Source organism: Papio anubis, chromosome 12, assembly GCF_008728515.1.
Source record: "Papio anubis isolate 15944 chromosome 12, Panubis1.0, whole genome shotgun sequence".
Classification (NCBI taxonomy): Eukaryota; Metazoa; Chordata; class Mammalia; order Primates; family Cercopithecidae; genus Papio; species Papio anubis.
In genome coordinates this window covers 60,534,192-60,678,370 of record NC_044987.1, presented here as the reverse complement: position 1 = coordinate 60,678,370, position 144,179 = coordinate 60,534,192, and the positions used below count along the sequence as shown (strand labels likewise).

The 144,179-nt window shown below is 44.1% G+C and overlaps 2 protein-coding genes and 2 pseudogenes across 5 annotated transcripts in view; 1 reads left to right on the top strand and 3 right to left on the bottom strand.

The window, feature by feature from the left end:
* The window catches only part of RAB6A (RAB6A, member RAS oncogene family), a 92,571-nt gene extending 68,739 nt beyond the window's left edge, over positions 1–23,832 (bottom strand). For all 3 annotated transcript variants that reach the window (XM_003910396.5, XM_009186913.4, XM_021926289.2), the window contains exon 1: positions 23,242–23,832. In XM_003910396.5, the coding sequence (XP_003910445.3) occupies positions 23,242–23,311 (70 nt within the window). In that variant the 5' untranslated portion in view covers positions 23,312–23,832. The remainder of the gene's footprint in view (positions 1–23,241) is intronic.
* Positions 23,833–55,989: 32,157 nt separating this feature from the next.
* Positions 55,990–138,034, top strand: LOC101014834 (39S ribosomal protein L48, mitochondrial). Of its 2 annotated transcripts, XM_003910397.4 has the most exons (8): positions 55,990–56,664; positions 73,662–73,714; positions 77,549–77,586; positions 96,902–96,990; positions 116,609–116,778; positions 132,250–132,352; positions 136,287–136,376; positions 137,723–138,034. In XM_003910397.4, the coding sequence occupies exons 1-8, from the start codon at positions 56,644–56,646 to the stop codon at positions 137,795–137,797; spliced, it is 639 nt and encodes a 212-aa protein (XP_003910446.1). In that variant the 5' UTR covers positions 55,990–56,643; the 3' UTR covers positions 137,798–138,034. The 2 variants fall into 2 exon arrangements, with proteins under 2 accessions (XP_003910446.1, XP_031509014.1); XM_031653154.1 differs by lacking the exons at positions 116,609–116,778; positions 132,250–132,352 and having other exon boundaries at positions 56,521–56,664.
* LOC101015200 lies at positions 118,464–123,306 on the bottom strand (annotated as a pseudogene).
* Positions 123,479–124,635, bottom strand: LOC103877732 (annotated as a pseudogene).
* Positions 138,035–144,179: the final 6,145 nt, after the last annotated feature.

Below are 144,179 nucleotides of genomic sequence, written 5' to 3'. Positions count from 1 at the left end.
CCTCAAAGAGCTGGGATTACAGGCTTGAGCCACCGCACCTGGTCAGTTTATCCAGTTTCATAGTGAGAAAAAAAACTGACAAACCCAAATTGGAGATAAATCTACAGCAGTAGTTACCAACCTTTTTGGCACCAGGCACCAGTTTCGTGGAAGACAATTTTTCTATGGGTGTGGGGGAGGAGGAACGGTGGATGGTTTCAGGATGAAACTGTTCTACCTCAGATCATCAGGCATTAGATTCTCATAAGGAATATGCAACCTAGATCCCTCACATGCACAGTTCAAGATAGGGTTCTCGCTCCTATGAGAATACCACACCAGCACTGATCTGACAGGAGGTGGAGCTCAGGCCCACTGCTCACCTTCTGCAGTGTGGCCTGGTTCCTAATAGGAGAAATCCAGAATCTAGGAGAAAAAAAACTAAAGGAGAATGTCTCTCAGTAAAAGTAGGTAGGAGCAAGACAACTATAAGTTGAGTATCTCTTATCCAAAATGCTCAGAACCATAAATATTTCAGATTTTGGAAAATGTGCATTACACTTGGGCATCCTTAATCCAAAATCCTGAAATAAGAAATGCTCCAAAGGGCATTTCCTTTGAAAGTCATGTCTAAATATAAAATTTTGATGCATGTATTTGTAAATCATCTCTTAAAAACTACATTTGCATTCACTATGCTGTCTCAATGCAATCTTCAGAAACAAAATAGAAATTCTAGCATAATTTCAACATTTATAATAACATTCCTGAAATCACACCATCTGCACCATGCTAATTACACACTCTTGTAATTCTGTGAAGGCCAGACATGACAATGATCTCAGTGGGATTCACATTCCATTTGACTGTATTAACCACCACCAGCAAACAACTTGGGTATAAATCCTGAATCAAATGATAGGGCTAAATCTTCGAAACGTCTGTAGCCCAGGGCAAATATAATAGAAAAATAATCCTACTCACTTATATTTCATTTTAATGAGAACATATTAAATGCCAGGGACTGAAAAATGGCTGGGGATATAAAAACAATCAGAACATAGTACTTGCTAAGGTTAAGTCAGAGAGACAAAAAATTACTGCAGTGTGATTAAAAAGTACAAGAGTATGTTGTGAACAGGGCAGTCTTCTGTTATGAGGTGAGAAGGTAAAGAAAAACTTTCCAGAGAAAAATGACTTTAAACCTGAGGTCTGAAGGAGAGACTTTAGCTAGAAGAAAAAGAATGTATCTCAGGCCTTTAACAAGTACTGTGAGTATTAGACAGTTAACTTAGGAAGCTTTATTTATTTTTCCAATCTTATTTGGAAAGAAATAAATTTAAATATGTAACTCTACGTATATGAGATTACCTAAATTCTTCAAGAATAAATCAGACAAGTAAATCTGTAATGAGCCGTATGCAGGACATAACCTTGAAGTTACAAGTCCTCTAACAGGATTTTGCTGCTAATATCAAACCTATCCCAACCTCAAACATCTACTTGAGAGAATAAGCAATATTTGAGGTGGCAGTTTCTGGAATCCCAACAATGCCTTAAAAAAAAAAAAAGAGAGAGAGAGATAAATCACATACCATACAATTCACTATATTTTTTTGAAACAGAGTGCAGTGGCATAATCATGGCTCACCATGGCCTCAACCACCTGGGTTGAAATAATCCTCTGACCTCAGCCTCCAGAGTAGCAGATGCTACAGGTAGAAAGTGCTGGGATTACAGATACGAGAAATTCACCCTTTTAAGACCAGGTGCGGTGGTTCACAGCTGTAATCTCAGCACTTTGGGAGGCCAAGGCGGGCAGATGACTTGAGGTCAGGAGTTTGAGATCAGCCTGGCCAACATGGTGAAACCCCATCTCTACTAAAAATACAAAACTTAGGCCAGGGGCGGTGGCTCAAGCCTGTAATCCCAGCACTTTGGGAGGCCGAGATGGGCGGATCACTAGGTCAGGAGATCGAGACCATCCTGGCTAACACGGTGAAACCCTGTCTCTACTAAAAAACGCAAAATAACTAGCCGGGCAAGGTGGTGGACGCCTGTAGTCCCAGCTACTCGGGAGGCTGAGGCAGGAGAATGGCATAAACCCAGGAGGCGGAGCTTGCAGTGAACTGAGATCCGGCCACTACGCTCCAGCCTGGGCGATAGAGTGAGACTCTGTCTCAAAAAAACAAACAAACAAACAAAAAACCAAAAACAAAACTTAGCCGGGCGTGGTGGCAGAGACCTGTAATCTCAGCTACTTGGGAGGCTGAGTCAGGTGAACTGCTTGAAGCTGGGAGGCGGAGGTTGTAGTGAGCCGAGATTGCACCACTGCACTCCAGCCTGGGCAATGAGCAAGACTCGCCCATAAAAAGGCCGGGCGCCGTGGCCTGCCTGTAATCCCAGCACTTCTTTGGGAGGCCAGGATGGGCGGATCACGCAGGTCAGGAGATCAGGACCTATCCTGGCTAACACAACCCGCCTCTACTAAAAAATACAAAACTAGCCGGGCGAGGTGGGCTCTTGCAGTCCCAGCCACTCGGGAGGCTGAGGCAGGAGAATGGGCGAAACCTGAAGGCGGAGCTTGCAGTGAGCTGAGATCCGCCACTGCACTCCAGCCTGGGCGATAGATGGTGACTCGCCCCAAAAAAAAAAAAAAAGAAAGAAATTCACGAGTGAAAGTAATTTTAGATGAAGGTGTTTCCTAATTGAAAACAAGGCAGTTGGCCAGGTACAGAGGCTCATGCCTGTAATCCCAGCACTTTGGGAGGCCAAGGTGGGTGGATCACCTGAGGTCAGAAGCTTGAGACCAGCCTGGCCAGCATGGTGAAATTCTGTCTGTACTAAAAATGCAAAAATTAGCCAGGCATTGTGGCTCATGCCTGTAAGCCCAGCTACTCGGGAGGCTGAGGCAGGAGAATCACTTGAGCCTGGGAAGCAAAGGTTGCAGTGAGCCAAGATTACGCCACTGCATTCCAGCCTGGCAACACAGTGAGACTTCGTCTCGAGAAAGAAAAAAAAAACAAAAACAAAACTAGCTGGGTGTGGTGGTACATGCCGTTGTCCCAGACACTTGAGAGGTTAAGGTGGGAGGACTGCTTGAGTCCAGGATGTCAAAGCTACAATGAACCATGATCATGCCACTGCAGTCCAGCCTGGGTGACACAGCGAGACACTGTCTCAAAAAAAAAAAGAAAGAAAGAAAACAAGTGCTGGGACACAAAGTAAGTCTCAACAATTTTCAAATGTTTGAAATCATACAGAACGTGTTCTCTGCCCTCAGCAAAACTGAACAAGAAATTTATAACTAAAAGATATCCAGAAAATGTTGAAATGTTTGAAAATAACGTAATGTACTTCTAACCCAGAGGTTCAAGAAGAACTCAAAATGGAAATTTAGGCTTGGTGTGTCGGCTCATGTATGTAATCCCACCACTTTGGGAGGCTGAGAAGGATCGAGTGAATACAGGAGTTCAAGATCAGCCAGGCAAATAAGCAAGACCCTATCTCTACAAAAAAACTTAAAAATTACTAGAATGTGGTGGCATGCACCTGTAGTCCCCTACCTGGCAGGCCGAAGCAGAAGGACTGCTTGAACCTAGGAGTTTGAGACTGCAGTAAGCTATGATCATGCCACCACACTCTAGCCCGGGTGACAGAGCAAGACGCTGTTTCTAAAAATCATCATCATCTGAGCTAAATGATAATGAAATCATTATAACATATGGCATGCACTACCCATAAGAACCAAAGTGCAGAAACAAGCCAAATGACCATCAACTAATAAACAAAATGTGGCATATAGATACAACGGGATGAAGTATTGATAATATGCTTCAAAATGAATGAATCTTGAAAACACTACACTAACTGAAAGAGGTCAGTCACTAAAAACCACATATTATTGCCAGGTGCAGTTGCTCACGCCTGTAATCCCAGCACTTGGGGAGGCCAAGGCAGGCGGATCATGAGGTCAGGAGTTCAAGACCAGCCTGGCCAACATGGTGAAACCCTGTCTCTACTAATAAAAAAATAGAAAAATTAGTTGGGCGTGGTGGCAGGCACCTGTAACCCCAGCTACTCTCTAACAAAAAATACAAAAATTAGCTGGGCGTGGTGGTGGGCACCTGTAATTCCAGCTACTCAGGAGGCTGAGGCAGAGAACAGCTTGAACCCGGGAGATGGAGGTTGCAGTGAGCTGAGATCACACCATGCACTCCAGCCTGGGCAGCAGAGGGAGACTCCATCTCAAAAAAAGATCACATATTATTAATATATACTAAAAGCCACTAAACTGTATACTTGATACAAGTAAATTGATATGTAAACTTTAGCTCAATAAAGTTGCTATAAAAATTTATGTGGGTGATGGTTGTACTAAATGTGAATGTTATTTTTTATTTATGTTTTACTTATTTATTTACTTTTAATAGAGACAAGGTCTCACTATGTTGCCCAGGCTGGTTTTGAACTCCTAAGCTCAAGCAATCCTCCCACCATGGCCTCCCAAAGTACTAAAATTACAGTCATGGGCCACCATGACTAGCCAGTACTACAGTGTGAATGTTCTTAATGCCACTGAACTACACACTTAAAAATGGCTAAAATAGCCAGAGACAGTGGCTCCTGCCTGCAAACCCAGATACTTGGGAAGCTGAAACTGTAGGACGCTTGAGGCAAGGAGTCCAAGGCTAGCCGGACAACACAGCAAAACTCCATCTGCAAAAACATTTAAAAAGAAATTTAGCCAAGCATGGTGGAGTAGACCTGTAGCCCCAGCTACTTGGGAGGGTGAGGCAGGAAGAGTCAAGCCCAAGAATTTGCAGCTACTGCAAATTACGATAGTGCCACTGCACTCCAGCCTAGGCAACAGGGTAAGATCCTGTCTCAAAGTAAAAAATAAAATAAATATCCAATATTGAGGCCAGGTGCGGTGGCACTTTGGTAAGCCGAGGCAGACAGATCACTTGAGCTCAGGAGTTTGAGGCCAGCCTGGGCAACATGGCAAAACCCCGTCTCTATTAAAAATACAAAAATTAGCTGGCGTAGTGGCACACACCTGTAGTCCCAGTTACTTGAGAGGCTAAGCTGGAGGATTGCTTGAGCCTGGGAGTCAGAGGCTGCAGTGAGCCAAGAATGAACCACTGCACTCCAGCTTGGGCAACAGAGTGAGACTCTTGTCTCAAAAAATATATATACACACACACACACACACACACACACACATATATATATATGTACGTGTATATACATCTATATATGTGTATATATATCTATATACATGTATATACATGTGTATATATATATATAATATTTGGGCTGGGTACAGTGGCTCATGTCTGTAATCCCAGCACTTTGGGGGGCCAAGGTGGGCAGATCACTTGAGGTCAGGAGTTCAAGATCAGCCTGGCCATCATGGTGAAATACTGTCTCTACTAAAAATACAAAAATTAGCCAGCTGTGGTGGTGCATGCCTGTAATTCTAGTACTCAGGAGGCTTAGGCATGAGAATCACTTGAACCTGGGAGGTGGAGGCTGCAGGGAGCCAAGATCACAGTACGGCACTCTGGCCTGGGAGACAGAGCGAGACTTCGCAAAAAAAAAAAAAAAAAAAATAAAAAAATATATATATATATATATATAAAATAAAATAATGGAACACCAAAGATAACTAAAAAGTAAACTAAAAAAAGGTTGATTAAAAAAATATTTTTTAAGAGATGGGGTCTCACTATATTTCCCAGGTTGGTCCCGAACTCCTAGGCTCAAGTGATCTTCCCACCTCAGCCTCCCAAATGCTGGGATGAGAGTCGTGAGCCACCAATGCACTCAGCCTGATTTTTTACTTTTATTTATTTTTTTGAATCAGGGTCTTGTTCTGTCTCTGGCTGGAGTGTAGTAACACCAATCATGTCTCACTGCAGCATCAAGTTCCTGGGCTCAAGAAATCCTGCCACCTCTAAGGTTGATTATTAAAAGTTATCTAATTATTGGGGCCTCAAGAAAACCGAGGTGTATTAATTTAGAAGATAATTTTTATAAGTGGTAAAGTAAGTCTTCACATAATATATTCTTGAAGGATACCTAGGATTCACAGAATCTAAGACTGGTATTTGCATAAAAAAGAGAAGTCTCAGGCTGGCGCGGTGGCTCATGCCTGTAATTCCAGCACTTTGGGAGGCCAAGGTGGGCGGATCACGAAGTCAGGAGATGGAGACCACCACCCTGGATAACATGGTGAAACCCTGTCTCTACTAAAAAGACAAAAAATTAGCCGGGCTTAGTGACATGCGCCTGTAGTCCCAGCTACTTGGGAGGCTGTGGTAGGAGAATCGCTTGAACCTGGGAGGCAGATTGTTGCAGTGAGCAGAGACCGTGCCACTGCAAACCAGCCTGGGCACCAGAGCAAGACTCTGTCTCAAAAAAAAAAAAAAGAGAAGCCTCAATTAGTCTACAATCTATAACCATGATCAATTCTGACCTGCTTCATAATTCTTGGTCAATAACATTGGCCAGATGGTATTGAACTAGACGAAGTAGATATTTATATTTTTGAATTTGTCCCACAAAAAAACTATAAAAAATTAGTCCGCTATGATAATGGTAGCTTAAATCATATGCTATGATTGTAGCAACAAAAGCCAAGCAAAAAACACTACCTGTAGTCATTGTTCCATCCTGGTAACAAAGACAGTTGAGAAAAGTACCTAGGGATCACAACAGAAAAGCTCAACGGCAAGCAAAACTCACTGCAATATCATATCCAAGGGCGTCTCACCTAGGTGATGCAATTCTAGAAGAAAACAGAATCAATTAAACCAAACTAATGCTACTTCAATGTTGCTTACCTAGTCAATAACACTAAAGTTTAAAAATCTAGTAGCTTTTCTCTAAGAGACCTAAAATGAATCAAGATTTTTTGTTTCTCCTGAATTAAAAAAAAAAAAAAACTAGCTGGCCAGGAGTGGCAGCTCACGCCTGTAATCCCAGTACTTTGGGAGGCCAAGGCAGAAGGATCACCTGAGGTCAGGAGTTTGAGACTAACCTGGCCAACATGGTGAAACCCCGTCTCTACTAAAAATACAAAATTGGCCAGGCATGATGGCACGCGCCTGTAATCCAGCTACTCGGGGGACTGAGGCAGGAGAATCGCTTGAACCTGGGAGGCGGAGGTTGCAGTGAGCCAAGATCGCGCCACTGCACTCCAGCCTGGGCGACAGAGTGAGACTGTCTTTAAAAAAAAAAAAAAAAAAAAAAACCCCTAAACTACACCTATACAATCATATTTAAAACTTCAGAGAATGAATTTGGTTGTATAGAAAATTTATTAAAACAAGTAATTTCAATTTCACATCTATAGCTCAAAAGTTGTTTTTAATAAAAGTGATTTCTCCACAATAATATTTATCAGATCTACAGTATAAATTTCCAGCATGATGAAATAGAGACATCCAAAGTAAAAACAAAAAATATTTACCTTACAAAACGAAATATACTTTTAAAAAATTTTTTTTGAGATGGAGTCTCGCTCTTGTTGCCCAAGCTGGAGTGCAATGACACGATCTTGGCTCACTGCAACCTTCGACTCCCGGGTTCAAGCAATTCTCCCGCCTCAGCCTCCTAAGTACCTGGGATTACAGATGCACACCACCACGCCTGGCTAATTTTTTCTATTTTTAGTAGAGACGGGGTTTCACCACGTTGGCAAGGCTGGTCTTGAACTCCTGACCTAAGGTGATCCACCTACCTCGGCCTCCCAAAGTGCTGGGATTACACGCATGAGCCACTGTTCCTGGCCCAAAATATACTATTACCATATGATCCAGTGACCATGCTCCTTGGTATGTACCCAAAAAAGCTGAAAACTTGTGTCCACACAAAAATCTGCACAAGAAAAAAAAAAAAGGATGCACATGGATGTTTACAGCTGCTTTTTATTTGTAACTGGCAAAACCTGAAAGCAATCAAAATGTCCTTCAGTAGGCGAATGGATAAACAAACTGTGGTATAGCCACACAATTGAATATGATTTAGCACAAAAAAGAAATACAGTATCAAATCATAAAAAGACATGCCAGAACCTAATGTGAACTATTAAATGAAAATATCCTATCTGAAAAGGAATGCATACATGATCCAGCTACATAATACTCTGGAAAAGACAAAACCGAGGAGACAGTAAAAGTAAAACATCAGGGGTTGCTAGAGGTTGGGAGTGGGGAGAAGTAGGCAGAGAACAGGATGTGTAGAGAGGTGAAAATAGTCCATATAATACTATAATGGTAGATACATGTCATTATTTGTCCAAACCCACAGAATACACAATACCAAGAATAAATTCTAATGCAAACAATGAATTTTGGGTGATTAATGATGTGTCAATGTCAGTTCATTAACTAATGTATCATTCTAGCAGGGGATGTTGATTACGGGGGAGATTAATGCATGTGTGGAAGCAGGAGATACACAGGAAATATCAGTAAGTTCCTCTCCATTTTGCTGTGAACCTAAAACTGATCTAGAAAATGAAATGTTAAAAATTTTCATTTTGTTTTTTTTATTTCTTTTAGACAAGAAGGGAATATGATTTAAAAAGAAAAACAAAATTAAAGCAGAAAAAAATAAAATAGGCTGGGCATGGTGGCTCACACCTGTAATTTCAGCACATTGGGAGGCCGAGGCAGGAGGATTACTTGAGGTCAGGGGTTCGAGACCAGCCTGGTCAATACAGTGGAACCCTGTCTCTACTAAAAATACAAAAATTAGCTGGGCATGGTGGCAGGTGCCTGTAATCCCAGCCACTTGGGAGGCTGAGGCAGGAGAACTGCTTGAACCCAGGAGGGAGAGGCTGCAGTAAGCCGAGATTGTGCCACTGCACTCTAGCCTTGGCAACCGAGTGAGACTCTGTCTCAAAAATAAATAAATAAATAATAACAAAACAAAACAGAAACAGGGTCTGGCTATGGCTGCCCAGCCTTGTCTCAAACTTCTGGATTCAAGTGATCATCTCACCTATGCTTCCCAAAGTGCTGGGATTACAGGCGTGAGCCACCACACCTAGACAAAAAAACCTGTTTACATAAAAGTTGCAGACAAGAAAGATACATAATGGTAAAGACAGACTACTGATTACTCTTATCAAAGAAAAACAGGCCGGGCGTGGTGGCTCATGCCTATAATCCCAGCACATTGGGAGGCCAAGGAAGGTGGATCACCTGAGGTCAGGAGTTCGAGACCAGCCTGACCAACATGAAGAAACCCTGTGTCTACTAAAAATACAAAATTAGCCGGACGTGGTAGCACATGCCTATAATTCCAGCTACTTGGGAGGCTGATGCAGAAGAATCACTTGAACCCGGGAGGTGGAGGTTGCAGTGAACTGAGATCGCCCCATTGACTCCAGCCTGGGCAACAGGAGTGAAAATCCGTTTCAAAAAAAAAAAGAAAGAAAGAAAAGAAAAAAAAAGTAAACAAATATATTAATGTTCGAACGGCTATTTCTCACTTCATTCCCAAACTATTAAATGCTAGGAAATAAGGAGGGTGGGGGATAAGTATGCAAAAACAAATACAAGTAAAGCCCTGACCTGAAAGGAGCTTACAATCCACCGAAGAAAACAAGCACGCACACATACAAGAGAGTGAACAAGATAAGAAAGCACTGTAAGGCAGTGACTCACGCCTGTAATTCCTTTGGGAGGCCAAGGCAGGCAGATCACTCAGGAGTTCGAGACCAGCCTGGGCAGCATGGTGAAATCCCGTCTCTACTAAAAATCCAAAAAAAAATTTAGTCCGGTGTGGTGGTGGGCACGTGTAATCCCAGCTACTTCAGAGGCTGAGGCAGGAGAACAGCTTGAATGCGAGAGGCAGAGGTTGCAATGAGCTAAGATCGCGCCACTGTACTCCAGACTGAGCGACAGAGCAAGACTCTGTCTTAAAAAAAAAAAAAAAAAAGGCCGGGCGCGGTGGCTCAGGTCTGTAATCCCAGCACTTTGGGAGGCCGAGGTGGGTGGATCACGAGATCAGGAGATCGGGACCATCTGGCTAACATGGTGAAACCCCGTCTCTGCTAAAAATACAAAAGAAAAATTAGTCGGGCGTGGTAGCGGGCGCCTGTAGTCCCAGCTACTCGAGAGGCTGAGGCAGGAGAATGGCGTGAAGCCGGGAGGCAAAGCTTGCAGTAAGCCGGTATCGCGCCACTGCACTCCAGCGGGGGGACAGAGTGAGACTCCGTTTCAAAAAAAAAAAAAAAAGAAATTTTTTTTTGTCTTATACAAAAGTTATAAAAATAGTACAGAGAATTTCAGTATACCTTTTACCTGGCTTCCTCTAAGATAAAATCTTTTTTTTTTTTTTTTTTCCGAGATGGAGTCTTGCTCTATTGCCCAGGCTGGAGTGCAGTGGTGTGATCTTGGCTCACTGCAATCTCCACCTCCTGGCTTCAAGCAATTCTCCTGCCTCGGCCTCCCAAATAGCTGGTACTCCAGGTGCCCAACCATGCTCGGTTAATTTTTGCATTTTTAGTAGAGACTGGGTTTCACCATGTTGGCCAGGCTGGTCTCAAACTCCGGACCTCGTGATTGGTCCACCTTGGCCTCCCTAAGTGCTGGGAATTACAGCTGTGAGACACCACGCCTGGCCAGCCTCTAAGATAAAATCTTACATAACCACGGCACAATTATCAAAACTAAGAAATTAACGGTAATATCATGTTATTAACTAAACTACATAACTGACTTAGAATTTCACCCATTTTTCTATTAATGCCCTTTTTCTGTTCCAAGATGTCATCCAGGATCCCACATTGCATTTAGTTGTCATGTCTCCTTGGTCTCCTCTGATTTGTGAGATTTTCACCATTTTCCCTTGTTTTTGTGACATGGACACTTTCGAATAACACTGGTCAGTTGTTTCACGTAATGTTCCTCAATTTGGATTTGTCTGATGTTTTCTCAAGATTAGACAGAGGTCATGCATTCTTGGCAAAACTACCACAGAATTAATGTGCCTTTCTCAGTGCATTATAACAGAGGATACATAATGGCTCATTATCTTATTCCTAAAGATGTCAACCTTAATCACGTGGTTACTGGTGGTGTCTACAGTGTTTCTTCACCCTAAAGTTAATGTTTTTCCCTTTGTAAATAACAACTACATTGGGGAAGACACTTTGAGACGATGCATTGTGTTCTCAAACTTTTGCCCACCAATTTTAAAATTCATCAAAGGGATCTTACCTGCAGCAATTACTAATGTGGTATTCTAATGGTGATTTTTAAATTTACCTCATTCTGTCTGTATTTGTTAACTGGAATTCTTTTAAAGGAAGAGCTGTCACTTCTTCATATTATTATGAACTCATGGATATTTTAATTCTCTAATAGAGAGATCCTGAAATATTAAGCTCAAAAATATGTAAAGGAACAAACAGTATCCCAAAAATAAAGGCCTCTATGAGCAATTATATACAAAAATGTCAAGAATATTTCACTAAGGAGGTCTTCCTCTTTGAGCAGCCATAGCAAAATAGTTACAATATGATGTGTGGAGTTTGCTTTAAAATAACCCACTTTTAGGCCGGGCGCGGTGGCTCAAGCCTGTAATCCCAGCACTTTGGGAGGCTGAGACGGGCGGATCATGAGGTCAGGAGATCAAGACCATCCTGGCTAACACGGTGAAACCCCATCTCTACTAAAAAATACCAAAAAATTAGCCGGGCGAGGTGGCGGGCGCCTGTAGTCCCAGCTACTCGGGAGGCTGAGGCAGGAGAATGGCGTGAACCCGGGAGGCAGAGCTTGCAGTGAGCTGAGATCGCGCCACTGCACTCCAGCGTGGGCGACAGAGCGAGACTCCATCTAAAAAACAAAAACAAAAAAAAACAAAAAAAAAAAACCCACTTTTCCCAAGAGTTCAAGGTTACAGCAAGCTATGACTGCACCACTGCAATCCAGCCTAGGTGACAGAGTGAGACCCTGTCTCTAAAAAATAAATAAATATATAAAATAACCCACTTTGATACAGAGGTTGGGAATGCTATATAGATGAAAAAAAAACTAAGATATGAGTTAATAATTATTAAAGCTGTGTAACAGCTAACAGGGGCTCCTGATGCGAGTCTCCGTTTTTTTTTTTTTGAGCCAGTCTGTCTATCGCGCCAAATGCAGTAACGCGATCAGCTCACTGCAAGCTCCGCCTCGTGTTCCGCCATTCTCCTGGCTCAGCCTCCCGAGTAGCTGGGACTACAGGCGCCCACAACCGCGCCCAGCTAATTTTTTGTATTTTTAGTAGAGACGGGGTTTCACCGTGGTCTCGATCTCCTGACCTTGTGATCCGCCCGCCTCGGCCTCCCAAAGTGCTGGGATTACAGGCGTGAGCCACCGCGCCCGGCTATATTTTTTTATACATTCAAATTTTTCTGTAATGAAGAGTCAAAAAATATTTTAAGGACCCCAAAACATAGTATTTAGTTAAATCACAAGTTCACTTTTCAAATATGCCATTTATAACTGTTGTCTATTTCTGAATCCTCCTTCTTCCCCCCAAAATTCTACCAAAACTAACTTTAAAAAATTATGGATTAGGTCGGGCACTGTGGCTCATGCCTGTAATTCCAGCACTTTGGAAGGCCAAGGTGGGCAGATCAGATTGAGGTGAGGAGTTCCAGACCAGCCTCGCCAATATGATGACACCCTATCTCTACTAAAAATAAAAAAATTAACCAGGCATGGTGGCACACGCCTGTAATCCCAGCTACTCGGGAGGCTGAGGCACGAGAAATCTCTTGAACCCAGGAGGCAGAGCTTGCAGTGAGCCGAAATCATGACACTGCACTCCAACCTGGACAACAGAACAAGACTCTATCTCAAAAAAAGAAAAAAAGAAATGTGGTATACATCTACCATGGAATACTACTCAGCCATAAAAAGGAACGAAGTAATGGCATTCACAGCAACCTGGATGGAGTTGGAGACCACTATTCTAAGTGAAGTAACTCAGGAATGGAAAACCAAACATCATATGTTCTCACTTATGTAAGAGGGAGCTAAGCTATGAGAACACAAAGGCAAAACAATGATATAATGGACTTTGGGGACTCAGGGGGAAGTGGGGGAGGGATAAAATACTATATACACACTGGGTACAGTGTACACTGCTCGGGTGATGGGTGCACAAAAATCTCATAAATCACTACTAAAGAACTCTTCCATGCAACCAAACACCTACCACCTGTTCCCCCGAAACTACTGAAAAATAAAAGGCAGAGACATGTTCTGTACAGTACACAACTTAATGACAATTTAAGAAACCAAACTAGGCTGGGCTCAGTGGCTCATGACTGTAATCTCAGCCTTTTGGGAGGCTGAGGCCAGAGGATCACTCGAGGCCAGGAGTTTGAGACCATCCTGGTCAACAAAGCAAGATCTGTCTCTATGAAAAAACTTAAAAATTAACCAAGTGTGGTGGTGTGTGCCTATAGTCCTAGCTACTCGGGAGGCTAAGCCAGGAAGACTGCTTAAGCCCAGGAGCTTGTGGATGCAGTGAGCTACGATCACACCACTACACTCCAGCCTGGGCAACAGAGCAAGACCCTGACTGTAAGGAAAAAACAAACTGGCAGGGTGTGGTGGCATATGCCTGTAGTCCCACCTACTCGGGAGGCTGAGGCAGGAGAATCACTTGAGCTCAGGAGTTAAAGGCCTTGAGGATGTTATGCTAAATGAAATAAGGCAGTCACAAAAGGACAAATATTTTATGATTTTTAAAATTAATAAGTACTAAATAAACCTCTTTGTTATCCTGTCCATTGTGAGATTGACTAAACCTTGCCAGAACATCCCAGCAGACTTCACTTTTGTGATGAAATCCAAACTCTCTTCTCTAAGTTAAAGGCTTTCATAGTCTGGCTTCTACCTTTGTATCACTTATTTCTAACACTCGTCTTTACCAGGCCAAGATTTCCTTCCTTTTTAAGGCTAATACTCCATTGTATGCATGTGTCACATTTTGTTTATTCATTCATCTGTGGATGGATACTTGTTTGCCTCTACCTTTTGGCTACTACGAATAATGCTACTATGAATATGGGGGTAAAATAAGTTGGTTTTAATTTTATAAAACGTACTTTTTTTTTTTTTTTTGAGACAGGGTCTTGCTCTGTCTCTCAGGCTAGAGTGAGGTGACACAATCAAGACTCACAGCAGCCTCAATCTTCCTATGCTCAAGCCAGCCTCCCAAGTAACTGGGACTATAGGTACCTCACCTGGCTAATTTTTAAAAAAATTTTGTAAAGATAGGGTCTCACTATGTTGCCCAGGCTGGTCTCGAACTTCTGGCCTCAAGCAATCCTCCCCCCTCAGTATCCCAAAGTGCTGGGATTACAGGTGTGAGTCCATGCCCCCCAGCCAAAATGTACTTTTGAAAAAGAAGAGAGCCAGGCTCAGTGGCCTGAGTCTATAGTTCCAGCTACTCAGGGGGCTGAGGCAGCAGGATCACTTGAGCCCAGGAGTTCCAGGCTGTAGTGTGCTATCATCATGCCTGTGAATGGACTGCACTCCAGCCTGGGCAACACGGAGAGACCCTGTCTCAAAAAACAAATAAACAAACCCTAAACAAGTATTAAGCAAGTATTAAGTGTTGGTTCTCAGAAAATCTAAATCATCCAAGTTAGAAGGTAGAAAGCAAATGGAAAAGTAGTAATTGACCTAACACACTCAATAATGATCAATTTTAAACCGACAATGGGGAAAGCTGAGAAAGCTGATTTGGACCACAGAACCCCCATTGATTTAGGAATTGTCTGGGCCAAGTACATCTATAAATAAAGGTGAAGATGGAACTAAAAACAGAAAGAAAGGATGAAAGTCTATTTAACAAGTAGATTAACACTCTCTTATATTCCCTCTTCAGTTCAACACAGCTGGGTCCCTCCTCCATTTCATCAGAAAATTAGAAGATAATGCTGCTGAGAAAGAAAAACAGGGTTTCTGTACTAGGGATTACAAGGTACAGCTGAAGGATAGAGTATAAACAATATTAAAAGCAAGGAAACTAAATGCATTTACTGTATGTTATGACTTCAAACCCTCTCTCCATTCACTTCCAAGAACACTGACAACCAAGTTTCTCTCCAGCAGTGCACTGAGTAATTCTTCTTCAGGGAATCTGACCAGCAAAAAGACTTAAAGACCCAACATTAGAGACTCCCAAAAAGGAACTCAGCAAGATCATTCTGCAGTAAAGGCCCACAAGAGCTTAAAAAAAAAAAAAAAATTACTGCTCAACTCTTAAATAAAAGCAAATAGCCAAGAAACACTAGTTTTTTGAGGACCACGTCAAACGGGAAATAGAGAAACTAAAACAAGCAGAGACGAAAAACAATTTACAAAAACTAAATATGCAGGAAGAAAAGTCATATAGCTTATTAATATCTTTAAAATGACAAGAAAAGGTAAAAATGGGGAATTAAAAAGATGTTACAGAAGGCTGGGTGTGGTGACTCCTATAATCCCAGCACTTTGGGAGGCCAAGGTGGGCAGATCACTGAAGGTCAGGAGTTCACAACCAGTCTGTCCAACAAAGTGAAATCACGTCTCTACTAAAAATACAAAAATTAGCCAGGCATGGTGGCGGACGACTGTAATCTCAGCTACTCAGGAGACCGAGGTATGAGAATCGTTTGAACCCGAGAGGTGGAGGTTGCAATAAGCCAAGATTGCGCCACAGCACTCCAGTCTGGGTGACAGGGCGAGATTCTGTCTCAAAAAAACAAAAAACAGATGCTACAGAAAAGGAACATTCAGAAAACGAACAAAAACGCTCTTTGAAATTAAAATGATAAGGGCTGGCACAGTGGCTCATGCCTGTAATCCTAGCACTCTGGGAGGCCAAGGCCAGGCAGATCATGTGAGCTCAGGAATTCAAGACAAGCCTGGGCAACATGGTGAAACACCATCTCTACCAAAAATACAAAAAACAGCCGGGCTTGGTGGCGCATGCTTGTGGTCCCAGCTACTCCGGAGGCTGACATGGGAGGGATCACTTGAGCCTGGAAGGCAGAGGTTGCAGTGTGCTGAGATTGCACCACTGCACTCAAGCCTGGGTGACAGAGTAAGACTCCACCTCAAAAAAAAAAAAAGAAATTAAAATGACAGCAGAAAAAAAAATAATAGAATGGAAGAAAGGTGAGAAAAATCTTATGAGAATTAAAACAGAAGCATAAGGAAATGGAGGAGACCAGATGAAATAAAATCAGGAAGTCTAATAAAAAGTCCAAACCAGGTGAGGTGGTGCAAGCCTGTAATTCCAGAGTCAGGAGCTTGAGGCAGGAGAATCACTTGAGCCCGGGAGTTGGAAAGCAGCCTGGCAACACAGCAAGACCTCGTTTGCTAAAAAAAAATTTTTAATCAGCTGAGCACAATGGCGCATGCCTCTAATACCAACAGCTCCAGAGGCTGAGGTGGGAGGATCACTTGAGCCCAGGAGCTCGTGGCTGCAGTGAGCTATAATGACACCCCTGTACTGCAGCCTGGGTGAGAGAGCAAGGAGTTCAAGACCAACCTGGCCAACATGGCCACTCACTGCAACCTCCGCTTCCTGGATTCAAGTGACTCTCCTGCCTCAGCCTCCTGAGTAGATGGGATTACAGACATCCACCATCATGCCCAGCTAATTTTTTGTATTTTAGTAGAGCCAGGGTTTCACCATGTTGGCCAGGCTAGTCTCCAACTCCAGACCTCAAGTGATCTGCCCACCTAGGCCTCCCAAAGTGCCGGCATTACAGGTGTGAGCCACCACACCCAGCCTTAGCTCTACTTTTAAAAGCAACTGCACTCATCATACTATATTGTATTAGGTATTGTATATTTCTTCCCTGATAAAATATAAATTCCTTAAAAGTAGGCACTACCAAACCACCTGACACTGTAGCAATTTTCAATAAACATTTGTTAAATTAAAACACTTTCTGAGCCCTTCTCATGTGGCCAGCACTCTTCTCAATGTTTTGCATTATTTGACTAATTTAAACGTCACAATAACTCTATGGTAGGTCTATTATCTTTATGTTATACATAAGGAAAAATGGAGCATAAAGAGATGTTGAGTAATCTGCCAAAAGTCAGTAGCCACTGCTGAAACATGCAATCTAGACTCTTACTCTCCATCTCTACCAGTCCTTTAATGTTCTAAATCATTAACTCTACCATTTAGTTTTAAGGCCTCAGAACAAGACATGAAAAACTGGCAACATTGTAACATGAAATACAATTGGCTTAGTATTACCTAACCCAGCAGTTTACAAAAAGTGGTCCACTGACCCCTTGGGATCTCCCAAGACCCTTGGGGAGGTCCACAAACTCCTGGATGTCAAAACCATTTTTATAATATTAAGATGTTATTTGAATTTTTCACTCTTACTCTCTTGAAATGTATTGTGGAGTTCCCCAGGGCCTATATGATGTGTAATATTACAGGATTGAATGCATAAGCAGCTATGCAAATCCAATTGTCCTCTATCAAGTCAGACATTAAAGAGATTTGCAAATATGTAAAACAATGTCATTCTCACTAAATCTCTGTTTGGAAAATAATTCTTTTTCATTTCAGAAATGATGTTAACATGAAGGCTAGGCATGGTGGCTCATGCCTGTAATCCCAGCACTTTGGGAAACCAAGGCAAGCAGGTCACTTGAGGCCAGGAGTTTGAGACCAGCCTGGCCAATATAGCAAAACCCTGTCTCTACTAAAAAGACGAAAAATTAGCCAGGCATGGTGGCGTGTGCCTGTGGTCCCAGCTACTCAGGAGGCTGAGGCATGAAAATCACTGGAACCCAGGAGGCACTCACTCCATCCTGGGCAACTGAAGGAGGCTGTCAAAAAAAAGGTGTTAACATGCAATGGGTTTATTATTATTATTATTATTTTTTGAGATGGAGTTTTGCTCTTGTTGCCCAGGCTGGAGTGCAATGGCGTGATCTTGGCTTACTGCAACCTCCGCCTCCCAGGTTCAAGCGATTCTCCTGCCTTAGCCTCCTGAGTAGCTTGGGACTACCACTGGGACCATCCGCCACCATGCCAGGCTAATTTCTTTGTATTTTTAGTAGAGACGGGGTTTCACCATGTTGGCCAGGCTGGTCTCAAACTTCTGGCCTCAAGTGATCTGCTTGCCTCGGCCTCCTAAAATGCTAGGATTACAAGCATGAGCCACCACGCTTGGCCCTATTATTTTTTAACATATTAAATATTTTTTAATTTTTTTTTCAGTACAGTAAATATTGATATAAAACACATAAACAAAAGTAAGGCACAGTGGCATGTGCCTATAGTCCCAGCTACTAGGGAGGCTGAGGCAGGAGAGCTTGAGACAAGGCTGCAGCTGGCCATGATAGCCCCTGTGAACAGTCACTGCATCCAAGGAGAAGGGGGAAGGGGGAAGGAAAGGGGAAGAAGAAAGGGGGAAGGAAGGGAGAAGGGGGAAGGAAGGGGAAGGTGGAAAGGAGGAAGGAAGGGAGAGGGGGGAAGGGGGAGGAAGGGGGAAGGAAGGTGGGAGGAAGAGGAAGAGGAGGAGGAAGAAGAAAAAGAACAAGAGGAGGAGAAGGACAAGGAGAAGAAGGACAAAGAGGAGAAAGAAGAAGAGGAGGAAGAGGAGGAAGAACAATAACAACCACATTAACAGAGCTCTTTAGGATCCTCAAAAATTTGTAAGAGCGGAAAGAGGTTTTGGGGAAAAAAAAGTTTAAAAACCACTGATCCAGCCAATATAAAATGTTCAATACTGGCCAGGCATGGTGGCTCACACCTGTAATCCCAGCACTTTGGGAGGCTGAGGCCAGACGATCAGCTCAAAAGTTTGAGACCAGCCTGGGCAACATGGTAAAATCCCATCTTTACAAAAAAATACAAAAATTAGCCAGGCGTGGTGGTGCATGCCTGCTGTCTCAGCTACTTGGGAGGCTGAGGTGGGAGGATCACTTGAGCCTGGGAGATAGAAAGTGCAGTGAGCTGAGATCGCACTACTGCACTCCAGTCTGAGTGACAGAGTTAGACCCTGTCTCAAAAGAAAAACAACAACAACCGGGTCAGTACTGCTAGTCTCTGACAGTAAGACATTTTTCCTTATCTAACATATTGCAATTGAATCAGCATTGATGTAAAAAAGAAAAGGCAATATAAAATGAAAAAAGCAGTAGTAGGCTGAGTGTGCGCTTCTCTCTGCCACTACTTCTCCTAATTTATAATTGGTAACATGTATACATAGTAAAATCTTCTACTGTAAACCACTCAGTGACATTACTAAAAGTGCCTCCGCATCTCAAGACAATAGCCAGAGGTAGTAACAAAACAGACTCCTCAAGGAAACTTCCAATTGGGTATTTCAACATTCATTCATTCATTCATTCATTCAGAGACAAAGTCTCACTCTGAGGCCCAGGGTGGAGTGCAGTGGGGCGATCTCAGTTCACTGCAACCTCCACCTCCTGGGTGTTCAAGTGATTCTTCTGCCTCAGCCTCCTGAGTAGCTGGGATTACAGGCACACGCCACCACACCCAGCTAATTTTTGTATTTTTAGTAGAGATGGGATTTTGCCATGTTCGTCAGGATCACCTGACCTCAGGTGATCCACGCATCTGGGCCTCCTAAAGTGCTGGGATTACAGGTGTGAGCCCCCACGCCCGGCCAAACATTCCCTTATTAAACCATAAGAATTTATCCAAGGTTAAGATTGATGTCATTAACTCAATCTGCTTCATGTACTGACGTAATTCATTTTCATCATAGAGCATAGTATCTTAAATATACACACATACATATATATATATATATCTTTTCCTTGAGGCAGAGTCTCACTCTGTCGCCCAGGCTGGAGTGCAATGGCATGATCTTGGCTCACTGCACCCTCCGCCTCCTGGGTTCAAGCGATTCTCCTGCCTCAGCCTCCTGAGTAGCTGGGATTACAGGCACCCACCATCATGCCTGGCTAATTTTTGTATTTTTGTAGAGACCAGGCCGGGGGGTAGGGGGGTGGGCCTCCACCATGTTGGCCAGGCTGGTCTTGAACAGCTGACCTCAGATGATTCACCCATCTCAGCCTCCTAAAGTGCTGGGATTACAGGCATGAACCACCGCACCCACCCTAGTATCTTAAATTTTTGACAAGCCAAATAAAACCTAATTTCAGATCAGTTCCATAAGCACATAAGCACATCATTAGTATAATTTGAATACTTTTCATGTGTTATATTAATAATTTAACAACAACTTTAACAAAGGAAGACTAATTCTGCTCAACTCAAAAACAAAAAAGTACAAAATTCAGGTCAGTCCTATTTTTTGAATGAAATGGTTGGGCCTTTAAATGATTGGTTTCTCTACCCACTTAAGTATCTGACAGATTCCTGTATACAATCAAATGATGTAAGTTTTAAGTGTTATTGTTAAACTATCAATTGCATACGGAAAAAATGTGAACTTCACCACGTCAAAGAGTGTAATATAGGCTACTAGCTTTCATTACTATTAGATTCAGCCACCATTCATTCACCCAACATGTCTAAGCAGCTACTATGAGCCTGGCTCTATGCTAGGCAATGGGGATACACTGAACAAAAAAGGTAACAGTTTTTATCTTCATGGGAGTTGCATTCTTCTGTGGGAAATAAAAACAAACACACAAAAAATAAGATAATTATAAAGGTGGTAAATGTTATTAAGGAAAAAACAAGACTTGCCACAGATTATAGTCTTTGAAAGCTGAATTGCGGAATTCTAACAGACCTAAAAATAAATAATTCATAAAGAGTTACATCCAAACGACATGGAGTCTACAGACCTCTACTAATGCATAAGAAAACTACAGACACTGACCATGAAAACAGAGATCAATCTTTCATTGTCAAAGCTACTGAATGGCATTACTTGGCAATATAGTAACTTCAAAAGATAATTAACTTGACATCCTGAATTGAATGCTGAAACAGCAAAAGGACATTAGGTTAAAACTAAAAATCTAAATAAACTATGGACTTGAGTTAATAATAACATATCAATATTAGTTCATTAATTGTAACAAATGTGCCACACTAATACAAGATGTTAATAACAGGGGAAACTAGATGTGTGGATATATGGGAACTCTGCACTATCTTTTCGATTTTTCTGTAAGTCTAAAACTGTTCTAAAAAATGAAGTCTATTAAAAAAAAAAAAATCTAACCAGGCTTCAGTAATGGAGGGAGGAGGGTAGTAGAGGCTTAAACAAGGTACGAAATTAGAAGCCATAAAACTCTCCATTATGAATTAGAACATATACAAATACTCAAGAAATTCAAAGGAAACCTGAAGATACTTAGGAAGTTAAGCACTCCATTCATGCTAAAATATTTTTAGACAGGGAGATGAATGAGTTTTTTCATGCAAACTAAATAGCTGTGCATCACAACGTAAGAAAGGCAATAATATCCTTAGAATGCACAATAAGCACTTTGGATCCTTTTTACCAATAATGATCAATAAGCTTTATTTTATGTTTGGGAACTATCCTGAAATTGACATATAAAAGTTGGACCAGGATCAACTCCATAGGTTCTACCAAGTTACTAACCTAAAGACACAAGTTTATACTTACCTCAGGAAAATATGTAAGCGAAAAGCAAGGAGGTCGTATTTTTACCCCCAAAAGGGAGGAGGGGAAAATAATCTACATATGAAAGGAGAAAAATGATTTCCCAGTTCTAACGGGAGGCAATTTTGCAAGGGTATTAACCTCTGTAATGGCATACAAATCAGTATAAATAGTTCAAAGTAGTAATAAAAGCTATGAGTTTATATCACTTATAAGCCTTCTAGTCAAAACAAATAATGTTTTCTATAACCTCACCTAAAACACCTAGTAGGTACTCAGTGTTTGATGACTCAGAACTAGTCTCTCAATGTCTGAATTTTAAAGACGGTCATGCAAAGTGTGAGAAAAACAAAGGAGGGTAATCGTTCCTGAATTGTCGAGTGTCAAGTTTGTATAATACAGCATAAAACTGAAATTACTACAAGAAGTAATCGTAGAAACGACCATCACAAAATTAGTATCTTGTATCTAATACGGAAGTACAGTGACAGCAGAACCTGACCAGGTAAATGACATAACAATTTCACTCATCAGATAGTAAGGAATATGAAGCATAAAAGAATTATTTAGCCCAAATGGTATTTAAATCTAATTTAGATAACTAGATGAGTTTATTCCTACTCTACTCCATTTTCCAAAGGAAATTCGACAAAACAAAGATGTTTGTTATTCCAAGCCTTCTCTCACATGAATCCTCAATATATCATTGGAAAATACTCAAGAAATGAATAATTAACATTTCCCCAGTAATTCCCGTTTGTACCACCATGAGACTCAAACGCTGCTTCATGTTGAAAAGAGAAAAAGGGTAGGTGAGATGAGAAATATTCCAAGTAAAATGATCATGACATAGCATCTGGCAGAGATTGAAAAATCATCAACACTGCCAAAAGAATTGTCAGTGATGGAAGTCAACAGAACAAAATGAGGTTTTCCGACAAGCCACAGCCCCATCTAACCTAACGGGCAAAAATCTCCACTGCCGACGCTACCCCTTTCACCCCCAACCACCCCATGCTCAAGTCGTCTCCAATTCAGATGTTTCCTCTATGGCCCGACTAATTTCCCACCCAGGTGAAAACCATTTAATAATTTTTTCTACGACCACCCCTTCCCACCTTCGACGACATCAGCACTTCTCAGGGCCAAGCCTCTGGGGAAAACAACGCCCAGATCCCACCCTCCTTGGCCAAGGTTGAAGAGGGCCCGTTCTCAGGAGTAGGGCTTCCCTGAGTGGGCCTCACAGAGCTGAGGAACTGGGAAAAGAGCAAGGAATAAGGGTGGGGCTCAAGAAAGGGTACTGGGGTAGGGGAAACGACGGAGACCGGAGGAAGAAAGGGACGGACAAGAGGCTGGGCGGGGTGAGGGCTGAGGAGGGGGGGCAGATCGACCGGAGACGGCCGGACTGCGGGGAACGGAGACGGCGAGTCAAGGATTGAAGAACCCGGGGAACAGGGTAAAATCTCGGCCGACAGATCCAGGCGGAGAGCCAGTGGCACCGGGGGGCACATCGGGAAGGGCTGCGGTGGCAACGAGCGCGGACGCTAGGCGGGCTGGGAGCCTCCGCGGACGGAAGGGCCGCACCGGGGGCGGTGCGGGGACGCTGCGGCCAGCTGCCAGGAGTGGGGGAGCCACGCACTCACCGCTTTGCTCCCCCAGGAACACCAGCTTGAATTTCCTCAGCGGATTCCCGAAGTCTCCGCCCGCGGACATGGTGGAACTAGAGGAGCTGCCGCCGCCTCAGCCCAGAGACCTCCCGGACCGATGCTGCTCCAGACGGCTGACGAAAAAGGCGAGCGGAAGGGCGGGCGCCGAGCTCTCTCGGCCCCTGCAAGGCCCGGTGGAGGAGCCCGGCTGGAGGGCAGCAGGACTCTCCACAGACTGGCAGCCGCCGCCGCCTCCCGGCAGAGTAGCCTAGCACCGAGCGAGGCCCGCGGCTGGGAAGGAGAGGGCGGTGTCGGCAGGAGCCAGGGGTGTGCTCTGGTTTCCCTAGGCTAGGGCAGTTCCCTCCTTCCGCACTCAACTCCGACACCTGGGGGAGAGAGGCAGAGGGTGGCGGAGCCGGAACCGCAGACGTATCTGGGACCTCTCACGCGCAGCGCCTCAGCTTCCACAGCTGCCGCCGCCGCCGCAGCCCAACCTGCTGAGTGCGCGAGCCTCTGGCGCGGCGCGGGGCGAGCCCGGGCGCGAGCCTGCGGCCCCGCCGGCCGCTGGCGTGCGTGCGTGCGTGCGTGCGTGCGCGCCACCGCCATAGCCATCGCCTTCCTGGTTTGGACAGCTCTACTGGCTCCTCCCGCACGGCGGCGACGGGGCAGGTTAGGTTTCCACTCGCGCCAGAAGAAGCCAGGAGGAGGCGGGGCAAGCCAGGGATAAGTTAGGGGGAGGCTGGAGCCCTTACGTCACTTACGTAATGAGCCAATCGGAAGGGGCCGAGGGCGAGCAGACACGCGAGTGAGGTGGCAGCGTGAGAGCGCGCGCAACCCTAGAGCAGTGGAAAGCGGACCACTGTGGCGGCCATACGAAGTGTGGCGCTTCTCAGTCTTATGGGACAGGAGGGGAAGGAAGGGGAGGGGAGAAGGGTGGGGCGGAGGCGGGGCCGGGACAAAGGTGGAATATGATCCCCCAAAAAGTGTGGGTGGTCCTATAGCCTTAAAATTTGTAAGAGGAACCTCTTTCCTGAGCCCTCAGCCGTGCCTCACAGTCCTCAGATCCGTTCTTCACCCGTGCACCCACCCCACCTTCTTCACCCTCTCATCATAATTCCTCTCACAGCATCTTACTAAATAACATTATCTTCCATTGCTCCCAGGAATTTTATAACTGTCAGAATCAGAGCCTCCCAATTTTGCAGATGAGGAAACTGAAGCCTAGAGAGAGAAAATGACTTGCAAAATCCGTAAAGTAGGCCGGGCGCGGTGGCCCACGTCTGTAATCCCAGCACTTTGGGAGGCGGAGGCGAGTGGATCACGAGGTCAAGAGATCAAGAACATCCTGGCCAACATGGTGAAACCCTGTCTCTACCAAAAATAGAAAAATTAGCTGGGCGTGGTGGCACGCACCTGTAGCCCCAGCTACTCGGGAGGCTGAAGCAGGAGAATACCTTGAACCCGGGAGGCAGAGGTTGCAGTGAGTCGAGATCGCACCATGGCACTCCAGCCTGGCGACAGAGCGAGAATCCATCTCAAAAAAAAAAAAGCCGGGCATGATGGCTCATGCCTGTAATCCCAGCACTTTGAAGGCTGAGTTGGGTGGATCACCTGACGTCAAGAGTTCCAGACCAGCCTTGGCCAACATGATGAAACCCCATCTCTACTAAAAATACAAAAAATTAACGTGGTGTGATGGTGGGTGCCTGTAATCCCAGCTACTCAGAAGGCTCAGGCAGGAGAATCCTTGAACCTGGGAGGCGGAGGTTGCAGTGAGCCAAGGTCACACCGCTGCACTCCAGCCTGGGCAACAAGAGCAAGACTCTGTCTCAAAAAAAAAAAAAATTCCATAAAGTGGCTGGGCGCGGTGGCTCACACCTGTAATCCCAGCACTTTGGGAGGCCGAGGCGGTAGAATCGCTTGAGCCCAGGCATTCGAGACCAGGCTGGGCAACAAAGCCTGGTCTACAAAAAATAAAATAATTAGCCGAATGTCGTGGTGTGCCCCTGTAGTTCCAGCTACTCAGGAGCCTGAGGCAGAAGGATTGCTTGAGTCCAGGAGTTGGAGGCTGAAGTATGGCACTACTGCACTGAAATCTGGGTGATAGAACAAGTCCCTGTCTTTAAAAAAAAAAAAAAAAAAAAAAAGTTCTAAGTGAATAATAAAAAAAGTCCTTACATTTGTGTATAGTATCTTATGTCATTCACAAAAACATTTATGTACATTTTCTCATTATTGGGGAGTTATTTGCTTAGCTGTAGAAACGACAGGATCGAAAAAGTGCCTTCTCAGGCCCAGGGATGAATTGGTGACCTAGAATAAATTACAGGGAGTTCTTAAAATATCATCTAGTCTGGCTTATCAAGACAACAGCTATATCCTCAAACCATCTCTATCAAAATTTACTCCCTTCTGGTTCCTCTCCCAGCCACGTGCATCTAAAATAAAATGCATTTAGAACATGCATCTAAAATAAAATGGTAAAAACCTGGCTTGTGGCATGGACGTTTGATTTTACAAGTAGTTTGTCAGGTCTAATAGGGTCCTCTCCACCATTAACCCAGAACCCTGGCACATACAAAGAGCAGCTTAAACCAAGAAACTTTTTAAAAAGATTATGCAAACAGAAGTGAGTAGCTATTTTCTTTCTGATGGGTACCAAGTTTTCATTATGCTTCCTGAAATAGACTTTAAAGTAACATCTGAGGACTGGAACTATAATTATTTTGTACTTCCTACAGAACTTTATGAATCAGTCCTCCCTGCTGCTTTGGTCTCTGTAGTCACCTAGACAGGTGGTACTATTCCCTGTCATTTTGAAGGGCCTCATGGTATAGTCCACCTCTTACCTAAAATGTTTTAATGTTTTTTTTTTTGTTTTTTTGTTTTTTTGTTTTTTTTGAGACAGAGTCTCGCTCTGTTGCCCGGGCTGGAGTACAGTGGCCGGATCTCAGCTCACTGCAAGCTCCGCCTCCCGGGTTCACGCCATTCTCCTGCCTCAGCCTCCCGAGTAGCTGGGACTACAGGCGCCTGCCACCTCGCCCGGCTAGTTTTTTGTATTTTTTAGTAGAGACGGGGTTTCACCATGTTAGCCAGGATGGTCTCCATCTCCTGACCTCGTGATCCGCCCGTCTCAGCCTCCCAAAGTGCTGGGATTACAGGCTTGAGCCACCGCGCCCGGCAATGTTTTAATGTTTTAAGCTTTCATTTTGCATTGACACATATAGAGCCTCATTATCCTCTGAAGCTGCCTTCGTATTTACCAAGTACTCTGCGTAAGTTTTGTCTTCAGAGACTTTATGGCCTAAACATTGCATATTAAGTGCTATAGTGTATAGCAAATGGAAAAATTACTCAGGAGAAAGAGGAATTAGGCCCTTTTCAAGAGTATTTTCACCGACATTTTCACCTTCATAATTTCCTACACTCACTTCTCTTTACCGCAAATACTCTTCCCCTCCCTTCCCCACTCTTCCCCAATTCCTACTCATCCTTCATTTAAAGAAAGTGTCTTTTTTTTTTAATTTTAAATTGCTTACCACTTAAAGAAGTTATCTTTGTCCATTCAGGCTGCTGTAACAGAATACCATGACTGCGTGGCTTAAACAACAAACATTTATTTCTTACAGCTGGAGACTGGAAAGTCCAAGAGCAAGGTACCAGAAGATACGGCATCTAGTGAAGGCCCACTTCCTGGTTCATAGACAACCATCTTCTCACTGCACCCTCACATGGCAAAAAGAGAGCAAGAAAGTTCTCTGGGGTCCCTCTTACGAGGGGACTAATCCCATTTATGAGTATTCCACCCTCATGACCTAATCACCTCCCTGAGGTCCCACCTACTAATACCATCACACTGGGGACTATGGTTTCAACATATGAATTTTGGGGAGACACAAACATTCAGTCTATTGCACAAGTCTTACTCCCATCTGCTCCCATCCCCACCAACAGTATAAGTACCTTTGCCTGTCCTATTGTACCCTATTCTTAATTGTTGTTCATTGTCAGTGTTCCCTACTTGACTATAACCTCCATGAGGTCAGATCTCATCTTGTATCCCCAGTGCTTGAAGAGTGCTTAATACATAGTAAGCATGCAGCAGATGTTTGCTGACAAAATGAAATAAAAGAGGAATTATTTTTCACTATCTTCAAAGGATGAATGGGATTTGGGCATGCAGAGAAGGAAGGTTAAGAGCATTTTGGAGAAAGAGAACATTACCAAAAATATGTCATGTAATTTGATACTTCTTTCCTAAACCATTACTTATGAAAAAGATGCTGAGAACAGATCTTGTAACTAAAAATTAGGAACAATGGGAGAGGACAGGCTTCACAGCTCCAAATTCACAGTACCTAAAGCAGCTTTCATTATCAATTTAAAGGTGATATCTAAATTGAAGCCCAGGAATATGTAGGGAATCTATCACACAGAAATTGTAATAAAATTATAGCTTATCTTCTGCCCTGAGAGACACAAAGCTGCTTGCAGGGGGACTGATTTTTTTTTTTTTTTTTTTTGAGACGGAGTTTTGCTCTTGTTGCCCGGGCTGGAATGCAATGGCACGATCTCGGCTCACAGCAACCTCCGCCTTTCGGGTTCAAGCAATTCTCCTACCTCAGCCTCTTGAGTAGCTGGGATTACAGGCATGTGCCATCACACCCGGCTTATTTTGTATTTTTACTAGAGATGGGATTTCTCCATGTTGGTCAGGTTAGTCTCGAACTCCCAACCTCAGATGATCTGCCCGCCTTGTTCTCCCAAAGTGCTGGGACTACAGGCGCGAGCCACTGCGCTCGGCTGAAATTTCTTTTTTTTCTTTTTTTGGAGACAGAGTCTTACTCTCTCCAGGCTGGAGTGCAGTGGCACGATCTCGGCTCACTGCAACCTCCACTTCCTGGGTTCAAGCGATTCTCCTGCCTCAGCCTCCTGAGTAGCTGAGATTACAGAAGGGTGCCACCATGTCCAGCTAATTTTTGTATTTTTAGTAGAGACGGGGTTTCACCATGGTGGCCAGGCTGGTCTCACGCTCCTGACCTCAAGTGATTCGCCTGCCTTGGCCTCCCAAAGTGCTGAGATTACAGGTGTGAGCCACTGCGCCCGGTCAATTTCATCTTATTCTTAGTGACAGGCACTATTGCATATCCAGCAATGCACACATAACACACACACATCCACCATATATACTAGAGATGACAGATGTGTTTCCAGCCTCCTTTCAGCTAAAGTATAGGCACATGAGTCCATCTGAGCCAGTGGGAGATGAAGGAAATGTGCTAGAGGCTTTTTTATTCTAAGAGAAGAAGAGATATAGAGAGATATATTTTCTTCCTTGATGAAAAGGAATAAATAAGAAAAAACTGCCTTTTTCCTGCCATTGATGTGGCTGTGTAAGGACATGATATTTAGAGCTAAGATAGCTCTTCTGAACATTAATATATAATTCTAATGAAAAAAGCCAATCACTGATGATGGCTAAGCGGAAAGCCACTGTACCAACCCTGGAACTGGCCTTCCTCTGGATTTCTTTTTAGTAACATAATAAATGTCTTTATATTTAATAATACCTTTATGTGTCTTTGTATTTCTTTGTTATTGTTACTTCGAGCTGACATTCTCATCTTTAGATCCCTTAAAACACCTTGCATAGTTGCTTGACTATTAGGCACTCAATATTGTACGTATATATATAAAGTAGTAGTTATCAAACAGGAACTGCCTTTTTCTGTTTAGTACTCCCTAAAAAGGGATTTACTACTGTTGGAGAGGCAGGAAATCAATAGAAGGAGAAAAACTGTCCAGCTAAAAGGACTGAAATCATATTGCTCACATTTGAAACAAATAATAGCTCTGGCAGGAATTCAAATTCGATCAAATGCAAAGACCTTCTAACCCACACTGCAGGGTATTATAATCATTGCTACTAAAAATAATAGTGGGTCAATATACAAAGCATGAAAATGACAAATGCTCAGTAATTCAAGGTGACCAATTAAATGAGTACAATTAACACAAGATATGTTGAAGTAAGTCTCATTTTTAAAAGACCACAAAAAATAAAGGTGGAGAGGAGTCATGTTAAAACCTGTTTTCCAAATACTTTGTCCTATAAGGACTATGCCATTGGAGAATAAAGATTATTCAGTCAAAGTGGAGAAGGTGGTAGAACTTAAATGGAATGGTCCTTTCTGTAATTATAGCCAATGAATAGCTAAGTCAGAAGATATTTTTGCTACAGATTGATCTACAGAATCTATTTTTAATAATTCCATTTTGTTCTGTTCATGTGAATCATGGTCCCCGTTATGAATAATGTGATTTCTCAGAGCCTTGTAAGTGAGGTGTTACTTCCAGGCTTTGAAATTGCAGTGGGGGAAGAACTTGCTTCTTTTTATGCTAGTCCAGAATATATAAAATCTGACACATTGCTGGAGCTCTCCTCTCCCCACACTCTATCCCCCACAAATAATAAAGTCTCCTCTAAGATGTACAAGCGAATGAATCACTCCACCTGCTACTAAGTGATAATCACTCTCAGAGTAGAAGAGAACAACTGCCTCTACTGCTGTTTATATAAAGAACAGAGCATCTTAGGACAGAAAAGTGAGACCAACACTGTTTGCACTGAAATACCAACAGACTGCACAGCCAAATTGTAACTTGCCAAAGAAGCCAAGAGAAACTATCTTTCTGTGAACATTTCTTCGGCTTTTCAATTAACACAAAGTAATTAGGACTTTATTTTACATAAAATCAAAAGATATCAAAATAATTACAGAAATTGTAGCTCAAACTATCGAGTGAGATTATAAGCCACAACATCACAGGGAAAACAAACAAACTTCCAGTTTTAGGAAGATAAAGATGTTCTGTCTTCTTCTCTTTCTGAAACCATTCCAAAACCAGAAAAAAGAAATTAAAATGCAAACTCTGGGTTTGACATCTCTAACCCAGAGCCATAATATTTTAAGATGGGAGACAAAGATAGAGCAATGGTAACTGACTAAGCAGAACATATAAAGTGCTTACTGAAAGATGAAGTAACAAGAAGCAAGTCAATCAACTAAGCAGAACTGCAGAAATTCTGCTCAGGAATGTGAAATACCAGGTACCACATAAGGTAGGGGTAAAACAAGGACAAAAACAAGAGAATTGTATCAACGACTGTATGAATAGCATTTTAAACCCATCCCTTTCTATGGTGAAACTGAATACAAGAAGCTCTCGGCGGCAGAGCGCGGTGGCTTACGACTATAATCCCAGCACTTTGTGAGGCCGAGGGTGGCGGATCGCCTGAGGTCGGGAGTTTGAGACCAGCCTGGCCGGCATGGTGAAACCCTTACTAAAAATACAAAAATTAGTCGGGCGTGGTGGCAGGCACCTGTAATCCCAGCTACTTGGGAAACTGAGGCAGGAGAATCGCTTGAACTCGGAAAGTGGAGGTTGCAGTCAGCTGAGATCGCGCCATTGCACTCTAGCCTGGGCAACAGAGCAAGAATCCGTCTCAAAAAAAAAAAAAAAAAAAGAAGAAGAAGCTCTAGGCTCAGTTAACCAGGCATAGTAAAGTACCAGGGTGAGGTACTGCCAAAAGACAGGGGAATTCATAAGCAATTATCTCTTTCCAAGCACCTTCCATAAAAATGGCAGGCAGTCTCATATGCCCAAAAAAAAGACTAAGAGTTTCGCTCTTGTTGCTCAGGCTGGAGTGTGGAGTACAATGGCGCAATCTCGGCTCACTGCAACCACCACCTCCTGGGTTCAAGCAATTCTCCTGCCTCACCCTTCTGAGTAGCTGGGACAGGCACATGGCACCATGCCCGGCTAAGTTTTTTGTATTTTTAGTAGACACGGGGTTTCACTGGGTTAGCCAGGATGGTCTCGATCTCCTGACCTCATGATCTGCCCGCCTCGGCCTCCCAAAGTGCTGGGATCACAGGCTTGAGCCACAGGGCCTGGCCCACATTAATTTCTAGACCAGCGTGGGCAACATGATGAAACCCCACCTCTACCAAAAATACAAAAAATTAGCCAGGTATGGTGGTGCGCTTCTGTGATCCCAGCTACTCGGGAGGCTGAGATGGGAGGATTCCTTCAGCCTGGGAAGTGGAGATTTCAGTGAGCCGAGATCATGCCACCGCACTCCAGCCTGGGTGACAGAGCGAGACTCCATCTCAAAAAAAAAAAAAAAAAAAAAAAACACCAATTCGCATTATTTTCATCAATAAAGACAAAAAAATTCCAAATCACTTTTCATACCAACTGTCTTCCTGGTTTTACCTGACAGGCTGTTGTTTCTGTTGTCCAGATCGAAGATTATCAGGGACAGTGTGCAGTCTTTCCAGAGGAGGCTTGCAAGAACACCTACATTGTAGCTGTACTCCAATACAGACAACAAAGATTACAACAGGGTTGACATGTGCCCTTTATATATATACTCCACTATCTTTTGATGAGGAAAAAAAAAAAAAAACCCAGTTTATTTGCTATGTGATCCATTTACTAACATTATCATTTCAGAACCTTTCACCTGGAAGAAACAGAAAACCCAACACCAAATAGTTTAAATGGCCGGGCTCTGTAGCTCACATCTGTAATTCCAGCACTTTGCAGTGGCCGAGGCAGGAGGATCACTTGACGTCAGGAGTTGGAGACCAGTCTGGCCAACATGGTGAAACCTCATTTCTACTAAAAATACAAAAATTATTCGGGTGTAGTGGCGGGCGCCTATAATCCTAGCTACCAGGGAGGCTAAAACAGGAGAGTTGCTCGAACCCGGGAGGCGGAGGTTGCAGTGAGCCAAGATTGTGCCACTGCACTGCACTCCAGCCTGGGCAACAGAGGGAGACTCCGTCTCAAAAAAAAAAAAAAAGAAAAAAAAAGTTTAAACAATAGGGCAAACCACAAAAACAAGCCCTGGCCGGTGCAGTGGCTCACACCTGTAATCCCAGCACTTTGGGAGGCCAAGGCGGGCGGATCACGAGGTCAGGAGATCGAGACCATCCTGGCTAACATGGTGAAACCCTGTCTCTACTAAAAATACAAAAAAAAAAAAAAAATTACCCAGGCCTGGTGGCACGCACCTGTAGTCCCATCTACTTGGGAGGCTGAGACAGGAGAATGGCATGAACCCGGGAGGCAGAGCTGGCAGTGAGCAGAGATCATGCCACTGCACTCTAGCCTGGGCACCAAAGCAAGACTCTGCCTCTAAATAAATAAATAAATAAATAAATAATAAAATAAAATTAGCCGGGCATGGCGGCAGGCGCCTGTAATCCCAGGTACTCAGGAGGCTGAGGCGAAAGAATCGCTTGAACCAGGGAGGCGAATGTTGCAATGAGCCGAGATCATGCCATTGCACTCCAGCCTGGGCGACAGGGCAAGACTCCGTCTCAGAAAAAAAAAGGAAGTCCGAAGCTTCCAGGAAGCTTCCAGGACTAGTTAATTCCCTCCCACCCAGCAATGTCTACAAGAACCAGGTTCTTCTGTCTTTCTGCTCTGCCTTTCTCAGTGTATTGACTTTACTCTTAGATACTAGCTTCCCCAATAATCACAAGATTGCTGCTACAGTTCAAGCTGACACATCTATATCCTATAAAGTCCAGGGAAAGGAGCTGCCATCTATGTATCTCTGTAAGTAAAAAAAAACATTTCCCAGAATCCCCCATTAAACTCCCCATTACATCTCACTGGCCAGAATTGCTTCATATCCCCATCCTAAATCTGTCACTACAAGAGAAATGGGATTACTAAGACTAGGATAGAGAGATCTATGGCTGTGTGAAGAAAGATAGATTTTTACATTAAAACTGTAATTTTGTTATGAGGAAAAGATGAAATATAATATTTGGAGCCGAAAGCCAATGTTCATTACAATAAACACACAAATTCAGTTTGGAGTATGCTTTGTCCTGAAATATTCATTTGTTCATTTATTCATTCTACAAACACTTTTAACTAGTGTGTACCAGGCACTCTGCTTTACTACTGGAAATACAAAGCAGAAAAATATTTGGTCCTTACTTTTTTTTTATTTTTTGAGACAGAGTTTCGCTCTGTCGCCCAGGCTGGAGTGCAGTGGTGGGATCTGGGCTCACAGCAACCTCCGCCTCCTAGGTTCAAGCAATTCTCCTGCCTCAGCCTCTCAAGTAGATGGGATTACAGGTACCACCACCACACCCTGCTAATTTTTTTGTAGTTTTAATAGAGACCGGGTTTCACCATGTTGGTTAGGCTGGTTTTGAACTCCTGACTTCAAGTGATGCACCTGCCTTGGCCTCCCAAAGTGCTAAGATTACAGGCATGAGCCACTGTGCCCAGCCTGGTCCTTACTTTTGAGGTTTTGAGGTTATATTATTCTACTGGTGAGGCAAGCATGTTAATATATATATTTTTGAGATGGAGTCTTGTTCTGTCAACCAGGCTAGAGTGCAGTGGCACGATCTCAGCTCACTATAACCTCTGGCTCCCAGGTTCAAGCGATTCTCCTGCCTCAGCTTCCCCAGTAGCTAGGATTACAGGTGCCTGCCACTGCGCCTGGCTAATTTTTGTATTTTTAATAGAGGTAGGGCTGGTCTCGAACTCCTGACCTCATGATTCACCTGCCTCGGCCTTCCAAAGTGTTGGGATTAGAGGTGTGAGCCACCACGCCTGGTATATTTTTTCTTTTAGAGATGGGATCTTGCTATGTTACCCTGGCTGTTGTTGAACTCCTGGCCTCAAGTGATTCTCCTACCTTAACCTCTCTAAGTGCTGGGATTTTAGGTGTGAGCCATCATGCTCAGCCTTAAAAAACTAAATGTAAGTAAGAATAAAGTAAGTAACGGGGGTACAGGTACTTTATTTATTTATTTATAATTTTTTTGAGACAAGGTCTCACTCTGTCACCCAGGGTGGAGTGCAGTGGCATGATCTCGGCTTATTGCAACCTCTGCCTCCTGGGCTCAAGCAATCCTCTCACCTCAGCCTCCTGAGTAGCTGGGACTCCAGGCTGCGCCACTATGCCCGGCTCATTTTTTTGTATTTTTGGTAGAGATGGGGTTTCACTATTTTACTCAGGCTGGCCTTGAACTTCTGAGCTCAAGCAATCCTCCAGCTTTGGCCTCCCACAGTGCTGGGATTACAGGCATGAACCACTGATCCAGGCCCAGGTACTTTATAATTCTATTTAACTTACTAGATCTGATAAGAAGCATATATTATGGTCTATAGACCACAGAGATCATGCATATATTTCATATATCATCCACCACTTTGAAAACTAAGATATGGGTAAATTGTTTTTTCTTTTTTTGTTTCTTGTTGAAACGGAGTTTCACTCTTGTTGCCCAGGCTGGAGTACAACGGCGCGATCTTGGCTCACCACAACCTCTGCCTCCCAGGTTCAAGTGATTCTCCTGTCTCAGTCTCGCAAGTAGCTGGGATTACAGGCATGCGCCACCACACCCAGTTAATCTTGTATTTTTAGTAGAGACAAGGTTTCACCATGTTGGTCAGGGTGGTCTCGAACTCAGGACCTCAGGTGATCTGGCCATCTCAGCCTCCCAAAGTGCTGGGATTACAGGGATGAGCCATCATGCCCGGCCAGATGTGGGTAAATCTTAATTATCTCCTCCAGAAGAATATGAATTTGATGAATTTATTCTATTTGTATTTTATTATAGTCAAAGCCCAAGAAATGAACAATTGTTGATAAGTATTTTCACTACTGTATCATATAAATCTGGAGCTCAGGGGATATGTCTGAGCTGTAGATAGAGATTTTGGAGTCATCAGCTTATATGTGACAGCTGTAGTAATGAGAATGGATGTATCACCTAAGTAGAGTGTGTAGCCTGAGAAGGCCAGGATAGAATCCTATGGAACAGCAATATTTAAAGTCAGACAGAAAAAGTATGGCAGAGTGTAGTGGTTCCCACCTGTAATCCCAGCATTTTGGGAGGCTGAAGCGGGTGGGTAATCTGAGGTCAGGAACTCGAGACCAGCCTGGGCAACATGGTGAAACCCTGTCTCTACTGAAAATGCAAAAATTAGCTGGGCATAATTGGTGCACCCTGTAATCCCAGCTACCCAGGAGGCTCAGGTGGGAGAATCGCTTGAACCTGGGAGGCGGAGGCTGCAGTGAGCCAACATTGCGCCACTGTACTCCATCCCGGGTGACAGAGCAAGACTCAATCTCAAAAAAAATAAAAAAATAAAAAAATAAATAAAAATAAAGAAAGTAATCTGTGAAGAAAAGAATGTCAGAAAGTCAGGTGGAAAACCAGGAGAGAAAGTGGTGACAAGAAAGCCAAGGGAAGAGAACGTGTCAAAAGGAAAGGCTCAGTCAGCAACTGAAATACATCGGAGCAGTTAAATAAGTCAAAGACAAAAAGCATCCTACTATCACAGGTGAGTGACTGCAAATGGGGCAAATGGGGACAAGGAATCTTGTTTTTTTGAGACAGAGTTTTGCTCTTGTTGCCCAGGCTGGAGTGCAATGGTGTGATCTTGGCTCGCTGCGACCTCTGCCTCCCAGGTTCAAGTGATTCTCCTGTCTCAGCCTCCCAAGTAGCTGGGATTACAGTCGCATGCCACCATACCCAGCTAATTTTTGTATTTTTAGTAGAGATGGGGCTTCATCATATTGGTAAGGCTGCTCTCAAACACCTGACCTCAGGTGATCCACCCGACTCAGCCTCCCAAAGTGCTGGGATTACAGGCGTGAGCCACCGTGCCCGGCAAGGAATCTTTTTAGGGTGATAGAAATGTTCTAAAAATTATACTGTGTTGATGATCACACAACTCTGTACATTAACTAAAAATCACTGAATTGTATGCTGAAAATGAGTGACTTTTGTGGATTATAAATTATACCTCAAAAGAATACCTCAAAAGAATGTTATTCCTTTTTTTTTGGAAACGGAGTTTTTCGCTCTTGTTACCCAGGGTGGAGTGCAGTGGCATGGTCTTGGCTCACTGCAACCTCTGCCTCCTGGGTTCAAGCAATTCCCCTGCCTCAGCATCTCAAGTAGCTGGGATTACAGGCACCCGCCACCATGCCCAGCTAATTTTGTATTTTTAGTAGAGACGAGGTTTCACTATGTTGGCCAGGCTGGTCTCGAACTCCTGATATCAGGTGATCTGCCTGCCTCAGCCTCCCAAAGTGCTGGGATTACATGCGTCAGCCACCGAGCCCGGCTCTTTTTTTTTTTTTCAGACAGGGTCTCACTCTGGTTGCCCAGGCTGGAGTGCAGTGGCATGATCTTGGCTCACTGCAGCCTCGACCTCCCAGGCTCAGGTGATTCTCCCACCTCAGCCTCCTGAGTAGCTGGGACTACAGGTACAAGCCACCACACCTGGCTAATTTTGTGTATTTTAGTAGAGACTCAGGGTTTCTTTTTGAGATGGAGTCTGGCTCATGCGCCCAGGCTGGGAGATGCAGTGGCGGGATCTCAGCTCACTGCAAAGCTCCGCCTCGGGTTTACTTGTCCTCACCACTCCCAGCCTCGAGTAGCTGGGACACAGGCATCCCGCCAACTCCCACCAGTAGTTTTGTGACCCTTTAGTAGAGGCGAGGGCTTCCACCCGTGTTAGCCAGGATGGTCTCGATCTCCGGACCTCGTGATCCACCTGTCTCGGCCTCCCAAAGTGCTGGGATTACAGGCTTGAGCCACCGCGCCCGGCTGAGACAGGGTTTTCTACATTGCCCAGCCTGCTCTTGAACTCCTGTACTCAAGCAATCCTCCTGCCTCAGCCTCCCAGAGTGCTAGGATTACAGGAGTAAGCCACTGCACCTGGCCAAAACAGTGTTTTCAAGAGGGTTACTGGTGGCCTGGGTCTGAGAAGTTTCAATGAAGTAATAAGAATAAAAACCAGATTTGGATTTAGGAGTAAATTCAAAATGAAGAAATGGAGGCAAGAAGTGAGACTCTTTCATTTAAGAAATTCGGTTCTGGCTGGGTGCGGTGACTCTTGCCTGTAATCCCAGCACTTCGGGAGGCCAAGGCAGGTGGATCACGAGGTGAAGAGATCGAGACCATCCTGGCTAACACAGTGAAACCCCGTCTCTACTAAAAATACAAAAAATTAGATGGGCATGGTGGCAGGCGCCTGTAGTCCCAGCTACTCGGGAGGCTGAGGCAGGAGAATGGCGTGAACCTGGGAGGCGGAGCTTGCTGTGAGCTGAGATGGCGCCACTGCACTCCAGCCTGGGTGACAGAGAGAGACTCCGTCTCAGCAAAAAAAAAAAAAAAAAAAGAAAGAAAGAAAGAAAAGAAAAAAGAAATTTGGTTCTAAGGGCAGGAAATAAAAAAAGTAGTACCTAAAGAGACCCACAAGGTCAAGAAGGGGAGGAAGGTGGTAAGTTTAGTTTTAGATGTATTCTGTTTGAGGTAAGACTCCATATAGCTACTAGACAATTATTCCCTTTTGTTTTAGAAGTAGGAATTGTGGCAGATTGCTTAGTACAAAAGTTCCACAACAGGTGGGCATTGGAGTGAAGCTGGAAAGAGAGCAGCACAGCAGATAAAGGGCCCCAGTTGTTCTCTAGGCAAATTCCATTTCCAGAATTACTGAGCTCAGAGAATACCCATAGGACTTCATCTGTCAGCTTCTAGGTATATCAACATCAACTTATTCCTCAGTACATATAGTGAAGAATCTCTGTCTACTCTCCCACTCTCCCCTGTTCCAGTTCTTGATTATCTGGAAGATTTTCCTGGTGTTTAACACAAATCTCTCTTTAAAATTGTAATCCCAGCACTTTGGGAGGCCGAGGTGGGTGGATCACGAGGTCAGGAGATGGAGACCATCCTGGCTAACAAGGTGAAACCCCGTCTCTACTGAAAATACAAAAAATTAGCCGGGCGTGGTGGCGGGTGCCTGTAGTCCCAACTGCTCTGGAGGCTGAGGTAGGAGAATGGTGTGAACCCAGGAGGCGGAGCTTGCAGTGAGCCGAGAGTGCACCACTGCGCTCCAGCCTGGGTGACAGAGCGAGACTCCGTTTCAAAAAAAAAAAAAAAAAAATTGAATCCTTTAAAACTTCTCATTTAAGAAAAGATGCTGTGGCCGGGTGTGGTGGTTCATGCTTGTAATCTTAGCACTTTGGAGGGCTGAGGTGAGAGGATCTCTTGAGCCTAGGAGTTTAAGACCAACCTCTGTTGCACGGCAAGACCTCATCTCTATTTTAAAATAATAACAATAGAATGTATTTTAAAAAAAGAAAAAAAGTTGTGTGCTGTCGTGCTTTCTATTTCTAGTATTTACAAGATTGCCAGACATCCTCTTTTTTTTTTTTTTTTTTTAACGACATGGAGTCTTGCTTTGTTGTCCAGGCTGGAGTGCAGTGGCTCAATCTCACCTCACTGCAACCTCTGCCTCCACGGTTCAAGCGATTTTCCTGCCTCAGCCTCCAGAGTAGCTGGAATTATAGGCGTGCACCACCATGCCCAGCTAATTTTTGTACTTTTGGTAGAGATGGGGTTTCACTATGTTAGACAGGCTGGTCTCAAACTCCTGACCTAAGGTGATCTTCCTGCCTCAGCCTCCCAAAATGCTGGGATTACAGCTGTGATCCACTGCGCCCAGCCGCAAACTACTATTGATTAATATCAATCATAAAATAAAGCAAACTCGAAATAATGGAAAAAAAAGTATTTAAAGCTGAGCACAGTGGCTCATGCTTGTAATCCCAGCACTTTGGGAGGCCCAGGGAAAAGGACTGCTTGAGCCCAGGAGTTTGAGACCAGCCTGGGCAACATAGTGAGATTCCCTTCTCAACAAAAAATATAAAAAACAACAAAAAATTGGGGCCAGGCGCTGTGGCTCATGCCTGTAATCCCAGCACTCTGGGAGGTCAAGGAGGGTGTATCACGAGGTCAGGAGTTCGAGACCAGCCTGACCAACATGGTGCAACCCCGTCTCTTCTAAAAACACAAAAATTATCTGGGCATGGTGGCACACGGCTGTAATCCCAGCTACTCAGGAGGCTGAGGCAAGAGAATCACTTGAACCCAAGAGGCAGAGGTTGCAGTAAGCCGAGATCATGCCACTGCACTCTAGCCTGGACACAGCAAGACTCTGTCTCAATAAATAAATAAATAAGATGCTCAACATCTTTTTTTTTTTTTTTTTTTGAGACAGAGTCTCACTCTGTCACCAAGCTAGAGTGTAGTGGCGTGATCTTGGCTCACTGCAACTTGTGCCTCTCCGGTTCAAGCAATTCTACTGCCTCAGCCTCCCAAGTTGCTGGGACTACAGGCTTGCGCGGCCACACCTGGCTAATTTTGTCATTTTTTTTTTAGTAGAGACGGGGTTTCACCATGTTGGCCATTATGGTCTTGATCTCCTGACCTTGTGATTCACTGCCTCGGCCTCCCAAACTGCTGGGATTACAGGCGTGAGCCACTGCGCCAGGTGTTTTTGTATTTTTAGTACAGACGGGGTTTCACCATGTTGGCCAGGATAGTTTTGATCTCTTGACCTTGTGATCCACCTGCCTCGGCCTCCAAAGTGCTGGAATTACAGGCGTGAGCCACCGTGCCCGGCCACAACAACTTTAATGATCAAGGAAATGCAAACCAAAACCACAAATACACCATTTCAAACTACTAAGATGGCTTAAAAAAATGTTTTGGAACCTTCAAATACTTGTACAAAATGTTTGTAGCAGCTTTGTTCACAATAGCCAACAAGTAGAAACAACCCAAGTGTTTGTAGACAGATGAACGGATAAACAAATTGTGTTATATCCATACAAGGGAATACTATTTAACCATAAAACAAAATAAAGTGTTAATACATAGTACAACATAGATGAAACTTTTTTTTAATGCTGAGTGAAACTAGGCAGACAGAAAACCTCAACTATTGTATGATTCCACTTATATGAAATATAGCAAATTCATAGAGACAGAAAGCGCACTGGAGATTAACAGGGGCTAGTAGGAGAGGTTAATGGGGAGTTATTGCTTACTGGGCATGGATTCTGCTTGGGGTAATGAAAATTTTTGGAAATAGATAATGGTGATGATTGCACGACACTGTGAATGTAATTAATGCCACTGAATTATACACATAAAGATTGTTAAAATGGAATTTTTTCTCATATATATTTGACCACAATTTTTTTTTTTTTTTGGTGGAAACGGAGTTTCGCCCTGTTGCTCAGGCTACAGTGCAGTGGCGCGATCTCGGCTCACTGCAGCTTCCGCTTCCTGGGTTCAAGCAATTCTGGACTACAGGCGCGCGCCGCCACGCCCGGCTAATTTTTGTATTTTTAGTAGAGACAGGGTTTCACCAAGTTGACCTGGATGGTCTGGATCTCCTGACCTCGTGATCCGCCTGCCTCGGCCTCCCAAAGTGGTGGGATTACAGGTGTGAGCCACGGCGCCCGGCCCCATATTTGACCACAATAAAAAAAAAAAAAAAACCGAGCTGACTATAAATAGGGTGACTTTAAGTAGAGTGACTATAAACTCCAGAACAGTCCACATTTACGACTGTTGTGTGGATTGTAATTATTGATAGCATACCACTAGACTCTCAAAGCTATACAAGTTTGAACAAAAAATTATATAGTCACCGAATCTCTAAGATCTCATTTTGAATGGTTCTGCAATCCTAACATCGGGCATTAGGACCTTAGAAAGGTTTTGCGATGACATCACCTCTGGAAAACTGGAACCCACCGGCCTCCAGGGAACTGGAGGCGGGGCAGAAGATATGTGCATTTCACACAAACGCCCAGCTCCCAAGTGAGAATCTTTTCAGTGATAAATCATCTCTTTACTTCGGGTCCTGAGAGCCTACAACTAAAGGGAAACACTTAAACAGAGTGGGTGGGATGGAGTCAGCGGCGGCAGAAACAGAGAATACCCCACCCTCCCCTGTCAAGCCACACTCAGCATGGCCGCCAACGTCCATGTGGAGGAGGGAGCGCGCATCCTCTCGCAGCCCCAGAGGGGCGTGCCCTGGGAACCGAACGAGCTTCAGCGGACCAATGGGGAGAGGCAAGGGGCGAGGTTGGCCTGGGTCGTCGGCCCGAGGGCGGTGAGGTTGACTTGGACTGGCGGGTCTTGTGGTGCCGCGGCTGCCACGTTATTTCCAGCTTTTGAGGTGGATTTTGCCCGGTGGTGTGCCACCGTCAGCGCTTCCGGGTTGAACTCCAGCTGAGCTGATCAGATCCCACCCTACCCAGTGCTTGTCCCTCCCCTTCCAAGACAGCCCTAGTCAAAGCCCTGTTGGCCCCTCCCTCTCCTTTGAGATGACTCATCTCTGTATCCCAAGGACGGCGGCACCAGGTGTGGCCTGACACGTTTGAGCTTAAAACCTTTTTTTCTGATTATAAAAATATATGCATATTTTAGGAAATTAAGAAAAGCGTAATGGAAATAAAAGTGATTTACTGTCCCATCAGCCAGAAACAATCATAATTAACCTTTGTCATTCTTTTTTTCCCTCTGTATATCAATATTAACACAATTGGGACAATGCTGTATAACTTACGTATTGCTGTTTGCATATTAAATGTTTTTCTTTGTGATTTTATTTAGTTATTATTATTTTTTGAGACGGAGTCTCGCTCTGTTGCCCAGGCTGGAGTGCAGTGACGGTCTTGGCTCACTGCAAGCTCTGCCTCCCGGGTTCACGCCATTTTCCTGCCTCAGCCTCCCAAGTTGTTGGGACTACAGGCGACCGCCACCACGCCCGGCTAATTTTTGCGTGTGTGTTTTTAGTAGAGACGGGGTTTTACTGTGTTAGACAGGATGGTCTTGATCTCCTGAACTCGTGATCCGCCCGCCCGCCTTGGCCTCCCAAAGTGCTGCGATTACAGGTATGAGCCACCACATCCGGCCTTCTTTGTGATTTTAAATGAATGGCTAGGATAAGGTATTCCATGGATGAATGACTATCATTTTTATATTTTCCTGTTGAGCATTTAAACTAAACTTTGAGCCTGGGCACAGTGGCTCACACCTGTAATCCCAGCACTTTGGGAGGTCAAGGCGGGCAGATCACCTGAGGTCAGGAGTTCGAGACCAGCCTGACCAACATGGTGAAACCCCATCTCTACTAAAAATACAACATTAGCCGGGTGTGGTGGCACACACCTGTAATCCTAGCTACTTGGGAGACTGAGGCAGGAGAATTGCTTGAACCTGGGAGGCAGAGGTTGCAGTGAACCAAGATCATGCCACTGCACTCCAGCCCGGGCAACAAGAGTGAAACTCCATTTCAAAAATAAATAAATAAATACATAAAATTTAAAAAATAAAATAAACTTTGAGTGGATAGCCTCTTGGAGATGGGGCAGGTCGGGAAAGAGAGATAGCTAAGAACTGGCTATTCCACAGCTTCACCTTCTCTTTGCAAAGTTGTTCCACAAGAATTACAAGATTGTAGAGTCTTTAAACATTTTAGGATCTTAGGGTTATAAAGTAGTACAATCGAGAAACTTAAAATCATAACATCTTGGGTGGGTAAGGACCCTGAAAAAACAAGTCCAAGCCTCTACCAAATAGTTTCACTCCATCTCAAAAAATAAACAAACAAAAACTGTTCTCTATGGAAAAAAAAAAAAAAAAAAAAATTAGGCAGGTGTGGTGGTGGGTGCCTGTAGTCCCAGCTACTTGGGAGACTGAGGCAGGAGAATCACTTGAACCAGGGAGGCAGAGGCTGCAGTAAGCTGAGATCACACCACGGCACTCCAGCCTGGGAAACAGAGTAAGTCTCTGTCAGAGAAAAGAGAGAGAGGAGAGAGGGGAGGGAGGGAGGAAGGGAGGGAGAGAGAGAGAGAGGAGAGAGAAGAGAGAGAGAGAGAGGAGAGAGAAAATTGTAGGAAGAGGTGTGGCAAAAGTCAAATGGTATATTAATTTCCATAGGCCTATATGACAGAGCATATAGAATAGTCCTTCTTAAGGCCAGAAGAGTTTTTATCCCAAAACAGCATTATCAACTCAGAGTGACTTGTTTTAAATGAAGAATTTAGTTATTTTGGTGGTAAAGAGCAGGTTACCTCAAGTAGTTTAGGGTAAAAGTTTGTTGTGCATTTCTTTTTTTCTTTTTTTCTTTTTTTCTTTTTTTTGAGACGGAGTCTCGCTCTGTTGCCCAGGCTGGAGTTCAGTGGCCGGACCTCAGCTCACTGCAAGCTCCACCTCCGGTCTACACCATTCTCCTGCCTCAGCTCTTTCCCGAAAGAAGCTGGCCTGCCACCAGCCACCTCGCCCAGCTAGGCTTTTGTATTTTGGTAGAGACGGAGTTTCACCTGTTAGCCAGGCTGTGGTCCTCGACTCCTGACCTCGTGATCCGCCTGTCTCAGCCTCCCAAAGTGCTGGGATTACAGGCTTGAGCCACCGCGCCCAGCCTGTTGCGCATTTCATTATAAAAATAGTCATGTTGGAGGGCCCTGAGATGCTAAGCGGGCCAGTTTCAGAAAGAGATGGGATTCAAAAAGAGGGTGGTTTCGTATTCAAGAAAAGGGTAGGGACCACAACAAAGTTGGAAGGTCTGGTTTTCTTGCAGCCAGACTTAATGGATAATTTATTTATTATCTCAGTTTCATCATCTGTAAAATGGAAATAACCATGCAATTGTTCTCTAATTGGACCATTAACAATGTATGGCAGAACAATAAAATCTAAGACCATTATAGGACTAGGTGCATGGCCATGCCTGTAATCGCGCTCAGGAGGCAGAAGAGGGAGGATCACTTGAGCCTAGGAGTTCAAGACCAGCCTGGGTAACATAGCCAGACCCCATCTCTATTAAATAAATAAAATAAAATAAATAAGGCTGGGCGTGGTGGCTCATGCCTGTAATCTCAGCACTTTGGGAGGCTGAGGCGGGCAGATCAATAGGTCAGGAGATTCAGACCATCCTGGCTAACACGGTGAAACCCTGTCTCCACTAAAAATGCAAAAAATTAGCTGGGCATGGTGGCAGGCACCTGTAGTCCCAGCTATTCAGGAGGCTGAGGCAGGAGAATGGCGTGAACCTGGGAGGCGGAGCTTGCAGTGAGCTGAGATCACGCCACTGCACTCCAGCCTGGGCGACAGAGCGAGACTCTGTGTCAAAAAATAAATAAATAAATACATACATACATAAATACATACATATCTAGATAAAAACACTAAAGATAAAAGGGTTCAGGCACAGTGGCTCAAGTCTGTAATCCCAGGACTTTGGGGGGCCAAGGCAGAAGGGTCACTTGAACCCAAGAGTTTGAGACCAGCCTGGGCAACATAGTGAGACCCTATCTCTACAAAAAATTTAAAAATTAGCTGGGTGTAGTATCATGCACCTGTATTCCCTGCTACTTAAGAGGCTGAGGCTGAGGCAGGAGGAACGCCTAAGCCCAGGAGGTTAAAGCTGCAGTGAGCTACGATCGTGCCACTGCATTTCAGCCTGGTGACAGAGTGAGACTTTGTCTCAAAAAATAATAATGATAAATAAATAAAAAAAGACATAGGCTGGGCGTGGTGGCTCACGTCTGTAATCCCAGCACATTGGGAGACCGAGGCGGGCGGATCACCTGAGGTCAGGAGTTCGAGACCAGCCTGGCCAACATGGCAAACCTCCATCTCTACTAAAAATACAAAAATTAGCCAGGCACGGTGGCTGGCACCTGTAATCCCAGCTACTCGGTAGGCTGAGGCAGGATAATTGCTTGAACCTGGGAGGCAGAGGGTTCGGTGAGCCAAGATTGCGCCACTGCACTCCAGCCTGGGGGACAGAGCAAGACTCCATCTCAAAAAAATAAATAAATAAATTTTTAAAAATGAAAGACATGAAGAAAGAGAAACATAATGAAATGTTAACATCCTGGCTGTCTTTGGGTGGTGCTGATTTTTTTTTATTTTTTATTTTTTTTGAGATGGCGTCTCGCTCTGTCCCCCAGGCTAGAGTGCAGTGGTGCTATCTCAGCTCACTGCAAGCTCCGCCTCCCGGGTTCACGCCATTCTCCTGCCTTAGCCTCCCGAGTAGCTGGGACTACAGGCGCCCGCCACCACGCCCAGCTAGTTTTTGTATTTTTAGTAGAGACGGGGTTTCACCATGTTGGCCAGGATGGTCTCAATCTCCTGACCTTGTGATCCACCCGCCTCCCAAAGTGCTGGGATTACAGGCCTGAGCCACCGCACCCAGCTGGATGGTGTTGATTTTTGCTGTTGTTGTTTTTACTTTTCTGTATTTTCCAAATGTTTCAGTTAATTATGCCTCCCCACTTTTTTTTGAAGAAAAGGCGCTCAGGGGCTAAAACAGGAGTTGCTAATCATGACAATCATCTCTATTTTGATCAAAAACTTCGAGCCAAAGTTCTTAGTATTCTTCAGCAAGCCCAATCTTCATCCACAAATTATTTCTGGTACCTACAATGTGTAGATGCTAAAAAGATGTTGAGAAAAACAGAGTGGGATCAGACAAGGATCCGAAAATCAAGGAGCGTTTTCTGGTGGTTTGAAAAAACGCATCTTCAAACAACTATAAAACAAATTGTAAGGTCTATAAAGGAGGTATAGGAAAATGTGTTGAACAATTATCAGTGTCGTATGTGCAATGCGCATGTGAATAGGAACGGCTGAATGGTAAATTGGAGACAGATCGTGAAAGCTGTAAGTGCCGGCCAGGCGCGGTGGCTCACGCCTGTAATCCTAGCACTTTGGGAGCCCAAGGCAGGCGGATCACGAGGCCAGGAGATTGAGACCATCCTGGGTAACACGGTGAAACCCCGTCTCTACTAAAAATACAAAAAATTAGCCAGGCGTGGTGGCGGGTGCCTGTAGTCCCAGCTACTCCAGAGGCTGAGGCAGGAGAATGACGTGAACCCAGGAGGCGGCACTTGCAGTGAGCCGAGATAGCACCACTGCACTCCAGCCTGGGTGAGGAGGAGGTTCAAGCGATTCACCTGCCTCAGCCTCCTGAGTAGCTGGGAATACAGGCACATGCCACAATGCCCAGCTAATTTTTTTGTATTTTTAGTAGAGATGGCGTTTCACCATGTTGACCAGGTTGGTCTTGAACTCCTGACCTCAAGTGATCCACCCACCTCAGCCTCCCAAAGTGCTGGGATTACAGGCATGAGCCATTGTGCCTGGCATATTATTATTATTTTGAGATAAAGTCTCCCCCTGTCACCAAGGTTGGAGTGCAGTGGCACAATCACCGCTCACTGCCACCTCAACCTCCCAGACTCAAGTGATCCTCTCACCCTCAGTCTCCCAAATAGCTGGGAAAATACGTATGCACCACCACATACAGCTAATTTTTATTTTTATATTTTGGTAGAGGCAGGATTTTGCCATGTTGCTTTGGGTGGTCTCAAACTCCTGGGCTCAAGCAATCCTTCTGCCTTGGTCTCCCAAAGTGCTGGGATTATAGGCATGAGTCATTGTGTCTGGCCTACATTTATTATTTCTTAATTTTTTTGAAGACAAAGTCTCTCTCTGTCACCAGGCTAGAGCACAGTGGTGTGATCATAACTCACTGTAACCACAAAACCCTGGGCCCAAGGGATCCTCCCACCTTGGCCTCCCAAAGTGTTGGGAGTACAGACGTAAGTCTGTGCACCCGGCTGTATTGAAGGTTTTTTGTTTGTTTTGCTTTTTAAATCATGATCTCCATGAAATATGCTTCAAGAAAGCTGTTTTTGGAAATAAACTGGAATAGGAATGAGACTAAAGACTGGCACACCAATTAGTTATGCCAGCACAATAGTTCAGATGGGAGATAATGAAAATGGACCTTGGCTAGTACATGTGGAGGTAAAGAGGAGGGGCATTCAAATGAAGAGATAGAGCAGATAGTTGGAGATAAAGGTCAGAAGCACCTATCTCATTAGGTCAAGGAGTTATTACTATCCTCCAAATAATGTATTTCAAAAACTACCTCCACATTTTGATTTTGTAAAATTTGCACCCATGTCTCCTAATCCCAGGCTGCCAGGCAGGATAATTACACTAGAGGCTATGAGTGGTTTGCTAGAGTGGAATTAGGGTTTTTCTGTTTCTATTTTCCATTACATGTGTGATATTTAGGCCATGGACAGCAGCAACACACAGAACTTTTCCATAAGAAAACAGTTTTGTTTTGTAGAGGTGTGGGTCTCACTATAGCCCAGGCTGGTCTCAAACTTCTGGGCTCAAGCAATCCTCCTGTCTCAGCCTCCCCAAGTGCTGGGATTATAGGTGTGAGCCACCGCACTTGGCCGAAAAGTTTTCTTACATTGAGTAAAACGTTTGCGATAACAAGTGGTTCAGTGCAGACCAACCTGAAAGGGTTGGGAAGAGGTGGATAAGGATAGCCTCTCGGGTGTCACAGTATCCCTCTGCTGGAGGAGCTCTGTGCAGGAGGTACTCTCCCAGGGCTGGACCAACCAGAACACGGGTTTTGGGCTTCTGGAAAGATTATTGTTTAAGTTGCACACCTAACTACCTGGTGAGTGGTTCTCTGTACCCTCTCCGTCGTTTTTTGTTTTCTTAAGAGTCAGAGTCTGGACCAGGCAAGGTGGCTCATGCCTGCGCCTGTAATCCCAGCATTTTGGGAGGCCAAGGCGGATGGATCACCAAAGGTCAGGAATTCGAGACTAGCCTGGCCAACATGGTGAAACCCTGTCTCTATTAAAAATACAAAAATTAGCCAGGTGTGGTGGCGGGCACCCGTAATCCTAGCTACTCGGGAAGCTGAGGCAGGAGAACCGCTTGAAACTGGGAGGTGGAGGTTGCAGCGAGCCGAGATTGCACCACACCACTCCAGCCTGGGTGACAGGGTGAGACTCTGTCTGAAAAAAAAAAAAGGCCGGGCGCGGTGGCTCAAGCCTGTAATCCCAGCACTTTGGGAGGCCGAGACAGGTGGATCACAAGGTCAGGAGATCGAGACCATCCTGGCTAACACGGTGAAACCCCGTCTCTACTAAAAAATACAAAAAACTAGCCGGGCGCGGTGGCGGGTGCCTGTAGTCCCAACTACTGGGGAGGCTGAGGCAGGAGAATGGCGTGAACCCGGGAGGCGGAGCTTGCAGTGAGCTGAGATCCGGCCACTGCACTCCAGCCTGGGCGGCAGAGCGAGACTCCGTCTCAAAAAAAAAAAAAAAAAAAAAAAAAAAGGGTCAGAATCTGCCTCTGTCCCTCAGCTGGAGCACAGTGATGCCATCCTAGTTCACTGTAGCCTTGAACTCCTAAGCTAAAGCAGTGCTCTCACCTCAGCCTCCTAAGTAGCTAGGACTACAGGCTGGCACCACCATGCCCAGCTAATTTTTAAATTTTTCTGCTACCTTGGCCTCCCAAAGTGCTGAGATTACAGGTGTCAGCCACAGCGCCCTGCCCCTTCCTATGGGCTTCTATGATCTTACTAAACAGTTGAGCTTCCCTCTTGCAGCCTCTTTCATCATCTTTTCACCCTCTCTCTAGGGTTAGGTAATTCCCACTCACTCAGCCCAGCCCTGCACAAGGAGAAAATTCCTGGTAAAGTTCAGGCTAGGGTGTCAGCCCATCTCTTTCTGGCTTTTCCTAGGTAGCCAGTCCTCTTCCACCTCTGGAGTTTTATATTTTTTTTTTTCTTTTAAGTATGATTTTCTTTGTATCAAAACCATACCAAAAAATAGAAGCGGAAAACTTCCACTGAAGCTAAAATAGTTTTCAGTTTGAGGTAGCTTAAGGTATATATTTTCACTTAAGTCATAGATTAGAACTTTTTGGCACTATGGGAAACTTTTTATAATAGGTGACCATGAAATTATTACTTGAAAGGAAGTTTAACTAGAGATCAAACATAGTCTTTCTAAAGGGCGTCCCTTTATTTTCTTGCTCCCTAAGGCATTCTCTGATGTGGTTGTGCTGAGAACCAGGACAGTTTTTTTTTTTAAGCTTTAAAGGAAGGCTAGCTTGTAAAAATAAAACCAGAAAGGCAAAGTACTCAATGCTTTTTTTGTGATGCAAGATATTATAAAGATCTAAAATCCATATTTACTTCCAGGAACTTTAAAAATATTCACATATTCATTATTTCATTCAACATTTGTTGGCGCTTCATTATGTTCTATGACCTGTGCCAAATGCTGAGGATAGAAAGAAACATGAACAATATTCCTCTAAAAGTGCTCTAATGAATCCGGTAGAGATCTAGTGGAGAAGATACATAAGTGAACAAATAGTGACAATACATTGTGTTGACAGCATGAGAAATGAGCTGTGGAAGTGCAGAGAAGGGACCACATTATTCCTGCAGAGTCATTGGAAATGGCTATACAGGAAAGATAACATTTGACTTGTGTCTGGAAAGAAGAGTAAGAATTTTCCAGGTGAATGAGTAAACAAAGGTCATTTCAACACAAATATTGCAGGAGCAAAGGCAGGGAGGTGTGATAGACAGTATCATGAATGGAGAATTACAGGATTTAATATTGGCTATGGAGTAATATTTGTGTTGAAAAGGGTGGAAAGGGCCGGGTGTGGTGGAAAGGGCTGGGCATGGTGGCTCATGCCTGTAATCCCAGCACTTTGGGAGGCTGAGGCAGGTGCATCAAGTAGGGAGATCGAGACGATCCTGGCTAATATGGTGAAACCCCAAATCTACAAAAAATACAAACAAATTAGCCAGGCGTGGTGGCAGGTGCCTGTAGTCCCAGACACTCGGGAGGCTGAGGCAGGAGAACGGCGTGAACCCGGGAAGCAGAGCTTGCAGTGGGCCGAGATCATGCCATTGCACTCCAGCTTGAGGGACAGAGCGAGACTCTGTCTAAAAAAAAAAAAAAAAGAGAGAGAAGAAAAGGGTGGAAAGGCCAGCCAGGCTCAGTGGCTCACATCTGTAATCCCAGCACTTTGGGAGGCTGAGATGGGAGGATGTTTGAGGCCAGGAGTTCGAGACCAGCCTGAGTAACAAAGTGAGACCTCATCTCTACAAAAATAAAAATAAAAATAAAAATAAATTAGCTGGGCACAATGCTATGTGCCTATAGTCCCAGCTACTTGGGAAGCTGAGGTGAGAGAATTGCTTGAGCCCAGGAGTTTGAGGTTGCAGTGAGCAAGATCGCATCACTGCACTTCAGCTTTGGTGACAGAGCAAGACTCTGTCTCAAAAAAAAAAAAAAAAAAAAAAAGTGGGGGTGGAAATAAGGCTAGATAGGTAGACGGGAAATAGAGAGCAAAGGACTTGGTTTTTAGGAGTCTGGACCTGATCCCATAGCCACTATAAGGAGCCACTAGCCACATGTGATTATTTACATTAGAATTAAATTAAAATCCAGTTTCTTTTCTTTTTTATTCTTGAGACGGAGTCTCTCTCTGTCACCCAGGCTGGAGTGCAGTGGCACGATCTCCGCTCACTGCAAGCTCCGCCTCTCAGGTTCACACCATTCTCCTGCCTCAGCCTCCCGAGTAGCTGGGACTACAGGCGCCCACCACCACGCCCAGCTAATTTTTTTTTTTTGTATTTTTAGTAGAGATGGGATTTCACCGTGGTAGCCAGGATGGTCCCGATCTCCTGTGATCCGCCTGCCTTGGCCTCCCAAAGTGCTATTACAGGCGTCAGCCACTGTGCCCCACCCTAAAATCCAGTTTCTAAGTCACACTAGTCGCACTTCAAGTGCTCAATAGCCACATATGGTTGGTAGCTATCTATTAGAGCAGATATAGAACATTCACATATTTGCAGACAGTTCTGTTGGACAGCACTGCTATAGGCAGTGTGTGAAGGGCATTAAACAACCTTGGGCAAAAAAGTGACATGGTCATATTTATGTTTAGAAATAGCACTCTGATAGCAGCATAAGAAATGGCATAGAGGTGGGGTATGGTGGGGTGCACCTGGGGTCTCAGCTACTAGGGAGGCTGAGGTGGAAGGATCATTTAAACCCAGGAGTTCGAGTCCAGCCTGGGCAACACAGTAAGACCCTATCTATTTTTTTTTTTTTTTTTTGAGACGGAGTCTTGCTCTGTCGCCCGGGCTGGAGTGCAGTGGCCGAATCTCAGCTCACTGCAAGCTCCGCCTCCCGGGTTTACACCATTCTCCTGCCTCAGCCTCCTGAGTAGCTGGGACTACAGGCGCCTGCCACCTCGCCCGGCTAGTTTTTTGTATTTTTTAGTAGAGACGGGGTTTCACCGTGTTAGCCAGGATGGTCTCGATCTCCTGACCTCGTGATCCGCCCGTCTCGGCCTCCCAAAGTGCTGGGATTACAGGCTTGAGCCACCGCGCCCGGCCAACCCTATCTATTTTTTAAAAACCCTTTTCTTATGGACTAGGAAGAATCTTTTGTGTTGCTGCTCTCCAAGGTCCAGATATCATAAGTGGCTCATGACTGTAATTCTAGCATTTTCCAAGGCCGAGGTGGGAAGATTGCTCGAGCCTGGGAGGTCATGGCTGCATTAAACCATGATTGTGTCACTGTACTCCAGTGTGGGTGACAGAGTGAGACCTTGTCTTAAAAAAAAAAAAGGCCAGGTGTGGTGGCTCACACCAGTAATCCCAACACTTTGGGAGGCCAAGGCAGGTGGCGTATGAGGTCAGGAGTTTGAGACCAGCCTGGCCAACATGGTGAAACCCTGTCTCTATTAAAAATACAAAAATTAGCCAGGTGTGGTGGCAGGTGCCTGTGATCTCAGCTACTCGGGAGGCTGAGGCAGGAGAAGTGCTTGAAACAGGAAGGCGGGGGTTGCAATGAGCTGAGATTGCACCACTGGACTCCAGCCTGGGCAACAAGAGTGAAACTCCATCTCAAAAAAAAAAGAAAAAAAAAAAATGGCCTGAAGGAGGGAGAGAAAGGGATTTGTCAAAATCATTTGAAGTGATCCGGCCGGGCGCGGTGGCTCAAGCCTGTAATCCCAGCACTTTGGGAGGCCAAGATGGGCGGATCACGAGGTCAGGAGATCGAGACCATCCTGGCTAACACGGTGAAACCCCATCTCTACTAAAAAATACAAAAAATTAGCTGGGCGAGATGGCGGGCGCCTATAGTCCCAGCTACTCAGGAGGCTGAGGCAGGAGAATGGCGTAAACCCGGGAGGCGGAGCTTGCAGCGAGCTGAGATCCGGCCACTGCACTCCAGCCTGGGTGACAGAGCGAGACTCCGTCTCAAAAAAATAAAATAAAGTAAAATAAAGTGAAGTGATCACGGCCAGGCACAGTGGCCCACTCCTGTAATCCCAGCACTTTGGGAGGCCAACGTGGGCAGATCACAAGGGCAGGAGTTTGAGACCAGCCTGGACAATATGGGGAAACCCCGTTACTACTAAAAATACAAAAATTAGCTGGGCATGGTGGTGGGTGCCTGTAGTCCCAGCTACTCAGGTGGCTGAGGCAGGAGAACCGCTTGAACCAGAAGGTGGAGGTTGCGGTGAGCCAAGATCATGCCACTGCACTCTAGCCTGGGCAATAGAGCGAGACTCTGTCTCAAAAAAATAAAAATAAAAATAAAATAAATAAGTAGAATGAAGCGATCACAAATTAGTATTTGGTTCTCTCTTTCTGAACCCTACAGTCATTCTTCTGATATCCACTCATCATGAAGGACAAAACTATCCAGAATTTAGGCCCAAAGCATTGACTTCAGGAAGCCTTTTTCTGGTGGCATTCACATGCTCCAGCCCTTTCCTTCTCTATCTCCCACTAGAGAGGTCAGGAGGCATTTGGTGAGCCTCTAGGCTGATAGCCAAAGGGTCTTCTGGGCAATAAAGAGAGGGACAGGAGCAGTCACATGCCTGGGAGAATGGGAAATTGGCTTATCTGGTACCTAGTTGTAGACTGATGCTCCATATTCATCTCAGATTATAACTTAGAATGTCCTTTACTGCTCACATCTAATCAGTCACCAAAGTCTGCCCATTCTATCGCCTTAATATCTCTCGTATTGATTCCTCTCCATCTCTATCAGTGCCTTAACTTAGACACTCCTCCTTGTCACTTACATTGCCACTTTAGTCTTCCGGCTGGACTCCCTGGCTCTGTTGTCTTCTCTACTTTTCCACTCTTAACTGGCTCCTGATTGGTCAAAGCCTCTCCAATTCTTTGGTCTGACATTTAACAATTTGACTCTATCCTGCCTCTCTAATCTCTTTTCTCAATAGTTTTCTCTCTAAATCTACATCTCAGCCAAACTTGAAGTCCCTTAAACATTCACCACTCTCTTTTTCAAAACCACACAGTGAGTAAATGGCAGGGGCAGGAATGAATTTGAGCCCATATTCTATGCACATTCTCCCATCTCTGTGTGTCTACTATGCTGTTTGTGAAGAAGCAGACAAGAAATATCATTGTAGAAATGGGTTATAGGTAGGAGAAAAGAGAAAGAAGAGGGAGTTTTCAATTCAGTTCACCAGATGCATATTCCATTGGCTGGGCCCTGGACTAGATGCTGGAGATACAAAGATAAATAAGGTATTGGCCAGGTGCGGTGGCACATGCCTATAATCCCAGTGCTTTGAGAGGCTGAGATGGGAGGATCACTTCAGGTTAAGAGTTCGAGACCAGCCTGGGCAACATAGCAAAACACCCTGTCTGCAAAATAAATACATACATAAGCTGAGCTTGATTGTATACCTTTGTAGTCCCAGATACTCAGGAGGCTGAGGCAGAAGAATCACTTGAGCCCACAAGTTTGAGGTTACAGTGAGCTATGATCACGCCACTACACTCCAGCCTGGGCAGCAGAGCAAGACCCTGTCTCAAAACAACAACGAAAAAACAATCAAATATGAATAAGGTATAAATATCCTTGACCTTGGGAAGTTCATGGTTTATAGAAGGATGAAGTAAAAAGAAGAACTTGGTACTTGGAAAGCGGCCTGTGTTGAGCTGTCTTGGTTTCCCCAAATGGGTGGGAGGCTTTGTTTTTAGAGGCTGAAGACAAAATAAGCCAGAGAAGCTACTGAATGTTAGATATGGAGGGATTTCTGCTTACATCTATATGAAAGTGTCCCTCTGGGAAGCTCAGTAAATGCACTCCTTTATAACATATAACATCAGCCACAGAGCTTCGCAACAATAATATCCATTCCAGTACGTTCATGGATATTGCTGAGGTGCGTTTATATTTATATATGCTAATTTCAGCTTCCTTTTGGGTTCTAGATTCTTGACCTTTGAAAATATTCTAATTGTTGGCTGGGCGCGGTGGCTCACGCCTATAATCCCAGCACTTTGGGAGGCCAAGGCAGGCTGACAACCAGGTCAGGAGATTGAGACCATCCTGGCTAACGCGGTGAAAACCCATCTTCACTAAAAATACAAAAAATTAGCCAGGCGTGGTGACAGGCGCCTGTAGTCCCAGCTGCTTGGGAGGCTGAGGTAGGAGAATGGCATGAACCCAGGAGGCAGAGGCTGCAGTGATCGGGCCACTGCGCTCCAGCCTGGGCGACACAGCGAGACTCTGTCTCGAAAAAAAAAAAATTCTAGTTGTTTTGGGAATCCTTGTATCTTCATACAAAGGACTAACCGTCTCCTTCTTCCTTCTTTTTCCTTTTTCCTTACTTACCCCAGAGAGTGTATTAACATGAAGATGGATTTGTATCTTTTTTTTTTTTTTTTTCCCAGACGGAGTCTTGTTCTGTGGCCCAAGCTGGAGTGCAATGGCACCATCTCAGCACACTGCAGGCTCTGCCTCCCGGGTTTAAGCGATTCTCCTTCCTCAGGCTCCTGAGTAGCTGGGATTACAGGCATGCACCACTACGCCCGGCTAATTTTTGTATTTTTAGTAGAGATGGAGTTTCACCATTTTGCCCAGGCTGGTCTCAAACTTGTGATCCGCCTGCCTCGGCCTCCCAAAGTGCTCGGATTATAGGCATGAGCCACCACACCCGGCCATGTATCTTATTAGATTGTATTTACCTGGACTAGACAAGGAAAGAAACTCTGGCTGCCAACCTGCCCTTTTGCAAACCTATAGTCACAATCCCATAACACAGATGAAGCACAGGCACTGAAATGAAACAGCTCACCACTTATATAACATTATGTTAACTAGGTACCTTCTTCCTGTCTCCGTTCCTCATCTGTGAGATGGGTATAATGATCCTCAGCCTCATAGGGTTATTGGAAAGACTGAATGAACCCATAAAGAACCGACCTGGCACATACTAGCATTTTATTGATTTTTTTTTTTTCTTATTTAAAATTTCACTTCTAGGCCGGGCGCGGTGGCTCAAGCCTGTAATCCCAGCACTTTGGGAGGCCGAGATGGGCGGATCACGAGGTCAGGAGATCGAGACCATCCTGGCGAACACGGTGAAACCCCGTCTCTACTAAAAAAAAATACAAAAAACTAGCCGGGCGAGGTGGCGGGCGCCTGTGGTCCCAGCTACTCGGGAGGCTGAGGCAGGAGAATGGCGTAAACCCGGGAGGCGGAGCTTGCAGTGAGCCGAGATTGCGCCACTGCACTCCAGCCTGGGCGACAGAGTGAGACTCCGTCTCAAAAAAAAAAAAAAATTTCACTTCTAAAACCCCAGTAGCATTTATTAGGCAACAATGAATCACTGTACTGGAGGAGGTATGGCTGGTCCATTATATTTCCAAGCATAATTAATTGTCATATCTGTGTTACCTCAGTACTTTGCACACAATTCTGGTATTTCACTTACCATACTAGATACTAATTATTTGTTACTAGATACTAATTATTTTTTACTATTATTTTGATTGAGTTTCTCAAGGACTGAGATCCTGATTGATTAATTTATTACAGCATCTAGCACGGACGTGGAAATCTGACTTCTAACCTCAATTTAAGAGATGATTGGTCCGGCCCGGTGGCTCAGGCTTGTAATCCTAGCACTTTGCGAGGCCGAGACGGGCGGATGACCTGAGGTCGGGAGTTCAAGACCACCCCGACAAACATGTAGAAACCCCATCTCTACTAAAAATACAAAAATTAGGCGGGTGTGGGGGCGCGCGCCTGTAATCCCAGCTACTTGGAGACAAGAGAATTGCTTGAACCAGAGAGGCGGAGGTTGCAGTGAGCTGAGATCATGCCACTACACTCCAGCCTGCGAAACAGAGCGAGACTCCGTTTCAAAAAACAAAAAAAGTCAGATCTGTGCTAGACGCTGAAAGGAATTAATCAGACAGGATCTCAGTCTTTTAAGAACTTTCAAATACAGAGAAGAGGTGGTAACAAATCATTAGTGTATAATATTGTAAGTGAAAAATCAGAAATGTGTGCTAAGTACTGGGGTAACACAGAGATGGTAATTAATTCTGCCTGGAGAAACAGCAGTGAATGTGACAACCTGAGTGAGGGCGGAAAGCAGGAGAATTTCTAGACGCTGAATTTCAGAAGCTTCCGGAACTAAAATGATGCGGAAGTTGAGTGAGTCTCGGTGGGATATTGTTGCTGCACCTGGTCAAGGCCGTTCCGTCAGTGTTTTCAGACGCCCTGGGAACGCGGCTGCAGGGGCGGGTCTTCGGTTTGCATAGCTAGAGGCCGCGCAGTAGCAAAGGATGAGCGGAACCTTGGAAAAGGTAACGTAGATTCCACGCACGCGGGGCTTGGTGAGATGGTGGAGAGTGGATAGCGGGGAGGTGGCGGCGGGGGGATATCCGGGGATAAGACACTGGGGTGCCCAAGGTCCTTCCCAGCAGCACATGCGGCTGCCTGGCGGTGAAGGGACTGAGCAGTTTCTTTTCCACCCGGGGCGAACTCTGCGGAGCCGAGCCGTGCCACGCCCACACCACACACCACTCTCTCCACCCAGTGCCTGGAAAAGGGAGAGCTGTGCGATGGGAATCACACCAGGATACGGTCCCGATTAACTGTGTGACCTTGGGCAGGTCATTTTATATTTGCATTTAGTTATCAACTTCCATAATTTTTTCTAAGAATGCAGTTTTGACTTGCTGAACTGATGAGGATGTGAAGCTACCTGGTAATAAGGAAAGGGTAGTAATAAACTACGCTTTTCGGGTTCACTCCCTTCCCCTGCCTCAGCCTCCCGAGTAGCTGGGACTACAGGCGCGCAAGACACTATGCCTGGCTAATTTTTGTATTTTTAGTAGAAACGGGGTTTCACTGTGTTGGCCAGGCTGGTCTCGAACTCCTGACCACGTGATATGCCCGCCTCGGCCTCCCAAAGTGCTGGGATTACAGGCGAGAGCTACCGCACCCCGCAAATTAACTACATTTTCATTTCCAAAACCTTATTTAAGTGACTGTCATACAACCGTATGAACCACTATAAATGTGTTCCTTGGCTTTCTCCTAGTCCCTTAAGAGATTTAACAGATTTCATTTGTGCTCTTTCAGTTGTATCATGCTGCTTAGATTAATGGCTCATTTTAGCAATTTATATTAAAATTTTGTTTTAGGCATTAGTTGTGGAGACTATTATTTCCATGATTCATAGGTCAGCATGGTCGTTGCAGCTCATGGATCTACCTATGGTTACCTTGGGGCTGCCCTTGAATGTGTAAGGGCCCACGCCTCACTTCATCCTTTATGAAACAATTCAGTTGTTCACCTGAGCCAGTTTGTAAGAATTTGGCCAAATATTGTGCCAAGATAATAGAAAAAAATTCAGAAAGTTTCAAAATTCCATTGTTAAAGATGGTCACACTGGTGACTACACTCCTTGATTTGCCTTGGTTGCAAGAAATGCTAAAAGGGAGGGAATAAAATAGTATCAAGGAATACTATTTGCAACCATTTGGTTCTCCATGTGTCACCATGTTGCTCAGACTGATCTGGAACTCCTGGAAAAGAGCCCATGGAAATCTGTCATTAAGGCCAGCATCTGACATGGGTATATAGAGCCTCTGGACGTCTGATGCCACTGTTCTCTTCCCGACTCCTTAGTTACTCCTTAGTTGCTTTAGTCAGCTAACCTTGTCATTATTTGCCAAATGTAAGTCTGTCTCAAAGTGTTAGTTAATACTTTACATTTATAAGGAAGGTCATAGGATTTGTGTCAGACAGTTCTATCTCTTGTTATGACCTTGGGCAAGTTATTTCACTTCACTGCTTGTGTTTCCTATCTGTAAAAGCAGATGATGCCCACCACATGGAATTGTAGAGATTATAGAGAATAATGTAGATAGGAGGATTTTGTAAGGTCTGAAGGATGATGCAGATAAGAATATTGATATTATTCTAGGCCGGGCGCGGTGGCTCAAGCCTGTAATCCCAGCACTTTGGGAGGCCGAGGCGGGTGGATCACCAGGTCAGGAGATCAAGACCATCCTGGCTAACATGGTGAAACCCCGTCTCTACTAAAAATACAAAAAACTAGCCAGGCGTGGTGGCGGGCGCCTGTAGTCCCAGCTACTTGGAAGCTGAGGCGGGAGAATGGCGTGAACCCGGGAGGCGGAGCTTGCAGTGAGCCAAGATCATGCCACTGCACTCCAGCCTGGGCGACACAGCGAGACTCCGTCTAAAAAAAAAAAAAAAAAGAATATTGATATTATTCTATAGTTAATAAATTTTCATTTACATAATTTCATTTGATCTTCACAATAGCACGAGATAATCCTGGCAGATGAGGAAATGGAAGCCTCATGTCTGGTATATAATAGAGACTTCAATGTCATACTGATGCCTTGAATGAATGACTGGAACCTAGGGTTTGTTTTTGTTTAGAGACAGGGTCTCACTTTGTTACCCAGGCTAGAGTGCAATGGTACAATCATAGTTTACTAAATTCTTGAACTCCTGGGCTCAAGTGATTCTCTTCACTCAGCCTCATGAGTAGCGGGGATTACAGGTACACACCACCATGCTCAGCTAATTTTTTTTTTTTTTTTTTTTTTGAGACAAGAGTCTCGCTCTGTCACCCAGGCTGGAGTGCAGTGGCATGATCTCGGCTCACTGCAAGCTCCCCCTCCCGGGTTCACGCCATTCTTCTGCCTCAGTCGCCTGAGTAGCTGGGGCTACAGGCGCCCGCCACCACACCCGGCTAATTTTTTGTATTTTTAGTAGAGACGGGGTTTCACTGTGTTAGCCAGGATGGTCTCGATGTCCTGACCTTGTGATCCGCCCGCCTTGGCCTCCTAAAGTGCTGGGATTACAGGCGTGAGCCACTGTGCCCGGCTGCTCAGCTAATTTTTTTATTTTTAGTAAAGATGGGGTCTTGCCTTGTAGTCCAGGCTAGTCTTGAACTCCTGGTTTCAAGCAATCCTTCCACCTTGGCCTCCCAAAGTTCTGGGATTACAGATATGAACCACAACTCCCAGACGAAACCTAGATTAGTTGTACCCCTCCTAAGACCCAACCACCTTTTCTTTTCTTGAGACAGGGTCTCACTTTATTGCCCAGGCTGTAGTGCAGTAGCACAATCTTGGTTCACTGCAGCGCCGATCTCCTGGGCTCAGGTGATTCTCCCACCTCAGCCTCCTGAGTTGCTGGGTCTGCAGGCACCTGCCACCAAGCCTGGCTAATTTTTGTACTTTTTGTAGAGACAGGGTTTCGCTATTTTGCCCAGGCTGGTCTGGAACTCCTGGGATCAAGCAATCTGCCCATCTCGGCCTCCCAAAGTGCTGGGATTACAGGCGTGAGCCACCATGCCTGGCCCACTGCTTTTTCTTTTCTGAGTATTTTACATCTCCCTAATATGACAGTATTCTTGGTTTTCCTCATCTGTGAAATGCAGGATGAAAACCTTTCCTGGCTTTCCTATGTGTCAGACCTTTCTTTCTTTGTAACCCGTATAGCTCGTTATACTGATCTAACATAGGATAATAAATAATTTGTGCATCTGCTTTCCTCATTAGAAAGTTTTGTGGGTATGCAACTATATTTTCTTTTATTTTTCTTTATTTTGTTTTGAGATAGGGTCTCGCTCTGTCACCCAGGCTGGAGTGCAGTGGAGTGATCTCAGTTCACTGCAACCTCTGCCTCCTGGGCTCAAGTGATCCTCTCGCCTGAGCCTCCTGAGTAGCTGGGATTACAGGCACGTGCCACCATGCCTGGCTAATTTTTTGTATTTTTTTGTAGAGATGGGGTTTTGCCATGTTGCCCAAGCTGGTCTCAAACTCCTGGGCTCAAGTGATCCGCCCGCCTCAGCCTGCCAGAGTGCTAGGATAACAGGCGTGAGCCACTGTGCCAGGTTGCAACTGTATTCTTGTCTATATGCACCCACCCTATGGTGTATTTGGCCTAAAGTAGGTAGCTGGTAAATGTCGAATGAATAAGTGGACGAACAAATGTTGATATTACGTGGTAAGTACATGGTAGAGCTGGGACTAGAACTTCTAACTCGTAATTCAGTGCTTTTTCCTTGGGACCCTAAGAAATTTCTGGCTGCAGATAATCTCAAATTTTATTTTATTTTTGAGACAGGGTCTCACTATGTTGCCCAGGGTGGTCTTGAACCTCTGAGCTCAAGTGATCCTCCCACTTCAGCCTCCTGGGTTGCTGGGATAAAGACATGCCCTTCTGTGCCTAACTTCATCTCAAATTTTAGATGAGTGAGAAGCCCAGCTTTGCTAGAATAAAACTGGATAGAGCCAATACCTCTTTGGGTCAACAGAAGGAGTTCAGCAGGATGGAACCAGATAAGGCACTCAGGCTGATACTTATCAGATCAGTGTATTGATGATCATGATAGCAGGATGGTATCTGGGGAAGTTAGAATGCACCAAGGAAATGAGTATTGAATCACTTGCACAGAAAATGAATGGCTCACGGGTGTCAAGCTCAGGTCTAGATGCCACTCACTCTGAGATCACCACTATTTTCTCAGGGATTACCTTACTCCTGAACTGCAAGGGTACGGTTAGGGGAGACGCTGTGATCACTAATGGTGTGCCAAGTTATGTCTAATGTGTCAGCCCAGAAGTAACATCCTCGGGAATTGATCTCAGAGATAAGATGTTTTCACATTTCAGCATTTGAAGGCTAAAGAACAGAGTTCATATGAACAAAATATCCTCCTAATACATTCAATAGACAAGAATTAGAGGACATTAAAAGACATGAACTAGTAGTACACACATTTTAGAGTACCTAGAAGGGCAGGAAGTGCAAAAGCACAGAATAATCAAGAAGTTGGCTATTTCCTGGTCACCACTAGACCACAGGCCCTGGAGGAGCTTTTCTATTTTGTTAATGGTTTTATCATTAGCACCTGTCATACCCTAAGGTACATATTGTTTCACAAATGAGGAACCAAACAATTACCACCACCATTATCATTGTTACCAATTTGACCATTAATAATGCAGCTTCTACTTGTTAGCCCTTTTCATGTGTTATCTAATTTAATCATGTCAACAAGTCTATGAGGTAAATTTTTTTTTTTTTTTTTTTGAGATGGAGTCTCGCTCTGTCGCCCAGGCTGGAGTGCAGTGGCCGGATCTCAGCTCGCTGCAAGCTCCACCTCCTGGGTTTACGCCATTCTCCTGCCTCAGCCTCCCGAGTAGCTGGGACTACAGGCGCCCGCCACCTCGCCCGGCTAGATTTTTGTATTTTTTAGTAGAGATGGGGTTTCACCGGGTTAGCCAGGATGGTCTCGATCTCCTGACCTCGTGATCCGCCCGCCTCGGCCTCCCAAAGTGCTGGGATTACAGGCTTGAGCCACCGCGCCCGGCCGAGGTAAATATTTTTATAAACTCTTCAGAGATAAGGAAATGAGGTTTAGAGAGATTTACTAATTTGATTAGCAGATATTTATTGGGCACTTGCTCTGTGCCAGAGTGTATGCTAGATGCTGGGATGTAGCAGGTTCCTGTCTTCATGGTGCTTATGTATTTATTTATTTATTTGGAGACGGAGTTTTGCTCTTGTTGCCCAGGCTTGAGTGTAATGGTGTGATCTCAGCTCACTACAACCCCTGCCTTCCGGATTCTCCTGCCTCAGCCTCCTAAGTAGCTGGGATAACAGGCATGCGCTACCACGCCCGTCTAATTTTGTATTTTTAGTAGAGATGGAGTTTCTCCATGTTGGTCAGGCTGGGCTTGAACTCCCGACCTCAGGTGATCTGCCCGCCTCGGTCTCCCAAAGTGCTGGGATTACAGGCGTGAGCCACTGTGCCCGGCCATGGTGCTTATTAAGAGATGGACTAATTAAACTTATAACTGCTTAACTGACTATGATAAATGCTGCAAATGGAAGATTCAGGATACTATATGACTATAGCAGCAGAATCCAAGCAAGTCTGAGCAGTCACGAAAGTTTTCTTGAGGACACTGCATGACTACTAAGATTTAAAGAGTAAGTGGGATTTAGAGAGAGAAAATGTATTCCAGATAAGAAGAACATGTGTAAAGGCCCTGAAATGAGAACACACTTGGAGTTCCAGAGGAATTCCTAGAGGAAGTTGGGAGGGAGAGAAGCACTGGGGTGTAGATTAAGGGAGAGTATGCAGATAAGTAGTATGGGAGTGAGAACTGAGGTAAGGGATTGGATTTATATTTAGGCCAGGCATGGTGGCTGGTAATCCCAGCACTTTGGAAAGCTGAGGTGGGTGGATTGCTTGAGCTCAGGAGTTTGAGACCAGCCTGGGCAACGTGGCAAAACTTTGTTTCGACAAAAAATACAATAATTAGCCAGATGTGGTGGCATGCTCCTGTAGTCCCAGCTACAGGAGCCTGAGGTAGGAGGATCAGTTGAGCCTGGGAGACCAAGGCTGCAGCGAGCTCTGTGATTGCCCCACAGCACTCCAGGCTGAGTAACAGAGCGAGACCCTGTATCTATCTATCTATCTATCTATCTATCTATCTATCTATCTATCTATCTATCTAAACTATCTATCTGTCTCTAAATAAATAAAATTAAATAAATCAAGGCCGGGTGCGGTGGCTCATGCCTGTACTCCCAGCATTTTGGGAGGCTGAGGCAGGGGGATCTCCTGAGGTTGGGAGTTTGAGACCAGCCTGACCAACATGGAGAAACCCCATGTCTACTAAAAATACAAAATTAGCCGGGCATGGTGGCGCATGCCTGTCATCCCAGCTACTCAGGAGGCTGAGGCAGGAGAATGACTTGAATGCGGGAGGTGGAGGTTGCTGTGAGCTGAGATTGCACCATTGCACTCCAGCCTGGGCAACAAGAGTGAAACTCCTTCTCAGGAAAAAAAAAAAAAAAATCCAATCAGGTCAGACAAACAAACAAACATTTTAGATGGTGACCACAGGATTGTAAAATTGGATTAAGTTCTAGAGAATGTTAGGGAATTGAGTGTAATGGAGCTCAGCTCTAGCTTAGAAGTATCATCCAGCACTTGTGTTATGAGGGCAAATATTTACTTCTCTTCTTTCTTTTTTTTGAGATGGAGTCTCACTCTGTTGCCCAGGCTGGAGTGCAGTGGCGTGATCTCGGCTCACTGCAACCTCCATCTCCCGGGTTCAAGTGATTCTCCTGCCTCAGCCTCCTGAGTAACTGGGATTACAGGCATGCGCCACAACGCCCAGCTAATTTTTTTTCTTTTTCCCTGGGGGATGGAGTCTTGCTCTGTTGCCCAGGCTGGAGTGCAATAGTGTGATCTCGGCTCACTGCAACCTCCACTTCTGGGTTCAAGCAATTCTCCTGCCTCAGCCTACCGAGTAGCTGGGACTACAGGCACCCGCCACCACACCCGGCTATTTTTTTTTGTATTTTTTTTAGTAGAGATGGGGCTTCACTGTGTTGCCCAGGCTGGTTTTGAACTCCTGAGCTCAGCCAGTCCGCCCGCCTCGGCCTCCCAAAGTGCTAGGATTACAGGCATGAGTCACTGCACCTGGCTCATGCCCAGCTAATTTTTGTATTTTTAGGAGAGACAGGGTTTCACCATGTTGGCTAGGCTGGTCTTGACCACCTGGTCTTAGGTAATCCACCCCCCTCCGCCTCCCAAAGTGTTGGGATTGCAGGCGTGAGCCACCGTGCCTGGAATTCATTTCTGAATTTATTTTTTTTTAAAGTATAACAGCAGGATCCAAGCAAGTCTGAGCAGTCATAAAAGTTTTCTTGTGACCTTTTTAATAATTAAGAAATATAATTTATGTATTATAATATTCACTCTTTTTTTTTTTGAGACGGGGTCTCGCTTTGTCGCCCAGGATGGAGTGCAGTAGTGCCATCTCGGCTCACTGCAAGCTCCGCCTCCCGGGTTCACACCATTCTCCTCCCTCAGCCTTCCGAGTAGCTGGGACTACAGGCACCCGCAACCACACCTGGCTATTTTTTTTGTGTGTGTATATATATATATATTTTTAGTAGAGACGAGGTTTCACCGTGTTAGCCAGGATGGTCTTGATCTCCTGACCTCGTGATCCGCCTGCCTCGGCCTCCCAAAGTGCTGGGATTACAAGCTTGCGCCACCGCGCCCGGCCTATTCACTCTTTTAAAGTAGATAATTTAATGGTTTTTAGTATATTCACAAACTTGTACAACTGTTACCACTATTTAATTCCAAAACATTTTTACCATCCTAAAAGGAAACTCCTTATCCGTAAATAGTCACTCTCCATACTGCCATCTCCCAGCCCTTAGCACCCACTAATCATCTTTACATCTTACGATTTGTCTAATCTAGTCATTTCATATAAATGAAATCGTTTAATATTGATGGCAGCAGTGGGCCATCTGCAGTGGCCGCTGCCACCACTCTGGCTGCAGCAGGGAGGTGTGGCCAGGGCTGTATGTTTCATGGAGGCAGCCGGAGCCAGGGACAAGTGGGAGCCCTGCCCCTTCCGAGTTGGGGTGGTGCCCAAGTCATGGCTGTGGATCTGGGCCTCCTGCTCCCTGCTCTTCCGAGTGCACGTATGGCTGCCCAAACTGACTATGAACCCAGTCATCTGTGCACTCTTGTGGGGCCCAGGAAGGCTGCCCCAGCCATCGCAGGCCATCAGAGGGGTCTGTTTCTGCTGCCTGGCTTCTCCCTGCTGTCGGCACCAGCTCTGATCTTGGAGTCAAACTGGGGCCAAGCCCAGGCCTGTCGCAGCCTGGCCAGGTGTACACACATTCAGGGCAGTGCTGATACGCCAGCTTCTTGCCTCTGTGACCCCCTCTGGACTTTGGGCACCAACAAGCATAGGAGGGAAGCCAAAGTGGAGGCTGAAGGGAGCTCAGCACTGGCCTGCATGTGCCCCTTGGCACCTACAGGGCACCATGATTGACAGTAGGAGGCAGACAGGTTCTTGGGCAGAAGGGTGCAGGTTCCTGGTAAGGCGCCACCTTCAGGCCAGGGAGTGCCTGAAGTCTGGGCCTGGGCTGCCAGTCCGGTGGACAGGAGTGGGAACTTACGGTGCCTTTTCCAGGCCTGCCCATGGCCACCCATGGACAAATCAACATGTACTTCCTCCCCTCTGAGGCTCATAAAAACTTTGAGGCTGGGTGTGTTGGCTCATGCCTGTAATCCCAGCACTTTGGTAGGCTAAGGCAGGCAGATCACCTGAGGTCAGGAGTTTGAGACCTACCTGGACAACATGGTGAGACCCCATCTCTACTAAAAATACAAAAAAGTTAGCCGAGCGTGGTGGTGGGCGCCTGTAATCCCAGTTACTTAGGAGGTAGCTGGAGAATCCCTTGAACTAAGGAGACAGAGGTTGCAGTGAGATCATGCCATTGCACTTCAGCCTGGGTGAAAAGAGTGAGACTCTGTCAAAAAAACAAACCAACCAACCTTGGGCTCAGCCAGAGCTGAGCAGACATTGGGACAAGAGCTGAGCAGACATTGGGACAACTGGCTGCAGAGAGGAGCTACCCACTCTAGAGCTTTCTCTGCTGAGAACTGGGAAGACATTCAGACGACCTGCCTGCAGAGGGGAGCTGCCCACTCCAAGGGCCTCCTCTGAGCTATTTTGTCACTCAATAAAGCTCTTCTTTGTCTTGCTCACCCTCTGCTTGTCTGCATACCCCATTTATTCTGGTTGCAGGACAAGAAATTGGGACCCGTTTAATGGCAGGGCTGAAAGAGCTGCAACAGAAACAGGGCTGAGATGTGCCCCTTTTTCACCATGTTTTGGGTGAAGAGAAGGAAAGAAGAGCTGCCGCCCTTCAGGGAGCCCAGACCTGGGAGTTCCCTGAGCCAGGGCTGTGACTCTCTCCTTGGAGCCCTGTAGTTGCTGGCATCTCCAAGCTTCTGAGCACCACGTGTTCCCCAGTGCCAGCTGTGAAAGCTGCTTGCGGTGCACCTGGTCCAGCCTCACAGAGAGCCGACACCTGTGCCAGCACCTGGAGTTGCCCGCCCTGCTGCAGCAGCCAGCATGTCTGACTGTGCACATTGGCCAGACCCCATGCTCACTCACACACCCCTCACCAGCCAATGCCTGACTTGCCCTTGGCAGGAGTGGGACCCAGGCTGGTAGCGTGAGCTGAGCACAGCCTGCCAAGACAAGTGGGTGAAACAAGCCCTGTTGACCAGAGCAAAACTTGGGCAAAGATGCCACCGGCCACAGACTTTTCCGGCCAGAAAAATGACATTCCAAAAATCCTGTAACAATATGTGAGGTCAGCTGACTTTCCAAGGATTGTACAGCTAGTAAAATGGAAGTGCTGATATTCAAACACAAATTCGTGTTTGGGTTTGTATATAAAATTTGTGCTCCTAACAGCCATAAGGACCCAATCCAAAGGCAGACTTTGATAGCAAACATAATGTGTTTGGAAGGTTATGGCTAAAGGAAAGACTGGAACCAAAAACATTTTTTTTTTTGTTTTGTTTTTTGAGACAGAGTCTCGCTCTGTCGCCCAGGCTGGAGTGCAGTGACATAATCTTGGCTCACTGCAACCTCCACCTCCTGGGTTTAAGCAATTCTCTTGCCTCAGCCTCCCGAGTAGCTGGGATTACAGGCGCCCACCACTGCGCCTGGCTAATTTTTGTATTTTTAGTAGAGACAGGGTTTCACCATGCTGGCCAGACTGGTTTCGAACTCCTGACCTCAGGTGATCTGCCTGCCTCAGCCTCCCAAAGTGCTGGGATTACATGCGTGAGCCACCTCGCCCGGCCAACAAAAACAATTTTTTTTTTTTTTTTGAGGCGAGGAGTCTTGCTCTATGGCCCAGGCATGGAGTACAGTGAAGTACGGGATCTCGGCTCATTGCAAGCTCCGCCTCGGGTTCACGCCATTCTCCTGCCTCAGCCTCGAGTAAGCTGAGACTACAGGCCGCCTGCCACCGCCCGGCTAGTTTTTTTGTATTTTTTTTTAGTAGAGCTGAGTTTCACCGTGTGTTAGCCAGGATGGTCTCGATTTCCTGACCTGCGTGATCCGCCCGTCTTGGCCTCCCAAAGTGCTGGAATTACAGGCTTGAACCCACTCGCCAGGCCAGCAAAACAGTTTTAAAGAACTTGAAACCTGGAGGCACTGATTGTGCCTTCAAATAGGGGATTTGACTTCTTTTTTTTGAGGCGGAGTCTCGCTGTATGCGCCCAGGGTGGAGTGCAGTGGCGGATCTCAGCTCACTGCAAGCTCCTCGGGTTTTTACGCCATTCTCCTGCCTCAACTCAGTAGCGGGACTACAGAAGCCCACCACCTCGCCCGGCTAGTTTTTTGTATTTTTAGTAGAGCGGGGTTTCACCGTGTTAGCCAGGATGGTCGCCGAACTCTGACCTCGTGATCCGCTTCCCGTCGGCCTCCCAAAGTGCTGGGATTACGAAGTGAGCCGCAGCCCGGCGGTTTGACTTCTTGTATGAAAAACAAGAACGGCGGTAGCGTTATCAGCTCAACGCGGAAGACGGCAGCGGATCACTGGCGTCGAAGATGAACCATCCTGCTTAACTGAAACCGTCTCTAAAAACTCTAAAAAATTAGCGAGGCGTGGTGCTGGCCTCCGGAAGCTGAGCAGGCGATAGCGTAAACTCAAAGGTGGGCTGCAGTGAGCAGACGCCACACTCCAGCCTGGCGAACAAATGGCCCGCCTCAAAAAGAAAAAACAAGAACCGAGTGGCGGTGGCGGTGGCTCAGCCTATAATCCAGCACTTTGGGAGGCCGAGGCAGGCCCAGGATCCCACAAGGTCAGGAGATGAGACCACGGTGAAACCCGTCTCAACTAAAATACAAAAAGTGCTTGGTGATGGCCAGGCATCCTGTAGTCCCAGCTACTCAGGAGGCTGAGGCAGGAGAATGGCATGAACCCGGGGCCCGAGGAGCTTGCAGTGAGCGAGATGGCGCGCTCACTGCACTCCAGCCTGGGGCGACAGAAGCGGGCCTCAGATCTCAAAAAAAAAAAAAAAAAAGAAAAACAAGAGCAGACTTAGTTTATATGATCTCAGAATGGGGAACTAGGTACAAACCATAGAATTTACAGGGAGGGCCGGGGAAGAAAATAAGAGCTGTCATGTAATAGCTGACTTGCTTTGCAACAGGAGTATAGGATATAGTATATAGTGGTGGAGAGAGCACTGATTGTGGGGTCAGCTAGAACATGACTTATTAGTTGTATGCATTAGGTGTGTTAATTCACTTTTCTGAGCTTTGATTTCCTCACTATAAAATGCGGTAGAAATGTCTACTTCACAGGAGTGGAATCATAGACATTGGAGACTTGGAAGGGTGGGAAGGTAAGAAGGAGATTAGAGATGAGAAATTACTTAATGGTTACAGTGTTCATCATTTGAGTGATGGTTACAATAAAAACACAGATTTCACCAATATGCAATGTATCCATTTAACAAAATGGCGCTTGTACTCCCTAAATCTATATAAAAGAAAATACAAAGAACTATGCCTCGCAGAATGGTTGTGAGGATTAAAGGAGATGGTGTTTGTCATATAGCAGGTGCATAGTAAATGGTCGGATTATTGAATGGCTATTATCATTAGCTATGAACTTCATGGCTATTATCATTAGCTATGAAGTTCACTAGTATAAATTGGTATCAGTTTTTTGAGAGGTAGCGTGGAAGAATAGAAAGGATGGACTTTGGATTCAGGCAGACCTGGGTTTGAATTTCTCTTACCAAACCTCTAACTTTGGGCAATTTACATAAACTTCTTTTTTTTTTTTTTTTTCATATGTAAAATAGAGCCAGTTATCTCAATAATGCCCCTGTCAGAGAGGGTGGTTGTAACGATTAATTGAAATAATATAGACCAGGCCTGGTGGCTCACTCCTGTCTGTAATCCCAGCACTTTGGGAGGCCAAGGCAGAAAGATTGCCTGAGGCCAGGAGTTCGAGACAGCATGGGCAATACGGTGAGATCTGGTCTCTTAAAAAAAAAAATTAAAAAAACAAGTAGTATGCGTAAAGTGCCTAGCAAATAGGATGTACTCAATAAATTGTAGTAACAATGCTATTTTAAATAATGTTTATTAATACATAAATATATTGTTACTTTCGTGAAACAGCTCTCAGTTGCTTACATCAGAGACCCCGACCCACTGCTCTCACCATCCACCCCAGGCTCTGATATCTTAAGCTACTCACATGCTATAGATTTTGCCCTGTGACTTCAGTTTTTTGGCAGTTATGCAGTCCTTGCTTGGTTCCTGGCTCATGGGAGTATTTTTGTTACCCACTGCAGCGTCTGTGCCCTCATTCATTCATTAGCTGGCGTCACCACCCTCCTCTTTCACTTGCAGGGCCAGAGTTGCTCTTCATTTGCTGATGGGGGGGAGAGGGTAATTGTAGATACAGTCCCAAAATAGATTACTATTGTCCTGATAAATAATGCCAAGCATTGCAGGGGAGAGGAAGCACATTTCCCAGAGCTGACAGGGAGAGTTCATACCACAATTTGAATGTCTTCCAGAAATTTGTCAACTCTTAAGTCTGGCTTTTAGATAATTAAATGCATAGTTATTGTAGAGACTCAGAAATCTGAACAACTCAAATGAGAAAGCAGTCTCAATTTGATCTTTTTTCCCATCCAGTACCTCTTCTATATGAAGTAACCCATTTAAAAATACATTCTGTTCATTCTCATTTCTATTCTGTTTGTTGTGGTTAATAGATCCCAGCCCTGGAGGGACTTTAGAGTCATCTGATCTAACTTCAAGGTACATGGCCAGTAGTTGGGGGAGCTGGCCTGACCTCTCCTGGGACCCCAGTTTCCTACTCTGTCTTTTATGCTGAGTATTAGGTTAAGTATATTGTACACATACTTTACAAAGTCTTTTAGTACCTGATTCAGTTGTGCTTTTGGAATCATCTGCACATTTTGCCCTTCTGTCTATTCACATCCTTCCCAATCTTCATGGTCTTACATCCTCTGCAAGACTTTTCCTAAGTTTTATCTTTCCTGCTTCTAATTTCCTAAGCATTAACACCTTCATTTATGTGAGAAAAGGTGTAGAATAGTGGGGAAATTATGGATTTTGGTGTCAGAGAAACCCAAGACCCTATGCTAGCTTCAATAGTAGTTGTGTGACTTTGGGTAGGTTACTTAATCTGTTTCCTCAACTGTAAAGTGGGGATAATAATGCTTATCTTGTAAAGGTATTATGATTTAGACACATGATAGGTGCTCAGCAAAGTAGATGTGGGTGCTTAATATACGGTAGCAATGATTATCATTTATTCATCAAAACAAACCTTGATTGTCTACAATGTGCCTGAGAGGAAAATGACATGACCCTTGCTCTGAGGATCTCTTGGTCTAGCATAGGGGTTCTTGGGTGATGATAAGAGTTTTGGTGAATCTCCTGAAGTAGTGGGCAAACTCTTTGTATATCCATGCCTATATGCATTTGTCTAGGAAGAGGGCTCATGAATGAGCAGATCCGCAGCAACATCTATAACTGCAAAAGCTAAGGATTTCTCCTAGCCATTTCCCCCTGGATTTCCTGCCAGGTATGCTTGTTGTTCACACCACCTATTTTGACTTCCTCATACAATGCCTGCAGTATTGCTTAGCTGTTTAATACAAATGTATGTCTGTGTCTCCAGCCATCCAAATGCCTGAAGGACAGAGATTATGCATATGTTTTTTGATAGCTTTATTGAAATATAGTTCACATAACCTACAATTCACCTATTTAAAGTGTGCAATTCTGTAGCTTTTATTATATTCACAGAGTTGTACAACCATTACTACAATCAGTTTGAGAACATCATCCCAAAAAAGAAACTCCATACTCCTTGGCTGTCATCCCCAGCTCCCCAGACCTTCCAGCCCCAGACAGCCACTAATCGACTTCCTTTCTCCATAGATTTGGCTATTCTGGATATTTTACAGAAATGGAATCATATAATATTTGATCCTCTCTGACTGGTTTATTTTATTTAGTATGATGTTTTCAAGATTCATCCCTGTAGTTACATTTTGTTTTTATATACTCTTCAGCATAGCAGTTGGCATATAAGCCTTTTTTTTTTTTTTTTAACTTGAGACAGGGTCTCATTCTGTCACCCCAGGCTGGAGTGCAGTGGCACGGTCACGGCTCATTGCAGCCTCAGCCCCATGGGTCCAAGTGATCCTCCTACCTCAGACTCCTGAGTAGCTGGGGTCACAGGCGTGCACCACCACGCCTGGTTAATTTTCTAATTTTTGTAGAGAAAGGGTCTCCCTATGTTGGCCAGACTGGTCTCAAAATCCTAGGCTCAAGTGATCTTCCCACTTTGGCCTCCGAAAATGCTTGGATTGTAGGCATTACCCACTATACCTGGCTTATAACAGACTTTTTAAAAATAAGCTTTATTTTAGAATAGTTTTAGATTTACAGAAAACTTGCAATGACAGTACACAGAGTTCTCGTATATCCCAATTTCCCCTGTTACTATTATCTTTACATTAGTGTGGTTTATTTATTTATTTTTTGAGACAGAGTCTTGCTCTGTTGCCCAGACTGGAGTGCAGTGGTGTGATCTCTGCTCACTGCAACCTCTGTCCCCTGAGTTCAAGCGATTCTGCTACCTCAGCCTCCCAAGTAGCTGAGATTACAGGCACGCACCACCACCCCTGGCTAATTATTGTATTTTTAGTAGAGATGGGGTTTCACCATGTTGGCCAGGCTGGTCTTGAACTTCTGGCCTCAAGTGATCCACTTGCCTTGGCCTCCCAAAGTATTGGGATTACAGGCTTGAGCCCCTGCACCCAGCCTAGCATGATTATTTTATTTATAATTAATGAGCTAGTGTTGGTATATTATATTAACTAATGTCCATACTTTATTCAAATTTCCTTAATTTTTCTCTGGTGTCCTTTTTCTGTTCCAGATCCCATTCAGGATATTATATTTTATTTAGTCGTCATCTTTTCCATAGGCTCCTCTTGACTGATAGTTTCTCAGATTTTCCTTGTTTTTGCATACTAGACTTTTCATACATCTATGTTGAAAGAATTAAAATTGTTATCCATAGTTGGGCATGATTTTCTCTTGATGTTATGGGACCTTAAGAACAGACATTTTTTGTTTCTTTCCCGTAAAACAAACAAACAAAAGAACAGACGTTTGCTTGGGAGGCTGAGGCAAGGGAATTGCTTGAGTCCGGGAGATCGAGGCTGCAATTGCTATCATTATATTTGTTTTTTTGTTCTTTCCTGCATTGTGAAGGATCATTATCACTGTTTTTTTTATTTTATTTTTGTTTTTTGAGACGGAGTCTTGCTCTGTTGCCCAGCCTAGAGTGCAGTGGCAAGATCTCGGCTAACTGCAACCTCCTCCTCCTGGATTCAAGCGATTCTCCTGCCTGAGCCTCCTGAATAGCTGGGATTACAGATGCCCACCACCACGCCTGGTTGATTTTTGTATTTTTAGTAGAGACGGGGTTTCACAATCTCGGCCAGGCTGGTCTTGAACTCCTCACCTCGTGATCCACCCACCTTGGCCTCCTAAAGTGCTGGGATTATAGGCGTGAGCCACCTATCACTGTTATTGAGAGAGACAGTGTGCTGTAATAGAGGCATAGCTTTTGTAGTAAGTCAGTCCTCTTTTTTTTTGAGACAGCGTCTCATTCTGTGGCCCAGGCTGGAGTAGAATGGCGCAGTATCGGCTCACTACAACCTCCGCCTCCTGGGTTCAAGCAATTCTTCTGCCTGAGGCTCCTGAGTAGCTGGGATTATAGGCACGCGCCACCACACCTGGCTAATTTTTGTATTTTTAGTACAGACAACACCATGTTCGTCAGGCTGGTCTTGAACTCCTGACCTGGTGATCTGCCCGCCTCTACCTCCCAAAGTGCTGGGATTACAGGCTTGAGCCACCACGCCTGGCCATTAAGTCAGTCCTCTTAGCAGCTTATTAGGTATAAGTTTTTGGAATATAACCTCTCTGGGTCTCAGTTGCTTTACTTGTAAAATTGTCTTGCAGTGTTTTGAGAATTAAAGAAGACTTAATAAAGCCCCTCTCATGATGCTGTGCATGGCAGATGCATAGTAATTATTGACTGATATTAGAAAAAAATGGGTTAAGTTGGAAATGGTAAACAGTGAAAAAGCAGTGTGGAAGGGGGACTTCTGTTTCTTGAGCATTTACTGTAGTGGGTGGAATGAGAACGATGACCTTGGTTTGTTTGCATGCTTGGTGTTAATTGTAGGATAGCTTCTTTGCTAGATAAAAACATTTTTGTCCTCTTTTGGTTTGTGTACTGTGCTTTTCTTGCCTCTCTGAGAAGACATACTTGGAGGTCTATAAATGCTTAAGATTTTCCTAACGTGGCTGTTTTGCTGTAGGTGCTGTGCCTGAGGAACAATACCATTTTTAAGCAAGCCTTTTCTCTCTTAAGGTAAGGATATTCATAACAATAATTAAAGATAGGTAACATTTGCCTTTGGCTTCATAGTTCACACAGCATTTTTTCATCATATTTACTTGCATGTCTATAAGCACATCAAGCATCTCCCCTGCTACCTTGCTCCTTCTCAATTCTCAGTTAATAGCATCTCCATTCATCTAGTTGCTGAGGCCAGAATACTTGCAGTTAATCCTTGATGCTGTTAATTCTTTTTTTTTTTTTTTCCTTTTTGAGATAGAGTTTCACTCTGTCACCCAGGCTGGAGTGTAGTGGTGTGATCTTGGCTCATTGCAACCTCTGCTTCCCAGGTTCAAATGATTCTCCTGCCTCAACCTCCCAAGTAGCTGGGATTACAGGCACCTGCCATCATGCCCGGCTAAATTTTGTATTTTTGTAGGGATGGAGTTTCACCACGTTGGCCAGGCTGGTCTTGAACTCCTGATTGCAAGTGATCTGCCCACCTCAGCCTCCCAAATTGCTGGGATTACAGGTGTGGGCCCCTGCGTCTGACCAGATGCTGTTATTTCTTCAGCAAAACTTGTTGGCTTTACTTTTGAAATATATACAGAACCTTTTTTTTTTTTAATTGAGACTGAGTTTCCCTCTGTTGCCCAGGCTGGAGTGCAGCGGCATGATCACAGCTCACTGCAGGCTTGATATCCCAGGTCAAGTGATTATTCCACCTCAGCCTCCCAAGTAGCTGGGTCTATAGGCGTGTACTAGCATGCCCCATTAGTTTTCATACTTTTTGTAGAGACAGTGTTTCGTCCTGTTGCCCAGGCTGGTCTTGAACTCCTGAGCTCAAGTGATCCGCCCAAAGTGCTGGGGTTACAGGCATGAGCCACTGTGCCAGACCTAGAACCATTTCTTTCTCCAGTTTTTGCCTCATGCTTTCTGTTTTGCTAAACCACTACGGATCAGCTCCTTGTCTTCTCATTGCCTTTACTGCTATCACTTTGCCTCCCAACTGGTCTCCCTATATTTACCTTTGTCTTCAATTCTTCACAGTAAAGCAGAGTGATTTTTTTTTTAAAAGATACCTAACATTATGAACATAAGAATGATTCTTTTATTTATTTATTTATTTATTTATTTATTTTTGAGACAGAGTCTCGCTCTGTCGCCCAGGCTGGAGTGCAGTGGCGCGATCTCAGCTCACTGCAAGCTCCGCCTCCTGGGTTCACACCATTCTCCCGCCTCAGCCTCCCGAGCAGCTGAGATTACAGGCGCCCACCACACGCCCGGCTGGTTTTTGTATTTTTAGTAGAGACGGGATTTCACCATGTTAGCCAGGATGATCTCGATCTCCTGACCCCATGATCCACCCGTCTCGGCCTCCCAAAGTGCTGGGATTACAGGCGTGAGCCACCGCGCCCGGCCAAGAATGATTCTTTTAAAGCCAAGTTAGCTCACATCACTCCTTTGCTCCAAATTCTCCAGTGGTATCCCATCTTACTCAAAATAAAACCTGCAATCTTTACCATGGCCTATAGGACTTTCCATAATCTGTATCCTCATTTTATACTACTTACTCAGCATTAGCTACACTGTGGTTTCCTATTCCTTGATAATCTAAGCACCTTCCCACCGTAGGATCTTTGCACATTCTTTCCTCAGATATCCATATGGCTTGCCCTGTATTTTATTCAGGTTTCTGCCCAAATGTCATCCCAGCCAAGAGGCCTTCCCTGACTACTCTATGTAAAATATACACCCATCCATCAATCTCTGTTCCCTTGCTTTGCTTTATTTTTCTTTATAGCAGATGTCACCATCTGACACATTTTGTATATATAAAAATGTTTAACTGTCTTGCCCCCTAAAAATAAGCATCATGGGGATACGGACTTTTAGTTTTGTGGACTGCCCTATTCCTAGGCCTAGAATGGTATCTGACACATAGTAGGTATTTAATAAATATGTGTTAAATGTATGAATTGACCCTTATAGTGACCTGGTAAAACAGATGATATTATCTCCATTTTATATAAATAACTGGGGTCTGTTGTTTTAACATGATGGAGCTAATTTGGGTTGGAATTAGGATTCAAATCCAAGTTGTCTTTTTTTTCCCCAACTGTTCTGTATATAAAGTTTTATTTTTTTGAGACAGAATCTCTTTAGCCTAGGCTGGAGTGTAATGGCACTGTCTCAGTTCACTGCAACCTCTACCTCCCAGGTTCAAGCAATCCTCCTGCCTCAGCCTCCTGAGTAGCTGGGATTACAGGCACCCACCACCATGTCTGGCTAATTTTTCTATTTTCAGTAGAGATGGGGTTTCACCATGTTGACCTGGCTGGTTTCAAACTCCTGACCTCAAGTGATCCATGCTCCTCAGCCTCCCAAACTGCTGGTATTACAGGCATGAGCCACTGTGCCTGGGCTCCCCATTGTTTTTCTCTAGGTGCTGATGAAATACATTTGGTGGTTTATTTCCCTGTTCAGCAGCAAATATGCACCAAGTGTCTTTTGTGTGTGGCAGCCACAGGATATAAAATAATGTATCGTATATCTTCCTAAACTACTTGGCACTCATGATCCTGGATGATTTCTTGATTCCTTAACATTTATTGAGGGCTTTCTCCCTTTATTTCCCTTCTAACTTTTAATTTTTTTTTTCTTAATCCCAAATGTGATAGTATCCCCTTCCATCTTAATCTATTATCCCATCTTAATGAGTCAACTGCTATTTAATAAGCACCTCCTATGGCACCGTGCTATTTTTTGTTATCTTTAATCTTCACAAAAAACACTACAAGACAAATATAAATATCATTTTACAAAAGAGGAAACTGACTCAGAGTTTAAGATACATTTTCAGTCCCATGAGATTGTAGTATTATTGTCTGTATTTTTTTTTTTTTTTGAGACAGAGTTTCACTCTTGTTGCCCAGGCTGGAGTAGAGCGGCACAATCTTGGCTTACTGCAACCTCCGCCTCCCGAGTTCAGGCAATTCTCCTGCCTCAGCCTCCCGATTAGCTGGGATTACAGGTGCCCACCAACAAACCCGGGTAATTTTTTGTATTTTTAGTAGAGACGGGGTTTTGCCATGTTGGGCAGGCTGGTCTTGAACTCCTGACCTCAGGTCATCTGCCTGCTTCAGCCTCCCAAAATGCTGGGATTACAGGCATGAGCCGCTGTGCCCGGCCACTTTTTTGTTTTTTAAAACTCACCTCAAAATAGTTTCACCTCCCTAGTAGAAATGACAATACTTTCCTTTGTGTCCTATTTAATTTTGAACGTTTCTGTTCCGAATCAATACCATATTGTGGCTCACATTTGTTTACCAGCATCTTTCCCAACTAGACCATGGATAGAGACATCTTACTTATGTTTGCATTCTCAGGATGTGCACTTTGGCACACAGTAGGTGCTTATTAAAGTTTGTGGGGGCCGGGCGCGGTGGCTCACGCCTGTAATCCCAGCACTTTGGGAGGCGAGGCGGGCGGATCACAAGGTCAGGAGATCGAGACCACGGTGAAACCTCGTCTCTACTAAAAATACAAAAAATTAGCCGGGCGCGGTTGTGGGCGCCTGTAGTCCCAGCTACTCGGGAGGCTGAGGCAGGAGAATGGCGGGAACCCGGGAGGCGGAGCTTGCAGTGAGCTGAGATCCGGCCACTGCACTCCAGCCTGGGCGACAGAGCGAGACTCCGTCTCAAAAAAAAAAAATAAATAAAATAAAGTTTGTGGAAGGAAGAAGGGAAGGAAGGAGTAAGGAAACAGCATTGATGCATCTTTAGTGACAGAATATAAATTTTGAAAACTATGCAAATAAAATACGGGTTTCTAATTGTATTCAACATACTTTCTCCCTCCTTTTAGGTTTAGAACTTCAAGAGAGAAGCCCATCTATTCTGTAGGTAAGCAGTTTTTACCTGATGTAGTTGGCCTACTTTAAGTGACCCTTTAGCACTCTATAATAATTTTGCATTCTATAATAATTTTGCCTAGAAGGAAGCCTACCATATCTTTGAGAACAGTGGCCTGAACCAAACCCCACCCCTCCATGCGTGCATGGAATAGAACCATGGGTGAGAACATAAAGTAGTGGTTAAGAGCAAGAGCTCTACAGTAAGTTTGGATTCCAACTGTACTACATATTTATTCGGTGATCTTTGGCTATTTCTCTGTAGCTTGGTTTCCTCACTTTAAAAAATGAGCAGGCTGTGAGGCCAGGCATGGTGGCTCACGCCTGTTATCCCAGCACTTTGGGAGGCTGAGGCGGGCGGATCACCTGAGGTCAGTAGTTTGAGACCAGCCTGACCAACATGGTGAAACCTCGTCTCTACTAAAAATACAAAAAATTAGCTGGTCGTGGTGGCAGGCACCTGTAATCCCAGCTACTCAGGAGGCTGAGGCAGGAGAATCGCTTGAACCCAGGAGGCAGAGGTTGTAGCGAGCGTGGTGAGAGACTGTCTTTACAAATTTTTTTTAAAAAAGTAACCAGGCATGGTGGCACAGGCTTGTGATCCTACCTACTCTGGAGGCTAAGGCAGGAGGATCACTTGAGCCCAGATTACAGTGAGCTATGAACGTGCCACTGCGCTGCAGCCTGGGTGATAGAGCAAGACCCTGTCTCCTAAATAAAAAAAATTTTTAAAAATTAAGAAAAGAGGATAATTATAATACAAACTGCAGTGTACCATTTGAAGATTCAGTGAGATAAAAGATATAAAGTGCTTGGCTGGGTACAGTGGCTCATGCCTGTAATGCCAGCACTTTGGGAGGCCGAGGCAGGCGGATCATGAGGTCAGGAGATCAAGACCATCCTGGCTAACACGGTGAAACCCTGTCTCTACTAAAAATACAAAAAATTAGCCGGGTGTGGTGGCGGGCACCTGTAGTCCCAGCTACTTGGGAGGCTGAGGCAGGAGAATTGTTTGAATCCCAGAAGTGGAGGTTGCAGTGAGCCGAGGTCACACCACTGCACTCTAGCCTGGGCGACAGAGCGAGACTCCGTCTCAAAAAAAAAAAAAATATATAAAATGCTCAAAAAGTAGCAGCTGTAATTGTTATTATTAATACTGCTACTATTCTAGACCTGTCTTGCATGTCCATCATCAGGCTAGGACTTTTCTCACACTGTTTAATCCAAAATGAATGTCCATTCAGTCTGATTAACTCAATGGATTTCCATCTCTGTTTCAACCCAATTACTTGCCATTTTTCCTTTGTCTATTATGTGAGAAATTTCAGTGGAGTTGTTGGATTTTAGTGATGTTTGTCATGTGTCTAACAAGTATCAGAGATAAAGGAATGGAAGTAAGGAAGGGAACTAACATTTTTTACTTGATGCCTACTGTGTGCAAGGAAGTGTGGAAGAGGCTTTACATACGTTAATTATTTTAGAAGGTGGCGGCAATGTGTAGGGAATCACCATTTCTACTGGACCCGAAGCCCAGCATCTCAAAATAATGGACTTTTTATTTGTACATTCTCATGACAGGCATGTATCTTATTAGACTGTGTGTTAGATGCTGGGGATACAAAATTAAGAGGATATAATCCTTGCTGTTTAGTAGTTTTAGAAGCTTATTTTTTCCCCAGGAATAACCCAATGAACATTTCTTTACCCACCATTTAGATTCAACTTTTGTTAACATTTTGTCATGTTAGCTTTTTAAAAATCAGACATCATGATACTTTACCCTTGAATACTTTAGCTTGGGTTTTTAGAAATGAGGATATTTTCTTTCTTTCTTTTTTTTTAAATTATAATTTAAGTTCTGGGTTACATGTGCAGAACGTGCAGTTTTGTTACCTAGGCATACACATGCCCTGGTGGTTTACTGCACCCATCAACCCGTCACCTACATTAGGTATTTCTCCTAATGTTATCCCTCCCCTAGCCCCCCACCCCTCGATGGGCCCTGGTATGTGATGTTCCCCTCCCTGTGTCCATGTGTTTTCATTGTTCACCTCCCACTTATGAGTGAGAACATGTGTTTGGTTTTCTGTGGTTTTTGTGATAGTGGAGTGCCTGCAAAGAATATATTAAGCACCCCATTGGATACACTGATCTTGAGCTAAAAATATAGGTGTGAGTTGAAACTATAAATATGAAAGTTATTATTTTGTCAATTTTAATTGAAGCCATGGGAATGAATGTGATCACTTAAGGAGAAAAGGTGGAGAAGAGACCCAGGGATCATATACTGAGGAATTTCAACCTTAAAAATCTGGGTAGAGGGAGAAAGGCTAATGAAGCTGAGAAAGAGAGACCAAGGTAGAGAAAACCTGGATAGTATAGTATCATGGCAGGCAAGAGGAGAGCGTTTCAAGAAGGAAAGAGTGGCCAACCATGTTACGGTTTCAACTGTGCTACTGAGAGATCAGGAAAACATGAACATGATAGTATCCTTGGATTTTAGCAATCTAGAGGTCATTGGTGACCTTGGAGCATAGTCTAGGTAGGTGGGGTGGATAGGTTGTAGAAATTAACCATGAGGTGACAAGTGAATGAAAGTCCAAGAGTTAGGAAAAAATGACTGTAGACAATGCTTTAATAAAGTTTGAGACTGAATGGGTCAAGAAAATATTGGCAGGAACTGACGAGGGATGTAGGGTGAAGGAAAGGTTTTTAAAAAAATTGTTTATCTCTTAATTATACTTTTTATTTTGAGAGATATAAAAATATAGAAAAGTAAAAGAGTAATATGTCAAATAAACCCAGAATTGGCAACTATTAACATTTTGTCAGACTTTCATTGTCTTTTTGGTATTCAAACAAAAAGGTCTATGTTCAAGTCCTCATTATTGTCTAGCCTTGGTCTTATCCCTTACCCTCCTCAACCATAGGCAAAGTTTATTTTGAATTGGTATATATTCTGAGGAAAGTCTTTTAAAAAAATTATTAGGTTGGTGCAAAAGTAAAAATAATGGCAAAAACTGCACTTTTGCACCAACCTAATACCATTAAAATAATCAACTGTTAAAAATTTGAAATGGATGCATATGGTAAGAATAAACTTAAACTGTACAGAAGGGTATATGATGAAAAGTTAAATTTTATTCCCCTTTCTCAGTCTTTTTTTTTTTTTTGAGACGGAGTCTCGCTCTGTTGGCCAGACTGGAGTGCGGTGGCCTGATCTCGGCTCACTGCAAGGTCCGCCTCCTGGGTTGATGCCGTTCTCCTGCCTCAGCCTCCTAAGTAGCTGGGACTACAGGTGCCTACCACCATGGCCCGCTAATTTTTTATATTTTTTAGTAGAGACGGAGTTTCACTGTGTTAGCCAGAATGGTCTCGATCTCCTGACCTCGTGATCCACCCTCCTCGGCCTCTCAAAGTGCTGGGATTACAGGCGTGAGCCACCTCTCCCCGCCCTCTTTCCCAATCTTAACTCCCTCATGATATCCACTGATAGCAATTTCTTGTGTATCTTTCAGGAAGATTTTATATATATATGAAGATTTATATTACATGTGTGTATGACTATATCTTAATGCTGGACATTTAAGTTGTTTTAGTTTTTTGCTGTTTCAAAAAATGGTACACCAGCCATTTTCATATGTCTTTGTAAACTTGTTCCTGTACATTTGTAAGATAAATTCCTGGAATTGAAATTGCTGAGTCAATGCATTATGAATTGGAGATTTTGATAAGTATTGCCAGACTATCCACCAGAGAAGTTGTATTAATTTACATTTCTATTTTCCAGCCCAAACTGAGTTTTATAAAACATTTATTGTTAGCTGGAAGCACTGGCATGGACTTGTAGTTCCAGCTACACGGAAAGCTGAAGTCCCAGAACGGTCCTTTGAGCCCAGGAGTTTAAGACTGTACTGCACTTTCATTTTGTCTGTGAATAGATGCCACACTCTAGCCTGGGCGATACAGCAGGATCCCATGTCTAAATAAATAAATAAATAAATATATATATATATATATTTTTTAGATGGAATCTGGCTCTGTCGCCCAGGCTAGTGTGCAGTGGGGCGATCTCGGCTCACTGCAAGCTCCGCCTCCTGGGTTCATGCCATTCTCCTGCCTCAGCCTCCCGAGTAGCTGGGACTACATGTGCCCACCACCATGCCCAGCTAATTTTTTGTATTTTTAGTAGAGACAGAGTTTCACCATGTTAGCCAGGATGGTCTCGATCTCCTGACCTTGTGATCCGCCTGCCTCGGCCTCCCAAAGTGCTGGGGTTACAGGCGTGAGCCACTGCGCCCGGCCTTTTTTTTTTTTCTGAGACTGAGACACGTTCTGTCACCCAGACTGGACTACAGTGGCACGATCTTGGCTCACTGCAACTTCTACCTCCTGGGTTCAAGAGATTCCCCTGCCTCAGCCTCCCAAGTAGATGGGACTACAGGCATGCGCCACCATGCGTGCCTTTTTGTATTTATTAGTAGAGACAAGAGTTTCACCATGTTGGCCAGGCTGGTCTCTAACTCCTGACCTCAGATGATTCACCCACCTCGGCCTCCCATTGTGCTAAGATTACAGGTGTGAGCCATTGCACCTGGCCTAAAAAAAAAATTTTTTTTTGTTAGTGAAAATTATGTCTCATTTTAATTTGCGTGTCTTGAGTTTGTCATCTTTTCATATGGTTATTTGCCATTTGTATTTCTTTCCTAATGAATTGCCTATTTATTGATTTATTTATTTTTGAGAGTCTCACTCTGTCAACCAGGCTAGAGTGCAGTGGCATGATCTCGGCTCACTGCAACCTCTGCCTCTTGGGTTCAAGTGGTTCTCCTGCCTCAGCCTCCTGAGTAGTTGGGACTACAGGAATGTGCCACCATGCCTGGCTAATTTTTTTTGTATTTTTAGTAGAGACAGGGTTTCGCCATGTTGGCCAGGTTTGGTCTCTAACTCCTGACCTCAGATGATTCACCCACTTTGGCCTCCCAAAGTGCTGGGATTATAGGCGTGAGCCACCATGCTTGGCCCATTTATGTTTTTTGTCAGTTTTTCTATTGGATTGTTTACTTTTCCATTTTTGATTTGTAAGAACTTTTAATATAGTTCTTCCTTTTTTTTTTTTTTTTTTTTTTTTTTTTTGAGACGGAGTCTTGCTCTGTCGCCCAGGCTGGAGTGCAGTGGCCGGATCTCAGCTCACTGCAAGCTCCGCCTCCCGGGTTTACGCCATTCTCCTGCCTCAGCCTCCCGAGTAGCCGGGACTACAGGCGCCCGCCACCTCGCCCGGCTAATTTTTTGTATTTTTTAGTAGAGACGGGGTTTCACCGTGTTAGCCAGGATGGTCTTGATCTCCTGACCTCATGATCCGCCCGTCTCGGCCTCCCAAAGTGCTGGGATTACAGGCTTGAGCCACCGCGCCCGGCCAATATAGTTCTTATATATTAAGGAAATTAGCATTACATATGCTTGTACTTTTTCTAGTCATTTATCTGTTGACTTTATGTTTGTGTTTTTTTCATTAAACAGAAGCTTTAGATTTTTATATAGTTATATTTATTAATCTTTGATTTCTAGATTTTGTTTCATGCTTAAAAAGATATTTTCTACTCTAAGATTATTTTGAAAAGTCCTTCATGTTACCTTCTGATGTATATTTTTTCTTTTAAATATGTGGTCCAGACCAGGTGTAGTGGCTTACGCCTATAACCTCAGCACTTTGGGAGGTTGAAGGGAAGATCACTTGAACCCAGGAGTTCAAGGCCAGCCTGGACAAAATAGGGAGACCCCATCTCTACAAAAAATAAAATAATTAGCCTGGTGGGATAACCAGTGCCTGTGGTCCCAGCTGCTCAGAAGACGAAGACTGAGGTAGGAGGATTGCATGAGTCAGATTGAAGTTGCAGTGAGCTATGATTGTGCCACTGTACTCTAGCCTGGGTGACAGCACAAGATCATGTCTCAAAAAGAAAAAAAAGAGTGAGGCTAGGCGCGGTGGCTCACGCCTGTAATCCCAGCACTTTGGGAGGCTGAGGCAGGTGGATCACCTGAGGTCAGGAGTTCGAGACCAGCCTGGCCAATACGGTGAAACCCCATCTCTACTAAAAATACAAAAATTAGCCAGGCGTGGTGATGCATGCCTGTAATCCCAACTACTTGGGAGGCTGAGGCAGGAGAATTGCTTGAACCCGGGAGGCGGAGGTTGCAGTGAGACAAGATGGCGCCATTGCACTCAAGCCTAGGTGACAGGAGCGAGTCTCTGTCTCAAGTAAAAAAAAAAAGTGAGCCTGGGCGTGGTGGCTCATGCCTGTAATCCTGGCACTTTGGGAGGCTGAGACGGATGGATCACTTGCGGTCAGGAGTTCCAGACCAGCCTGGTCAACATGGCGAAACTCTGTCTCTACTAAAAATACAAAAATTAGCCAGGTGTGGTTGCCACACGCCTGTAATCCCAGCTACTCAGGCAGCTGAAGGAGAATCCCTTGAACCTGGGAGGTGGAGGTTGCAGTGAGTCGAGATGTCTTGCCACTGCACGTCAGCCTGGATGACAGAGCAAGACTTGGTCTAATAAAGAAAGAAATAAATAAATAAGTGTTTCATCTGAAATTATAAGTGGGGCATGGATACAGTTTCTCCCCCTTAATGAATGAATGAAGTCAGTTGTTTCAACATTTATTAAAATATCCACGTTTTTGTCTGGGCACTGTGGCTCATGCTTGTAATCCCAGCACTTTGGGAGTTCGAGGTGGGTGGATCACCTGAGGTCAGGAGTTTACAACCAGCCTGACCAACATGGTGAAACCCTATCTCTACTAAAAATAGAAAAATTAGCCGGGCGTGGTGGCGCTCCTGTAATCTCAGCTACTCAGGAGGCTGAGGCAGGAGAATCGCTTGAACCTGAGAGGCAGAGGTTGCAGTGAGCCGAGACTGCGCCGTTGTACTCCAACCTGGGCAACAAGAGTGAAACTCCATCTCAAAAAAAAAAAAAAAAAAAAAAAAAAATCCATGTTTTTCCAGGAGGTTTGAGAATGTAACCTTTATCATATTCTAAGTTCCTGTATAGATCTGGGATTTTAAAATTTTTTATTTAGAGTCAGGATCTCTCTTTGCTGTCCAGACTTTGATGCCATCACAGTCTTGAGTTCCTAGGTTCTAGGGATCCTTCCACCTTGGCCTCCCAAAGTGCTGAGATTACATGTGTGAGCCACAACACCCAGCCTAAGTCTAGGGATATTTTTTTGTTTGTTTGTTTTTACTTAAAAATTTTTAAACATAGAGACTAGGTCTCACTATGTAATCCTCCTGCCTCCGCCTCCCAAAGTGCTGGGACTGCTCAGTCTGTCACCCGGGCTGGAGTAGTGGCAGCATCACAGCTTACTGCAGCTTCAACCTCCCATGCTCGAGCCATCCTCCCACATGCCTCCTCAGTAGCTGGGACTACAGGCCTGTGCTACCATGCCTGACTTTTAGTTTTTATTGTTTTTATAAAGACAGGGTCTCCCTATGTTGCCCAGGCTGGTCTTGAGGTCCTGAGCTTAAACAGTCCTCCTGCCTTTGCTTCTCATACCTCTAGGTTCACAGGCAAGAGCCACTGGGCCTGGCTCGGAACTACTTTTTAAACTTCATTTTGTTTTATTCACCTGTATATATATTTGATGCCAGTATGAAATTGTTTTAAAGCTTTTTGGTTACTATAGTTTTATAGTATATTTTAGTTTTTTATTTTTGAGATGGAGTTTTGCTCTTGTTGCCCAGGCTGGAGTGCAATGGCATGATCTTGACCAGCCTCAACCTCTGCCTCCCGGTTCAAGCGGTTCTCCTGCCTCAGCCTCTTGAGTAGCTAGGATTACAGGCATGCGCCACTATGCCTGGATAATTTTGTATTTTTAGTAAAGGGTTTCTCCATGTTGGCCAGGCTAGTCTCAAACTCCCCACCTTAGGTGATCCGCCCGCCTTGCCTCCCAGATTGCTGGGATTACAGGTGTGAGCCACCGCACCCAACCTGTAGTATATTTTAATATCTGGTAGCTACCTAATTCGGAGGTCATTTTTTATTTATTTTATTTATTATTATTTTTAGATGGAGTCTCACTCTGTCACCCATGCTGGAGTGCACTGGTGCCATCTTGGCTCACTGCAACCTCCAGCTCCCAGGTTCAAGTGATTCTCCTGCCTCAGCCTCCTGAGCAGCCGGGATTACAGGTGTGTGCTACCATGCCTGGCTACTTGTTTTTGCATTTTTTTTTTAATAGAGACGGGGTTTCACCATGTTGGCTAGGCTGGTCTGTAACTCCTGACCTCAGGTGATCCACCTGCTTGGGCCTCCCAAAGTGCTGGGATTATAGGCGTGAGCCACCAGGCCTAGCCTGTTTATTTTGTTTTTGAAGTTGGCATCAAATAGGGCATGTTAAATTGCTATTGTAAAAGATGCAATAGGAATCCTTTTTTGAAAAGATATGTGGGGATAGGAGCATAATTTGTTCAACATTTTTCTATTTGGAGAAATTTAAGTTGTTACCAAGATTTTGCAATGGAAACAACACTGTGATGAACATTCTTGTGCAATAATGTTTGTGCCATTGTCTGATTACTTAGGGTACATTTCTGAAAGTAGAACTGTTGGGTCAAAGGAAACACACACTTTTAAAGCTATTGATTGATGTGTGTTACTAAATTGCTCTCCAGAAAGATGGCACCATTTTTTACTTCTCTATTTGAGAATCCTTTTTTATATACTCATCAACATCGAGTATTATTTTTAATATTTGCTAATATTGTAGGTTAAAATATACTTTCCCTTGTGTTTGGAATTTTCATGTCTTTGATTACTAGTTGGTTGAACATATTTTTGTACATTTGCTTGCTATTTATTTATTCTTTCCTTTGCCCATGTTTCAACTGTGGTTGGAGAATACTAGTCCGTAGAAGGTTCCAGGGCCCAGAATAACTCACTAATGTTGGCTCAGAAAGATAATTTCCACTTGAAAGCACACAGCTTTGTTGGCATTTTTTATAGGTTCTTTCAGATATATATTTTTGTTGTTGTTTTTGTGAGAGAGAGGGTCTTGCTTGTGGTCCAGGCTTGAGTACAGTGGCATGATCATAGCTACCTGCAGCCTCGAACTCCTGGGTTCAAGCAGTCCTCCTGCCTCAGCCTCTTGAGTAGCTGGGATTACAGGTATGCGCTACCATGCCCAGCTAATTTTTTATTTTTTCAATTTTTTGTGGAGACAGGGTCTTGCTGTGTTGCCTAGGCTGGTCTTGATTTCCTGGCCTCAAGTAATCCTCCCATCTCAGCCATCCAAAGTGTTGGGATTACAGGTGTCAGCCACCGCACCCAGCCTGAGATAACTTTTTTTTTTTTTTTGAGACTGAGTGTTGCTCTGTCACCCAGGCTGGAGTGCAGTGGCGCCATCTCGGCTCACTGCAAGCTCCGCCTCCCGGGTTCACACCATTCTCCTGCCTCAGCCTCTGGAGTAGCTGGGACTACAGGCGCCCGCCACCTCGCCCGGCTAATTTTTTGTATTTTTAGTAGAGACGGGGTTTCACCGTGTTAGCCAGGATGGTCTCGATCTCCTGACCTCGTGATCTGCCCGCCTCGGCCTCCCAAAGTGCTGGGATTACAGGCTTGAGCCACCGCGCCCGGCCGAGATAACTTTAAAGTCAGAAATTTCAAAATGGAATTACAATGATACTCAGAAAGCAAGAGTAGGGAAAGTGCCCCATTCCTGCCTTCACCCATCCACTCCGTGTGTGGGCTCTGGGGACCATTCCAGCTGCTCTATCCAAGGAGGGGCTTAATTGTGGTGACCACCTTTTTCTTATTGATTTAAATATAAATAGACAGAAGTAAATATATAAAACTAGATCTAAAGAGACTAGATGAAGGGAACTTAGAGTGCTCTCATTACAGCATGAATAAAAAGGTAGAAGCAGAGAAGCATGGTATATTCAGATCCAAGTAGTTCAGTATAATTAGAACAGCTGAAAGAAATTTGAAAAGAAATTTTGAAAAATGTGGGCAACTGCCAGGGACAAATCATTGCAGATTGTTTTGGTAAAATATCTTAACCATTTTTGTTTTGTTTTGTTTTGTTTATAAATATACACTTACCGAGCACATACTGTTTGCCAGGTGATGGCATTTTTTCTGCCCTGGAGGGCCTTACAGTCTGTTGAGTGGAGAGAATAACCTGTAATTAGCTTCTTGGCTGGGGGTACCCCAATTTTTTTCTTTCCCTACCTGCATAGTCCTGCTAAAAATGCTTATCCCAATTCCGAATGAGAAATAATTAAAACAAAGTTGTTTATCCCCATCCTGGATTGATGGGTTTAGTTTTCAGTTTAATAAACAAGAACATTGAAGGACAGTTGTCTCTGGCATATGTAAAGGAAAGGGGAATGCTGTGCGAAACGTCAGTGCGTGATTATGTCTTATAATTGTGGTAACTGAAAGATTTTCAAAGCCTCCATTTGAAACCCTGGAGTTTTGTGTCTTTCGTTAGTGAAGAGTTGCGTTTTCTCTCAGGAGGCTGCAATGTTAATGTGATAGCAGGAAACCTACTTATTGACATGACACAGGGGAAAAGAATTCAGTTGAACTTACTGGAAATCAGAGGCTTTCAAACTTGTAAATTTTATAATTAAAACAACTGGCTAATTAAGCAGTTTAACCACTGGTAATTTGACCAAAACCTTTCATTTAAGGGGAGAATGGTTCATTTAACAGTGGTTTGAACCAGCTTCTTAATTAAGCAGCTGCTCTAATTATAGGAATTGCTCCAAACCGAATTTTAAAATGCCTCCTTGCCAAGGAATTCCAGTAGATAAGAGGCTGAGGCAAACATTTGCAGTACTTTCACCTACGATGTGTCATTATCTCAAATATCCTTTTTGGTTCTGCTTTTTGAAATTACAGATAGATGATTGAGTTTCTATGTAATACTTAAAGATAGTGATTGACATATAAGTTTTCTTTTTTATTTACACAAAATGTTTTATTATATAATGGAGGCATGGTAGAGCTATTACTATGAATTAAACTCTTGATCTTTGTATATTTAGGGCAGCAGAAGAGTTTCACAGAGATGGTAACATTTGAGCTGGCTCTGGAGGCTGTGTAGAATTTCACTGTCCAAGAGGTGTAGTCCCAGCAGGGTAAACACCCGAGGAAGGCACAGAGGCGTGAGAACTGTGGCAAGAATGGCAAGTGTAGCTCTGTGGCTGGGGAGCAGGGTTTAAAAAATCTAGAGGAGTGGGAGAATGAGATGAAATAGTTAGATCTAGATTATAAAATCAAGATCCTTAAGTGCTTACCTAAGAATTTCAAACTTTGGGCAGCAGAAAACCATCAAAATTTTACCTTCTGTCTCGTTCATTGTTGTCTTTAGAGTGCCTGGCATAGTGCCTGACAAATAGTAAATACCTATATTTTAAAACAGTTGTCCAGCCTGGGCAACATGGCAAAACCACGTATCTACAAGAAATCCAAAAATTAACCTGGTGTGGTGGCACGCACCTGTAGTACCAGCTACTCAGGAGGTTGAGATGGGAGGATCACCTGAGCCCAGGGAGGTCAAGGTTGCAGTAACCGAGATCGTGCCATTGCCTCCCAGCCTGGGCAACAGAGCAAGATCCTGTCTCAAAACAAGCAAACAAACAATTGTGTGTGTGTAATAAATAAAGGGTTAATTAATGAGAGTAACATGATTAGATTTTTTTTTTTTGAGACGGAGTCTCGCTCTGTCGCCCAGGCTGGAGTGCAGTGGCCGGATCTCAGCTCACTGCAAGCTCCGCCTCCCGGGTTTACGCCATTCTCCTGCCTCAGCCTCCGGAGTAGCTGGGACTACAGGCGCCCGCCACCTCGCCCGGCTAATTTTTTGTATTTTTTAGTAGAGACGGGGTTTCACCGTGTTAGCCAGGATGGTCTCGATCTCCTGACCTCGTGATCCGCCCGTCTCGGCCTCCCAAAGTGTTGGGATTACAGGCTTGAGCCACCGCGCCCGGCCACATGATTAGATTTTTATTTTAAAAGGATTAATCTGTCAGTTCTCAAGGCAGGAATAGAAGAGAGGGATGTTGGAGGGTGTAGGTGCAGATCAACAACTTAGCAGGGGCTACCAATCTAATCTCCCCACTCACTTCACATAACAACCAAAATGATCTTTTAAAAACATATATCAGACGTGCTTCCCTGCTTATGACTGTTCGGGATGAAATCCACACCTTTAACAAGGCCCAGCATGGTTGATTCCTACCACTACTCACTCTGGTTCTTTCTTTTTTGAGACAGTGTTTCACTCTGTCACCCAGGCTGGAGTACAGTGGCTCAGTCTCTGCTCACTGCAAACTCCACCTCTCAGGTTCAAGTGATTCTCCTGCCTCAGCTTCCTGAGTAGTAGGGGCTACAGGCATGTACCATCACACCCGGCTAACTTTTGTGTTTTTAGTAGAGACAGGGATTCACCATGTTGGCTAGGCTGGTCTCAAACTCATGACCTCAAGTGATCACCCGCCCCAGCCTCCCAAAATGCTGCGATTACAGGTGTCAGCCACTTTGCCCAGCCCACTCTCATATCTTATGTGCATTCTGTCCCTGTCACTTTGCTTCAGTCACACTGACAGCTTTTCTGTTCCTTGAACGTCCCAAGCTGTGTGTTACATTAGGGCCTTTACACATGCTGTTTCCTCTACCTGGAACACCCCATCCTCCATTTTTTTCATCCAGTACACTTCTATTTCCAATATCTTATTTTATTTATTTATTTTTGAGTGGATAATACATGTATACAAGGAACAGATTTTAAAAGGTGCAAAGGAATATAAGTAACTCTCTTGCCTTTCTAGCCACTTCCCCCGCCCCACTATCCCCCCTGGGGATAACCACTATTATAATTTTCTTCTGAATTCTGGTTTCAGTTAAAATCTCATTTTTTCACAGAGGCCTTCCTTGATATTCTGTTCTAAAAATAGGTCTACCTGTTGTATCACCATAGCCATCCCTGTGCTTTTTGTTTTTATCACTTATCAGAATTTGTAATTACTTTTTATAGGAGAGAGGGTCTTGCTCTGTTGCCCACACTGGAGTGTAGCAGCATGATAATAGTTCACTGCAGCCTTGAACTGGGCTCAAGCAATCCTCCCATCACAGCCTCCTGAGTAGCTAGGGCTATAGGCACATGCCACCATGTGCAGCTAATTTTTTTTTTTTCCTTTTTGTAGAGACAGGGTCTCTTCTATATTGCCCAGCTGGTCTTAAACTCCTGGCCTCAAGCGATCCTCCTGCCTCAGCCTCCCAAAGTGTTGAGATTACAGGCATGAGCTACCACACCTGGCCACAATTTGTAATCTTATATTTACTTTGTGACTATAAGTCTAATGATTCTCTCCTCCCACTAGACTATAATCTCCATAAGCAGAGTTTTATTGGCCTTGTCCCCAACCCTTTGCACAGTGCCTGGGATATCATTAGTACTCAATAATTAAGCCCTTCCTAAGCTTTGCCTTCTCTAAGTTCATCTCTTGCCACCCTGATCCTCATGCTCTACTTTAAAATTCTCTCTGGCTCTTTCTCTGCCTATACCATGTTTTCTCCTAACTTCTACTTATCCTTGAAGTTTTACTTAAAAGCCACCCACTCTAAGAATCCTTTCCTGACACTCAAGTTCTTCGTGTGCCCCTCCCTGGAACAGTGCTTATAGACAGCCCTTATCACCTTGCATTGATATTATTGTCTGTCTCCCTAGGTGGCAGGTTCTTTGTTTTTTGTTTTTTGTTTTTGTTTTTTTGAGACGGAGTCTTGCTCTGTTGCCCAGGCTGGAGTGCAGTTCAGCTCACTGCAAGCTCCGCCTCCCAGGTTTACGCCATTCTCCTGCCTCAGCCTCCCGAGTAGCTGGGACTAGAGGCGCCCGCCACCACGCCCGGCTAGTTTTTTGTATTTTTTTTTAGTAGAGACGGGGTTTCACCATGTTAGCCAGGATGGTCTCGATCTCCTGACCTCGTGATTCGCCTGTCTCGGCCTCCCAAAGTGCTGGGATTACAGGCTTGAGCCACCGCACCCGGCAGGTGGCAGGTTCTGTATTGCAGGGACTTAGCCTTTGTTCATTGTTATAGCCCCAGCTTCTAGGGCAATGCATGGTACCTGTCGAGCCTGCCATGGATATTAGGTTGGTTGTACACTGCACAACTCTAGTGTGTGCCATTCATATGGTTGTGCAGTATAATTGTTGCTGCCTACCCTGATAGGTAATAATAAATATTTGTTGAATGGATGATTACACTTTGGAGAGTTCAGTGCTTTTTAGGAGCTCTTATTTTGAGTCGTAATAAAATCTTCTTCAATGAGATTCATTTGCAAGGCCCTGACCTGAGGATCACTGTATACCCATCAAAGAGATTTGGATATCAGCTCCATGGGTGGGTCCTCAGGTTGGAGAGTCTAGAGCCCAAAGTTGCAAAAGGTCAGATTCAGAGAGATGAAACTGGGGCAGCAGTCAGGAAGATACCTTGGTTATATTCTGTGCTCTTTGGGAACCTCTAGCCAAAAATACCACCCTATTCCTTAACATGGTAAACTCTTACTCTGCTTTCAAGAATGCAGCTATTGCCTCTTCTGAACCTATTTCCCTGCACCCTGCAGCCCCACCCCAAAGGCAGAGTTACTTTTTTCTTCCTCTGAGCACCTATGACATTGCTCACATGTCCATTAAAGTACTTAATACACCGTAAGGTGATTATCTGCTTTCCCATCTTCCTTTCATAGTATGCCTCGAGTATCTCAAGGGAAAAGTAGCATATTTTATTTGTAACTGTCTCAGTGTCTATACAGTTATTGGCATGAAATTGTAAATGTGGACTAATACATATTGTGGAAGGGATCCATGATATTTCTGGGTTGTCTTGATGAAATAGTGTGGATTGTAAATGTAGGGAAGTTCTCTGAAGCCAGGACTGTCTCTGATAGGCCTCACACAGAGCAAACCTGCTTGGAAGCCCATTTCTGAAAAGAGAGGCCTAAGAAAACTTTTACTTGATGTCACTTAGATCAGGAATCCCCAAACCCCAGGCCGTGGACCAGTAAGTGGTCTGTGACCTGTTAGGAACCAGGCCACACAGCAGGAAATGAGGGGCAGGTGAGCCAGGGAAGCTTCATCTGTATTTACAGCCACTCCCAGCCTCTCCCCATCACTCAGATTATCACCTGAGCTCTGTCTCATCTCAGATCAGCTGTGGCATTAGGTTCTCATAGGAGCATGAACTCTATTGTGAACTGCACATATGAGGGATCCAGGTTGAGCACTACTCCTTATGAGAATCTAATGCCTGATGTTCTATCACTGTCTCCCATCATCCCCATATGGGACCGTCTAGTTGCAGGAAAACAAGCTCAGGGCTCTCACTGATTTCTACATTATGGTGAGTTGTATAATTATTTCATTATATATTACAATGTAATAATATAAATAACGTACACAATAAATGTAACACACTTGAATCATCCCAAAACCATTTCCCCACTCCTCACATCTGTGGAAAAATTGTCTTCCGTGAAATTGGTCCCTAGTGCCAAAAAGGTTGGGGACCACTGACTTAGAGTTCTTCACACCATCTTGTGTTTAGTCCCCCACAGAGTGGTGACCCTGAAGAAATAAGGGCAGGACCACAGCAGCTTGAAGATCCCTCTTCAAGGAAGGACTTGCTGCCCATATCTTGATGCCACATACACATACATATAGATAGACACACATACACATGTTATCCTTTAACCTCTTTGTTATCCTCATTTATAAATAAAGAAGAAATAATAGCTCAAAAAGCTTTGCTGAAAGTAACCAGAAAGTAACAGGTGGGGAGTCTATTTAAACTCAGGTCTATCTGACTGAACAGCCTGTGTCCATAACCACTAGGTTATAACACTTGAACTTCTAGAATACAAAAATATAGCGAGATGTGATCTGATTTCAGTTTCTTATCTCTACCCATCTTTTCTTTTCCTTTTTTTTTTTTTTTTTTTTTAATTTAGAGACAGGATCTCCTTATGTTGCCTAGGCTGAAGTGCAGCAGCTATTTGCACTGCAGCGTCAAACTCCTGATCTCAAGCAATCCTCCTGCCTCAGCCTCCTGAGTAGCTGGTGAAGGGCTGGCCTGCCCCTCCACATCTGTAGGCGTTTCTGAGACCTGAGAAAAGAAAGAGACACAGAGACAAAGTATAGAGAAAGGAAAGTGGGCCCAGGGGAGGCAAGGCACCGGTCTCTGAGTTCCCTTAGTATTTATTGATCATTATCTTTACCATCTTGAAAAAGAGGAAGTGGCGGGACAATAGGGTCATAGTAGGGAGAAGGTCAGCAGAAAGATATATGAATAAAGATCTCTGTGACATGAATAAGTTTAAGGAAAAGTGCTGTGCCTTGATGTGCATACGCAAACATCTCCATAAACATTTTCAGTTCATAAAGAGCAGCATTGCCACTAGCATGTCCCACCTCCAGACCTAAGGCGGTTTTCTCCTATCTCAGTAAATAGAACATACAATCGGGTTTTACACCCAGACGTTCCAGTTCCATTGCCCAGGAATGAGCAGGAGACAGATGCCTTTCTCTATCTCAACTGCCAAGAGGCCTTCTTTCCTCTTATACTAATTCTCCTCAGCGCAGACCCTTCACCGGTATCTGGCTGGGGGACAATCAGGTCTTTCCCTTCCCACGAGGCCATATTTCAGACTATCACATGGGGAGAAACCTTGGACAATACCTAGCTTTCCTAGGCAGAGGTCCCTGCAACCTTCCCTTCAGCAGTGTATGTGTCCCTGGGTACTTGAGATTAAGAGAATGGTGATGACTTTTCACAAGCATACTTGCCTTCAGGCACTTGTTTAACAAAGCACGTCCTGCACAGCCCCAAATCCATTAACCCTTGAGTCACCACAGCACATGTCTCTTGCAAGGACAGGGCTGTGGGTAGGGTCACAGATTAATAGCATCTCAAATACAGAACAAAATGGAGTCTCTTATGTCTACTTCTTTCTATATAGACACAGTAACAGTCTGATCTCTCTTTCTTTTCCCCACAGCTGGGACTACGGACACATGCTACCACTCTAGCTATCTGGGTCTACCTCTCTGGGTCTACCACAATGTATGTGTATGTAAAGACCCCTCCCCTTTTTTTTTTTTTTTTTGAGACGAAGCCTCGGTCTGACACCCAGGCTGGAGTGCAGTGGCATGATCTCAGCTCACCGCAACCTCCGCCTCCTGGGTTCAAGCAATTCTCCTGCCTCAGCCTCCTGAGTAGCTGTGTGCCACCATGCCCAACTAATTTTTATATTTTTAGTAGAGATGGGGTTTCACCATGTTGGTGAGGTCGTGAACTCCTGACTTCGTGATCCTCCCGCCTCGGCCTCCCAAAGTGCTGAGATTACAGGCGTGAGCCATCGCACCTGGCCAAGACCCAATTTTTTTAATCCATTAGTAGCATACCTATATACTGTTCTACACTTTCGGTTTGTTTTTTTTGTTGTTCACTTAACGATATTTGTTGGAGGCTGTTTTCAGATCAGCACAAATAAATCAAGTTAGATGTTTTGTAAAACTTTATGGCCGGGCGCGGTGGTTCACGCCTGCAGTGCCAGCACTTTGGGAGGCCGAGGCGGGTGGATCACGAGGTCAGTTCGAGACCAGCATGACCAACATGGTGAAACCCCGACTCTACTGAAAATAGAAAAATTAGCCGGGTGTGGTGGCACGTGCCTGTAATCCCAGCTACTCAGGAGGCTGAGGCAGGAGAATCACTTGAACCTGGGAGGCGGAAGTTGCAGTGAGCTGAGATCGTGCCATTGCACTCCAGCCTGGGTTATGGAACGAGACTCCAGCTCAAAAAAAAAAAAAGACTTTATGGAGCTCTATGATCTTCCTCTTTGTTGGCTATCTTTGCTGCCTGTCTCTTTCTCTATACAGTCACAGTTAGAAAACTTCAAAAGGGCAGGGGAAAGGATTTTTTTTCGAAAGAAAAAAAGAAAACCTCAAAAGGATTATTGCCTGTTGAGGAACAAGAAGAGATGAGAACCCTCTGAGAATGTATTTTATCTCCTTACTGCCAGTGGCTTTATCAGGAGAGAATTTCTCAAAGAAAGATTAGTGGGGATCGGGCATATTCTAGGAGCCAAAAGGAGTGAATAAGGGGATAAACTGAGAATCAGCCCAGGATCAATAAATATCTATGGCCCTTTAAACCAACAAGAGGTCAGCTACCACCAAATCTTCCCAGTATTGCAGTGGAGAATTTGTCCCCTCAAATCATCTGTGTGTCCCTAGAGGAGCTTAGAAAGAGGTTTTAATATAGTTATTGTATGTTAAGGAAATTAGCATTTCTCTGTTACATGTGCTTTGTACTTTTTCTAGTCATCTATTCTTTAACTTTATTTTTTTGTTGTTGTTGAACAGAAGTTTTAACTTTTTATATAGCTAAGTTTATTTTATTATATTATTATTATTATTATTATTATTTTTGAGACGGAGTCTCGCTCTGTCGCCCAGGCTGCAGTGCAGTGGCGCGATCTCGGCTCACTGCAAGCTCCGCCTCCCAGGCTTATGCCATTCTCCTGCCTCAGCCTCCTGAGTAGCTGGGACCACAGGCGCCTGCCATCTCGCCTGGCTAGTTTTTTGTATTTTTTAGTAGAGACAGGGTTTCACCGTGTTCGCCAGGATGGTCTCGATCTCCTGACCTCGTGATCCGCCCATCTCGGCCTCCCAAAGTGCTGGGATTACAGGCTTGAGCCACCGCGCCCAGCCTATATAGCTAAGTTTATTAATATTTGATTTCTAGATTTTGTTTCATGCTTAGAAAGATTTCTACTCCGAGATTATTTTTAAAAATCCTTACGGTTACCTTGTTTTATATATATATATATGTGTGTGTGTGTGTGTGTGTGTGTGTGTGTGTGTGTGTATATATATATATTTTTAATTTGTAGTCCAGGCTAGGCGTGGTAGCTCACACCTGTAATCCTGGCACCCCGGGAGGCTGAGGTGGAAGGAGTTCCAGACCAGCTTGGGCAACATAGCAAGACTCCAGCTCTACAAAAAATAAAAAATACTAACTGGGCATGGTAGCACATGCCTGTAGTCCCAGCTACTTGGGGTCAGGGGGTGGGGGGTGGGCCAAGGCAGGAGACTATCTTGTACTTAGGAGTTTGAGGCTGCAATGAGCTATGAGATGGCATTACACCCCAGCTTGGGTGACAGAGCAAGACCCTGTCTCTTAAAAAACAACAATAATAGCAACAACAAAAAAACAGGTTTGTCTTATTTTCTCTCTTTTAGGTGGAATTCTACTAAGTGCCAGTCGGCCCTACAAGACAAAGCCCACCCATGGCATTGGAAAATACAAGCACTTAATTAAAGCAGAAGAGGTAAGGGGCAGGGGAAGTCTTTTGGAAAAGGGTAACGTGCAACTTTTGCAAAAACCTGAAGATCAGATATGTATAGTTTGGATAATATTGGAGCTAGAAATGATAGAGTTGCCTCCTTAATCCTTGCCAGTTATTAGTTTGGAATTCCAGACTGGAGATATTTCTACCAACTTCCAGTCTTATCCCTAGGCCAGGTTATCATAGTAAAAAGCAAATGGTTTGAAATTTTTTTTTGAGGGTCTTGCTTTGTCACCTAGGCTGGAGTGCAGTGGCATGATCATGGCTCACTGCGGTCTTGATCTCCTAGGTGCAAGGAATCCTCCCACCTCAGCCTCCCAAGTAGCTGGTTCTATAGGCTTTCGCCACCATGCCCATCTAATAAAATTTTTTTAATAGAGACAGGGTCTTGCTGTATTGCCCAGGCTGGTCTCAAGCTCCTGGCCTCAAGTGATCCTCCTGCTTCAGTCTCTGGAAGCATTGGGATTATAGGCATGAGCCACCGTGCCTGGCCTGATTTTATTATTTGTAATACTTTAAAAAAATCTTCCTACTAGTGTACTTAGTTCATTATGGACTTCATAATGGAAATGATAATTCAGTTTAGTTGAGTGAATGAGTTGTGGCAAGTAGAGGTAGATTGATATTTTCAGCCAAATAACTGGTTCTTTTTTGTTTGTTAGGTTTTTTTGAGATGGAGTCTCACTCTGTTGCCCAGGCTGGAGTGCAGTGGCATGATCTCAGCTCACTGCAACCTTTGCCTCCCTGGTTCAAGCTATTCTCGTGCTTCAGCCTCCCAAGTGGCAGGAATTATAGGCGTGTGCCGCCACGCCTGGCTAATTTTTGTATTTTTAGTAGAGGTGGGGTTTTACCATGTTGACCAGGCCAGGTCTTGAACTCCTGACCTCAAGTGATCTCCCTGCCTTGACCTCCCAAAGTGCTGGGATAACTGATTCTTATTGTATTTTCAAATCTAAAATAGGCTGGGTGTGGTGGCTCACACCTGTAATCCCAGGACTTTGGGAAGCTGAGGCAGGCAGATCTCTTGAGGTCAAGAGTTGCAAGACCAGCCTGACCAACATGGCAGAAACCCCGTCTCTACTAGAAATACAAAAATTAGCCGAGCGTGGTGGCACGTGCTGGTAATCCTAACTACTCGGAAGGCTGGGGCACGAGAATCCCTTGATCCCAGGAGGCGGAGATTGCAGTGAGCCCAGATCACACCACTGTACTTCAGCCTGGGCAACAGAGCGAGGCTCTGTCTCAAAAATAAATAAATAAATTATGTGCTTCTTGAATCCTTTATCACAGATAAGTGGGTATTAGTTCTAAGCATTATGAAATTATTTAGTCCATTTCTTTGGCTCCAATTAGATTTCTATGTGTGTGCAGAGGATTTTCTTATGGGGTGGAAACAGCATGCAAGGTAGAAGATCTGGCTTTCAATCTGCCTGTCACTTCGTGCAAACAGTACAGTGGGGGAGATTTTGGGGAGACTTCAACAGCTCTTGGTTCTTTAGCTGATTTTAATGCTTCCACGCAACCACACATATTTCCTATTTACCTCTCTCTTCTTGGCAAGGTCCAATTCCACTGTATTTGGGCCTTAGAAGCCACTAACCTTGCCATGTTCTTCTGAGCTTGTCCTTAGAGTAAGGAATTTCAGGAGAAGAACACTACTACCTATCAGACCTGTATTAGGCAGGCTCCCCAACAGGAAACAAATGCCCTACTAAAATTGTTCCTTTGTAGTGGGAAGTCTGCTGAATTAGGAACAAGGAAAGTTGTATTCTAGGTTTTGTTCTGCCACTTTTCTGCCTTGTGACTTTGGGTAAGTCAGCCTTCTCCGTCTAGGCATGGCGGGTCCTGAAATTATATGTAAAATATTTGCTGTAGGTGAATTTTTCTGGGAAGAGAGTCCATAGATTTTATCAGACTTTTCACAAAGGTTGAGAAATCTGGATTAGAATATCTCCAAGACTAGAATTTCAACTTGTATGTCATGTAACTTCATGATGTTGTGCAGTATTTATTGAATATCTATTATGTGCTAGGAACTCTTTTTTTTTTTTGAGACGGAGTCTTGTTTCACGCCTAGGCTGGTGCAAGGTGGGCCGGATCTCAGCTCACTGCAAGCTCCGCCTCCCGGGTTCCCGCCATTCTCCTGCCTCAGCCTCCCGAGTAGCTGGGACTACAGGCGCCCGCCACCTCGCCCGGCTAGTTTTTTGTATTTTTTAGTAGAGACGGGGTTTCACCGTGTTAGCCAGGATGGTCTCGATCTCCTGACCTCGTGATCCGCCCGTCTCGGCCTCCCAAAGTGCTGGGATTACAGGCTTGAGCCACCGCGCCCGGCAGAGGAACTCTTGATGCCTTGCCTATTCAAGAGTGAGTTGCAAAATAATTCTTTTTTTTTTTTTTTTTAAATTTTTTTTTAAGTAGAATCTGCTGTACAGGCTGGAGTGCAGTGGTGCCATCTCGGCTCACTACAACCTCTGCCTCCTGCACGCAAGAGATCCTCCCATCTCAGCCCCCTGAGCAGCTGGGACTACAGGCACACATCACCACACCCAGCTAAGTTTTGTGTTTTTTTGTAGAGGCAATATTTTGCCATGTTGCCCAGGCTGGTCTCGAACTCCTGAGCTGAAGCGATACACCTGTGTCAGCCTCCCAAAGTACTAGGATTACAGACATGAGCCATCACGCCTGGCAAAATAGTTTTACAAAATAGATGAACAAGACATGGTTCATTCTCAGAGGGAGCTGGTAAACCAACAGAGGTAACACACAGACGTTGTACTTCCAGGCAGAAAGTGACAAGTGCTAAAAGAAAGATACAAAGTGCTATAAAAATTCAGAAGGAACGATTTGCACCCTTTTGAAGTTGTGACACCTTAGAGTAAATTACTGAAGTTGTTTTATTTTGAGACATCCCTTTTTTTTTTTTTTTTTTTTAATAATAAGCATCCTTTTATTTGCTGGCACCATTACAAAAAGTGATTACATTTGCAACAAAAAAGTGTTTTCTTGAGTTGAAGTCAGAGGCAGTTACTTCCCAAAATGTTAAGTAAAACAGTATACACATCAATGAGCCCACATAACATAGTGGGAAATAAAATTAGTTTTGTTTGAGGGGGGACTTTTTTGGCTGTTGTAAAAAAATTTCTTAGAACCTTCTCTCTCAGATAATTTTCTGCATATGTCATGCTCTGACCCACTCCATTAACGTGGTATAAAAGGAAGCTTAATGCCATCTGTCCCGCCATTCCTCTCCAGCCTCTTCTCCACTCTCCTGGATACCATGTTTTAATGGTATTGGGCCTCTTGTTTTTCCTCCAAGTCATTATACTTTTTCAAGGCTCACAAGCTGTTCTGTCTACTTGGAAGACCTCCCCTTCTTCACCTGGCTAATTCCTCTTCAACCTTTAAATCTCAGTGAGAAAGCAGGGTGTGGAGGGACACAAACAAATTTCTCCTTCGAAGAAACTTTCCTGGATTCCCTGCACTGAGTTACTTTTCTTTCTTTCTTTCTTTCTTTTTTTTTCTCTTTTAAATTTGAGACATGGTCTCACTCTGCTGCCCAGGCTGGAATGCAGTGGTGTGATCATGGCCCACTGCCCCTTGAACTCTTAGGTTCAAGCGTTCTTTTTGCCTCAGCTTCTCAGTAGCTGGGACTACTTGGTGGCACATGCCAGCAAACCTGGCTAATTTTTAGAAATTTTTGTAGAGACGGGGTCTCACTATGGTGCCCATGCTAGTCTTCTAGTCCTGGGCTCAAGTGATCCTCCCACCTTGGCCTCCCAAGTGCTGGAATTACTGGTGGAAACCACCATGCCCAGCCCTGAGTTGCTTTTCTTACCGTGAGCTGCCAGAGTTCCTTGTGCTTCCTCTGTTCCAGGAAAACTGCTCTATGTTTTAATCATCTGGGTGTTTTTGTTGTTTTCGTTTTTTTTTTTTTTGAGACAGGTTCTTGCTCTGTCACCCAGGCTGGAATGCAGTGGTGCAATGGCTCACTGCAATCTCTGCCTCCCAGGCTCAAATGATTCTCCCTCCTCAGCCTCCTGAGTAGCTTGCACTACAGGAATATACCACTACACCCGGCTCATTATATTTTTGTAGAGATGGTGGTCTCACCATGTTGCCCAGGCTGGTCTCGAACTCCAGGACTTAAGTGATCCGCCTGCCTCAGCCTGCCAAAGTACTAGGATTATAGGAGTGAGCCACCGCACCTGGCCTTAACCGTCTATTTTGATGACTATGTTCCCTTTTAGATTATGAGGTCCATAAGGGTAGAAGTCTCATTTTTCCTTATATCCTCAGTGTCCAGCACAGGGCCTGGCATCAAGAAGAGGACAGTAAATATTGATTGAGCTAAACTGAAATGTGGTTATTGGAGCTGCCCTGTGGTTTTATAAATCAGATTTCTCAAATACAACCCACTATCTGCAAACACCTGGCTCCAGATGACCCTGGTTGTTTGAATGGATTGGATGCTCCCTTTGTTTAGGACTGTAGGCTTTTCTCTAATGTTATTGCGTGTCCCAGGGTGGCTGGTACAGTAGTGTTGGCTACTGGAGTAAGTTGCTCCAGCCTCTTGGCTTCCTGCACAGGACAGCACAGTGAAAGCTTTCATCTACCACCTTACAGAGGCTCTGTCCTGAGTTCCTCTCTCTTATCCCTCTGGGGAACTGGACTAGTTAAACTAGATGGAATCTTTTGTGACCTCCTTTCTTTCTCTCCCTAAGCCTAGAAAAAAAATAAGTTGGCTAGATTCCCCTTTTTTCCTCTCTGGGACTAAGTCTGGCCCCTCTACTCTCGTGAGCCCAACATCCCTAAGACAAGAGTAAATTCTCATGCTCATGCACAAAGTACCCAACCCATGTCCCATTTCTGCTCCTTCATTCCTCCTTCGAAAGGTCCCACACTCAGTTTTATGACTTCTGCACCTTGGGAAGGAAAGGGGGGTATCTACTTCATCTCAGCTTTCCTTGTTAATACCCTCCCTCCCTCCCTCCCTTCCTTCCTTCCTTCCATTTTTTTTTTTTTTTTTTGAGACGAAGTCTCCCTCTGTCATCCAGGCTGGAGTTCAGTGGTGCCGTCTTGGCTTACTGCAACATCCACCTTCTGGGTTCACGCAATTGTCCTGCCTCAGCCTCCTGAGTAGCTGGGATTACAGGCGTGCGCTACAATGCCCAGGTAATTTTTGTATTTTTAGTAGAGATGGGGTTTCATCATGTTGGCCAGGCTGGTCTCAAACTCCTGACCTCAGGTGATCCGCCTTGGCCTCCCTAAGAGCTGGGATTATAGGGATGAGACACCGCGCCCAGCCTGTTTTTATCTCTTTCTTAACATGGCCCGGTTTATAACACTGAGTAGCTTCCCATCCTTCCATCCCACGTCCTTGTCCTTGATGCTTTTTTGAGGGAGTAGATGAGAGATAAAAATGAGGCTTTTTCTTGGGTGGCAGCATGGGGGATCACAATAAATGTGGTATTTCAGCTCACTTACAGTATGGACCTGACCTCCTTCTCAGTGATCTCCCTTTTTGCACCTTGTATTTCAAGCATGTTTTCTCATACACCCATGCTCTTTCCTGCCTTTCTGCCTTTGCACATGCTCTTTCCTTTGTGTGGGATGATACCCTCCCTTTTTTCTCTATGGTGCTCATCCTGTAAGACCCATCTGGACCTGTGGCAGTGAATGATCACATATTAGAGCGTATCTCCACACCTAGCATCCAGTCTCAATGTGTAGATCTCATTATTCCTTAAAGGCCCTGCATCATTCAGTTGAATTTAAAAGGCTTCAGATATTTGGAGTGACTTATATTTGATAGAAGTAAAAATAAGGCCAGGCGTGGTGGCTCATGCCTATAATCCCAGCACTTTGGGAGGCCAAGGCGTGCGGATCACCTGAGGTCAGGAGTTTGAGACCAGCCTGACCAACATGGTGAAACTCCGTCTCTACTAAAAATGCAAAATTAGCCAGGCATGGTGGTGCATGCCTGTAATCTCAGCTACTTGGGAGGCTGAGGCAGGAGAATCACTTGAGCCAGGGAGGTGGAGGTTGCAGTGAGCCGAGATCATTCCATTGCACTCCAGCCTGGGCAACAAGAGCAAAACTCTGTCTCAAAAACAAAAAAAAGTAAAAACAATAATAGTCATTCATATTTGTATAGCACCGGGTCATTTTTCCCAAGACCATTTACATACTTGCCCTCAGCTGTTATCCAGCCTCCAGTCTTGGGGTAATGGCAGCTTAATCTGAAATTTGCCAAGAGAAAGATATGGGAGGATGAAATGGAGGCAACATGAATTTCTGTCACTTTGTTATATGTTCTCATTTCCAGGCCTTGGAGCAAGAGAGTTAGGTATGTCTTCTGCTAACTCAGACAATTTTCTTCCTCTTTGCAGAACGGCCCCTAGGAATCAGGATAGCTTTTCTTTTGGAAACTTCATGCTGTTTTTAGTGTTGACAGAGAAGAGGTGTCTGCCATTTCTGTCACCTATTTATTTTGTTGTGGCACCCATAATAGATCAGCTCTTACAGCCACAAATCTGTGAGGAGACTGGAATCATTCCCAGATAAATCAGCAGGTCAGAATCACTTTATGGTTATAGTCTTAGCTTCTTGAGAGCTGTTTGGAGGTTGTAGCAGGGGAGTGCAGCTAGTTATACACCCTTGACTAAGGACCAGTCCTCCTCTATTGGGGATGGTTGTTCTCTTCAACCAAACTTGCAGCTTCAGGAGGGATGCACATGGAGTGGTAAGGGAGGAAGGTGACACCAGCCTAGCCAGCCAGATCAGCCGAATCAACCCTGGCAATCAGTGGGGTGACAGATGTCGCAGCCAGATCGCCCTCACATCTGGTCCTACCTTCTTGATAACAAAACAATTGGTTTTGCTGGTCTGGAAACTGTAGGGCTAGACATGTATTATAGGACTGGCTTAAGGAGAGTTACTTTATATTAGCACCCATGTTTTCACTCGTTTATTTCTTGTAACTCATTAAAAGAAAAACCATAATTGAGAATCTACTATATGCCACGCATTGTGCTGAGTATCCATAATGCTCAGGTAAATGGGACATGGTCCTACAAAAATTGTAAAGTCTGCTGGGAAAGTTAGTGCTCAAAAGTGTAACTAAATACTTGTGGCAAGTGCTTTACTAGGGGAATAAACTAAATATCAAGAGAGCAAAGATAAGCAATCGCTTCACGATGTTTTACATGGTAAATACATACAATTTTAAAAACAAAAAAGAAACAATTCTCCCCAAAAGGGTCAGTGAAGGTGTTACAGAGTTCAGCTCAACAAACATTTATTAAATGCCACCTGTATTCTTGGCACTGGGTAGGTAAAGCTGAACTGTACACTCCTCTGGCAGTATCTAGTTGCTTGGGGTAGCTGTTGACACAGGGCTGTAAAGAACATTAAAAAGCTCCCCAGGGCTTTTCTAAGTACAGGGAGTGACTCCTGTGAAGACCTGACTCTGCCTGTGCCATTAGAGCTCCTGATCTGCAGCCTGCTTGGAGTCTTGCCCTGTGTTACCAAATTACAATGGTGTCTGATTTTTAGAGGGATTCATGTTTGCTATGAGTAGTAGTAATGATCCTTTTCCATTCTGAAAGTACTTTGGCATCCATTATCTCAGACCCTTGCAAGCCATATTCCCTTGGAACATTGGTAGTACTAGAGCCAAACCCTTCTTCAAGATGAATAATAATAGTCCTTCCCATTTTAGAAACATATTAAATGAATTGATAGAATTTTCTAAATTTCATACATTCCTCTTATCAGTTTTACTTGGTGAAAATAAATATTAACAGAGAAAGTCAGTTATGTTTTTATTTTTTTAAATTATTATTTTTTTCAGAGACAGGGTCTTGCTCTGTTGCCCAGGTTGGAGTGCAGTGGTGCAGTCATAGCACACTGTACCCTCAACCTCTCAGGCTCAAGTGATCTCACCCCAGCCTCCAGAGTAGCTGGGACTACAGGTGTGTACCACTACGTCTTGCTAATATTTTTATTTTTTAAATTGATTAATTAATTTTTTGAGATGGGCTCACTCTGTCATCTAGGCTGGAGTGCTGTGGCATGATTATGACTCACTGCAGCCTTGACCTCTCTGGCTCAGGTAATCCTCCCACCTCAGCCTCCTAATTAACTGGGATTATAGGTGCTCCCCACCACACTCTGTAAAGATGGGGTTTTACTATGTTGCCCAGGCTGGTGTCGAACTCCTGGACTTGCGTGATATGCCTGCCTTGGGCTCCTAAAGTGTTGGGATTACAAGTGTGAGTCACCACAGCTGGCCTAGAATTCATTTCAGTTCAACTCAACATTTAATATTTTGGGGCTCTAGGAATAGAAAGATTAATGAGACATAGTACCTTCCTACATGAATTGTGGTAATAGTTTAGTTACCTTAATAGAGAGACCTACAACACCAGGGGCTTAAGAAAGATAGAAATTTCTTTTTTTCTCACATAAAGGTATAAGCAGATACTCCAGCTTTTTGTTTCGCCATACTTATCATATTGCTTCTATCTCATGGTGTGAGATGGCTGCTCCCTCTTTAGCCACTATGTTCACATTTCAGGCAGCAGGAAGGGGAAAAGGGAAACTGGTCATCATGTCTCTTTTCTTTCTTTGTTTTTTGTTTTTGTTGTTCTTGTTTTATTTTGTTTGTTTTTGCTGTTTTTTTCTTTTTTGTTTTGTTTTTTTGAGACAGAGTCTTGCTCTGTCACCTAGGCTGGAGTGCAGTGGCGTGATCTCAGCTCACTGCAACCTCCGCCTCCCGGATTCAAGTGATTCTCCTGCCTCAGCCTCCTGAGTAGCTGGGACTACAGGTGCCTGCCACCACGCCCAGCTAATTTTTTGTATTTTTGGTAGAGACAGGGTTTCACCGTGTTGACCAGGTTGCTCTCGATCTCCTCACCTCAGGTCATCTGCCTGCCTCGGCCTCCCAAAGTGCTGGGATTACAGGCGTGAGCCATCGTGCCTGGCCTGTTTTGGTTTTTTTCTGAGACAGGATCTCATTCTGTCATCCAGCTTGGAGTGTATTTGTGTGATTATGGTTCACTGCAACCTCAAACTCTTGAGTTTAAGCGATCCTGCAGCCTCAGTCTCCTGAGTAGCGGACCACAGGTACGTGCCATCACACAGAGCTAATTTTTTAATTTTTTTGTGGAGATAGGGTCTTGCCATATTGCCCAGGCTTGTCTCAAACTTCTGGGCTCAAGCAATCTACTGACCTTGGCCTCCCAAAGTGCTGGGATTACAGGTGTGAGCCACTGTGCCCAGCCATGTTGTCTCTTTTTTTTGAGACGAAGTCTCACTCTGTCACCAGACTGGAGTGCTGTGGTGTGATCTCGGCTCACTGCAACCTCCGACTCCCTGGTTCAAGCAATTCTCCTGCCTCAGCCTCCTGAGTAGCTGGGATTACAGGCACGCGCTACCATACCGGGCAGATTTTTGTATTTTTAGTAGAGGCAGAGTTTCACCATGTTGGCTAGAACGGTCTCAATCTCTTGACCTCGTGATCTGCCTGCCTCAGCCTCCCAAAGTGCTGGGATTACAGGCGTGAGCCACCGCACCCAGCCTGTCTTTCTTTAGAGTAATTGAACTAGCACTTCGTAAACTGCAGGTGCTTAATAAATTCTTCATTTGTAAAATTTACCAGTTGGAAATTGGGACCATGCTTACCTCCAATATGTAGTAGTAACAGTAATGTCCTATCTATGTACGCTATACAACCTGTTTTAAAAATGTCATTTATGGCAGGACTCAGTGACTCACACCTGTAATCCTAGCACTTTGGGAGGTGGAGGCTGGTGGATCACCTGAGTTCAGGAGTTTGAGACCAGCCTGGCCAACAAGGTGAAACCCCGTTTCTACTAAAAATACAAAATTGCCCATACATGGTGGCAAATGCCTGTAATCACAGCTACTCGGGAGGCTGAGGCACGAGAATTGCTTCAACTCTGGAAGTGAAGGTGGCAGTGAGTCGAGATCACGCCACTACACCCTAGCCTGAGAGACAGAGTGAGGCTGTCTCAAAATAATAATAATTTTAAAATGCCATTTATTTATTTATTTTTAATTTATTTTTTTGAGACAGGCCCTCGCTGTCACCCAGTTTGGAGTAAGGTGGCATGATCTTGGCTCACTGCAACCTTCTCCCAGGTTCAAGCAATTCTTGTGCCTCAGTTTCCCAAGTAGCCAGGATTACACATGTGCACCACCATGCCCGGCTAATTTTTGTAATTTTATTTTTATTTATTTACTTTTTTTGAGACAGGGTCTCACTCTGTCGCCCAGGGTGGAGCGCAGTGGCACCATCTTGGCTCACTGCAACCTCTAGCTCCCGGGTTCAAGCAATTCTGGTGCCTCAGCCTCCCGAGTAGCTGGGACTACAGGCGCCCACCCGGCTGCAATCTCCACCTCCCAGGTTCAAGCGATTCTCCCTGCCTTAACCTCCCAAGTAGATGGGATTACAGGCACTCACCACCACACGCCCAGCTAATTTTTTGTATTTTTAGTAGAGACGGGTTGTCACCATGTTGGCCAGTCTGGTCTCAAACTTCTGACCTCAGGTTTTCCCCTCACCTCGCCCTTCTAAAATGCCAGGATTATAGGCATAAGCTACCGTGCCCTGCCAAAAATGCCACTTATTATTATATACCAGGTGCTATAAGTACTATGTGCCAGGCTTTAAAGACATTATTGCATTTTATAGCCTTTTAAACCTATTTATTATTTAAGCCTTAGCGTATCATATGGTTATTCGAGACCCTGTTTGAGGAATCCAAGACTCAGAGAAAGATTAAATGATGTGCCCATGTGGCTAGAAGTTTTCAGAGCCAATATTTGGAATGAGGATGGCCAGAATTCATCTAACATATCTAGTATTTCCATTTCATATAAATTCACTCTATTAAGCTCACAATAACTTTAGCTGTTACAGATGAGGAAACTGAGGCCTAGAAAGGTCACACAATGTCATGTAGTGACTAAGCAGATAGTTAGGATTTGAGGTCAGATTTTCTGTGGCTTCCATCTAAGTCTAGCACACTTTATATAGCATCAGGCCATGCCTCCTTGCTACGCCAGTCAGAGCTAGGCCTTTTGTCCACATGTCTCTGAAGTGTATAACACCAGGTTATAAAATACTTGATTGCTGCGTACCTCACAGCTCATTATGGACTGTTCATGGTACTAACCCCAAATCATTCAAATCCTTGGGTGTAAATTTTGTTATTTTTATCACCATAATTTCTGGAAGCTGAATATGCTGCTGGCATATCAGCCTTTTTGTTTGAGGATTCAGATAATGGATAATTCTTACCGAACTTTCTCACCCTGGAGAGTGTCACTTACAGCGATAGGTAGATACTATCACTTGAGAGGAGAGAGCCTGGGCTTGGGCCTGCAGACTCGGCTTCCAGTTCTGGATAGACGTAAAGTGGTTACCTTTGTCCTTTTCTTGCTGTTATAACCTTACACAAACCATTTTCCTTTTCTGGGTCTCAACTTCCTCCTTGTGTAGAATTAGGGGGAAGGAGAGACTCAGTTATCTCTAAGATGCTTTCCAGCTATAACAGGCTATGATTCTAATTTGATTCCTTTCTTTATCTGCTCTTTCCAGCAAAATTTCTCAGTAACCTTGGGCAAGTAACTTACCTTCAGAGGACCTCAGTTTTCTGTCTGTGAAATAGGGGTAATAATGTGAACATTTCTGTACAAAACTTGTTTCATAATTTACCCTATAGTCTATTTGGGGGACCACAGTGCAGTCCTGCAGGGATCTAAGAATGACAATCCTGGGCTGTCCCTTAGTGAATCCAGGCCATAGGAGTGCCAACGTTTGATGATGGATAGTAGGCCATCCTCCCTCCTACATTTCTCCTAGCTTCCTTTCCTTTCCTGCCTGGCTGGCCTTCATGTGCAGTCAGGTTGGGCTTCCCAAAACACAGCTTTATTCATGTATATCCTTTGCACAGATTTATTTATTTATTTATTTAGAGACAGAGTCTCGCACTGTTGCCCGGGCTGGAGGGCAGTGGCGCGATCTTGGGTCACTGCAGCCTTCGCCTCCCGGGTTCAAGCGATTCTCCTGCCTCAGCCTCCTGAATAGCTGGAACTACAGGCGCCTGCCAGCACTCCCGGCTAATTTTTTGTATTTTTAGTAGAGATGGGGTTTCACCATGTTGGCCAGGCTGGTCTTGAATTCCTGACCTCGTGATCTGCCTGCCTTATCCTCCCAAAGTGCTGGGATTACAGGCATGAGCCACCGCTCCTGGCCCACAGAGATATCTTTAGTAGCTCCTCATGGCATTCATGAAGGCCTGAACTCAATCAGTAGGAGTAGAGAGAATGGGATGGATGTGAGAAAAATTGTGTAGATAAAATGACAGAAACTGGCATCTGGTATTATATGCAGTTAAGCTGTTGCTGGCTATGCTGTGCCCTGGCTCAGAACTGAAATATGTACTGTAATATCACAGTGGGATCCTGGTAATGTGAATTGGTTCAGGTAGATCTAGGCCAACATGGAAAAGCAAGTGAGATGCCAAGAGGGACACTGGGATCAGCTTTCTTTTCTTTGTTCCCCTAAAGCAATACCTTTGGAGAGTCCTGGCATTTTCTGTTGTTAAGAAAAGCCTCCTACAGGCTTCAGAGAAGCTCCTCCCCTCTCTGCTGGAAAATTTCAGCCACTCTCCATTGCATTCTGACTTTAGCATTCTACACAGCTCTTACTGCAGTGCTGCCTGTCACAATGAGAAGTCCTGATTGCTGCATTTGGCCATGAGTGTGTTGGTCTCTGAAGAAGAGAGAGCCGAATGCCTGCATGTTGGTGGTTGGTTTCTAGAGGTTGGCTTCCCACTCACAGCAAGGTCTAGCACCCTGGGGTGGCCACCACTGTTAAGAACTTTAGTAATGCAGAGGAAAAATTCCTGTACTGGGAATCAGGAGGTCTGGATTTTAGTTACTGGCGTCTGTCTTGTCTGGCTCCGTGATTCTGGGAAACACATTTATCTGTTTGGGTTTCATATTCTTCCCTTGCAAAGATGAAGAACCAGGACAAAATCATCTCTAAATTCCTTCCCATTCTAAAATTTTAAAATAATGACTCATTGTATGTTTTCTCTTTACTGGGCCCTGTGCTAGATATGAGGAATATAAAGTGAAAATAATAATAAAAGTTAATGTTTAGTGTTTAAATATGTGCCACAGATTGTATTAACCATTTTACATATGGTATTTTGTTCAATTCTCAAAACATTCCTGTGAGATCAGGTCTATCATCAGTATTACTGGCCTTGTAAAAGGACCATTTCTTCCTCTTCTGTATGCTTCTCCAGACTGGGTTCCTGCTCTCTATAGGTTGACCTCCAGAGCAGCAGTGTAAGGGAACCATTCCTACAGGTTGACCTCCAGAGCAGCAGTGTAAGGGAACCATTCCTACAGGTTGACCTCCAGAGCAGCAGTGTAAGGGAACCATTTCAGGTGCTCTGTTAGGAACAATGCTGCTGTGGAAGCCACTAGACTGTTGGCTATTAGATGGGGTGACTTAAGACTTATCAGTAGAGATAGTTTTTTTTTTTCTTAAAAAAATAATTCTGCCCCATAGCAAGACTTACTACAAATCTCCAATTATTAGGACATAGTGGGTATCATCTCACGGATAGACAAATAGCCCAATAGAACAGAAGAGTAGAGAAACAAATGCATATATCTCTGGGTGCTTGTTATATGACATCGGTGGCACTGTAAAGCAGTGTGGCTGGGTCATTTCGGCTGGATGATCATGTGAAAACAAAAAATAACTCTTGACCCTATTTCGCATCACACACAGAAATGACTTAAAGATGGATTATGGATCTAAATGTAAATATTAAAATGATAAAACTGCTAGAACGTAAAATACAAGGGCATCTCCAATTATCTTAAGGTAGGCAAAGATTTCTTTCTTTGACACAAAAATCCCTATAACCATAAAAGATGAATACAGTGGACTACATTAAAAATAAGAACTTAAGTTCAACTTCAGGCCTGGTGTGGTAACTCACTTCTATAATCCCAGCACTTTGGGAGGCTGAGGTGGAAGGATCACTTGAGGTCAGGAGTTTGAGACCTGCCTGGGCAACAGAGTGAAACCCCATCTCTACAAAAAATTTTAAGAATTAGTCAGGCATGATAATGTGCACTGTAGTCCCAGCTACTTGGGAGGCTGAGGCGGGAGGATCACTTGAGACCAGGAGTTCCAGGCTGCAGTGAGCTACCATTGTGTCACTGCACTCCAACCTGGGCAATATAGTGAGACCCTGTCCTTAAAAAAAAAAAATCTGAGCTTCGTCAGTAACAAGTTAAACCAAAAAGAGAAAATAAATAATAAATAAAAATAAAAAAAGAACTTCTCATCAAAATATACCATTATAAAGTTAAAAGGGGGCTGGAAGCTGTGGCTTATGCCTATAATCCTAATGCTTTGGGAGGCCGAGGCTGGCGGATCACTTGAACCCAGGAATTTAAGACCAGTCTGGGCAATGTGGAAAAACCTTGTTTCTATAAAAAAAAAAAATGCAAAAATTAGCTGGGCACAATGGCACATTCCTGTAATCCTAGCTACTCGGGAGGTTGAGGTGTGAGGATCACTTGAGCGTAGGAGGTCGAGGCTGCAGTAAGCTGTGATTGTGCCACTGAACTCCAGCCTGGGCAACAGAGTAAGACCCTATTTTTTTTTTTTAAGATGGAGTCTCGCTCTGTCACCCAGGCTGGAGTGCAGGGGCGCGATCTCGGCTCACTGCAACCTCTGCCTCCCGGGTTGAAGTGATTCTCCTGCTTCAGCCTCTGGAGTAGCTGGGACTACAGGCAACCACTAACACGCCTGGCCAATTGTTGTATTTTTAGTAGAGATGGGATTTCACCATGTTGGCCAGGCTGGTCTTGAACTCCTGACCTCAGGTGATCCGCCCACTTCTGCCTCCCAAAGTGTTGGGATTGCAGGCATGAGCCACTGCACCCGGCCAACCCTGTCTTACAAAAAATAAAATAAAATAAAATAAAATAAAAATAAAGTAAAAAGGGAAGGTACAGAGAGGGAGAAGATATTTGCAGCACGTACAAAGGATCATGTTTAGAATATGTAAAGAACCTCTACAAATCAATAAGAGAAAGGCAGACAACCCAATTTTTAAAATGAGCAAAATACTTGAATAGGCAGATTACAAAAGACAGTATCCAAATAGCCAGTAATCATATGGGAAGGTGCTCAGGCTCAACAGATACAAAGAAAATGTTAGTTAAAACCTCACTGCATTACCACTACATATCCACCAAAATGGCTAAAACAAACCCACAAGAAAACCTGACTATACTGTTTTCTAAGTGTTAGGAAGAATGTAGAGCCATTAGAACTCTCATATACTGCTGGTGGAAGTCTAAATTGGAAACTACTCTACAAAACTCTTTGAGAATATCTATTAAAGGTGAACCTATACAAACTGTGTAACTCAGTAGTTCAGCTCCCAGGTATACTCCCAACAGAAATGCGTACATATGTTTACTAAAAGATACACACTAGAACATTGGTTGCACTACTATTCATAATGGCCCCATACTGGAAATAACCCAAATTTCCACCAACAGTAGAAAGGATAATTAAATTGTGGCGTATTCATACAGTGGATTAGTAGCACATGAGAAGGAAAGAATTGCCATTCCACCTAATGCCTGGTGAATCTTATGAACCTAATGAATGAAAGAAGACAGACACAAAAGAGAATGTATCTATCATTCCATTTTTGTGAATTTCAAAAACATGCAAAATAACTCTATGGTTTCATAAGTCAGGATAGTGGTTACTAATTTGGGGAAAGGAGACATTTTAGGGTACTGGTAATGATCTGTTTCTTGTCTAGGGTACTGATTACAGAGGTACTTTCACTTTGTAAAAATTCATTGAGCTATGTAACTTATATATTTTTGCATATTAATATATTGCAATAAAAATTTACTAAAATTCAAGCATAATAGATTTTAAGATTCTAATTTTAGATTGGTAAAACATTTACACTATTAAAAAATTTTGAAAACAGAAGAAATAGTTTAAAATTCTCATTCCTACCCCCAGGCCCCAGCCACCTAGTTTCTTCACAAGCAGCCAATGATACTAGTTTTTGGGGGTTTTTGTATTTATTTTTGTTTTTGAGACATGGTCTCGCTCTATCGCCCAGGCTGGAGTGCAGTGGCTTAATCACCACTCACTGCAACCTCTGCCTCCCAGCCTCAAGCGGTCTTCCTGTCTCAGCCTCCCAAGGTGCTGGGACTACAGGTGTACACCACCACGCCTGGCTAATTTTTGTGTTTTTTGCAGTGCTAGGGTTTTACCATGTTGCCCAGACTGGTTCTGAACTCCTAGGCTCAAGCAATCTGCCTGCCTCGGCCTCCCAAAGTGCAGGAATTACAGGCATGAGCCACTGTGCCTAGCCAATACTATTTTTGTACATGCTTCCAGAGGTTTTTTTAAAAATATGCAAGCAAATAAGTATGTATGTAATTACACACATGCACACACACATATCTATTCTCTTCCAGCTCCCCCATTTTATATGTGTGGCAACATTTTGAACACATTATTCTACAGTTTGCTTTTATCATTTATTTATCTTAAAGACCTTTCCAGTATCTGTACATAAAGGAGTGGTTATTTATTTATTTATATATTTATTTAGAGATGGAGTCTCGTTTAGTTGCCCAGGTTCGAGTGCAGTGGTGGGATCTCAGCTCATTGCAACCTCTGCCTCCCAGGTTTGAGCGATTCTCCTGCCTCAGCCTCCCGAGCAGTTGGGACTACAGGCGCACACCACCACACCCAGCTAATTTTTGTATTTTTAGTAGAGATGGGCTTTCACCATATTGGCTAGGCTGGTCTCGAACTCCTGACCTCATGATCCACCTGTCTCTGCCTCCCAAAGTGCTGGGATTACAGGCATGTGCCACCATGCCCGGCCCCTTATTTCTTTTTACAGCTGCATAATTTACTTAATAAGTCTCCCTTCTTTTTTTTTTGAAACAGGATCTCACTCTGTTGCCCAGGCTAGGGTGCAGTTGTGTGACCACAGCTCACTACAGCCTCAACCCCTCAGACTTAAGCCATCATCTCACCTCAGCCTCCTGAGTAGCTGGGATTACAGGCACTTGCCACAATGCCCAGCTAATTAAGAAAATTTTTCTTATAGAGTCAGGATATAGCTTATTGTCAGGGCTGCTCTTGAACCCCTTGGCTCAAGTGATCCTCCTATCTTGGCCTCAAAGTTCTGGGATTACAGGTGTCAGCCATTGCACCCAGCCATAAGTCCCTCTCTTTATGGGCATTTAGGTTAGATTATTTTCGGTTGAGGTGCTTTCTTCTTTCTGATGTATGTTGTATTAAATATTTTTTCCCAGGCTTCATTTTAACTTTTTTTTTTTTTTTTTCTTGAGATGGAGTCTTACCCTGTCGCCCAGGCTGGAGTGCAATGGCGCCATCTCGGTTCGCTGCAACCGCTACCTCCCGGGTTCAAGCGATTCTCCTGCCTCAGTCTCCTGAGTAGCTGGGATTACAGATGCATGCCACCATGCCCGGCTAATTTTTTGTATCTTTAGTAGAGATGGGGTTTTACCATGTTGGCCAGGCTGGTCTTGAACTCCTGACCTCATGATCCATCCACCTCAGCCTCCCAAAATGCTGGGATTACAGGCATGAGCCACCACGCCCAGCCTTCATTTTAGCTTTTTACAGCAGCCTACACAAGTTGATATGTAGTGAAGCAATATTTTGTATGACAAAAAAGGGGAAGAAATCAAATAATTTTTCTACCTCTCAGTTCTCAAAAGGAATGCTGTGTAGACAATTGTAGAATTTCGAGCTAGGAGGAATAGAAGAGAACTAATGCTGAGATTCCTTTCTGTTAATTTTTTTCATGATTCTGATAAAACTCAGGATTCTCTCCTCAGAAACATATACATGTAAAATTTTGCATATAAATTTTGGGGCTTGGCCAGTAGCAGTGGCTCACGCCTGTAATCCCAGCACTTGGGGAGGCCAAGGTGGGTGAATCACCTGAGGTCAGGAGTTTGAGACCAGTCTGGCCAACATTGGTAAAATCTCGTCTCTACTAAAATTACAAAAATTAGCTGGGTATGGCAGCGGGCACCTGTAATCCCAGCTACTCAGGAGAATCGCTTGAACCCGGGAGGTAGAGTTGCAGTGAACCGAGATGGCGCCATTGCACTCCAGCCTGGGCGACAGGGTAAGAGTCCATCTCAAGGAAAAAAAAAAAGTTAAAATGAAGCCTGGGAAAAAATATTTAATACAACATACATCAGAAAGAAGAAAGCACCTCAACCGAAAATAATCCAACCTAAATGCCCATAAAGAGAGGGACTTATGGCTGGGTGCAGTCCCTCCTGCCTATGGCTGAGAGGCTGAGGCAGGAGAGTCACTTGAACCCTGCAGGTAGAGATTGCAGTGAGCTGAGACTGCACCATTGCACTCCAGCCTGAGCAACAAGAGCGAAACTCCATCTCAAAAAAACCAAAAAACAAACAAAAAAAAACTGGGGGGCTCATAGACCCCTTAATTCATATATGGGTTAGGAATATTTTAATCTAGGCCAGGCTTGGTGCTCACACCTGTAATCCCAGCACTTTGGGAGGTTGAGGCAGGTGGATTGCCTGAGCTCAGGAGTTCGAGACTGCCCTGGGCAGCATGGTGAAACCCCATCTCTATGAAAAATACAAAAAATTAGCTGGGTGTGGTGGTGGGCACCTGTAGTCCCTTGCTTCTCCAGAACTGAGCATGATGGTGCTTGAAGCAGGGAGGGAGGTGCAGTGAGCCAAGATGGTGCCACTGCCTCCAACCCTGGGTGACAGGGTGAGACTGTCTCCAAAAATATTTTTTTTTTTTTTTGAGAGGCGAGTCTTGCTAACCAGGCTGGAGTGCAATGGCGTGATCTCGGCTCACTGCAGCTCCGCTGCCTCCCGAGTTCTGCGCCATTCTCCCCTCCCCAGAAAACTGCTGAGACTACCGAAGCCCGCCACCCGCGCTTGACTGAATTTTAACACCATTTTTAAGTAGAGATAAGGGGTTTCCTGTGACCAACTTTCAGGAATAGTCACCGATCTCCTGACCTGGTGATCCACCGGCCTGGAAAAACCTCCCAAAGTGCTGGAATTGAAGCGAGCTTCCCACCGTGCCCGGCAAGAAAATATTGCAATCTGACATAACCCTATCAGTTTCACAGTTGAGTATTAGAGGCCAGAAGTGGGAGTAGATCCTCAAAACAAGGTAATAGCACAAGACAGTTACATGTACTCATGTTCAAGTAATTCATGTATTCAAGTAATGACAGCAGTATTCTCTCTCCTTGAATTGGCTGATGTCACAACCCAGACTGACAAGGGAAGCTGCTCATTCCTTCCCAGGAGAACTTCAGTTTGTAGGTAGGGTAACCCAAGAGCAAAATGTGAACAAATTTATTAGAAAGATTGACTTTTTAAAATATCAAGATAGTATTATTAGAATTTCTTGTATAATACTTTGATTATTTTCTTTCTCTTTTTGTTTTCTCTTCAGCCCAAGAAGAAGAAGGGAAAAGTGGAAGTGAGAGTCATTAATTTGGGGACAGATTATGAATATGGGGTTTTAAACATTCATCTGACTGCATATGACATGACCCTGGCAGAGAGTTATGCCCAGTATGTTCACAACCTCTGCAACTCTCTCTCCATTAAAGTCGAGGAAAGGTATGAAGGATGCTTTTATATGGGATGTTCTTGGTGTGGGTAGAATGCTCTGCTTTTTTGTTAAACTAGGCTTTTGAGATACAGTTTACATGTAGTAAAATTAACTCTTTTTAGGTATATAATTTGCTACAATAAAAATATAAACTAGTTCTATTAACCTGAAAAGTTCCTTGGTGCCCTGTTGTAGTCAGTCTTCTCCCTCTTCCCCACTCAAGTCCCTGGCAACCACTGACCAATTTTCTGCCCCTATTGTTTTAACTTCTCCAGAATATCATATAAGTGAAATCACACGTATGTCATGTTTGTGGCTGGCCTCTTTCACCTAGCATAATGTGTCTGATATTCATTCATGTTTTTGCAAGTTTTTTTTATTGTAAAATACACATAAGTTACCAGTTTAACTATTTTTAACTGTACAGTTTAGTGATATCAAATGCATTCATAATGTTATACAAGCATCACCACCATCCATCTCCATAATGTTTTTCATCTTATAAAAATGAAACTCTAGCTGGGCACAGTGGCCTACACCTGTAATCCCAGCACTTTGGGAGGCTAAGGTGGGAGGATCACTTGAGCCTAGGAGTTTGAGACCTGCCTGGGCAACATAGCAAGACCTCGTCTCTACAAATAACAAAATTAGCTGGGCATGATGGCGTGTGCCTGTAGTCCCACCTACTTGGGAGGGTGAGGCAGGAGGATAGCTTGAGTCCAGGAGGTGGAGACTGCAGTAAGCAGTGTTCTTGCCACTGCACTCCAGCCTGGGTGACAGAGTGAGACCTTGTCTCAAAATTTAAAAAAACAGCCTGGACGTGGTGGCTCATGCCTGTAATCCCAGCACTTTGGAAGGCTAAGGCGGGCAGATCACCAGAGGTCAGGAGTTCGAGACTAGTTTGGCTAACATGGCGAAACCCCATCTCTACTAAAAATACAAAAATTAACTGGGAGCAGTGGCGTGCGCCTGTAGTCCCAGCTACTTGAGAGGCTGAGGCAGGAGAATCGCTTGAACCTGGGAAGCGGAGGTTGCAGTGAGCCGAGATCGTGCTACTGCACTCCAGTGTGCAAGAGCAAGACTCCGTCTCAAAAAAAAAAAAAAAAAAAAATTAAAAAAAACAAACGTTGAAACTCTGTACCCATTAAACAATAACTTCCCATTCCCTTCCCCTAAGCTCCTGGCAACTACCCTTCTACTTTCTGTCCCTGACTTTGACTACTCTCCCTCATGTAAGTGGAATCATATAATATTTGTCTTTTTGTGACTGGCTTCTTTCACTTAACTTAATATCCTCAAAGGTCATCCATGGGCCGGGCGCGGTGGCTCACGCCTGTAATCCCAGCACTTTGGGAGGCCGAGGTGGGTGGATCACGAGGTCAGGGGTTCGAGACCAGCCTGACCAACATGGTGAAACCCCATCTCTACTAAAAATACAAAAATTAGCTTGGCGTGGTGGTGGGCACCTGTAATCCCAGCTACTCAGGAGGCTGAGGCAGGAGAATTGCTTGAACCCAGGAGGCGGAGGTTGCAGTGAGCTGAGATCGCGCCACTGCACTCCAGCCTGGGCAAAAGAGCGAGACTCCATCTAAAAAAAAAAAAAAAAAAAGGTCATCCATGTGGTAGCATATGTCAAAATTTCCTTTTTCTTTTTTTGTTTTTTGTTTTTTGTTTTGTTTTGTTTTGTTTTTTTGTTCTTAACAAGCAGAATTTTATGTCCATTCAAAGAGTCTCTTACACCTTTCTGGGCCTATTCACTTGCAGAGAGGAGTCGAAACTGTAACCAGGCTCTTCATATCGTGCATTCATATGAGATGTCCAGTCTTCATATGCTGTCCAATTTCTTTAAGATAAATGGAGTGACTTGCAGCAAGGCCACGTAGATGAGAAAGTTCCGTATGGAGGAGATCACATCCTCGCGCATCTTCCGTTTCATCTCCTCCGGGTCCAGCTTTGGCGCGAGGCCCTCAATCCGGAACGTCGCGGCTCTGACTTTGCAGTTTCCAGATGCCGCGCTCTCCTCTTCCCAGTGGCCGCCTCGCGCCTCTTTTTTTGTTTTTTGAGACAGAGTCTCGCTCTGTCACCCAGGCTGGATTGCAGTGGTGCAATCTTAGCTCCCTGTAACCTCCGCCTCATGGGTTTCACCATGTTGGCCAGGCTGGTCTCTACCTCCTGCCGCAAGTGATTCTCCTGCCTCAGCCTCTCGAGTAGCTGGGATTACAGGTGCGCACCACCACACCTGGCTAATTTTTGTATTTTTAGTAGAGATGGGGTTTCACCAACCACATTGGCCAGGCTGGTCTTGAACTCCTGACCTCAAGTGATCGCCTGCCTCAGCCTCCCAAAGTGCTGGGATTACAGGCATGAACCACTGCGCCCCACCTCCTTTCTTTTTCTTTTATTCTTTTAGTGACGTGGTCTCTCTCTCCCACCCAGGCTGGTATGCAGTGGTGCAATCGTTGCTTACTGCAGCCTCAACCTCCTAGGCTCAAGCGATCCTCCTCTCTCTGTCCCAAATAGTTGGGACTACAGGCAGACACCAAGTTGCCAAGCTGATTTTTTTATTTTCCTGGTATGATCTAGTCTTCTGAGTGCCTGGCTAATTTTAAAATTTTTTTGTAGAGATGGGGCCTCACTTTGTTGCCCAGGCTTCCTTTCTTTTCTTTTCTTTTTTTTTTTTTTTTTTTTGTCTCACTCTGTTGCTCAGGCTGGAGTGCAGTGGCACAATCTCGGCTAACTGCAACCTCTGCCTCCCTCCAATCTCCAACCTTGCCTCCAATTTCTGGATTGTATAGTAAGTTTATGTTTAACTTTATAAGAAATTGCCAAATTGTTTTCCACAATGGCTGCACCATTTTGTATTCCCACCAGCAATGTATGAGAGTTCCGGCAACTCTTCATCCTGGTCAGCAGTTGGTATCATCAATTTTTAAAAAGCTATTAATAGGTTTATGGTGGTATCTCATAGTGGTGTTAATTTGCTCTTCACTAATAAATAATGATGTTGAGCATCTTTTCATGTGCTTATTTGTCATCTGTGTATCTTCCCTGATGATATGTCTGTTCAAATCTTTTGTCCATTTAAAAAAATGGCTTGTTTTCTTACTGGGTTTTGAAAATTGTTCATCTATTTTTAGATAGCAGTTCCTTTTTTTTTTTTTTTTTTTTTTTTTGAGACAGAGTGTCACTTTGTTGCCCAGGCTGCAGTGCAGTGGCACAATCTCGGCTCACTGCAACCTCTGCCTCCCAGGTTCAAGTGATTCTCCCATCTCAGCCTCCCTAGTAGCTAGGACTACAAATGTCTGCCACCATACTCCATTAATTTTTATTTATTTATTTATTTACTTATTTTGAGACAGAGTCTTGCTTTGTCACCCAGGCTGGAGTGCAGTGGCACAATCTCAGCTCACTGCAAACTCCGCCTCTCGGGTTCATGCCATTCTCCTTCCTCAGCCTCCTAAGTAGCTGGGACTATAGGCGTCCGCCACCACGCCTGGCTAATTTTGTTTTTGTATTTTTAGTAGAGACGGGGTTTCACCATGTCAGCCAGGATGATCTCTATGTCCTGACCTTGTGATCTGCCCAATTTGGCCTCCCAAAGTGCTGGGATTACAGGCGTGAGCCACCGGGCCCAGCCTCATTTTTGTATTTTTTTTTTTTTTTTGAGACGGAGTCTCGCTTTGTCTCCCAGGCTGGAGTGCAGTGGCACCATCTCGGCTCACTGCAAGCTCCGCCTCCCAGGTTCATGCCATTCTCCTGCCTCAGCCCCCGAGTAGCTGGGACTACAGGCACGCACCACCACGCCTGGCTAATTTTTTGTATTTTTAGTAGAAACGGGGTTTCACCGTGTTAGCCAGGATGGTCTCCATCTCCTAACCTCGTGATCCGCCCGCCTCGGCCTCCCAAAGTCCTGGGATTACAGGCGTGAGCCACCGCACCTGGCCCATTTTTGTATTTTTAATAGAGATGGGGTTTCACCATGTTGGCCAGGCTGGTCTCGAACTCCTGACCACAAATGATCCACCCGCCTTGGCCTCCCAAAGTGCTGGGATTACAGGTGTGAGTCACTGCACCTGGCCACCAGTTCCTTTGCAGATATGTGTTTTGCAAATATTTTCTTCCTGTCTATGACTTATCTTGTCCTCTTAACAGTATGTCTTTTGAAGAGTAGAAGTTAAACTTAATGAAGTTCAGTTTAACAATCTTTTTCTCTTATGGTTTCTGCTTTTGCTTTTATATCTAAGAAATCTTTGCCTGACCCAGTCGCAAAAAAACATTTTCCTTTGTTTTCTCCTAGAAGTTCTATAGTTTTAAGTATTGTATTTAGGTCTGTGATCCATTTTGAATTATTTTTGTATATAGTGGGTCAAAGGTTTTTTGTTTTTTTTTTTGGCTTATGAATATTCAATTGTTTCCAGCACCATTTGTTGAAAAGATTTTCTTTCTCCACTGAATTATCTGAGCATCTTTGTTGACAGCCAGTTGACCATGTATATATGGGTCTGTTTCTATGCTCTATTCTGTTACATATATGCTTACACCTGTACACACTGTCTTGATTAGTGTAGTTTGATTACTGACTCTTTGTTCTTCTTTTTCAAAACTACTTTGGCTATTCTAGGTCCTTTGGTTTTCCATAAAAATTTTTAGAATTAGCTTGTTGATTCTACAGAAAAGAGTCTGGGCACGGTGGCTCACGCCTGTAATCCCAGCACTTTGGGAGGCCGAGGTGGGCGGATCACGAAGTCAGGAGATCGAGACCATCCTGGCTAACGTGGTGAAACCCCGTCTCTACTAAAAAAAATACAAAAAATTAGCTGGGCATGGTGGCAGGCCCCTGTAGTCACAGCTACTTGGGAGGCTGAGACAGGAGAATGGCGTGAACCCGGGAGGCGGAGCTTGCAGTGAGCAGAGGCCACTGCACTCCAGCCTGGGCAACAGAGCGAGACTCCATCTCAAAAAAAAAGAGTCTGATGGGATTTTTTTTTTAGGATTGTGTTGAATCTGTAGATCAATTTGGGAATAATTGAATCTTAATTGTTTATATTGAGTCTTCTGATTCATTAACATAGTTTATCTCTCCATTTAGATACTATTTATCTGCTCTGCTTTTATGTATTTTTTGGATTTGTTGGAAAACTGTAGGAGAGGGAAGTAACATTTACTGCCTACCTACCTTCTCCATTCTGGGCTCTTTACATATCTCAGTATTTCACACAGTATAGGATGCTCTCTGGTTTTCCTTAAGTAACATTAAATCCCATGGGTAGAAATTCCTTCCCTTCGTAATTTTTTTTTTTTTTTAAATTTTGAAGACAGAGTCTTGCTCTGTCACCCAGGCTGGAATGAAGTGGCATGATCCCGGCTCACTGCTACCTCCACCTCCTGGGTTCAAGTGATTCTCTTGCCTCAGCCTCCCTCAAATAGCTGGGACTGAGCTGGAGTGCAGTGGCACAATCTTGGCTCACTGCAACCTCTGTCTCCTGGGTTCAAGCGATTGTCCTGCTTCAGCCTCCCAAGTAGCTGAGATTACAGACGTTCCCCACCACACCCGACTATCTTTAGCAGAGATGGGGTTTTGCCATGTTGGCCAGGCTGGTCTCAGGCTCCTGATCTCAGGTGATCTGCCTGCCTTGGCCTCCGAAAGTGCTGGGATTACGGGTGTGAGCCACTGCGCCCAGCGGCAACTTCTTATCTATGTTCTGTCCTTATAGTTTTGCCTTCTTCAGAATTCCGTACAAATAAAATCATGTAGTATTTTTCTTTTTGATTCTTCTTTTGCTTAGCATACTGTATTTGAGATTCAATCACGTTGTTGCCTGCAAGTAGTTTTTTTGTTGTTGTTGTTGCGAATAGTGTTTCATTGAAAGGATGTACCACAGTTTATTCCTTTCCTGATTGAAGGACATTTGTGTTGCTTCCAGTTTTTGGCAATTATAAATAATAAAACCACTATGAATATGTACGAGGTTTTGTGAGAACACACATCTTCATTTCTCTAGGAGTATGATTGTTGGGTCAAATGGTAAGTGAAGTGTATGTTTAATTTTATAAGAAATCAAGAGTTGGGCACAGTGGCTCACACCTGTAATCCCAGTACTTTGGGAGGCTGAGGAGCACGGACCGCTTGAACTCAGGAGTTTGAGACCAGCCTGGGCAACATGGTGAAATCCTGTCTCTACATAAAAAATACAAAAATTAGCCTGGCTTGGTGGTGTACGCCTGTAGTTCCTGCCACTTGGGAGGCTGAGGCAGGAATATTGCTTAAGCCCAGGAGGCAGAGGTTGCAGTGAGCTGAGATCGTGCCACTGCACTCCAGCCTGGGCGACAAAGTAGAGAGCCTGTCTTAAAAACAACAACAACAAAAATGTAGCTTAGGTAGTCTGTCACTGTGGCAAGGTAGTATATGACATAGTATGTGGGTATGGCAAAGATTATACTTGCTTTTTTTTTTTTACACTGAGTCAGAAAATTATTTTAATAACAAAACTTTTTTTTTTACAGAATCATTATAAAATAGCAGTTGGTTACTCCATAACTGCCAGAATTATTTGTACTTGAGGTCTTGGCTAAGTGGGGCTGAAATCAACAAAAGGTCTTGGACTGTTGGTTCACAGATCATCCTAGGAAGCCTGCCCTCTTGATATCTATCATACTTACCTCTTATGACATGACCCAGTCCTTTAAAAAAAAAGTATCTCTCTTTCTTTATTCATTCTTTGGAGGCTTGAAGTGAATTTGGCACCGTTTATTAAATACCTTCTAGCCTGTGTCTTTTACCACTTCTTCAACATTTGGTTCTGACTGCATCCATTTCAACTTTGTCTGCTCTTTTCCAGGTTGCTTTAATAACGTTAAATAGTCCAAATTATTTTCTCTCTCTTCTTGGAGGTTTTTTTACTACTTCTGAGGTCTGGGCTATACAATTTTTTATGACTCTGTTCCTACTGGCAAGAGCTGCCATCAAAGACCCCTAAATTTGTTTACAGGTTTGGCTGGCATAGTTTTCCCTAAAAAGGAAGCTGTTGGAACCTTAGTGTTTAGTTTATGTACTATTCTGTCATCAGCTGTCCTCATCACTTCGAGTAATTCGTGGAACTGGGCAACCTCCTCCCAGTTCACACCGCCACTGGGTGCTGCCATATTTGACAAACAAAAATTATACTTTCTTACTCATTAGATATTAATATATTCCCATCTAACATATGTGGAAATCAAGGCTTAGAAAGGCCAAAAGCACAGAACCAGTAACTTGCCTGGATTTAAACCCAGTTCTGCCTGACAAGTATTTTCAGTTATATAGGGTCTTATTTTAAGTCCTTCAGCCAAATTTGAACTTTTAAACCTTTATACATTAGAGTACAACTGTGCTAAAAAATGTTCTTTAGAAGGTTTGAAAATAAGCTGTGACTTTAGCTCTCATAGTGACAGTACTTCAATTCTTTTAAACCTAAAAATGTGCTTTATCTCTTTCTGATGCCCCAGAGAGTTGGTTCCTCTTTCAGCACTTGACACATACCTCATGTTACTTAGTGCTCTGGTCTCGAATGATCTATTCCTGTGGCAGTTTCTCTTCCCTCTGACAGTGCGTTCCTTCTGGATGGGGACTGTGTTCTTTATTTCTTTAGCACCCACTGCAAGGCCTGCCATATGGGAGACATTCCGTCATGATTGAAAGAATGACAGGTTCTTGACTATCACTATACAATCCAATTGTGTGGTATACATTTCCTAAATTAATAAAAGTCCTTTTAATGAATTAATTAAAAAACTATTGATTGAGCCTCTTCTTGCTATGTGGTGAGCACTGCACTAGACATTCTGGGAGATACTAAGGTGAACCTCCTAGTTTCAGGGAACACACACACACACAGAGTGAATGCACACATACATGCATGTACATACACACCAAGAAACATAATTGTAACATAATGTGAAAGATAAACTGCAGTTACAGCTCAAAGAGGCTGAGTAGCATAGTAATTTACAGTAGTGCTTCTCAAAGTACCATTCTGAGAAGATGTCAGGAGCTTATGCCAAAATATACATTAATAATTTGTTTCCTTCATTAGGAAAGTCTTGATATTAAGAAAAAAACATGGCTGAATCAAATGGTTTGTTTAGTGACTGGTTGCACATTTCTCGTGGACCAATGACAATTAGGCTGTTCACTGGCAGCTTGTCTATGGACCGTACTTGAAGTAATATGTGGTTAAGAGTACAAGCTCTACCCACAGAATGGGAGAAAATATTTGCAAGCTATCTAGCTGACAAGGGATTAATAACCAGAATATATAAGGAGCTCAAACAACTCTATAGCAAAAAATATCTAATAATCTAATTTAAAAATGGGCAAAAGATCTGAATAGACATTTCTTAAAAGAAGATGTACAAATGGCAAACAGGCATATGAAAAAGTGCTCAACATCACTGATGGTCAGAGAAATGCAAATCAAAACTACAGTGAGATATCATCTCACCCCAGTTAAAATGGCTTTTATCCAAAAGACAGGCAATAACAAGTGTTGACAAGGATGTGGAGAAAAAGGAACCTTTATACACTGTTGATGAGATTGAAAATTAGTACAACCACTATGGAGAACAGTTTGGAAGTTCCTCAAAAAACTAAAAATAGAGCTACCATATGATCTAGCAATCTCACTGCTAGGTATAAACCCCAAAGAAAGGAAATCAGTATATCGAAAAGGTATCTGCACTCCTGTGTTTCTTGCAGCACCATTCACAATAGCCAAGATTTGGAAGCAACTGAAGTGTCTGTCAACAGGTGAATGGATAAAGAAAATGTACATATACACAATACTATTCACCCATAAAAATGAATGAGATCCTGTCATTTGCAACAACATAGATGGAACTGGAGGTTATTATGTTATGTGAAATAAGGCAGGCACAAAAAGACAAACATTCATGTTCTCATTTTTTTGTGGGTGCTAAAATTAAAAACAATTGAACCCACAGAGATAGAGAGTAGTATGATGGTTACCAGAGGCTGGGAAGGGCAGTGGGGGCTCGAGGAGAAGTGGGGATGGTTAATGGGTACCAAAAAATAGAAAGATTGAAAAAGATCTAATATTTGATGGCACAACAGGGTGACTATAGTCGATAATTTAATTGTACATTTACAGATAACTAAAAGAGTATAGTTGGATTGTTTGTAACACAAAAGATAAATGCTTGAGATGATGGATATCCCATTTACCCTGATGTGATTATTATGCATTGTAGTCCTGTATCAAAATATCCCATATACCCTATAAATATATATACCTGCTATGGACCCACAAAAATTAAACATTAAAAAAGAGTACAAGCTCTGGAATCAAACTGTTGGCATTCATATTCTGGTTCTATCAGTTATTAGCAATATGACCTTGGGAAATTCTGAGCCTCAGTTTCCTCTTCTATATAATGAGGATGATAATTTTTTCTGTTTCTTTGAGCTCTGAAAATGAAACAAGATGGTACTTGACAGCACTTAGCACAGACACTGGCACATTGTAAACATTCTGTTACTAATTTTATTGTTGCAATAATTCAGAATTTTTTTCATCTGACAGGAATTAGAGATAGCTTCTTAAAAGTTGGTGGCAAAGAACATTAAATGTCATTCACAGAATGTTACTATCATACCTACAGTGGGGTCAGTTCCTTGGAATAGTGTTTGAAATTTTTAGGACTTTTTAGAGATGCTGCTTTTACAGTGAAGGGCACTGAATTTCCTGCTTTTCATCAACTAACCGCGGAAGTGCTGTTTTCCCTTTGGCTTTTACTTTTGCCACGTAGCTAGGTTTCTGGTTCCCCCACAGTTGGTATGTTCACATAAGATTAGGGTCATTTTAGAGGAAATAGTTTCAATGTTTTGTTTGTTTGTTTGTTTGAGTCAGAGTCTTGCTCTGTCGCCCAGGCTGGAGTGCTGTGGCACGATCTCGGCTCATTGCAGCCTCTGACTCTTGGGTTCAAGCGATTCTCAAGCCTCAGCTTCCTGAGTAGCTGGGACTATGCCTGGCTAATTTTTGTATTTTTAGTAGAAACGGAGTTTCACTATGTTGGCCAGGCTGGTCTCAAACTCCTGACCTCAAGTGATCCGCCCACCTTGGCCTCCCAAAGTGCTAGGATTACAGGTATGAGCCACCGTGCCCAGCGTAGTTGCAATGTTTATAGGGTAGTTGTGGTAAGAAGCTAGTTTATTTTACATCTGGCTAAGTGGTCAGTGCTGCATGATTGTATACTCCCGGATTATAAATTTAAAAACTATGTAGTCCAAAAAAAAAAAAAGTTTCTTTAAAAAACGCAGCTGTAAAATGCCCTGGCTGCATTTGAGTGAAAACAGGAAGGCAGTTACATTTGTTGAGCACCTACTATCACTGAGGCACTCTGAACAAGCTAAGTACATTTTTCGTGTATTATTTAACTCAAACACCTTGTACATAGTAGATCAAAGTATCAACGCTGGAGCCAGACTGCCTGAGCTTTACTCTTGCTCCACTGCATTCTTACTGTATGACATTGGGCACTTTGCTTAACTTCTTTGTGTCTTGGTTTCCTCATCTGTAAAATGGGATTGCTAAAAGCACCTACCTTAAAAGGCTACAGTGAAAATTAAGGGAGCTATTATGTATAATGTATCTAGAACTATGTCCAGCAACTGTTGGCTGCTATTATTATTACTACTGCTATTACTATTATTATAGAAGCTTGCCCATAGTCCTACACCTAGTAAGTGGCAAGTTCTGGAGTTAAACCTACTTTTTTTTCCTGATTCTCTATTCTTCTAACCGGTTCTCCACACAGCATTTAGGGTGATCTTTCTAGATGGAAATATGATTATGTCACTCTTCTGCTTGAAATCCTTTGATGGCTTCCTACTCCCTTAGGATCACAATAAAAGTTTCTCATGTAGCTTCCTAGGTGCTCCAGGGCCTGCCTTACCTCTTTCATACTTCCCTCCCCACCTCCCTCTACTTCCAGTTACACTGGCTTTGTTTTTGTCCCTTTCCACCTCAGGACCTTTGCATATACTCTTCCTCTCTTCATCTAACTAGCCTCTACCTTTTTCTTAGATGCCATCTTTTTTTATTTTGAGATGGAGTCTTGCTCTATCGCCCAGGCTAGAGTGCAGTGGTGCGATCTTGGCTCACTGCAACCTCTACTGCCCGGATTCAAGCAATTCTCCTGCCTCAGCCTCCCAAGTAGCTGAGATTACAGGCGCCTGCCACCACGCCCAGCTAATTTTTGTATTTTTAGTAGAGATGGGGTTTCACCATCTTGGCCAGGCTGGTCTTGAACTCCTGACCTCGTGATCCACCCACCTCGGCCTCCCAAAGTGCTGGGATTACAGGCGTGAGCCACCCCGCCTAGCCTCTTTATTTATTTATTTTTTATTTTTTTGTTTGTTTTCTTATGTCTCGAATATTACTTCCTCAGGGAACCTCATTAAGTTAGGTCTTTATGTTATACATTAGAAGAAGTAAAAGGTATTTAACTGCCCTTTCATAACATGCACTTCTTGCTCTATAATTACTTGACTATTATTGGTCTTTTCTATTAGACTCTAAGCTCTGTAAGGCAAGGATTGTTTCTGTCTTCATTAGTGGTCTAAGCCTAAGATCTTGCCTAGTACCTGACGCAGTAGGCACTGAATAAAGACTTGTTGATTTGGATTGAATTCTAACAGGCATGGCGGACATAATTCCTAGAACAGCAGGATGAATGTGCTGCTTTTTGCCTCTTTGCTGGCTCTTTGCCCCAAACAGCTCAGAGCATAAAGAGCTGTTTGTTTTTAGCAACTCAGTTCTCTGCATTGATTGAGGTTTTCAGACTGTCGTATTGTTAGGCAATCTCACTCTTCAGCCTTTCAGAGATGAAATTCTTTTCTTCTGATTTTCATTTCATCTTAATCCATCTTTCCTCGGGGGAGGGTGGGTAGGGATGATGGCCGTGACCTTCAGATGGAATTGGGCTAGACAGCAGGATGCCAGCTTTTGTTCTCTAAATGGTTTGCACTGCTGCAACTACAACTCACCCAGGAGAGGCGAGGAAGAGGCCTCTCAAGTGGGTCCCTTAATTTGCCTGCATCCTTTGCCTAGCAGCTGCCTGAGGAGATGGAAATCTCACTCATCTGGGAGCAGCTTCCAAGTCTGAAGTTGAACCAGCCCCTGTGTTCTGAGAGTAAAAGCATCATTCAGCATCCCTCGCTATGAGGCTACTCTTCTCTTTTTAAAACATCTACTTACATTTTTAAAAATTGAGATATAACTTGTATAAAGTGAAGCTCCCCAGCACCCCAGCAGACTTCCTCGTGTCCCTTTCTTGGCAATACTCCCCCTAAATAGCATTATTTTGTCATGTTATATTGACTCCTGAAATTCTTTCATTTATTTCCTTCCATTTTGCTGTCTGATCATCAAAGCAATGTTTATTGCAGAAAATTTGGAAGGTACAAAATAGTGTAGATACTAAAAATAAAAATAAAAAATAAAAAAACCCATATGTACTCTTACATACATGAAGGCCTGTTCTACATCTTGATAAATCACTACCTCCTGTGAGGCTTTCCCTGAGTCCCCCTTTCCTCCCCTTCTTGTCCCTATAGTATTTGGCACAAAGCTGTTATTGCCTTTGTCTTACTGTAGTACAATGTTTGTATACTTACTTATCTCTTTAAAACACTCACAGTGAGCTCCTTGAAAGCATAGACCTTTTTTTTTTTTTTTTGAGACTGAGCCTTGCTCTGTCGCCCAGGCTGGAGTGAGATAGCATGATCTTGGCTCACTGCAACTTCTACCTCCCACGTTCAAGTGATTCTTCTGCCTCAGCCTCCTGAGTAGCTGGGACTACAGACGCTTGCCACCACACCCAGCTAATTTTTGTATTTTTAGTAGAAACAGGTTTTCACCATGTTAGCCAGGCTGGTCTCAAACTCCTGACTTCAGGTGATCTACCTGCCTCGGCCTCCCAAAGTGCTGGGACTACAGGCGTGAGCCGGGTGGCCGACATTTTTTTTTTCTTTAAATAGAGACAGCGTCTAACTAGGTTGCCCAGGCTAGTCTTAAACTTCTGGGCTCAAGCAATCCTCCTGTCTTGGCCTCCCAAAGTGCTCACATTATAGGTGGGAGCTACCACGCCTGGCTGCATAGACTTTTTTTTTTTTTTTTTTTTGAGATGGAGTCTTGCTCTGTTGCCCAGGCCGGAGTGCAGTGACATGGTCTCAGCTCACTACAACCAACACCTCCCAGGTTCAAGCGATTCTCCTGCCTCAGCCTCCTGCATAGCTGGGATTACAGGCGGCTGCCACCACACCAGGCTAATTTTTGTATTTTTAGTAAAGACGGAGTTTCACCATGTTGACACTGGTCTTGAACTCCTGACCTCAGGTGATGCACCTGCCTCAACCTCCCAAAGGGCTGGGCTTACAGGCGTGAGCCATCACATGCATAGACTTCTTATTGCCCATCAGGGTGCCTAGAACAGAGCAGGCTGTTAGTAAATATTTGTTGAGTGAATGAGTAAACAAATCAATGACATTTTGCTGAAGTAAGTGTTAAAGAATAAAACCCATTATTAGTGGCAGGAATGGACAATTCTCACTTTAGTCAGTCAGTCCTATCTGCAGAATGCCAAAAAAGAAAAATAGTATTTTAGGGTGTTTTTACTTTTCTGAAACACAATTACTTCACTTGAACATCCATAAGAAGTCTATGATTGTGTCCCCATTTTTTATGTTGGAAGGTTATTACTGTATTTGAATCAGAAGAAGAGGAGATCAGAGATAATGCTAAAAAGCAGGAGGGATGTTATTTAGAAAAACCACCTGAAAGAATTTGCAGTACCTTGCATTTACTGGCTGTATTTACTGTATGCCAGGCAATTACTTATGTAATCTCATTTAATCATTGCAACAACTCTATGAATTAAGTATTATTATTTTCAATTTATAGCGGAAGAAATGTAGACTCAGAAACCTGAATTTCCAAATTCAAATAGGTAATAATTGGCAGAGCCAATATCTAACTCCAGGACTGACTGTCATGTCTCTAGTCCATTTACTGTTACTTCTAAACTCCTGATCTCATGATCCACCTGCGTCAGCCTCCCAAAGTGCCGAGATTACAGGCGTGAGCCACCGCGCCTGGCCTATTACACTAAACTTCTTTTGTAGAGGTCTACCTATAGAGGGCCATGCCCCTTGCTATTAAGTGATGATTTTGTGACACATGAAAATTTAGGAATCTTTTTTCATTTATCTTCAGTTTGATGAACTTTTTGATAAGATGAACACAACACTACTACCATATTTCCATGTAGCCATTAGTCAGGTCTTACCTCATTAACACACCAGTTCTCACAATTCTCTGTTGATATAGGTCTAGATCGTTATCTTGTTTATACCTGAAGAAACTGAGGCCTAGAGGGGTAAGTGACTTACCTGAGTAAATATTGCTAATAAGTTGCAGCGCAGACACTTGACTCCTGTTCCGTGTTATTTTCACTGCAACATGTAGGCTTGCTGAAGTCGATTTTAGTAAGCATAAACTCTAACCTGGGAGAAGCTGCCCCTCAGGGGAAAATTAACAACGTCTGGAGGTAGTTTTGACTGTCACCACTTGGGGTATACTACAGATGTCCAGTGGGTAGAGGGATGTATATGGATATGTAGGTCAGCCCCTACAACAAAGAATTATCTGGTCTAAAATGTCAGTAGCACTGAGGTTGAGAAATCCTGTTCTAGAACAATTAATTTTCATGCCTTATTTCTCCAGAACAGATTAAATACCCAAGGTTAACCTCCAAAGCATACCTAGTGATGAGCTTGATTCTCTTTTTCTTTCTTTCTTTTTTTTTCTTTTTCTTTTTTTTTTTTTGAGACAAGGTCTCCCTCTGTTGCCCATGCTGGAGTACAGTGGTGCAATCTTGGCTCACTGCATCCTTGACCTCCTATGCTCAAACAATCTGCCCACCTCAGCCTCCTGAGTAGCTGGGGCTACAGGTGTGTGCCACCACACCTAGTTAATTTTTGTGTATTTATAGAGACAGAGTTTCACTGTGTTGCCCAGGCTGGTCTTGAATTCCCAAGCTCAAGCCATCCAGCTGCCCTGGCCTCCCAAATTGCTGGGATTACAGGTGTGTGCCACCACACCTGGCCGCTTGATTCTTTTAGAATGGGCTATTCTTCAGTAGCAACAAATTATTTATTAATCACCAGGTTTTATTCAGAGTATTGTATTAAGTATGATTAGAGATGCAGAACTGCATTAAACATGGTGTATTTGTTTAAGGAGTTTAGAGACTTTTGAAGGAGATAAGAGGGATCTAGTTACTTTGCTCCTGGTTGCAGATAAGCATCCCCTACATTCTGGAAACTATCACATGCAGTACTGGCTATACTTATGGACTACTATGATTGAAGTGGCTGCTGGCTTCAGTGAACACTCACTATAGTTGACTCTTCCTTCCCACAGTTATGCGATGCCAACCAAAACCATGGAAGTGTTACATTTGCAGGACCAAGGGAGCAAAATGTTACTGGACTCAGTGCTTACCACCCATGAGCGAGTGGTTCAGGTAGGCACTCCAGGAGAATAAAAAATGTATTTGCTTCTCCTGGTTCTTTTCTCTGTCCACTTTTTCACTTTCTGTTATGCTCTTTTCTTTCTTGAATAATGGTATTCTCCAGTGTTCAGTTATTGATGCCTCCATCTCTCCTTTTATAATACCTTCCCCCTATGCAGTTTCATTCATTCCTTAGGCCTCAGTGACCATCATTTAATACTGATAACCCCCAGATGTATACATCTCTAGTCCTGATCTGTTGGCTGAGGCTTGAAACCTGATACCCAGTTGTCTACTGGCCTTCTCGACTTTGATCCACAGGAGTCCTCCCTGCACTCCATCTATGCAAAATTAGTTGTAGAGGGACTGATTTTCCTGTTTTTCTGTAACCCTCCCCACCTTTGAGCCTAATGTGTCACCCTTCTTTGTCTTCTGATACCCATTCATTCACCAAATTCTATAGCTTCTACGTCCTAAAAATCTTTCAGATTCATCCACTTCACTTTACCCCCATACCAAGTGATCATGTCATTTTCCTGCTTGAAACCCCTCAGTGGCTGCCTTCCTTTGATCTCTAGTAGTTGTCCTCTTTTCTTCCTGCAGATAATGATGGGTGCCAACCACACTACCATAAGGGCACCCAGAGGTATTAAAAATACACAGCTTGCCAGCTTTACCATCATCACTTTTAATAAGGTGAATTGATATCATAAATGGGCTGCATCATACAATTTACCAATTTGAAGTATACAATAAAAATGGTTTTTAGTATATTCAAGGAAGTTGCTTCCCTTCATCCCACAATCAATTTTAGAACATTTTCCTTTTTTTTTTTTTTTTTTTTTGAGACAGGTCTTGCTCTGTCGCCAGGCTGGAGTGCTGTGGCGGATCTCAGCTCACTGCAAGTTCCGCCTCCGGGTTCCCGCCCTCTCCTGCCTCAGCCTCCCGGTAGCTGGGACTACAGGCGCCATACCTGCGCCCGGCTAGTTTTGTATTTTTAGTAGAGGCGGGGTTTCACGTGTTAGCCAGGATGGTCACCGATCTCCTGACCTCGTGTGATCCGCCCGTCTCGTGCCCCAAAGTGCTGGGATTACAGGCTTGAGCCACAGCGCCCGGCCTAGAACGTTATTTTCATCCGCGCTAAAGAACCATGCACCCATTAGCAGTCACTCCTGTTTCTTGGTCACCCTAACCCCTTGCAGCCACTAATCTAGTTTCTTTTTTTTTTTTTTTTTTTTTTTTTTTTTTTTTGAGGCCGAGGTCTACGGCTCTATCCGCCGGGCTGGAGTGCAGTGGCGGATCTCAGCTCACTGCAAGCTCCGCCTCCCGGGTTCCCGCCATTCTCCTGCCTCAGCCTCCCGAGAGTAGCTGGGACTACAGGCGCCAGCCACCTCGCCCGGCTAATTTTTTATTTTTAGTAGAGGCCCGGGGTTTCACTGTGCTAGCCAGGATGGTCTCGATCTCCTGACCTCATTGATCCAGCGTCTGGCCTCCAAAGTGCTGGGATTACAGGCTTGAGCCACCGCGCCCGGCCCACTAATCTAGTTTCTATCTCTGTGGATTTATCTCTTCATTTAAATGGAATTGTACATTAAATGGCCTTTTTTGTCAGGCTTCTTTCACGTAGAGGAATGTTTTCAAGGTTCATCTCTGTTGTATTGGTACTTCATTCCTTTTTATTGCCAAATAATATTCCATGGTATGGGCATCACCCTTTTTTTATCCACTCAAGGAACATACAGCAAGGTAATAAAATGAATGTTAAATTTAAGTCTAAATATGCTAATTTAAAAAATAACTAAGTATAATATTTGGCTTTTAAAATATTATCAGGACTAAATTATTTGTAATATATCCTGTGACAGATCTGACATGCCAGAAGCCCATAGAATAGTTTGAATGCTTTAGGTTGGTACTCAGGTGCTTTCATGATTCTTCTCCTGCTTTTCCTCTTCACAGCCCATTTACTCCAGCCACACATGGAGCTAGGTATTTTGGTTTTTTTTTGGGAGACGCAATTTCACCCTTGTTGCCCAGGCTGGAGTGCAATGGCAGATCTACGTCGCAGCCTCTAGCCATAATGTTCAAGTGAGTCCTGCTCAGCCTCCTGAGTAGCTGGGATTACAGGCATGCCACCATGCCCAACTAATTTTGTGTTTTTTTTTTTTTTTTTTTGAGGCCAGGTCGCTCTGTCGCCAAGCTGGAGTGCAGTGGCTGATCCTAGCTCACTGCAAGCTCCGCCTCCTGGGTTCACGCCATTCTCCTGCCTCCAGCCTCCCGAGTAGCTAGACTACAGAAGCCACTTCCTCGCCCGGCTTATTTTTGTATTTTTAGTAGAGGTGGGGTTTCACCATGGTCTCGATCTCCTGACCTTGTGATCCACTTCCGCCTGCGGCCTCCCAAAGTGCTGGGATTTGGGCGTGAGCCACAGCGCCCGGCAATTTTGTGTTTTTGTAGAGATGGGATTTCTCCGTGTTGGTCAGGCTGGTCTCAGGCTTCCTTGGACCTCAGGTGATCAGCCCACCTCACGTCCTCCCAAAGGTGCTGGGATTACACAGATGTGAACCACTGTGCCCACATTAATGGAGCTAGTTTTAATTTCCTAACACTCTTATGCCCCCACATTTTACTGAATGTTGTTTCCTCTGCCTTTGAAATCCTCCACATGACTGTTGAATTCTCCTAGTTTACTCCTGTTTTTCTTCAAGATTTCACCAAGATACTAACGCTTCTGGAAGCTTTTTTTGACCTTCCTTGGTTGAGTTGGGTATGAATTTTTCTTGTGGGTCCTTGCAGCCCCCCTGCCTGCCCTTTTACCATACATCTGATTCACCTTGGTGTTCTTAGCACAGTGTTTGACACCAGTCAGGTCCTGGTATGCGTGGATATGGGCAAAACTGAGTTGAATCAGAAAGTCAGTGTGCCCAGGCAGGTGGTTCACGCCTGTAATCCCAGCACTTTGGGAGAATAAGGCAGTCAGATCACTTGAGGTGAGGAGTTTGAGACCAGCCTGGCCAACATGGTGAAACTCTGTCTCTACTAAAAATACAAAAATTAGCCATGCCAGGCGTGGTGGTGTATGCCTGTAATCCCAGCTACTCAGGAGGCTGAGCCAGGAGAATTGCTTGAACCCGGGAGGTGGAGGTTGCAGTGAGCCAGGATCGCGCCATTGAACTCCAGCCTGGGCAACAAGAGTGAAACTCCATCTCAAAAACAAAACAAAACAAAAACAAAAATTAGCCAGCTGTTATCTCAGCTGCTTGGGAGGCTGAGGCAGGAGAATTGCTTGAGCCTGGGAGGCGGAGGTTTCAGTGAGCAGAGATGGTGCCACTTCACTCCAGCCTGGGGGTAACAGAGCAAGACTTCGTCTCAAAAAAAATAAATAAATAAATAAGAAAGTCAGCCTGCGCTGGGTGCCATGGTTCATGCCTGTAAACCTAGCACTTTTGGAGGCCAAAGTGGGAGGACTGCTTGCAGCCAGGAATTTGACTAGTCTGGGCAACATAGCAAGACCCTGTTTCTACCAAAAACTAAAAATAAAAAATTAGCCGGGACTGGGGGCACGTGCTTGTAGTCCCAACTACTCTGGAGGCTGAGGTGGGAGAATCACTTGAACCCAAGAGTTCAAGGCTGCAGTGAGCTATGATTGTTCCGCTGCACTCCAGCCTGGGCAACTGAAAGAGACCCTGAACTTTAAAACCTCTTGGTCCAGTAATGACATCTAATGCCCACAGGAGCAGATATTGGCAGTGACCATCTCAGCACCTTGCAGAAGGCAGGAGAAATCCCGTAGAGGCCAGGCTGAGAAACCAGTTTTGGTATTAATCTTCCACCCTTGGGCTCTCCAGACTCTACTGGAGCTGGCATTTGAACCCATACCATGTCTGCCCAGTTACCTCCTTTTCAGCTCCTCCCACCTCTTAGAGCGCCTTCTTTCATTTTGCAGATCAGCGGTTTGAGTGCTACGTTTGCAGAAATTTTCTTGGAAATAATCCAAAGCAGTCTTCCTGAAGGAGTCAGACTGTCAGTGAAGGAGGTAGGTGCTGGTTTGAGAAGAGGCCCCTGCTGGCCTGCATATGCTCAAAATAAGGATAAGAACATCTGGGCTGGGCGCGGTGGCTCACGTCTGTAATCCCAGCACTTTAGGAGGCCGAGGCGGGTGGATCACGAGGTCAGGAGATCGAGACCATCCTGGCTAATATGGTGAAACCCCGTCACTACTAAAAATACAAAAATTAGCCAGGCGTGGTGGTGGGCGCCTGTAGTCCCAGCGACTTGGGAAGCTGAGGCAGGAGAATGGCGTGAACAAGGGAGGTGGAGCTTGCAGTGAGCCGAGATCGTGCCACTGCACTCCAGCCTGGGCGACAGAGCGAGACTCCATCTCAAAAAAAGAAAAAAAAAAAGAACACATCTGGACTGGCTTTAGAAAGAACAGAGAAATGTGGATAATGTGGCCTAAATAATAATCAGAAAAGTTGTATACTCTGATGACACTGTGATCATTAGTCCAGCTTCTGAGGCATCAGGGATGATGCTTTGTGGCCTACAAGTGCTGAGTTTCAACACAGCATCCTGATGTTGGTGGTGAGCCTATGAGGCCCCAGAATTCTCTCCTTTCAGACAGTTGTGTGGAAGAAAGAACATGGGTTAAGATAGTATATGGTGTAATAAATCAGAACACAAATAGGAAAATATATGTTAGAGAAAAGGTTCCTGGATCTTCAAGTCTTGACTGTAGCTTGACTAAATATATTTCATAAAGAATGCTAGTCAATAGGATGTTTGGTCAGGCATGGAAAACTTGGAGAACATTAGGAATCTTAGCCTAAATACTGAGTATTTGGGTCCAATTGCCAAGATGATCCTTCTTATGACACAGATGTATAAGGTCATCTTAGATTGGTACCATTTGCTCCATCCAGTTCTGCTTGTTCTGAGTCTATGCTTGTCAAGCTTCTTCTGGTTAGTATTTGGGCTTCATACAGATCTGGGTACAGAGACACTACGTGCTGGTCATGCTGCCTTAAAACAGTCCAATCCCTGTTTGTTTTATTTCCTATGTAAATAATTTTGGTATTCTCTCTCTCTCTTTTAAATGCTTCTATTGTGATAGTTATAGCATTTTGACATTAAATCTTCATATATCTGTCTTTTCTAACTAGACTGCAAGTTCACTGAAAGCAAGGAGGAAATCTGATTCAAGTTTGAATCCCCTATGCTATACTATACTATAAGTCTGCTACATAGTAGATAATAAAAGTTACTTGAATCTGAATGATTCTCTACAGAGCTGGTTCATGGTCCCTTTCTGGATGCTGTGCATATCTGGATAACTAAAAGCTCTGCAGTGATTTCCACTTATTTTCTTTTTCTTCTCCTTAGCACACTGAAGAAGATTTCAAGGGACGATTCAAAGCTCGACCAGAACTGGAAGAACTGTTGGCCAAGTTGAACTAGCTACTGTAGACTCTTTCATGCCCGCAATGGTCATATTGAGTGCCAAGGAGAAGAGCTTACTGGGTAGTCAGAGTTCATCAGGAGACCTGACCCTTAGATTTCATAAGTACCCATTCCCATAGCCAGTAATGTCCTCACTCCTCTGTGGCATGGCTGTACTTGCCATTTGTTACCACTTATCTATGACGCAACCCTTGTTATCTTCCATCTAATAAAAATCTGCTGCTGATATGTATATATATGTGTGTGTGAGAGAGAGAAATTGGCCCATCCTGTGGAGTATCTTTAAGAGATTCTATATTCTGGCCAGGCACGGTGGTGCATCCCTCTAATCCCAGCACTTTGTGAGGCTGAGGCAGGAGGACTGCTTGAGGCCAGGAGCTTAAGACCAGCCTGGCAACATTCTGTCTTTACCAAAAACATTTTTTTTTTTTTGCGAGACGGAGTCTCGCTCTGTTGCCCAGGCTGGAGTGCAGTGGCATGATCTCGGCTCACTGCAAGCTCCGCCTCCCTTGTTCACGCCATTCTCCTGCCTCAGTCTCCTGAGTAGCTGGGACTACAGGTGCCTGCCACCACGCCTGGCTAATTATTTGTATTTTCAGTAGAGACGGGGTTTCACCGTGTTAGCCAGGATGGTCTCTATCTCCTGTCCTTGTGATCCGCCCACCTCGGCCTCCCAAAGTGCTGGGATTACAGGCGTGAGCCACAGCGCCCAGCCAAACATTTTTTTTTTAATTAGCTGGACGTGGTGGTATGCACTTATAGTCCCACTACTCGGGAGGCTGAGGCAGGAGAATTGCTTGAGCCCAGTAGTTCAAGACTGTAGGAGCTATGATTTTGCCATTGTACTCTAGCCTGGCTGACAGAGTAAGATCCTTTCTTTTTTTTTTTTAAAAAAAAGAGATTCTATTTTCTCTTTGCCTGATGCTTTAGCACAGAAGCACGTTCCCCTTCCACATTTCTCCAACTAGAGTGAATTCATCCTTTAAAGCAATCTGGCATAGTGTCCTGTAGTGAAGCAGAGGATCATAACATAAGTAAACTCTCTATGGGTGGAAGTTGGAGAGAGGGACATTTTGGCTTTGTACATGAAAAAACTCTCCAGATAGAAACAGATTCTGCCCATAAGTGAAATAAAATGCTTTGTGGGCGTAATAAGTGATTTATAAGTATTCAGGTAGATGTTACATAACTGCTAATTAAGTTACTCTGGATTGAGTTTAAGCAAAGACTTGAAAGTTGATCTTGGCCAGGTGTCAGTAAACTACTGCCCATGAACAAAATCCTACCCACTGCCTGTTTGTGTGGTTTTTAATAATATATTGAGGTGAAATTCATATATACAAAATTAAACTTTTTTTTTTTTTTAAACGGAGTCTCGCTGTGTCACCCAGGCTGGAGTGCAGTGGTGTGATCTTGGCTCACTGCAACCTCCGCCTCCTGGATTCAAGCAATTCTCCTGCCTCAGCCTCCCAAGTAGCTGGTACTACAGGCGCCCGCCAACACGCCCAGCTATTTTTATTTTTTTGAGATGAAGTCTTGCTCTTGTTGCCCCGGCTGGAGTGCAATGGTGCCATCTCGACTCACTGCAACCTCTGCCTCCTGTGTTCAAGCAATTCTTCTGCCTCAGCCTCCCGAATAGCTGGGATTACAGGTGCCTGCCACCACGCCCGGCTAATTTTTGTATTTTTAGTAGAGATGGGGTTTTACCATGTTGGCCAGGGTGGCCTTGAACTCCTGACCTCAGGCGATCCACCCACCTCAGCCTCCCAAAATCGCTGGGATTACAGGCATGAGCTGCCGCCGCACCTGACCTTAAACATTTTAAACTTGAGTAATTCAGTAGCATTTATTTAGTACATTCACAATGTTGTGCAGTCACCAGCTCTATCTAGTTCCAAAACCCCTCCGTTTTTTTTGAAATAAAGGTTTATAGGATCAGAGCCATGCGTATTCACTTACATACTGTCTCTGGTTGCTTTAATGCTACAATGGCAGAGTTGGGTAGCTGCATGTGTATTGCCTCTGTATCATATGGGCAATGGGCAGTGTCACATGTTTTCCATTTGGAAACCTGGAAAAAATAGCAGTATTTTCCAGTTGCTCAGTTGTTATCAATATATGGAAGCAGGAATCAGGATTTCATAAATTGACAAGACACTGGAGCTTAAGGACTTTAGGATCCAGCCAACCTAATTGTCTCTTTTAGCTAGTACAGGTTAGGAGCCCATAGAGGGCAATTCTTTGCCCAAGGTCATGGGATATGTCACTGGCAGAGGGGCAGCAGGATTCAAATCTCGATTCCTAATCCGTCTTTTTCTATCACATCACTCAGGGATGAGTCAGGCTTCTTACACAGGAGGCAGCTGGATTCTGTCACCTTGGAGCTCTTGTGTCACTGACCTAGTTGATGATTTATGCTCTCACCAGAGTCAGAGAGCTTTTGTTGCTCATGATTAGTTTGCCCTGAGACAAATGGAAGTTACTCTTAATGCCTTATCCTGGTAAGAAGGACTGGAGATATTCTGATTGCCAGAACCTCAGGGTTACAAAACAACTATGAGCTTTGACTCTTCTGGAGGGAGGTCCAGAAGGAAATGGATGTTCTTACGATCACATGGCAGTAAAACCACACGGAACACAAGTCTTCTGGCTCCAGGTTGAAAATGCCTTCTCTTCCCTCCCTGAGACAACCTGCTAAAGGAAAAGAGGCAAAGAAACCTGAGTTGTGCCTGGCTTCCACATTTATTCATTTCTAGCCCACTGAACTTCAGATTTCTGATCAGAAGAATGAGCATAATCCTTTTTTAGGGATTTGAGATGGAGATAATATATATAATGGGCCGGGCGCGGTGGCTCAAGGCCTGTAATCCCAGCACTTTGGGAGGCCGAGACGGGCGGATCACAAGGTCAGGAGATTGAGACCATCCTGGCTAACACGGTGAAACCCCGTCTCTACTAAAACAAAAAAATACAAAAAACTAGCCGGGTGAGGTGGCGGGCGCCTGTAGTCCCAGCTACTCAGGAGGCTGAGGCAGGAGAATGGCGTAAACCCGGGAGGCGGAGCTTGCAGTGAGCTGAGATCCGGCCACTGCACTCCAGCCTGGGTGACAGAGCGAGACTCCGTCTCAAAAAAAAAAAAAAAATATATATATATATATATATATATATATAAAATGAACTAGTAATGCTCAGTAAATGTTATATTTCCTTCCCTTCTAAAACTTCTTTGGCATACTTTTTTAAAAGATTTTTTTCATTGAGGTATTATTTATATATAGTGACATACAGATCTTGAACATATATTTGATCAATTTTGAAAATACATCTACCTACCCATGAAACCCATACTTGTATCAAGATAAAGAACATGTGCATCACCCCAAAAAGTTCCCTCATAATCTTCTTCCCCCAAGATGGAGTTTTGCTCTGTCGCCCAGGCTGGAGTGCAGTGGCACAATCTTGGTTCACTGCAACCTCTGCCTCCTGGGTTCAAGCAATTCTCCTGCCTCAGCCTCCCGAGTAGCTGGGGTTACAGGCATATGCCACCACACCTGGCCAATTTTTGTATTTTTAGTAGAGACAGGGTTTTGCCATGTTGGCTAGCCTGGTCTCAAACTGGCTGGTCTCGAACTCCTGACCTCATGATCCGCCTGCCTCAGCCTCCCAAAGTGTTGGGATTACAGGTGTGAGTGACTGCATATGGCCATCTTTCACGTTTTCTCCAAGAAGTAACCACTAACCTCGTTTCTACTGCCATAGATTAGTTTTGCCTATCTAGTACTACATATAAATGAAATATACAGTATGCTTTTCTGTCTGACTTCATCCGTTTAGCATAATGTTTTATCCCTTGTGTTACACGTATCAGTAGTTCATTCCTTCAGCATACTTTTAGTTTTGAATATCCTAGTTGGGGTTAAATTATTCCTAGTAGTGCCATGAAATCACAAGGGATAGGCAGGAGAGAAGAAGGAATGTCAGCGGATTGAGAGTCAGAATAGGTGGGTTCTAATCCTGGCTCTATCAATCAATACATAACCTTGGGGATGAACTATTTTGGTCTTCATTTTACAAATGTGTTAACTGGCCCAGGGAGAGAGAGAGACTTGTCTAAGGTCACCTAATTAGCCAGTGGCAGAGCCAAGGATGGTTTAAGGTCACACAATTCCTGGTTGAGTGCACATTACTGAGATTTTTAAAAAAGGATTTTTATATAGATCACTATTTTTTTTTTTTTTTTGAGACAGAGTTTTGCTTTTATCACCTAGGCTGGAGTGCAATGGCGCAATCTCGGCTCACTGCAACCTCTGCCTCCCAGGTTCAATCGATTCTCCTGCCTCAGCCTCCTGAGTAGTTGGGATTACAGGCACCCGCCACTACACCCGGCTAATTTTTGTATTTTTAGTAGAGACTGGGTTTCACCATGTTGGCCAGGCTGGTCTTGAACTCCTGACCTCAGGTGATCCACCCGCCTTGGCCTCCCAAAATGCTGGGATTACAGGTGTGAGCCACCACACCCGGCCAGATCACTAACTTTCAAGGATAGGATGCCTAGGTAAAATGGGCAGTTTTCCTAGTTGAGGCCAGCAGATTCCTCAGCTTCATGTTTTTGTCCCTTTCCTCTGGCTGAGGATGACTTGTTCCTCCACCATGGAAGCCTGGAAATGGCCAGCTGTGAATTCTGAAAAGGTATGTTTTAGACACATTCAAACACATCTAGGTATTTTGGTCACTCAGATACTAGCAATGCTGAGGCCCCTGGGTCCCCTGTTTCTAGTGTACTTAAGGAAAGCTTTCTGAGCCTGTATTGGGTGTGCCTAGAACTAATCCTGATGGAGAGACACTGCATACAGAGGTAGCCAATGTGTCTTGTGCTTGTTTAATCTGTACTTTGATCTCTTTGTGAATTTTTGTTTTCATGTGTCTGATCTTCCCGCAATCTGAAATGATTCATTTGACTATAATAATCCCTCTGGAATAACTTTCATTCTCAGACATTTCAGCTCATTTTAGAAAATCAGCTCACCATTGAGTGTCCAGGATCTGAAGAATGAAAACCCTTCAAAAGATAGCTGCTGACAGGGAAGAATCCCTGCTACCTCCTCTGCTTGCTTTAAGTCCTTGCTGAGCGAGAAGGGAGCCCCAGCATTTTCTACAGGAAAATATAAGGATTCAATCTGGACTTGCTTCAGTTCTCTTTGGGTTTCTGAAGTTTTCAGCAGCTCAAGGACTTAGTCTGGCAACTTTATGGAGAGAGGGTGGGAGGAGTATCTTCTTAGTCATGTAGTAAAACGCATTGCAGTGCACCTTTGTACCGAGCACAAGGCCAAGTCCCCAGCCAAGGACCTTGAAAGGAAGAGCTAAACCATGAGTCTGCCCTAGGCCTAGCCAAGAGAGGCATCAAGCCAAGAGGTCTCTCCACTCATCCCTGGCACCAAGCCTCTAAGCAGAGGCAACCCAAAGCTGCCAGAGTTAGATCCTATAGGGACAGGTATGAACCACCTTAAAGTCCAGCTCCTAGACTGTGGGCTGCAAAGCTGAGACTAAAGAAAAACATACCAATCTATATCACTGTGGGCAACTTGCACTAATTAATTGCAAAAAGTTAATTTCCTTTTTGCAAAGTACTGACAAAAGCAAAGTAATATTTACACAGTCAATGTGGTTACTCACTACTGTGTGTTAAGCACTGCACTGGGCACCAGATGCTTGTGAGAGTAGAAAACAGCCTAGGCTTTAGAGCAAGACACGCTTGGGAGTCTGATCCCCAGTCTGAGCTTTATTTCCTCATCTAAAAGAGAGCGAATGCCATGTTCAGAGGATTAGAAATTAGATTAGATAATGTAACTCAGGACAGTCACTAGCACACTTAATAGTGATGATGGTAATAGCTAATGTTCACTGAACACTTACTATGTGCCAGATGCTGTTCCTAGGCTAAACCAATATTTAACTCAATCTTTCAACAATCCTATGAGGAAGGCCTATATTAGTTTTGAGGCTTGTGAAAAAGGTACTATATTTGCATTTTTACACAGGTAAAAACAGATCCTGAGATGTTAAGTAACTTGTCCAAAGTCACAAAGCTAGTAAGTGGCATAACTAGGATGTGAAGGCAGCACATCATTGGGATTGAGAGCAGGCTCTGGAACCAGACTGTCTGAGTTAAATGCCCAATAAATTTTAACACTTTTTATTATTAGCTACATATGTTTTGTTCCCTCATTTATTTGGCTTATGACATACGAATTATCCCCATTTATCTGAGGGAACAGGCTTGGATGGCAAGAGTCCTCTTTGCCTGATCAAATACATTCTGTGATCCACCCTGTGCTTAACTCCCTATTAGAGCCAGTGTCCTCCAAAACATGCTTGCTCC

What these genes read in the sequence shown, in the direction of transcription:
- LOC101014834 (XM_003910397.4), top strand. Translation starts at nt 56,644, where the DNA reads ATGAGCGGAACCTTGGAAAAG. An exon ending in TGAGCGGAACCTTGGAAAAG is followed by an intron (nt 56,665 to 73,661) that starts GTAACGTAGATT and finishes GTTTTGCTGTAG; the next exon opens with GTGCTGTGCCTGAGGAACAA. An exon ending in GAAGCCCATCTATTCTGTAG is followed by an intron (nt 77,587 to 96,901) that starts GTAAGCAGTTTT and finishes TCTCTCTTTTAG; the next exon opens with GTGGAATTCTACTAAGTGCC.